We start from the raw sequence: 144179 nt of genomic DNA on the forward strand, positions 1-144179 counted from the left end.
GCTTGATAATACTTATTGTGAAGTCAAGTGGGTCAAAAAAAGCCATGCAAGTGTCATCAGGGAACAAAGTCCAGATGATGTTACATTTGCTGCCGTCTGATTTTGGAGAAATTACATCAATAGTACGTGTGTTTATGGCAGAGGTATGAAAGTTAAATGTGATGAAGAGAGGTGCACACTCTATTCTCTTGTGTACTCAAACTATGTACAAATTACTCAAATTATCTGTGTGGGGTGCTACACTACGTACTGGTGTTGGCTGACACAGTGTTAATCATGAAAAAGAATGCAGGCAGCAGTCTGCATGCAGTGTGCACTGTACCTTAGGAAACTGTTTTCCACTTAGAATTAATAAAGATAAACAGCTATTTCATTGTCGATTCAAAAATGTCTTTATCTGAAAAATCCATCATAATTCATAATTGAGAAACAATTACATCATTATTTCTAAATATACATTTCAAAATATTCACATATATCTATAATGTCAATTGCCTATATACATGAATACATTTTTTTGTAATTCGCCATAACAATATTCAAATGACATGTTGTTGAAGAAATCACTTATATACAAGATCTTTGTATACATAGAATGGTAACTTTCATAGAGTCCGGAGCCCAATGCATTTCGGGAAACTGATTTCACTTCATCAGGGGAAATTCCTTAAACAAATAAATGAAATCAGTGTATTTCTAGACATTTATGCAAATTAAGCATATTAAAAACTCAAGACACTACGGGGGGTGCCGCATCATCATATTGGTATAACGGTGTCGTGCTGTCAACTCAATGAGGGTACAGTATTCACAAAGTTTACAGTGTACTGAACGTGAAGAGTCAATTAAACAGGCAATTAAAAAAGGAGATACGCCCTAAAATTGTTCTTCAAGGATTTTGAAACTCAATTACCGAGTGCCAAGTGTATGTAATGCATAAACATGTATTCAAGACCACTGGCCGTGGTCTAATAGTATCAGTATTCTATGTACCTGAACAAGAATAAACCGGTGTGAAATCTTCTTGAGTAGTGGAAAACGGTACTGAAAGCCAATGCTCCTAGAACAAAAGTGAGAACCTGATGTGAATCCATGTCAACGTCTGTGTGCTCATTCCCACTGTCATCAGCGAACTACGTCCTAGTCAACATGGTGCTACATGTAAAATCTGTTACTAATGTAAAGTCGTGAAACAAGCTCTGTCTTGTCAACCGTGCTAAACTAATGCTAAAGGATAGTAGAGCTTACACTATGTACACCATGATGAAAATACTGCGTATCTAGCCATCATATAATGAACTCTTAATGCTGGCTTGACTCTATTGCCTGAATCAAATAGGTATCATCAACCTCATGGTGTATGCACCAACCTGCAATCAAAGGTCTTGTCTATCCTTTAGTATCCAGTGAGTATCTACGATGATGAAAGGTAGAAATCCAAACGTACCGTCAATCTACAAAAAATGTATAATATCTCTGTTGAAATACGCAGGTTTTAAAACAAATTTCAAATACTAACCCGCTAGTAATTCCGCATACCTTGTATATGTTCTAGTAGATCAACGATGAAATGTTAATAAGACAAATCTCGCCTCACTTGTAGGCCAAGTTTTGCTAAAACACAAAAAAACCGAAAAAATAGGCTTTTACTCTCCTGCACAAACTAAACTTTCAAACCGTTAAAGCATGCTACATGTCAAGCGCTCACATACCTCTTTACTAGATGCTCCGTTCCATAACTGTCTACTAACTTCCTGATACCCGATGTCAAATGTTCACCATAGTTTTGCGGAGGGATAGCATACAGGTATAAATAAGTGCGTGTCTAGTGAAGCTAAAGAGGTCCCAAGCGGGAATTGTGGGATGTGTAGTCTTAACTGCTCATCAAAGAACCTTGGTGTAATTAACCCTGTAGGAGAGTCTGTAGTGTGTGCTCCGTGTTCACTGACCTCCTCCCCTGTCAAATAAATAAAAATATACAGTTGCCAAGTATAAAAATCGAGAAACCACAGTGAAACCACTAATGGGCAATGTGAGAAACTTACTGCATAATATGTTGTGTGTAAAGAAAAACGGAAAGGATAGTGGAAATATACCAATGTCCACATCAATGATGCGTATTACATATTGACACAAGAATCTTGGGTTGGGGGTTTGGTACAATACTGTCGATATATTGATGACATTTTTTTAATTTGGTCAAAGACACAATGTGCATTGGAAGACTTAATTCACCAATTGAACACAAGGAATGCTAGAATTAAGTTCACCTCTTCCATCAGTGAACTACAAGTGAATTTTTTGGATGTTCTTATTAAGAAGGATGTAGCTCTGCAAAGATTAACCACAGACATATACGCCAAACCTACAGACAGGAACAGCACATTGCTGTATACAAGTTTCCATCCCAAGAGTTTAATCACCAACTTACCATTTTCTAATTTCTTGAGAATTAAAAGGATATGCTCAGAAGAAGATGATGAAGCATGACACCAACTAGGTTGGTGTATGAGGGCTTCATGACCAAACCTAATGGTTTGCCTGCAGATGTACCTCCTGAGTCTCACTAACACAACCTAGCTAGTCCTATATTGATATCTCTATGCTCAGAAGAAGACACCTTTATGAGACAACTTGCTGTTCACAAAAGCAGATTTGAACAAAGGGGGTACCCTCCAGATATTCTTCAACAAAGCATTGAGAGGTTGGCCAACAAAGATCGAGTTTCACTTTTAACAACATCAACTAAAAAACCAAGCTCAGCGTTTACTTTTGTATCAAAATTTTCGACATCCTCTTATCAAATCAAAAGTATTATCAACAAACGGTGGGATCTTTTGAAAAACGAAAAAGAGTTCAATGGAATATATGATGATAAACCTATTTTTGCTTACACACGCGACAGGAATCTCATGGACATTATCAGAACACCACCCAAACAATTACAACAAGTAACCCACAAAGGTACCACTAAATGTCACTTTGCATACATTGTAATAACATTATACAAGGCAACATACTACTTCATCCCATCACAGGCAGAAAGATACCACTGAAGCATTCAGCAAATTGTCACACAATGCACATAGTTTACTGCTTAAAATGCCCGTGCGGTAAAGCTTACATTGGAAAAACAGAGCGGAAATTCAAAATGAGATTAACAGAACACAAAAGCACAATAAGAACACAAAACAGATCTACTTCAGTGGCTAATCATTGGTGTGAAGCAAACCACAACATAGCTCAACTTCGAGCACAGATAGTGTAAGTAGTTACTAAAACTGAGGGTCAGGATAACAGCTTGAAATTACTCCAAAGAGAAGGATTTGGGATAAACTATTTACAAACATTAATTTCAGAGGGATTAAATGATAGACTTGATTTAAGTTGCTTTTTATAATCTACATTATCATTGAGCACACAACATACAGGAGATACAATTGATTTGTTACTCAGCAACATGGGGGTATTCATTGCACGATCTACACAGATTTACGTTTTACACTTATCATGTTTCCTACTTATCACACGTATATTTGAGTCATGTACTGTAGGCATATTTGAATCATGAAATGTAATTCTGCAATTACTGCGTTTTTAAGCATCTGACAATGAGCCCCAGGGATCGGTTTATAGCTGGCATAATGTATTTTTTTTACATGATTTATACATATTTCTTTTTCACTCTTATTATATTTCCTTTTATCACAGGTATACGTGAGTCACGTAATGCAATTACATGGTTACAGTTTTTGTATGTATCACATAACAATTTGCAGTAATTGGATGGCTTATTCCAATGCGTGTAATGTAACAACAGTTAAAATAGCATGTGGAGATGGGTGTCACATTTTAGTGACATATGTCGATCATTTAAATGTTCACACTGTTTATAAATTTTGTGCATGCATTATTACATTGTCTTCTTGGATAACTATGCGTTCTTCACATTCACTTTAACTTTGTTGACATGCAACACGCATCAATGATGTGGACATTGGTATATTTCCACTATCCTTTCCTTTTTTCTTTACACAACATATTATGCAGTAAGTGTCTCATATTGCCCATTAGTGGTTTCACTGTGGTTTTTCGATTTTTATACTTGGCAACGGTATATTTTTATTTATTTGACAGCGGAGGAGGTCAGTGAACACAAAGCACACACAACAGACTCTCCTACAGGGTTAATTACACCAAGGTTCTTTGATGAGCAGTTAAGACTACGCCTCCCACAATTCCCCTTGGGACCTCTTTAGCTTCACTAGACACGCACTTATTTATACCTGTATGGTATCCCTCTGCAAAACTATGGTGAACATTTGACATCGGGTATCAGGAAGTTAGTAGACGGTTATGGAACGGAGCATCTAGTAAAGAGGTATGTGAGCGCTTGACATGTATTATGCTTTAACGGTTTGAACGTTTAGTTTGTGCGGGAGAGTAAAGCCTATATTTTCGTTTTTTCATTTTTTCAGTTTTTAGGAAAACTTGGCCTACAAGTGAGGCGAGATTTGTCTTATTACCATTTCATTGTTGATCTACTAGAACATATACAAGGTATGCAGAATTACTAGCGGGTTAGTATTTAAAATGAGTTTTAAAGCCTGCGTATTTCAGCAGAGATATTATACATTTTTTGTAGATTGACGGTACGTTTGGATTTCTGCCTTTCATGATCGTAGATACTCACTGGATACTAAAGGATAGACAAGACCTTTGATTGCAGGTTGGTGCATACACCATGAGGTTGATGATATCTATTTGATTCAGGCGATAGATTCAATCCAGCATTAAGAGTTCATTATATGATGGATAGATACGCAGTATTTTCATCATGGTGTACATAGTGTACGCTCTACTATCCTTTAGCATTAGTTTAGCATGGTTGACAAGACAGAGCTTGTTTCAGAAGTTGTTTAGGACTTTACATTAGTAACAGATTTTACATGTAGCACCATGTTGACTAGGACGTAGTTCGCTGATGACAGTGGGAATGCGCACACAGACGTTGACATGGATTCACATCAGGTTCTCACTTTTGTTCTAGGAGCATTGGCTTTCAGTACCGTTTTCCACTACTCAAGAAGATTTCACACCGGTTTATTCTCGTTCAGGTACATAGAATACTGATACTATTAGACCACGGCCAGTGGTCTTGAATACATGTTTATGCATTACATACACTTGGCACTCGGTAATTGAGTTTCAAATTCCTTGAAGAACAATTTTAGGGTGTATCTCCTTTTTAATTGCCTGTTTAATTGACTCTTCACGTTCAGTACACTGTAAACTTTGTGAGTACTGTACCCTCATTGAGTTGACAGCACGACAACTTTATACCAATATGATGATGTGGCACCCCCCGTAGTATCTTGATTTTTATATGTTTAATTCGCATAAATGTCTAGAAATACACTGATTTCATTTATTTGTTTCAGGAAACTGCCCCTGATGAAGGGAAATCAGTTTCCCAAAATGCATTGGGCTCCGGACTCTATGAAACTTACCATTCTATGAATACAAAGATCTTGTATATACGTGATTTCTTCAACAACATGTCATTTGATTATTGATATGGCGAATTACAAAAAAATGTATTCATGTATATAGACAATTGACATTATAGATATATGTGAATATTTTGAGATGTATATCTAGCAATAATGATGTAGTTGTTTCTCAATTATGAAATATGATGGATTTTTCAGATAAATACATTTTTGAAGCTACAATGAAATAGCTGTTTATCTTTATTAATTCTAAGTGGAAAACAGTTTCCCAAGGTACAGTGCACACTGCATGCAGACTGCTGCCTGCATTCTTTTTCAGAGGTATGAAAGTTAACATAATGCAGACAGATGGACTTATGTATCGAATTATTTTGTGTTTATAAGCCACATTTACATTTATTTAGAAAATTATTGGTTTTAAATAATGTTAAATTATGAGGCATAGCTGTGACTACATACCTGATATGTTTGCCGCTGAAATAGAAAAAAAAGAGCAATTAGACATATGGTATCCAAGATGAATTTAGAAATATGATTTATTTTTCTCTGGACTGTACCTGTAAAACCTTCAATTCGAACCGCAAATGCACTCCCAGCACTAACATTGAGCGACCAGCTTCCAGAGGGAGGATTTGTAACCTTGAAGATAGAGCCCCATTGCTCTGATAAAATAGTGACGATTTCTGCTTCTGTGTCTAAGAAAACAAATGCATGTTTAATGTTATACTAGGAAAGATAATCCTTTAAATTCAAAATAAATCTCTCGAATAGGATATTAGAGCTTGTTGCTAAAGTTTGGACAATTAACATAACACCAAAAATAGACTACATTCTCAAATGTACGTGATATTTTTTAATATTTCCTTAAGTTTTTGATTATCACTTTAAGGAGTCAGGAATAGATGAGAGCTGCTTTTCTGTGTTACTTTGAAATTTTGTATCAATTTCCATCAGATGAATTGCGTGGTGGAAAACTTACATCATACAAATGTTGGTAAGAAACAATGTAGCAGAACAACTTAAATCTTCCAAATGTTGATAAGAAACAATGTAGCAAAACAACTGAAATCTTTCAAATGTTGATAAGAAACAATATAGCAAAATAACTTAAATCTTTCAAATGTTGATAAGAAACAATATAGCAAAACAACTTAAATCTTTCAAATGTTGATAAGAAACAATGTAGCAAAACCAATATGGGCCTGTTCTCAAGCATGTTTCCTACATATGCGAGGTGAAAAATGCTTTAAACAAATGTTTCCACATTTTCTTTAGACATGTCTCTCAATTAACACAAGGGACTTGCAGCATGGGCTTCGCTGGGTAGTGAACACATATGCTGGTATCACATTTCTGGCATGGCAGTTTATGGATAAGACAGTAGGAAGCAACTTTGCGCCACACCATTATTCAATGGTTCCTGTGAGCCACCTGGGCAAGGTGACAGGAGCCTTATATTGTTAGTAGTCTGTCCCACCATACCCAGGTCACCTTAAGGACAATCTTTCAGAGGGACAGTTCTGAAAAGGTGCATACTAGTCGATAGTTAGATTGCATTTCCACACCACGCTAGAGGTTCGAATGTAAATCTACACTATGAAGCAAACAGCTTTTCTATCGGTGAATCTGGGGCAATGCTAGCAGGACCCAGTCTTGTTAATTGTCTTCTTAATGCTTTATACAGCAGCCCTTCCCTAGGCCACAACTGCTAAATGCAGATGATAGGTGGGCCATGTGATATTCTCAGATTACTTTGCAGCTCATCAAAATAAATACACAGAGATGCAAGCAATTTCTATCCATCTAAAAACAAAGATAAAATATTCAGTGGTGCTGGAACAATTTTCACATGTTAGAAGTCATAAGGATTATGAAAAAGCAAAGTTTCCTACAAAAAAACAAGTGTAACAACTGAGCTGCATCCATTCAGCAGGAGAGTAATCAGAGTGTGGAATGTTGTTGCTGCTGTATTTTGGAGTACACTGTTGCAAATATAATACTAAAGCATGGTGTGGTGGTACACAGTCATTTACAGACAGCATATTTCCCACTGACTTGGCCTCTAAATGTGCACACACAGGCAGTTTTACTGATAAAACTATAGTACCCAAACGATGAATGGATATTGAGTTTTGGCATTCATTGGAGAATCAAAAAGAAACGTGTCTCAATGTGTTTTGATCTATTAAAACCCTTCATTCCATTACTTCAGTGTTCCAAAATGTGCTTCATTTGTGCTTTTCTAACTACTAATATATTTGTGAGTTCATGTACAGGTATTTACATTTTGTTGTGTGTTAATACAATTGCCATCCTACAACATTTCCTTTCACACTCTCTTTACCCCAGCAAGATGGTTACATTGTGCACTTTACAAATAATCTCATTTTGTAGTCAGAGAAGGTAAATATCAATCTGAGTGTTATAACAATACACAGCAATTTGTCAGTAAACATAACCTAACATGTGACCTCTGTCTTTGAAGGCACAGAAAATGTGACTAGATAAAAACAAAGTTCAAGTCATCTTTATTGCTCATTCACCTTCCGAACCTCAGTATCATTAATTTGGGGTCCTTCAGCATAGCCCTTACTTCCAGCACCTATCCCAGGTTTTGAAGAAAGCCCAAAGATGGGCATTATCTTTGAAAGGACAGGCACGTTAAGAGCATTGGAGATTCAATACCAATTTCCCATTGAAAACATAGGCACCCTCTCAACTTCCAAACTAAAAAGTGGCATTGACATTTGGCTTGTATGAGCAGCCAACAAAAGAGTCAATGGAACACAGGGTCTACCTAATCAGAGGCCAAAGCAAATGGCACATGGCACAGTATTGTAAAGCATTACACCCTGAGCTGAAAGAAAACCACCAGTATCATTCAGAGGCAAGGAAAAAAGGTGATAGGCTTAGAGTAGAATATATAGCAAATGGCAAAAAATGTGCCCTTTCTCCCACCCACTTTCCTCCTATGTATTACATTGCCTGGGGTTTGTGCCCTACCACCCCGAATACCTCACACATACTTTAGCTCTGTGCCTTCCCTCCACCCTCTCCCCCTTCATTTTTGAAAAATGATAGAAAAACACCAAAGTTTACCTCAGCTAGAAGCACTTTGCAGGTTTTCTAAGATATTGTGGTTTGGTGGCCAAACTTCTGTAATGCCAGATGTATTGCCTTTGCTGCAACACCTCACATGCCAAGGAATACTGCTTCAATTGGCTCAGTGGAAGCATGTTCAGTGAAAATGAGCAATGGTGGTTAGCCAGCTGTGTAATGATGGTATTTCAGCCCAGCTGTAAACGTTAGAATTTTCCATTGACAAAACTCAAGGTATGCAGTTTCTTTTTAGAACATGATATCAATGTCCCCTACACAGCACAAAAATTGATGGGTGGAATGCTTAAATTAAGCTCCGCCCTGGTAATCACTATGGGCCGTAACACAGATAATTGCTTTTTAGTTTGTCTCTTCCATTACAGACAGGACCATCCATATTCAAATCAAACTTGACTCCTTCCTAAATTTGATGTTTCAACTTGAGAAACACAGCCAACATTGGTACTGTTACTACTGAGAAATGTGCTTTGCTCAAGGGATATGTCCAGACAATCTGTCTCATCCTTGAGGTGCACCACTGGTTACATGGTCACTGTGCCAAGCAACTCAAGCTGCATCTCACTGATAATGCCAAACAAGGTCAGACCTGGGTGGGGTTGCTTGTTCTCTCGTTAAGAGAGGATATGGAGCATCAGTTTGGTCTAAATTGTCCCTAGTGAAGTAAGACTAATGCTAGATGAACAGAGAAATAAAAGAGATACTGATTAAGGTCCAAAATGAATTAACTGTATAATCTTTTTCCCAAACTGGAGTCCTTTGTTTTTGCCTCAAATAAGGATTAAATATTTGACCAGCATTGATTATAGAGGTTTAATTCAAGGTACTATCAAGGATCAAAATCCTCTGCCTCACAACAAGGATGATCAAGAACAAATCTGACCTTCTCAGTGTGCATTCCTTGACAATTAAATTAGATTAAAAATCCATTCATCGTTATTTTGTATTCACAATAAGATACCCCATGTCTAACATTGCCCACACAAGGGTCTTGTGTTTAATTTGCCATAGGAGTCCAACTGCACCTCACCAATAAACACAAATGAGGGCTGAATCCAGTCTTAGGTTGCTTCTGGTACCAGGTAGCATGGTAGGTCAATTTGGATAGGTACTATTACAGAAGGACTAAAGCTGGTCTGTAAAAAGATGCTCTCTATTTGCCGTGAGATACTAAGGAAAATAATTATGCGCTAGAAAATTACCTCAAGTATTAAACAGTTCCTGAAATGTAGTGAAGTATTCCACCTAGTATTTTTTTGTTCTTTTTCAAATCAAATTTCCTGCCAAGTTTTAAATCTTTTCTCAGCATGTCTGGGGTATAGTTAATTTTGCCTGTAACTACCAGTCATCTAATAGCAACATAAATGAATCCCCCAGCTTTACTCTGGTACTTCATGGATCTTTGACTATTGCATACCAATTGCCTCCGACCAACACCGTTTCAGGGAAAGAACCGCCTGGCCTTAGGTCGGTGGTTACGAAAACCCCATTAGGATGTGATGGTGGGGTCGCAAACTTCCATTTTTCAATGGGAGCTTATGAGGTGGGCTGAAACCTCCCGCGGTATAAGTTTCCATTGAAAAATTGAACTTTGTGCACATGCCTGCACAGAATGGCAGACACCTAAAGGTGCCTGCCACATGGTGAGGGCTGGTCAAGGGGGCACCATAAGTGCCCTGCAGGCCGAAATGTGGTGGACCAGGGAGGAAGGGGGCCCTACTAGGGCCCCCCAAAGTCAGTTTCCGATAGCCATCCAGATTCCCCCGCCGGATTAAACTACACCTGCAGCCATCCTAATGCTGCGGTCAGAGTTTATTCCTACATTGTCAGTCGGATAGCCTCCGAACATCGGTTGGAGGCTTTCCGACCAACATTGTAATTAGGCCCATAATGTGCCCAGGGCCTGTAAATTAAATGCTACTAGTGGGTATGCACAAAAAAAGGAGTTAGATCCTTAGTGGGACAGAAGGGAAAGCTGGACCGTTTATGAATTCAAACACACATAAGAATGCTTCCCTTCATATACTATTTCAAATTATGATTTTGTAAAGACCAAATAAACACTTTAATTAAATCTGGTCAGGTATATTTATTTTTACCTTTCACTTGTTATCGATGTAAAATACTCTCATCTGAAACCAAATTTCATAGACAGAGAGAGAAAACACAACAATCACAAAGCACTTATAGTTCCGTTACTTCATCACAGTGCATTACAATACATTTATACTCACACGAAACATTACCTACAATTATTAAACAAATAATATCAAAAATCACATTCAACAAACATTTACAAAAATAATAATTCAACCAATTTGCGATACACTAGATCATTTTTGAAAATCACAGTCTTAGAATACCCAAATATAATTTACAAAGAGCCTTGACATTTATATCATATACTTAAAAAACAACAGATGTAATATTTTAGCTCTTCTCTAAATTTGCAGACGCGTTTCAGGTTCAGGTCCTGTGTCCCCAAACCATCATCAGGGCTGTGTTAGTCTGTATATTCCTAGCAGGGGCATAAATGGCCACTTCAATCGACTTAGTGCTGGTAGCGCTAGGTGTCCGTTCTCATTCAGCAAACCGTTCTCTGCCTTAGTGTGCTGGTTCTGCGGGAGGGAGAGGAGGAGTATCTGTCTTTCTTAATTCTGTCCTTAACGATGTATTGCTGCCGTATTAAATTCGGTCCCACGACCCTTGCATCAGTATTTCAATGTCCGTTTTAACTCTATTTATGTCACGGAGATAAAAGGCCTCCTCTCACTGTCAATTCTAACCCTGTCCGGGGCTCGAATAAGCGGTGGTGCACCCGCGGTCCAAATTCGCGTTTCACCTTGCTTCCGCCCGAAAATAAATTGAAATTCTTAAGTTCTGTCAAACACAGTGGAGTTCCAACAGTGTCTCTACCTTCTCCCGGACGCTGTTGGAACTCAAGGAAGCTGCGGTCGAGGTGGAGACACCGGGCCTGGATCGGGGGCTCAAGAGTTTGTAAAGACGACCCCCCCCTCCACAGCGGAGTCGGGAGTGAGAGTCTGTCTGTGGGAGTAGAGACTGCTGCAAGAGGGCTGGGATCGCATTCGAGCTACTGTGCGGGTGAGGAGAGACCTGAGTAATGTGTTTGTGGAGCCCCATAAGAGATTCTTTGGGGGGAGCTGGAGAGCCGGCAGCAAGATGGCTGCTCTCTGAAGCGGCTCTGCCGGCCGAGTTGGACTACCGGCCCATATTCTTGTCTACAGCAGTGCATCTGCAGCCGTAAGCAGCTGAATTGGACCAGAAATACTGTTGTGCCCATTTTGTGTCCTGGAGCGGAAGGCGAAGGGCCTTGTGAAGCCAAAAAATTCAATTTGAAGCGGAGGCCCGGATGCTTATCGAGATGGCAAGATGGCAGCTACCGTAATTGTGATGTGGGGCCGGAGCTGCTAGGAACCTGTGAGGCTGCGGATGGGCTGGGGACCCCTCCATCTCCCCCCCCGGTGCCAGGAGTGATTGGTGTTGGAGGTGCGAGGTCACCTGGCGAGAACACCGTAGCTGCGGCAAGCATGAGTGAAGATTGAGGGAGCCCAGTCTGCTTGTACAGCCTGGTAGCTGCATGCAAAAGGAAGTTGCGGTCGAGGTGGAGACACCGGGCCTTGGTCGGGGGCTCAAGAGTGTGTAAAGACACAAGCAGAGTTGAGCGGCGACCCCCCCCGCCTCCACGGCGGAGTCGGGAGCCTGTCTGTGGGAGTAGAGACTGCTGCAAGGGGGCTGGGATCGCATCCGAGCTACTGTGCGGGAGAGACCTGACTGCGTCTGCGACCTGCCTGGTGTACCGGTGAGGAACTGCTGTATGGACTGGCCCTGGGCGTGGGAGATACGATAGCTGAAAGGGCCTGTGGACCCGGAAAATACCTGTGGCTGCCTATCTCTCCCCGGTGGTGATAGCTGAGTGTGAGCCTATGTGCGGAGCAGGCTGCAAGAATGTTTCAAGGGGCTACATGAGTGTCACGTTGACAGCAGTCTACCAATACCACATAAAGAGCCCGGGCGCACGCGAGGTGCACCTGGCAGCTGAGGGAGTATGGAGCTGGCCTAAGCGGAAAGTGAAGTGAATCATCAGGCTGTGAAAATTGCTGTTGGGCGATGCATGATGTGGGCCCAGTGTGAACTTCAGTGAAGTGGGTGAGCTGCAGGGTGTGTGGGCTCATATCGAGGAAAACCAGTGAGCAGAGTGCCTGAATTGGAGTTAGCTTTAGTTTACATTGCTAAGCTGCAGGGCTGCAGGATAATTTGCAGGCTGAACAGTGAACAGGTCAAAGCAAAGGATAAAAAACCTACTGTGGGGAAGATGGACAACCAGCAGACGTGCCTCACCTTTGAGGCCCTCAAACCCCCAAGATCGCAGCAGAGAGACCAGTCTGACTCGGAGCAGGACCCCCCGTAGGCAGGATCGTCTATACTTGAGGCAACATTATTGGCAGTGCAAACCAGCCTCAAGTCAATCAATAGCAAAATAGATGCTTTAAATATGCGCATGGACCATTTTGCAACGCAGCTGGACAAACAAGGCGCCTGATTGGGGGAGGCGGAGCAGCGTATCTCGGCGGTGGAGGACGGTCTTCAAGCGGTGAATATGGAAAAGGTGTTGGCCGTCATCCAGGGCAAAAATGAGGACTTGGAGATGAGATCTCGGCAGAACAACTTTCGCATTTTGGGTCTGCCGGAGTCCACCATTACGGGCCAGATGGAGGTATACATCGAGACAATGCCTAAGGAGGTGTTTGGGCCGGAGAATCTCTCTGCAGTGATGCTAGTGGAGCATGTGTATCGGTCGGTGATGGCACGGCCGGTCCTGGGGACACGCCCCGTCCGGTGATTGCGCGACTTCTGAGTTACCGAGACAGGGACACTGTGATGCGCCTTGCAAGGGAGAAACGAAAGGTAACATACGAAGGAAATGCAATAGAGTTTTATCCGGACTTTACCCTCACAGTACAGGCTGCAAGGCGTGAATATCTCCCAGTGAAAAAGAAGCTGCAGGCTGAAAACATTGCCTATGCAATGCTGTATCCTGCTTGGCTGCGCATAGATGTGGGAGAAAAGCTAAAGATCTTTGTGACCCCCAAGAGTGCAATGAAATATGTAATGACATTGCAGCTTTGCATAAAAAGTCCAGTGAACTCTCAATCTGATGATGAGTAAGGGGACTGGGAATGCTGGATCACTGTGTTCTCTATGTGTATGACGGGGGGTTGCTGTCAATATGAGGGTGTTGAGCTAGAGGGAGGCTTGAGGGCTTCTCTATATATCCAACCAATCAGGGTGATATACAGGGCATGGGATAATGGGGCGATTTGCTAAAAAAAGGTAAATAAGCACACTGGACTCTGAGTTATTAGGAACACTCGGCAACCTCCCTCGTAATCGGGAGGGGATCTACAGGCACTAGCAGCCTCCAGATGGGAGCACCCAAAATGTTTTTGATGGTGTATGATTGTTGCGTGCACAAAGTTCTGAGGGAAAGGAATGCCTTTGGCGATTTGGGTTGGCTGAAGTGGGTGGGGGTGGTATGTGCAGGGTCTGTTTTTGTTGTAATTACAGTGAAGGATAGATGCATGTACGTTTGCGAGGTTGTCTGTTTTGGGGGGTGACATCACAACAGATTATGAGACCTAAGAACATAAATGGCAGCTCTGGGAGGAATGATTTAAATGCTGATTTGGAACGTTGGCGGCCTAGCAATTCCCAAAAGATTAGGCAGGTGTTAGCATACTTAGATAGGCATGCAATCCAGGTGGCCCTGCTGCAAGAAACTCATCTGACCAAGCACACTGAGCAGAATGTGGGGAGGTGATGGTCAGTTGTTAGGGTGGCCTCCTCATATTCCATGTATTTCATAGGGGTCATGCTCCTAGTAAAAAAGGGTACCCCATTTACGCTCCATGGTACTGAATTGGACGATCAGGGTAGACTCTTGTCAGTGATTTGGTCTACTCTCCTCTACCCTGGTTATCTGGGGTGGTGATTTTTTTAATGTATACTTGGACCCTGATAAGTATAGGTCTGCTGCCTCGGATTGACACGGGAAACAGGCGGCGCGTAGAGTACCGGAGATTATGCATGAGGAAGGGCTGGTAGATCCAGGGAGGGTACGGCATCCGGGTGTAAAAGAGGGTACTTTTATCTCCTCTGTGCATGGTTCCTGGTCCCGATTGGACTATTGGCTATTATCTAAGGAGGTGAGTGCACGGGCAGTGAGTGTCGAACATTTGGCTATAATCTGATCATGCTCCAGTCTTATTGGAACAGGCAATTCCGACGTTCACTATGCCCCCATGTCAGTGGCGATTACATCCGGCATCCTTGTTAGACCCAGGTGTTTTCAACCACAATATGGACGGTCATTAGCAATTTTTTTTCAGGATAATTAGGGTTGTTAGAGAAGGTAAAAAAACGTTGATAGTCTTTAAAATGATGATCCCGGGTGAATGCATGGGAGTGCAAGTGGGCGTTTTGAGAACCTTACGCAATAGGTTGACAGACATAGAGAGTAAGCTCTAAAATCTTGAAAGGCAATATGAGCTACAACCGACACCAGATGCTCTTGCACAAATGAGGGAGTTAACTACAGAGCATTCGGAAACCGCAGAGCAGGAGTGCATTATATGTCTAGATGCTGGGTGGCCAGAGGGTATGGGGAGGGCTGCAGGCAGGACAGACGCTGGCTACAAAACTGTCTGAACATAGAGAGCAGGGTCACATAGTTGAGATACTGGATAAAGACAGTGAGCCTAGATACATGATGCAGGAAATATTATCAGTATTTACTGAGTATTATGGTGGCTTATATGCACACTGAACTGGGGCTACAGAACAGGAGATAGCTGGTTATCTCAAGGATGTGGCATTGGGATGGCTGTCCTCAGGACAAAGGGAGTATTTGCTCCAATCTCAAATGGTAGATGATGTCAAAGAAGCCATACAAAAACTGCTGAATGGTAAAGCTGCGGGCACAGATGGTCTGCCTGGTGAATTTTACAAGATGTATGCTGATATGCTGGCCAGCAGCTTGTTGAAATATATGTGGAAGCATATGAGAGAGGGATTTTACCGCCCACGTTGTGGTAGGCCTTAATAGTTATGCTATTAAGATTAGATAAAGATTCTAAGCTTTGTGAATCTTATCGGCCACTTTCTCTCATGAACAGTGATGTAAATATACTCGCCAAAATCATAGCACTGAGATTGCAACCACTGTTGCCTGCACTGGTGCTACCAGATCAGTCAGGCTTTGTGCAGGAGCGGTAGATGACACACAATCTGAGGACTTTGTTCGCGACATTACATCATCTAGACCTTGAGACGAGGGCTGCAGCAGTGTTGCTTGCCACTGCAAAGGCTTTTGATTCCATACAGTTGGGCTATATGTTTACTGTGCTGTGTCGTATGGGACTCCTTCCTCCCTTTGTGCAGTGGATATGTCTGCTATATGCTGCACCGATGGCAGGGATTAGGGTCGATAAGTTTGTGTTGGATCCCATCAGAATATGCAGAGGGACGAGGCAGGGATGTCGCTGTCGCCCATGCTTTTTTCTTTAGTGCTCGAACCTCTGGCATGTCAAGTCAGACAGCTGCACAAACAGGCAGCGCTGGGATTCTGGCAGTGGCTACTAGCCATATCTCAGTATGCAGATGATATACTGCTGTAAGTGCGGGAGCCAGAGCTGAATCTGGGCCCTCTGCTCTGAGAGTATGTTAAGTTTGGTGGGTTTTTCGGCCTCAAAATAAATTGGGATAAGTCAACAATACTACCACTCACACAGTGTACAATGCCATGTGAATTGGAGTATCCTCTGAAGTGGGCTAAGGATGCTGTCAAGTATCTAGGGATTTGGGTGCATAGGGATCCGAAGGTAGTGGTGCAGATGAACTACGGGCAGACGATTACGACGCTGACAGACTAGGTGATCAGGTGGATGCACCTCCTGCCGTCTCTTGCCGACCACAATACTGTTATAAAAATGATGCTTCTACAGAGATTCTTGTATTTTTCACGAACATTCCTATAGTGCTGACTAAAGCTTTTTTCACGTCACTCCAGGCATGTCTGTCGACATTTGGTATGGGTGGGTAAGAACTCGCGATGCAGTTGGGAAACACTGGTCCAGCCTTGAAGCGGGGTGGATTTTGTGCACCAGACATGCACCTCTACTATCTCTGTGCATAAGCACATTTCGCTGATTATAGGCGCTACCCACAAAAAATGTTGCCGCATTTGGCGGTGGAGTAGGATGACGTCCATCCGGCTCCGCTCTCAGCGGCGGTGATCTACCAATGTCCCCTTAACTCTAGGATGCATAATAATGCAGTGACCTGCACTATCCGTGTATGGAAAGAGCTGCGGTGAAAGCGGAAAGGGATTATCTCCATGCACCAGCTTTGTTACTGGATGTGCACCATGGCATATCCGTTTCTCAGGAGTGGGCCCATTAGACACTCTGGGAGGCGTAGAGTTACTACATTGGGCGATCTCTACCTGACTGTGAAATTTATAATCCTGGCAGCCCTCACTACAAGCAAACAGTACACAGCTATGTTGAGCTTTGCATATGTTAGATTGTGAGCTGCCATTCGTATACTCTACCCAGAGTACCTGATGAGCTGAACCCTCTGAATGCACTTCAAGTGCTGCTGTCCACGAAGGAAAGGAAAGACCTAATTATTAGGCTGTATAACGCCTCTCTTGTTGAAAACCTAATGGTTATGTCTGGTGCATTTGAAAACTGGAATGCTTTGTTGGATGTGCAGATGTAATGGGAAGATTGTGTTACGTGCTTTGCATAGACTGGGTGCGTCACGGTGATTTGCAACTTACGCATAAAACATTTTAAGTACTTGCAGCAGATGTACTATATGCCAGTCTGCTTGCATCGATACAGGCTGGGTGACGACTCCTGCTGTGTGCGCTGTGGGATGGAGAGTTCTGACTTTCTGCAGTTAGCTTTGATTTGTAAAAATTTGGCATTATATTGGGGTAAAGTGACGCAAACCATTTCGCAGAAGACTATGGAAAAGGTAGCATGCACGCCGCAGGTAGGTTTATTGGGACAGTTGAAGGTAACTCAACTGAGCTATCGTAAACTGGTGGCTATTGCATTTATATTGGCCAAAAGACCAGTGGCCAAAAACTGGGGTGGGAAGAGGGTGCCAACAGTAAGGGCATATTTACAACAAGGGGTGGTGAGGGACAGAGTCTCTGAATTAAGCAGAAAGCTCTCACCCAGTCAAGAGATCAGGGCTAGATCCAACACCGTTTTTTAGCTCACTGCACCATCCCAGTTTCAGAACCTGGCTGTATGCAAATTAGTCTGTTCCTGTCCCAGTGCATGATGGGAACAGGGCAAACCAAACTACAAAAGCCAATTCTTACACTGGGAAGGAAACAAGCTCCCGGGGACCGGTTTTTGGCATTACAGCCGTCTTCGGCCCGGTTTGCTTGAATCCTGATGGTGCAATGAGCAAGGGTCTCACATCTGAGAATACCCTTCCACGCTTAGGGTGGACAAAAATATTTACAACAAGGGGTGGTGAGGGACAGAGTCTCTGAATTAAGCAGAAAGCTCTCACCCAGTCAAGAGATCAGGGCTAGATCCAACACCGTTTTTTAGCTCACTGCACCATCCCAGTTTCAGAACCTGGCTGTATGCAAATTAGTCTGTTCCTGTCCCAGTGCATGATGGGAACAGGGCAAACCAAACTACAAAAGCCAATTCTTACACTGGGAAGGAAACTGAGGTAATATAAATTTTATGATCGATTGTGTCCCCTATCTTAGACCCCACCGACTCCATGTACGAGCTTGAAGTGCATGTAACTTCCCTCCTGTGCTAGTTATGAAGACGCAAATACATTTGCGTCCAACGTTAACATGTTCTCTTTTCGATCCGCCATGAACGGATTGGATATTCAGTTCCTAAATATGCTATGCCAACGTCTTTTTGTGGTATACCTTACACGTTTTTCAGCTCTGGCGAAGTAGGCCTGAATTCTGCCATCGAGCCTCTTTCCTGCCTTCTGACTCCAAAAACCTCAGCCCAGGCTGCCTCTGTGCCAGTGACCCTTGCCTTACTTTTGGCGCGGCTAACGGTGCTCGGCTCAACCCGTTGCCTGCCAAGACTGCCTTCAACCTTCGAATTATCTGCTCCACTCCTCGAAAATACATTCCTGTCTGGTAGTTTCACGTCAACATCCTTCCAGCTACAGGGCAGAGGGTAGGCCTCACTGTCTCTATGCAAGTAATTCATGGCCCTGTTTCCATGGTAGGCCCATGCCCTCCCTCGCACCCCTCGCGTCTCATGTAGACACGCAGACGCTCATACACGCACTCATAACCAGTATAGAAATAACCACTTGTCCGAGAGACCTTTTTCCCTCCAGATAATGCAGTTCCTTAAACATGAGATATTAGATACGATTTGGGGATTAGGTTGATCTGACATCCAGACATCCGTCTACACTTGTAGGACTAAATGTCAAGTCCCCCTTCACCCCTCAAGTTACACGTACATTACACGTCATCCCGCTGCGCGCGCATCTCTGCCCTGTAATTCTGCTGACACTGCTGGATTCATTCATGGATCCACCCATTTGTGACATCATGTTCAATGACGTTCTTGTCCACGCCTTCATGCACGCCTATTGTAACGCCTCTTGTATTACGTATATGTATTCTTATCTCTCTTCTCAACTGTTACGCCTCCTGCATATGCCTTTACTGTAATGCATTGACTATATATATGAATGTCTGTCAATTATGTATTGTCGCATACTTGCATATTCGTATATTACCATTGACTCTGTCAGTCTGCCCCTTCCCGAACCTATGTGGTGACGGAATGGTATGCCACCTTGGCTCGAGCCAATATGCTAATCACCCAATTCCTTTTATAGGAATAAAACCCTTTTGAGAAACCTCAAATATCACGGATTTTGCCTCTTATTTTATTATGAGTTATTCTTATTGATTATAGAAATTAAGCACCGGTAAATTAATTATTTATGACAATTTGGCGCCCGAATAGGGACCCCTCCCCCATCTCACGCGCCGGTGGTGCGTTGCAGGCCTGGCCCCCTGCCACAGCCGGTCGGACAACTACGCGTACCCGCAGGATTTCCTGTATCTCCCTCAGGCCAACGGAGGTGACTGAGGCTGCGATCGACACCCAGATGAGGCGGTGAGAAGTGCGGAGGATCCCGACCAGAGCCTAGCTGAGAGAGCAAGATCCGAGGTATACGGAGGCCCACCAGGTTCCGACGTTCCGAAGTATCAGCGTCACGAGTCGAGTCCGAATCCAGTCCGAATCCAGTCCAGGGTTTCCGAGGCCTTCCGTTTTCGTGCTTCCCGGTGAGTGCCGTTGCTGGGGACGCATATAGACGTGCGCATTAGTTTGTGCCGGTCAAGACAGGTGTGGGTACACAGACCTGGTCTGCACTGTTTTAGACAGTGTATCTGTACTGTTTAGCAGTATATCCAGTCTGCACTGTTGAGCAGTGTATCTAGTATTATGCAGTTAGCAAGTTACCTTCTAACTGTCATCATTCATGTTAAAATGTGTTAATGTGTCTCAAGATGTCGTGGTATGAGTGATTGTTCGATCGTAATTATTGTGATTATTGTGTTCAGTGTGTTCATATCTGAGTAAGAACCAAGTAGCCAGTTTTCAAGATGCCTTTGTTCTCCAAATTAAGACAGATAAAAACTAGAAAAGGGGTATTGGAAGAAGCTGTTCCCATTCCACCTAGGGACACCCCAGGGTACTTTATGTACCACAAACATGGCCTAGATGCCGTTTTATTCCTCGACTTATGGGTGGATTACACTAAAGAATTATCCGAGAATCAAAGATGGCCTGCTACTGGGACATGGGATGCAGATTGCATCATGAGGGTAGAGGAAGCATTGTGGAAAAAGAAAGCCCGACAGTCACAGAAGGATGCCATTGAATTATGGCGTAAGGAATCACATAGACGTACAGAAAAAGCACTTAGAAAAGAAGAGAAAAGGAGGGAGGATCCAGAGAAAGCCCAGGAAAACGTATTAATTGAGGAAGGTACCCGAGTAAAATTAGAACAGGTAGACAGGCAGCGAAACACACTCATGAACGGCATGTACCCCCTCTTGACTGAGGGTTTGCCTAAAGCCACCCTGGAGGTACCAAAAGAACTACCACCCCCACTGCTCCCGACTAAAATATACCAGAAAACAGCAAAGGACATTTTCCTTGCGTCCTATCTAGATGATGTGGCTCCCGCATATGCAAATACCGCACCGCCACGCACACCTCCACCTGCCGACCAAGACGGTCAGCTCCTTCCTCCCCGACAAGCCACTCCTCCTCCTGTTCCTCCTGGTCTTCCAGCTGTCCTTCCACCTATTCCTGGGCCTGCTCCCTCCGCTTTTCACTCAACGAACCCCTTCGGAGCTGGCGCCTCAGGAGGCGCGTCCGGAGGAGCGACAGGTTACCAGACCCCGCCATCGGCCCATCGGCTGACCTATAGAAACCTAGCACAACAACGTACACCTAGAACAGGCGATATTACACTACATGGAGATCGTCTTGCAGACTGTAGATATGATCCAGTGCCTGGTAAAAAGAATGATGAAAGAATGCTGCTCGCATCAGTACGTCTGCGGCGAGTTACGAATTTCTTATTAACACTACCTGGAATGGTAGATCATCTAGATCGAATATATCAGTTCGTACAGACAGGAGTAGGGCCTGAAAGTATTAAGGAGGCCATGGCCTATCAGAAAGTGGATACGAAAGCCAAGATATTACGGTTTCTTATAAACTGTTTCATAAGGGAAGTGGATAGGCCGGGTATGAACCCGGACGACGTGAAAGCACTCCACCGGTGGGGCCAGAATATCGCAGACGGGAATCACGATAAAGAGGCCTGTGTAGAAAATATGTACCGAAGAATAAGAAATGCAATAATAAAGATGCATGAGAAAAGACAGCCACCACCGGAAATAGATTCAGACAAAGTTGAATCCTCAGAAGAGGAGGACGAGCCAGAACAGACCCCAGAGCAGACACAATTACCAGTTAGAGAAACAATAGCATATGTAGGTAAGGGAAGACCCTTCAATAATTCAATGCGCCCAGTGCGTCCAGAAAGTAAAAGAATATTCCAAGAAGCCATGTGCAATCCAAGAACTCCTGAACACTTATTCCAAGCTACTGATAACAGACTTCGAGAACGAATGGGGTACCATGTACTCGATTCTATGGATGAACAAGAATTAGCCAGGTCAGCCGTGCAATGGGCTGACAATTCTGAGAAATATGGTGATGATGCGTTAGCGCATACGTTTCTGAACCTGACACCGAGTGAACAGCGTTTAGCTGGTACATACATGATACAACATCTGCTCTTATTGTATAGAAGCCAACACTCTGATCCAGGCCCCTTGCCTGATATATTAATAGAACTACTCATGAATAAATGGAGAGGTCTAGGTACTGATCTAATTAAAGTAATTCTAGAACACCGACACAGATATAGCGCCTTTCTATGTCCACAGACCGACGCAGCGCATGTCATGGGAAGAAAAATGTATTACATGGACGGACAAAATCCGTTGCGAGAAGTGCACCCAGTACAGAACGCAGACAATACCTTTAGACGTGTGTTTGTGTACACCCTCATAACTAAAATAGAACTATTGGAAATGAAAAAATTGGTACCTAGTCATGACAAAGATCCTGCAGGTTTCCACCGTGAAATAAAAGACATGATACTAATGGGTGACTATACTTATCCCGATATTATGAAAATATTGAAAGTGTTACTGCCTCCCGGAATATACGAGAAACTCAAAGAAAAAGAGTGGGAGGTGGGAGACACAAAGATTGATTGGGCTGCATTAGAAAACGAAGAAAGTACTAGAATTCCGGGCCAAGGGCTCGGGGATAAAGTTAAAGCATTACCAGGATTGTTAGTACAAGTGTTGACACGTTTATTAAGTACTAAAAAGGAAGATTGGGGTGCCATTTCAGCTTGTAAACAGAAACCCGATGAAGATACCAGTGATTTCTATACCAGATTTGAAAAATGTTTTGGCATTAATAGCGGTCTGAAAGCAAGTAGCGAGTCATATCCACATCTTTTTGTAACGAAATTAGTTGAGAATTCACTGCCTCAGGTTAAGAGCAGAGTATTGAAAGTCGAAAGTACTTGGCAAGCCAACACCCCTTCACAAATGTTACAAATGTTACAGTACCACCAGAATAGAATTAGAGAAGAACAAGAACATGAACAAAGACGCATGAAAGACACGAAAATGAAAATGCTAGTTGCCCAGTCAGTTCCCGCCGAAGGACATAAAAAGGGTGGGACCCAGCCTAGTAATACGACAGCTCCTGTTAAAAGGGACATGTAACTACTGCAAACAGCCAGGTCATTATGTAAACGATTGTGCCGTTCTGAAACACAATATCTCCACGGGTAAGACCAAGGAGAGACCGCGCGTACCCAGACAAGATCAGGTCCAGCAACAAGTACCACAGAATGTACAACATATTCCGCCTATGCCAGCTTCATCACAAACGGTGGCAGTCCCACAACAACAACCTATAACTGCAACACAGAACACAACACAACAGATGTACCAATACGCACAGAACGACTACCCTGATTATCAACGATACACATGAAACAGCCTAGAGAGGGAATTTGACTTGCCCCTTATTGAAGTTCCCGTAGATCAAGAGGGTCCTTATGTACACAGTCAGGTGCTAGGAAAAGACAGAAAGTTTTTGATTGATACAGGGGCAAGCAGGACCACAATCAGTCACAATGAGGTTCCAGGGGCACCCCTCTCAGGCTCACAGAATGTTTCCCTTGGATTTTCAGGAAAACCTATTATTAATGAGGTATCACAGCCACTCCCCCTTGCAGTAGGTCCTCTGACACGGACTACAGATTTATTACTCACAAAATCATGCCCAGAAAACTTATTAGGAATAAAGACACTAAAAGCTCTAGGAGCTATAATATGCTGTTCTCCGGAAGGAGTCCGCTTATTTTTGCGAGATTTTAAAGGTCATTATGTGTTAAGAGATATGGATCCCCGGTTACAGAATGTACCTGCACACTTGTGGGCACAAGGCCCCACTGATGTAGGGTGTATGCACATTACACCATATCGAGTCACACTCAAAGCAGGAGTGGTACTACCACGAATTCGACAATATAAGTTACCTCCAGATGCTGTAGTGGCTTTACTGAGAATTATTGACGAGCTCATTGCACAAGGAGTGGTTGTGGAAACTGACTCCAATGTATGTAATTCTCCTATCATACCAGTTCTTAAACGTACTGATCCAAATGCTCCACCTGTTTATCGATTAGTTATCGATTTACGCGAATTGAATAAATGCATTGTACCACAGTATCCTGTGGTCCCAGATATCTCTTCATTACTGACAGCTATTGATTCAGAAGCGACGTTCTTTACTGTAATTGACCTCAAGAACGCCTTCTTCAGTGTTCCAATTGATCCAGAAAGCCAATACTTGTTCGGATTCAGTTTAAATGGACGATCTTTCAAATTTGCACGCGCACCTCAAGGGTTCACAGAAAGCCCCAGCATCTATAGTCAAGCACTGAAAAGACAACTCGACAGTATTCACATGCCAGCTAACACCGCCCTACTCCAGTATGTCGATGATCTGCTGATCACCGCACGGAGCGAACCCGAATGTGAAAATGCATCACTGACAGTTCTGAATTTCCTGGCCGACAAGGGGCACAAGGTGTCCCCTTCGAAGCTGCAATTCTGTGTTCAGCAAGTTGTGTACCTGGGTCACTTGCTGTCCAAAGTGGGGAGACAGCTCACTCCTGATCGCATTCAGTTAATTGTAAACATGTCACCACCAAAGACACAAAAGGAGGTGCGGGCTTTCATAGGCCTCACCTCGTACTGTAGACAATGGATTCCCCAATATGCATTTCTAGCAAAGCCACTCATCCAGTTGACAACCCAGGAGGCAGCGACATCGACTGTCCTCCCTTGGACTCAGGAACATACACAAGCTTTTGATAACTTAAAGAAAGCCTTATGCCAAGCACCTGTTTTAGCAACACCATGTTACAGTAAACCTTTTACACTTTTTGTCACAGAACGTGAAGGTACTGCCTTGTCAGTCCTCACCCAGGAACAAGCAGGTTCACACAAACCGTGTGCTTACTTTTCTAGCACATTAGATCCGGTGGCTCAGGCTTTACCTGCGTGTTTGAAATCAGTTGCAGCGACAGCTTTAGCAATCAGACAGAGCGATACCATAGTATTAGGGCATCAATTGACAGTACAAGTTCCACATTCCGTGGAAGTTCTTTTAAATCGCACACAGACCCAACACTTGACCATAGCAAGACTGACAGGTTATGAATTGACATTGTTTCAACCACACATAGAAATCAGACGCTGTAGCACATTAAATCCCGCCACATTGTTGCCAGTAAACGGAGTAGATCCCTTGGCACATGATTGCATTGAAGTCATTACTATCACAACGAAACCCAGACAGGACTTGACAGATGTCCCATTATCAGGTCCGGACCTGACACTTTATGTGGATGGTTCATGTATGAGAACAAGTACAGGAGAATTAGTGGCAGCCTACGCAGTCACTACAGATACCGAAGTTATAGAAACAAATTGTATTGACACCTTGTCAGCTCAAGCTGCAGAGCTCATCGCTCTGACACAAGCATGTATTCAAGCCAAGAATAAGAGAGTCAACATATACACTGATTCACGTTATGCATTCGGAGTCGTTCACGATTTTGGAGTCCTCTGGCGAGAGAGAGGTTACTTAACTTCTCACGGTGCCAACATCCAGCACGGTCCTCTCATTCAAGGTTTATTAGATGCAATACATCTACCTACTGCAATCTCTATCATGAAGTGTAAAGCACACACAAAGGTTACCGACACGATCTCCCAGGGTAACGACCTGGCAGACCGAACAGCTAAGCAAACGGCTCAGAATCAAATGCATGCAACTGACTTGACAAAGACAATAGTTCCGACACCATCACACTGCATGACAGTCAGGGATCCCGCCCATGATGTAATTGACATACAGACACATGCCACACCAGACAAAATCCAGAAGTGGACTGAACTAGGAGGGATCCAAACAGATCAGGGATGGATGACGAAGGGAAAATCTACATGGTTTCTCCCCGACTCTATGGTTCAGGTCATCATAAACACAATACATAGTCCAGCGCACCTAGGAGAAAAGGCAATGCTAGATAGCATCCAACACATATGGTACAACAAGAACTTACGAGCAGCAGCCAAACAGAAAGTGCGTACTTGCATGATTTGTTGTCAGTTTAATCCAGGTAAAAGCATCCCTGTAGAGCAAGGTGGATTTCAGCCACCCGATCACCCTTTTGAAGTCCTCCAGATGGATTACATCCAGATGGACCGCTGCCGAGGTTTCAAGTATGTCCTCGTAGTTGTATGTGCACTTTCCCGATGGACAGAAGCATACCCAGTCCCAGATTATACTGCTCCAACCACAGCCAAGCAACTGGTTCGCGAGTTCTTCCCGCGGTACGGTTTGCCCCGTATCGTGTACTCAGATAATGGTCAGCCATTCTCATCCGAGCTTGTGAAACACATTACACTCTTGTTAGGCTATCAGTGGAAATTCCACTGTGTCCGGCATCCCGAGGCAGCAGGTCTTGTGGAGCGTCATAATCAGACCCTGAAAATCCGACTTTCCAAAATCTGTAGAGAGAAGGGCGTTGACTGGATAGTTGCTTTGCCGGTAGCCCTCTTCTATATGAGGATGGTTGCCCATTCTCGAACCGGGCTATCCCCGTATGAGGTGGTCTTTGGTAGGCCTCCGAATATGTGGGGGACGCCTATTCCGCGAAAAATTACAGATGTTGACTGTATTATGCTGACAGATTACCTTGCCTCCTTGATGTCTGCACTACAATCTTGTCGTTCACAGGTAGCTGCAGCCTTTCCCGACAGTGCCGATGTGAAGCCCCACGAGGTGGTCCCGGGTGATTACGTCTTCGTGCGCAACTTTGATCGGAGAAGTCCGTTGGAGCCCCGCTGGCAAACCCCGAAATTGGTTCTTCTAACAACGAGGACAGCCGTCAAAGTAGAGGGCAGGAAGGGGTGGCTACATTCCAGCCACGTGAAGAAGTTCCACGGACTCCCTTCGGACTTGGACTCTAAGCCCTGCCCTCCTACACAAACTGACTCAAAGCTCCCTTTGGTTGAGAAAACAGACTCTGAAAAATATAGACTTAAATTACGATCTAGCAAGTCAGACAGTTTAATTGTTTAAGTCCTCCCCTAGGTGAATCGGTTAAATTAGTTTCTGACATGTATCCCCTAGATCGAGACAGAGAGAGAGATAGGCAGAGAATACTGAAGAAACGTGCATATTGTAAATCACTTCGTAGTCACTGTATAGTGACATTGTTAATCATGTTTTTTCTAAGTCTTCTGATAATCGCTGCTAGTATCCTGCTGCACATTTACTACCCTATTTTCAAGCGTGTACAATCTGCTTATAACGTCACTGCCGAACATTCTTTTAGTGAATTACCTCCACATGAGCTTTCTTACAGACTTGCGCTGCGCAACAACACATTCATTAGTATGTTACATCACTCTCATCAGACTAACAATGCTACAAACTGTTGGATATGTGGCCGCCTCCCTCCCTACCAGAAATACAAGGGAGTTCTGCCTCTTTTTCTGTACCCATTCACTCACAATGGCTCCTGTGGGGCATGGTTTAGATTGATTAATTCCTTAAATTCTGATATTGCTGTCTACGATGGGAATTGGGTTTGGGGAAACCTGAACTCAGTTCTACTTAAAGTCTGTTACCCTGACAAGAAAGGACTTCCCACTAGAACAGGAACTGATCTAGAAAATGAAGTATATGGATTAGGTAATTACACAATCAACCTCATGATTCTTACTGTTGAATCCGAAACTGCACCAGTATTGCCTGCTATGTCAGTGTTACCAGTCAAAGGTGAATTATGTATCAGGAAAAATGGTTCCATACACTTAGGTCATAGTAAATGTACTACTGTGATCGAATTCAGTGATCAAGGCAAATCTACGTTTAGAGCTACACGTCATTCTTACTTTGTCTGTGGCCATACCGCATACATACGATTGCCTCCAGATTGGGATGGTACCTGTTACATTGCATTCCTTCTGCCACCTGTTTTTCTAGCCCCTCCTGACTATCACAGAAACACCAATCTAGTAAACAATAGACTCCGAAGAGACCTCCCGATTGTCGACTACACTGAAACGGCATGGGAGCAATACACAGATTTTAATAAAGGTTTCTTCCCCTACTTAGGTGCTGTTTTTAACAGTAAACTGATACGCAAATTAACTAGAACACTTGAAGCAGTAGTGAACGAAACTACCTCAGCTTTAGGTAACTTAACAGAGGAGCAGTCCGCTATGCGGGTTGTTGTTCTTCAAAATCGTCTCGTTATTGACGTCATCCTAGCTGATAGGGGTGGAGCCTGTAAGGTCATCGGGTCAAGTTGCTGTGTTTTCATTCCAGAAAACGCGCCAACGGTATACAAAGCTATAACACGTCTCCATAAAATTGCAAGTCTGATACATCAGAATCCAGGCACCTGGACTTGGTCCGGTTGGTTTTGGACAACGTTAACCGCTTGGGGATGGAAGATCCTATCCTTCCTAGGTATTGGCCTTCTCATAGTATTCAGTTGCTGCCTGTGTTTACAATGTGGGCCGGCGATTTGCGGCTTGTGCGCCACATCATGTATTCCGCATTCAAATTCCCATTCAAAACGTCAAAAGAAGAAAGAAGAGCAAATGATGTTACATGAACAGATTGATCGATTCATGCAGATCGATATATCATGAAGGGTCCGTAGGGGACAAGGAGGGAATGAGGTAATATAAATTTTATGATCGATTGTGTCCCCTATCTTAGACCCCACCGACTCCATGTACGAGCTTGAAGTGCATGTAACTTCCCTCCTGTGCTAGTTATGAAGACGCAAATACATTTGCGTCCAACGTTAACATGTTCTCTTTTCGATCCGCCATGAACGGATTGGATATTCAGTTCCTAAATATGCTATGCCAACGTCTTTTTGTGGTATACCTTACACGTTTTTCAGCTCTGGCGAAGTAGGCCTGAATTCTGCCATCGAGCCTCTTTCCTGCCTTCTGACTCCGAAAACCTCAGCCCAGGCTGCCTCTGTGCCAGTGACCCTTGCCTTACTTTTGGCGCGGCTAACGGTGCTCGGCTCAACCCGTTGCCTGCCAAGACTGCCTTCAACCTTCGAATTATCTGCTCCACTCCTCGAAAATACATTCCTGTCTGGTAGTTTCACGTCAACATCCTTCCAGCTACAGGGCAGAGGGTAGGCCTCACTGTCTCTATGCAAGTAATTCATGGCCCTGTTTCCATGGTAGGCCCATGCCCTCCCTCGCACCCCTCGCGTCTCATGTAGACACGCAGACGCTCATACACGCACTCATAACCAGTATAGAAATAACCACTTGTCCGAGAGACCTTTTTCCCTCCAGATAATGCAGTTCCTTAAACATGAGATATTAGATACGATTTGGGGATTAGGTTGATCTGACATCCAGACATCCGTCTACACTTGTAGGACTAAATGTCAAGTCCCCCTTCACCCCTCAAGTTACACGTACATTACACGTCATCCCGCTGCGCGCGCATCTCTGCCCTGTAATTCTGCTGACACTGCTGGATTCATTCATGGATCCACCCATTTGTGACATCATGTTCAATGACGTTCTTGTCCACGCCTTCATGCACGCCTATTGTAACGCCTCTTGTATTACGTATATGTATTCTTATCTCTCTTCTCAACTGTTACGCCTCCTGCATATGCCTTTACTGTAATGCATTGACTATATATATGAATGTCTGTCAATTATGTATTGTCGCATACTTGCATATTCGTATATTACCATTGACTCTGTCAGTCTGCCCCTTCCCGAACCTATGTGGTGACGGAATGGTATGCCACCTTGGCTCGAGCCAATATGCTAATCACCCAATTCCTTTTATAGGAATAAAACCCTTTTGAGAAACCTCAAATATCACGGATTTTGCCTCTTATTTTATTATGAGTTACTCTTATTGATTATAGAAATTAAGCACCGGTAAATTAATTATTTACGACAAAACAAGCTCCCGGGGACCGGTTTATGGCATTACAGCCGTCTTCGGCCCGGTTTGCTTGAATCCTGATGGTGCAATGAGCAAGGGTCTCACATCTGAGAATACCCTTCCACGCTTAGGGTGGACAAAAATATTTACAACAAGGGGTGGTGAGGGACAGAGTCTCTGAATTAAGCAGAAAGCTTCACCCAGTCAAGAGATCAGGGCTAGATCCAACACCGTTTTTTAGCTCACTGCACCATCCCAGTTTCAGAACCTGGCTGTATGCAAATTAGTCTGTTCCTGTCCCAGTGCATGATGGGAACAGGGCAAACCAAACTACAAAAGCCAATTCTTATACTGGGAAGGAAACAAGCTCCCGGGGACCTTTGGACTGGGTAAGAGTGGTCTGTTTAACTCAGACACTCTGTTCATCACCACCCCCTTTTCTAAATCGTTTTTGGCCACTATAGGTGTGGCAGGGTATACTCAGACATGAGTCCCTTTCTCACTGCTCCATCAGGATTCAAGCAAGCCGGGCCGAAGAAGGCTGAAATGCCAGAAACCGGTCCCCGGTAGCTTGTCTCCTTTCTGGTGAAGAATTGACTTGGTAGTTTAGTCTGCCCTGTTCCCATGATGCACTGGGCCAGGGACAGACTGATTTGCATATAGCCAGGTTCTGAGCTGGGATGGGGCAGTGAGATAAATAACGGTGATGGATCAAGCCCTGATCTTTGGACTGGGTAAGAGTGGTCTGTTTAACTCAGACACTCTGTTCATCACCACCCCCTTTTCTAAATCGTTTTTGGCCACTATAGGTGTGGCAGGGTATACTCAGACATGAGTCCCTTTCTCACTGCTCCATCAGGATTCAAGCAAGCCGGGCCGAAGAAGGCTGAAATGCCAGAAACCGGTCCCCGGTAGCTTGTCTCCTTTCTGGTGAAGAATTGGCTTGGTAGTTTAGTCTGCCCTGTTCCCATGATGCACTGGGCCAGGGACAGACTGATTTGCATATAGCCAGGTTCTGAGCTGGGATGGGGCAGTGAGATAAATAACGGTGATGGATCAAGCCCTGATCTTTGGACTGGGTAAGAGTGGTCTGTTTAACTCAGACACTCTGTTCATCACCACCCCCTTTTCTAAATCGTTTTTGGCCACTATAGGTGTGGCAGGGTATACTCAGACATGAGTCCCTTTCTCACTGCTCCATCAGGATTCAAGCAAGCCGGGCCGAAGAAGGCTGAAATGCTAGAAACCGGTCCCCGGTAGCTTGTCTCCTTTCTGGTGAAGAATTGGCTTGGTAGTTTAGTCTGCCCTGTTCCCATGATGCACTGGGCCAGGGACAGACTGATTTGCATATAGCCAGGTTCTGAGCTGGGATGGGGCAGTGAGATAAATAAAGGTGATGGATCAAGCCCTGATCTTTGGACTGGGTAAGAGTGGTCTGTTTAACTCAGACACTCTGTTCATCACCACCCCCTTTTCTAAATCGTTTTTGGCCACTACAGGTGTGGCAGGGTATACTCAGACATGAGTCCCTTTCTCACTGCTCCATCAGGATTCAAGCAAGCCGGGCCGAAGAAGGCTGAAATGCCAGAAACCGGTCCCCGGTAGCTTGTCTCCTTTCTGGTGAAGAATTGGCTTGGTAGTTTAGTCTGCCCTGTTCCCATGATGCACTGGGCCAGGGACAGACTGATTTGCATATAGCCAGGTTCTGAGCTGGGATGGGGCAGTGAGATAAATAACGGTGATGGATCAAGCCCTGATCTTTGGACTGGGTAAGAGTGGTCTGTTTAACTCAGACACTCTGTTCATCACCACCCCCTTTTCTAAATCGTTTTTGGCCACTTAAGGTGTGGCAGGGTATACTCAGACATGAGTCCCTTTCTCACTGCTCCATCAGGATTCAAGCAAGCCGGGCCGAAGAAGGCTGAAATGCCAGAAACCGGTCCCCGGTAGCTTGTCTCCTTTCTGGTGAAGAATTGGCTTGGTAGTTTAGTCTGCCCTGTTCCCATGATGCACTGGGCCAGGGTCAGACTGATTTGCATATAGCCAGGTTCTGAGCTGGGATGGGGCAGTGAGATAAATAACGGTGATGGATCAAGCCCTGATCTTTGGACTGGGTAAGAGTGGTCTGTTTAACTCAGACACTCTGTTCATCACCACCCCCTTTTCTAAATCGTTTTTGGCCACTATAGGTGTGGCAGGGTATACTCAGACATGAGTCCCTTTCTCACTGCTCCATCAGGATTCAAGCAAGCCGGGCCAAAGAAGGCTGAAATGCCAGAAACCGGTCCCCGGTAGCTTGTCTCCTTTCTGGTGAAGAATTGGCTTGGTAGTTTAGTCTGCCCTGTTCCCATGATGCACTGGGCCAGGGACAGACTGATTTGCATATAGCCAGGTTCTGAGCTGGGATGGGGCAGTGAGATAAATAACGGTGATGGATCAAGCCCTGATCTTTGGACTGGGTAAGAGTGGTCTGTTTAACTCAGACACTCTGTTCATCACCACCCCCTTTTTCTAAATCGTTTTTGGCCACTATAGGTGTGGCAGGGTATACTCAGACATGAGTCCCTTTCTCACTGCTCCATCAGGATTCAAGCAAGCCGGGCCGAAGAAGGCTGAAATGCCAGAAACCGGTCCCCGGTAGCTTGTCTCCTTTCTGGTGAAGAGTTGGCTTGGTAGTTTAGTCTGCCCTGTTCCCATGATGCACTGGGCCAGGGACAGACTGATTTGCATATAGCCAGGTTCTGAGCTGGGATGGGGCAGTGAGATAAATAACGGTGATGGATCAAGCCCTGATCTTTGGACTGGGTAAGAGTGGTCTGTTTAACTCAGACACTCTGTTCATCACCACCCCCTTTTCTAAATCGTTTTTGGCCACTATAGGTGTGGCAGGGTATACTCAGACATGAGTCCCTTTCTCACTGCTCCATCAGGATTCAAGCAAGCCGGGCCGAAGAAGGCTGAAATGCCAGAAACCGGTCCCCGGTAGCTTGTCTCCTTTCTGGTGAAGAATTGGCTTGGTAGTTTAGTCTGCCCTGTTCCCATGATGCACTGGGCCAGGGACAGACTGATTTGCATATAGCCAGGTTCTGAGCTGGGATGGGGCAGTGAGATAAATAACGGTGATGGATCAAGCCCTGATCTTTGGACTGGGTAAGAGTGGTCTGTTTAACTCAGACACTCTGTTCATCATCACCCCCTTTTCTAAACAGTAAGGGCATGGCTCAAGGACCTTGTATACTGTGAAGATCAGTTGGACATTTATGCTGAACAGCGTCCGATTGCATCCAGACTGAAAAATATTTGGAGCCCTGTAACAACTTGCCTTCTGGGGAACCCTAATGTTCTTTGACAAGACGTGGATTTAGTCTGCAGATGTTATCTGGGGCAATGATTGGATCTGCAAGTTCAGATAAAGTCACTGTTGGTCGCCAGGGGATGATCATGTGATGCACATTGAATTGATTGTATTCAATGATATGAACAAATATGCACTGTAAGTTGTTAATCAAGTTGTATTGTTGAAGGATGGTACTACATTGAATAAGAATGTATGATTCTTGAATGTACTGACAACCTAAATAATAATAAAAACATAATAAAGAAAGAAAAGAGATTCTTTGGAAAAGGGGCTGCTTCCTGCCCCACTCGATCTGTTACTAGCCTCTGGACCGCATACCCACTGTTACTTGGGAAATATACGTACCCTCGACCACCTCAATTTGCAGAAGTAAAGGGAATGTTTGTATATGGTTATCCTGGGCCATATCTGTATTATAACAAGCATCAGGGGATGGGTTATGCGGGTAGATCTTATGAATATTGATGAGGGAATATTCAAGGATTCCTCCCTCCTTGCTGTCCCCCTTTCTAATACTGATCATAAGGAGTGCCATAGTTATACCCTGCTTACATTTTTGGATTTTAATGCTCTTCTAACTACTGACATGTTGATGCTATCATAATAATGCGATTCATGTATTACTCTTTCTAGTCCATATTAGAAAATGTTTTTAGCTCATGCAAAAAGGAGGGTCCGTTAGAATAAGCTCGCTGACACTCACGCAAATGTCATGTTTTAGTTAGCATTCGCTGCACCATTTTCTTTTTGACTCCGTTTTGTGTTGTGATCGAAACTAATTTGTTTTAGTTCTGTGAAATGCCATTCGCTAAGTTTTATTTCTGTAATAAAGATTGTTAGTGCCAGCACATAGCCTTCTCACTAGATAAAGCCCTCTCCCAACTGTCTGGCAGTTTGATCGCAGCCTAGTGTGAGACGACTTTAAACTGTGCCGAGTTGTGCAAAATTTGAGAACAGAAACATTTCTTTTTGTGTCTTTCACTGTCCAGTATCATCTGTCTATAAAATTCCACTGTGGGCATGTCCTTACCTAACCATGAAATGTATATAATGTATCTTTATGCTTGTTGTTTTTATTTCCCTCTGTAGCACTCTCTCAGGACTGTGCAGACGGGGCCCAGCTCTGAGTGTATATGAATATTATTATTATTATTAAAACTTTTATAGCGCGCTCTATTACCACGGGGTATCCTGGTGCGGTGAGTAATTTAACAGCAAGAGTGATAGATCAAGAACAAGTCTGTTAGAGTGGAACGTTAAACAGATAAGTCTTGAGTTCTTTCTTGAAAACAGTAATGGTCGTAGAGGCTCTGAGGAACAGGAGGCGGGCATTCCAAGCAGAAGCTGCCTTAACTGAAATTGATTGGCCACCCAGTTGGGCGTATTTGTATTTGGGAATGGCCAATTGGCATTGGTTGGCCGATCGTAGGGCACGGTTGGGAGTGTAGAATGAGAACCGTTTCTGCAAATACGTTGGACCCTGGCCATGAGCTGCTCTAAATGCCAACACGAGAATTTTAAACAAGATTCGGTGTGGCACTGGGAGCCAATGCAGGCTTTGTAAATGGCTCCGCACGCTCGACCTCCTGGGAAGAGAGAAGAGCAGACGTACTGCAGCGTTTTGTATCACCTCAAGGCGATGAACCATGTACCCAGGCAAGCCACTAAATAAGGCATTAGCGTAATCGAGCCGAGACAAGATCAGGGCTCGAAGGACAGTCTCCTTGGCTGCCCTGGGAAGGAGAGGGAAAAATCTTCTCAAGGCTCGCAGGGTACCGAAGCATATGCCAGTCAATTTTTTAATATGGTCCGAGAACTTCAGATCCTGACCGAACCATACCCCCAGGTTCTTAGCTGGGCCTCCCATCGCACTAGGGCAGGGCAGGGCCGGGGGCCAAATCTGGTCCTTGAAGTTGTCAGGGAAAGAGCCAAAAAACAGAACCTCAGACTTGTCTTGGTTGCACTTAAGTTGGACTTGTGCAAGCCACCGAAATACTTCCGACAAACAATGCTGGACTGCTGATGGATCAGACACACCCTTAGGCCAGGTGAAAAGCAGCTGTGTGTCGTCTTCGTAGGCCATTATCTTGGCTCCCAGCTGTTCCGCCAGATAGAGTAAGGGGGTCATATAGACGTTAAACAATAAAGGGCTTAACGTAGACCCCTGTGGAACTCCAGTTGTCAGTCTCTTCGGGCCGAAGAGTAAGGGGGCATCCAGACCTGCTGAGTTCTATCGCTCAAAAACTATGACAACCAGTCAAGGGCCAGCCCTGAAATGCCAACGGCTCCCAGTCTTGCAATAAGCAAGGCATGGGGCACCGTATCGAAGGCGGCAGAGAGGTCCAGTAGAATCAGGACCGCTCTGCCACCCCCGTCCAAGCAACAATTATTCGTATATATTCTCCACTGTCTTCTCACCTCTTCATTTGATAGCAATTTATTTAGTTGGGGTTGGAATCAACATAATTATAGTTGAGTGTTCTATGCTATTCCTCCATCATTGGTTTTTCATGACTAAAGATTGAATCTAGGCGTCATCTTTCTGAAAACTATTCCCAATGTTTACAATTCAGACTTCCAGTTTTGAAGGTCTTTAAAGAAAGCTTCTAATAAAGTGGTTATTAGATGCTTTCTTTAAAGACCTTCATAACTGGGGTCGGTCAGAAATTCAGGACCTCATTTATGAGACTCCTTGCGCCTCCGGAACGTCACGTTTTGTGACGTTCCGTGGCGCAGAAGCCTGCGTGATATTAATCAGGCAGCACTAAGCCTCTTTTTTGGGCTTAATTCTGCCTGATAAATATCAATATTCTCACACACAGAAGGGGAGAGGGTCTATATGTAGTTCAACCACCACGAACCCCCTAAGTCAATATAGTATATACACAAGAGGGGTGGAGAAGACAAAATACACAAGCTAATCAAAAGTGTACAAGCACTGGCACACTAATGTGTGATGAAAAACTGCCCTCACTCACACACAATGTGTGTGACATACTTCATCATCGGGTCTGCTACAACGCCCGTGCGTAGCCACGCTCTGGGCGGAGCATAGGGAGAGGGAATAAACAAGTACAAGGACAACATCTAACACAAGACTGAAAGTGACAACAGTGTTCACAGACAAAAACCAACAAATCAAGACTGAGTACAGTGATAGACAAAAAAATTGCAGTTGGTAATAGTTAAAACTGGCTCCTGGATACCAAATTAAGCTTTATTAGTAGGTTCCAAGGTCAGGATTAAAAAATGAATGGATGGTAGTGCTAGGGTAGGGTATTAGGACCACCTAGTGCCCCTTCTTCAGGACATCTCACTGTCCCAGTCTTATATAATATCACCCTTACCTTAGTTAGGTGTTAAAAGGGGTATAGGTCACTCTTCTGCTCTTCTGTTCTGACTCTGCTGCTTCAGAATCGTTATGTTGTTACATGTTTACTTTCATTTTGTTAAACTAATGAGCTTCTCAATGATGACGACCTTACTCTCTGGAAGGTTTAGGGCAACCACATGCCCTAGAATATCTAATCTCTATTACTGCATTGATTCCTTCACTCTTTACAACAAATAACTGATTAGGTTGAGCACCTTCCTACCATATATTTCTTTATATTTTCTTCTTGTATTGCATTCCATAAAATGCCAAAACTTTGAGAAATAACTTCATAAGAAGATATTCAATGGTGACCGCCCACAACTGTTAAGCATTCAATGTTGTGTGTGTGTGTGTGTGTGTGTGTGTGTGTGTGTGTGTGTGTGGGTGTGTGTGTGTGTGTGTGTGTGTGTGTGCTTGTGTGCGTGTGTGTGCTTGTGTGTAAGTGTACTCTTGAATATTGATAGTAGAACACTTACCATCTGGGCCAAAGATTCTACAATAATAAATGAGGCCATCAAAAGTCAGGAGGAATGCAGCAAAGGTGTTGTCAACTTCAAAATAGGAATTATATTCTCCTGATGCACTATAATCTCCAGAAAACAAAGGCTTTGAGCTGTTGACCGGCCTTGCAAGTGTAAAGTCCAAGTACTTAAACACCTGAGGAGAACAAAATTGAATAAGTGTAAACAATTATTTTATTTTACATCTCAGTTATCCCAAGGAAAGAACAGTGTTAGAAATTGGGTTTCTGGTTGGCAGAGATATGCACCCTGTCTAAGCAGGAACCACAATCCTAGTCAGGGTAAGTCCGATGCACACCCGAAATGAATCAGTGTTCACCCTCTGGTAGCTTGTCACAGAGCAGTCAGGCTTAACTTAAGAGGCAATGTGTAAGGTATTTGTGCACAACTTAAACAGTAAAACAGTTAAAACAGTTAACACAGGATGTACAACATCACAACGCATGCTTTTACATCGCATGCTTTTACAACGCGAGTTTTACAACGCATTCCATTACAACGCATAGTGCTTTGGGGCGCTGGATAGTGAATTATTTAATTTACTATTCCAACTCCAGTCCCCGTGGATAGTAGGGAAGGTGTTGGATAGTAAATTAAATATATTCCCTATCCTAGAGCGCCCCCCAGCGCAATGCGTTGTAATGGTTTGCGTTGTAAAAGTTGCGATGCAAAAGCATCGCGTGGTAAAAGTTGCGTTGTAAGTGATGTTTCCCGTTAAAACACCACACACAAAGATACCACACCTAGTTAAAGAAATATGTTATGTTATGTTATAATGCGTTTATATAGCGCACTACTACTCAAGTGAGTGTCCCGGCGCTTTCCACATGCAGCTCAGAGTAGAATAACACAACAGAGCACAAACAAACACCAGATGGAAAGGGGAAAACAAAAAAAGGCCTAAAGGTTAAAAAGCCAGGTCTTCAGACTCCTCCTGAACTGAAGCAGATTGGCGGTGCTGCGTAGCGTCAGCGGAAGCGAATTCCACAGCTGGGGAGCCTTACAGCTGAAAGAGCGCCCCCCAGCGCGGGCCTTCCTCACACGCGGAACCACAGCATTAAAGAGGGATTCAGACCGCAGAGAGCGGGCTGGACAGTAGAAGGCCAATCTCCACTGTTGATATCCAGCACCTGAGCCAAACAATGCTTTGTGCATCAGCGTCAGGGATTTGAACATGATCCGCTTCCGGATGGGCAGCCAATAGAGCGTCTGTAGCAACCCGGAAGCTCGAGCTCGCCTGTGCAGGCCGAAAATTGCCCGGGTGGCAGAGTTCTGCGCCACCTGCAGGCGCTGGACCAGATAGTCAGGAAGGCCAAGGAAGAGGGCATTGGCGTAATCCAGCCTGGATCCAATGAGAGCTTGCACAGTAATCCGCCTATGCTCCACAGACAGCAGTGGTAAGAACTTGCGGAGCATTTTCAAAATGCCATAGCAGGTGCCGGCCAGACCGAGAACATGCGTTCTCAGCGAAAGCTGATTGTCCAGCTTGACTCCCAGGTTTTTGGCAACCAATGATGACTGTACAGGAGGACACATATCAGATGGCCACCATTCCCGCCATTCAGGATCGGTGGCACAGCCGAAGAATAAAACCTCCTACTTACTCGAATTGGCTTTCAGACTGTTCCGCTGAAACCAGTCGAAGACCATTCCCAGGCAGCCCGGAATACTCTCTCCATCAAACGCCTGATCTTTACCGCATGTGAAGAGGAGTTGCGTATCGTCGGCGTAGGACACGATCTGGGCCCCATGTGCCTCAACCGCGGCCGCCAAAGGGGACATGAAGATGTTAAACAGCGTGGGGCTCAATACAGAGCCCTGTGGAACCCCGACTCCCAATGGCGGCATCTCGGCGGAGCTCTGGGAGACCCAGATCGTCTGGCGGTGGCCCTCAAGAAAAGATGTAATCCATTTGAGCACCGTCCCCCTAAGGCCGATGTCATAAAGCCTGGCAAGAAGCGCCTCGTGGGGGACGGTGTCGAAAGCCGCCGACAGGTCTAACATGACCAACATGGCCCTGCCGCCAGCATCCAAGGTCTCCCTGATGATCTCAGAGACCTCCAACAAAGCGGTTTCCGTACTTAAGTTAGGACGTAATCCGGATTGGGATGGATGGAGCAGATTGCTAGCTTCCAAAAAGCTTGACAGGACACCATGGACATGTTTTTCTGTGATCTTGGCTAGAGCCGGGAGAAGTGAAATTGGCCTATAATTGGCCAGAACCTCGGCGTCAAGACCCAGCTTTTTCAGGAGGGGATCACCATCGCCCTTTTCCAGGTGCGAGGGACACTCCCCTCCCTCAGGGAGGCATTGAGGATGGGGTTGACCAAAGGGTTCACCACTGCCGCCATCCCGGCCAAGAATTTGGCAGGGCAGGGGTCTAGTGGCGAGCCAGATTTAAGATTGGCCAGCAGCAGCCTGGACGCATCGCTGGAGACAGCTGGAAAGTCTGACAGCACAGCAACAGGCGTGCACGATGGACCGCGTCCCGCCCCGGGGCCGCGGCATCCCTCCTCCGACCTCTCCACGAAGGAGGCCTGAATCGCCTTGATCTTGTCGGTAAAAAAGCTAGCGAGATCACATGCCCACGCATCCGAAGATACTAGCGGGGGCGAGAGGGAGCTGGGGGTCGCGAACTCCTTCACGATGGTGAAGATCTCCTTGCAGGAGTTCGCAGATGCCTCAATCCTCCTAGCCAGATATTCAGATATAGCTTCATTTAATGATCAAAACAAGACAACAATGATAAAAATCCAATAAGTAGAACCAGAGTTATACATTTTTAAAGAATAAACTGAAATGTGGTGCTTAAAAGCATAAAGCACCAATCTGGGATATTTGGTTGCGCTAGAACGGGTCAAATCCTAAAGTTCAAGCCAATCACAATGCTGCGTGGGTCAGATACCGTCCCCGGTAAGTCCCACTCAAGTTTTACCTTCTCAAGGATTGTGCCAAAAGTCCCATTCACAGGGAAGATGTTTGCCAGGAGGAAGGAGAGAGTCTCTGGTAGTATTCCGCAGGGTGCACTGAACAGCCAGGGGTCAGTGACAGACCGGCTGGAGTCTCTAGGTGGTAAAAAGCGATGCTGGTAGTGTGAAGAGATGAGCTTGGCACCCGCTTGTGCTGATTCTTTGTGCGAGATAGGCGGTTCCGGAGAGAACAGGCCCATTCGTGTTAGCAAAGAGCCCAAATGGATCTCTGCGTGACACACTTCTGAGTAGCTACCACAAAATTTATTTCAGAAGCCAGAAACCACTTCCAATTCCCCAGGAGCTGAGAAGAGCTCATTAAAGACATTTCCAGGAGCTGTGGGGAGCCTGATTATGTCCCTGAGGATCAATCAGGAGACAAACAGACTAGCCCTTTTAGTCACTTTTAGTCACTAAGTGGGTACTGGATTCAAGATTGCTTCCAGATCCAGTTCTTCTTGTCCAAGCAAGAGGACAGCAGGCAGCAGGTCAGCATAGCAAAGCAGCTGCTCCTTCAGAGTAGTAGTTCTTCTTCCTGGCAGATTATCCACAGGTCTACAAGTGTTTTGAGTTGGGTGGTGTCAGGGGTTCAGTATTTATACTCAGTTGTGCCTTTGAAGTGGGGGAGACGTCAAAGAGGGGCTTTGAAGTGCACAGAGATCCTCCCATCCTGCCCTGGCTCCAGACTCACTACAGGGTGTTAAGCAGTCTGTAAAGGTTAGATCTACAATAAATATGTAAATAAGCCATAGAGGGTTTAATCTTTATTATCTAGGATATCTGCAGAGACCCCATCCACATCGAAGCCTAGTTTAACTGTCATCCTCACCAAATTCAACATTTCACCCTAGCAACCAGTTCACATTCTGGAACCTATCAATTATTAACACCACATCACCGCTCCCCATTACCCACATAATAATAAATACATAAATAAATAATAAATTAGTTGCAAAATACTTGAAAAATCAAAACAAGAATACCCATGGATACTATGCTTATATTAACAAACACAATCTTGAAAACAAAAAAACAGAACTTTTCTTGTACAAAGGAGCCTGGCACCCTTTCCCTGCATAGCATGTTCAAGTAAACCAAAATCAGTTTTTGAATCAGTGGAAGCTTGACACTTCACCACCCAGCTTAGATTCCAAAACCTATAGTCATTGGTTTTTACCACATTTTTGAAGACTTTGATGACTCTAAAAGGGCGACTAAAATTGGACTTGCATCCATCTCTCCTTGGAGATTTTATCTTTACCCAATCTCCAACATCCACCACAGTCATTTTTCACAGCCTTTCTCTTATCATACAAGATATTTCTTCTTTCTATTTTCTCCTCCTCTCCTTCTCTCCACCCTTTTGTGCAACCCAATTTACCATCGACCAAGCTTCTTTTTACCGTCACCCACAAGGGAGTTACCTCTGTGCTGGTGACCCTCCCCTTAAATGAACGAAAAGGAGTCTCACCAGTAGACGGCTGCGACATGAACCTACACTCACGTACCTTTTTCCTCATGGCTAACTCCCAATTCTCACCAGAGGTAGCTGCTCATTGTAGAGTCTCCTTCAGCACCTTCACAAACCTTTCCACCACTCTATTACTTTGTGGATGATATGGTGCTGCTTTATTATGCTTAATGCCTCTGACACTGAAAAATTCTTTCATCATTCTTGAGGTAAACTGGACCCATTGCCCGACAATAGTGATAGCAAAATCCCTTCCCGCTCAAATAGTTTTTCCAAAAATGCAATCACTACATTAGATTCTACAGGATTACCCACTTTAATTTCTGGCCACCAGGAACACACATCCATGCATACAATCACATACCGATCCTGAGGCTTAAGCTTCACAGGACTCAAGATATCAATTGCAATGTCAGACCATGGACCAGCAGCTTGCTTCCTTATAACCATCGGCTGTGTCCTACATTTCAAAATGTTGTTGCTGCACATACATTCAGCACACTCATTAACCACTATTTCTACATGCATGTCTATAACTAGCCACCAATATGCCTCTCTTATCCTTTCTTTTGTCTTAGCAAACCCCATGTGACTTGCATGAGCGTTATACATTAGTTTGTCTCTCAGGTCTTTTAAGGGAATCAACTTGCAGCCTCACATTTGAAGACCCTCCGCCACAGCTAAGTCCTCCCTGACCTGCCAAAAACCCTTTAGATCCTCAACGCACTCCTTCTTCTCGCACAAGCCACTCAAAATCATCAACACAACCTTTTGAAAAACCAAGTCATTGACCAGACATTCCCTCCACTCACTTTTAGAAATTAAACCCTCACTAATCACACATACATTCACTTACTCCTCCATTCCTTCACCACCAAACCCCTCACATTCATCAGACACTTCACACCCATCATCACCAAGTCTTGATAGACAATCTGCTAAGATATTGTGGATCCAGATAAGTAAGAAATATCAAAATCATATTCTTGTAAGGCTACAACCCACTTTTGTATTCTATGTGAAACAAAATCTATCCCTTTCTTGCCAAATACCTCCCTCAATGGTTTATGATCAGTAAGAATGTGAACCTTATGCTCCAAAAAGTTTCATTTAGTTTGCGCACCGCCCAGAAAATACCCAGAGCTTCCTTCTCCGCTACAGAGTAGTTACACTCAGCCCCTCTCAAAGACCTAGAGATGAACAGAATAGTTTTCCCTTTTCCATTAACTGCTCCTAACCCTTTCAAGCTGGTGTCAGTCATGAGATAGAATGTTTTCATGGGATCAAAACTTCCTAAACACAGAGCTTCATTTAGATGTTCCTTAATACAATCAAACTCCTTCTGACATTATTGTGACCATCCAAACTTGCAGCCCTTTCTGAGAAGAGTCCTCATACACCATGTCATGCCTACAAAGTTAGGTACAAATTTGTTGTAGAACTTAGCCATGCCTAAAAACTTCACCAATTCTTCTTTGTTTAGAGGAGCATGGATATTGCAAATGGAACTCACCGAGGAAACTTTGGCCTTAATGGCAGAATCAGACACCAAATGTCCCAAGTATTCTATCTCCTTGACATCAAATCTACATTTGTCTGCCCTGAAAGTGAGTCCTGTCTCCTGTTGTCTCTTCACTACATAGCCCACCCTATCACCATGCTCCTCAAGATCCACCTCAAAAATCAAGACATCATCCTGATACACCCTGAAGACCTCCAAGAATGCCCTCCATTGCCCTCTGAAAAATAGAGGCAATAGAGATTAGTCCAAAAGGCATTCTTAAGAATCGAAAGATGCCAAATGGTGTTACAAAGGACATGAGATCACGAGACGAATGGTGGACCATGACCTGATGATAGGCCAAAGTCAAACCAAGGGACGTGAAATGCTTTGCACCCTCAAGGGAATACAACATTTTGTTTATAGTCGGCAGCGAGTAGTGATCGACCATCACGCCTTGTTAAGTGCCCTCAAATTTACACAAAGTCTGGCCTCATCATTGTTCTTCCGAGCCACAAGCACCGGAGAGACTCACTCTGTGGTTCAACCTCTTGAATTATACCATTGTCCAGAAGCTTGTCTAATTCCACCTTCATGCTTTCTCTCACTAACAAAGGCACATTTCTCACTTTAGCCACCTTGGGGAGTGACATTCGCATTCAGCTTTATCTGGTACATATAGTTTTTGAGGCAACCCAATTCCTTTTTAAATACATTATGAAGCTCATCAATCCAATTTGTACTACGTCTAGTCACCGCCGCTCTAACGGTGGTATTTTTCTCAGGCAAACAGGGAGATTTTCATTAAGATCTAGAAAAACATGTAAATCTTGCTGGTAGAACCAACTTAATGGGAGTCTCCTTTTATTGAGACATAAATCTAACCATGAATGATCCTCCATTTAAAGTCAATCGTACCCTAGAAATAGCCCAAAAGGTCAAGGGTTACACCACTATAGCCTTTCGGTATTATGTCAGGTTTCAACAGTGCCACCTTGCGCACTAAATTTCCTAAGTAAAATACTTTCGGAACCAGAGTTATCTTAGCCCCGGAGTCAAAAAGCTTCTCCACTGGTGCAACATTAATCAACAATACTTAAAGTAGACCATCACCAGTACATTCCCTAACTTGCAGGACGTTAATTTCCTATTAATCTTCCTCTTGTGGAAAACCCTCTCTGGCCTTCTTTTGTTCCTTGCCTGATTTGCAGCACTTGGAGAAGTGACCTTTCTTTCCACAGACCTTACACGTTGTCTTCCAGCCGGGGCAGTCTTTGACTTAATTAATTGCACTTCTTCAGAATGGTTATCTCTTTTTATATCGTTAACACAACAACTCATTCTTGTCATAATGAATAATATAAATGGAATTTTATTAGCAAACATCCAAAAGTTGTTTGTTACATGGGTAAGGACCTACTTGCCATTTTATACTTGTATATGTTTGTTTTTATTTCAGTTACAATTACCATCCCCTGAAGAAGGGAGAGCAGCCCGAAATGCATTGGTCAATTCATTGTTGAAATGATTGTAATTTCAGTAATTAAATCTGGATGTCACAAGTATGAATGTTGTAGACTACAGGAGTAGTCTTTGTATTAGAGAAAAACATAATATATATATATTTTTTTTTTAGCAGTTCAAAAGTTTATTTTCAGAATTGATGTTATGGCCAGGAATAGACATTTAGGACCATTCGGTGGGTGCCCCAACCCACTCTGTGGCCTGAGCAGTAGGGGCAGCAGACCAGTCTTCGGTGCTGGCAGGCTGAGCACTCCAGTCATCTTGAGGTGCTTTTGGGGTAATGGCGATGTCTGTACGCTCAGTAGGGAACTCTTGGATGGGCACAGAGGGCACCGGCACTCCATCGGACCAGTCAGCCACCTCGGGCTGGGGAAAGTCGGGTACGGGCGCTGTCCATTCTCCCTGGAACTCCTCCTTGGTGACAGCCTTTTCTGCTGCTGCCTGTTCTTCCTTTTCAATCTCCTCCGGGTCACGGTAGAAGTACAGATCAGGCATCACTTCCCATGGGTGCTCGCGGGAGTTGGTGCCGCGCATGCGCAGCACTTCACGCGCCAGCATCCACCACATCAGACCGACAGAGTGGGCTCCCTTGTTGTTGCAGGGGATGGTGATGTCAACGTAGCGCAGGGGCGAATCCGTGTTGCACAGGGCGATGGTGGGGATGTTGACGTAGGAGGCCTCGGTGAGCGGCTGGTGGTCAGCTCGGGGGTCAGTCACCACCAGGAGGCGCGGTTCTCGGGAAGCTGCCTAGATCTGGTTGGTGAAGGTTCCAGGGGTGAAGCGGCCGGCAATGGGGGTAGCACCGCAAGACGATGCAAACTTCAGTACAGCGCGCTGCCCAGTGTTTCTGGACGAGATGACGCACACGTCCGCTGGGTTTTCAATGGCGACAATGGCGCGAGCAGCCAGCATCATCTTCTCCCAGGTGTGTTTTAAGTTTATTATGTAAATTTCATCACTTTTCCCCTTGTAAATGTACTGCTCCATCTGGAAGTCGAGGTTGGTGCCTCCCAGGTGGGTCCCGGCAGCGAGGAACTTAAGGACATCCTCCTCCTTCATCTGCAGGACATCGATGCCTCCGGACATTGTGAATTCCCTTTAAGTAGCAATGACAGGGAACTTCGATTCAAAGCCGTATGGAGCCACCGATAGCTGAGCACAAAAAGCTCAGACGTGAGTCCCTTGCTCACTTTGCCACTGGATTCATGCAAGCCCGGCTGAAGACGGCTGTAATGCCAGAAACCAGTCCTGGGAAGCTGGATTCCGGTCCAGGGAAGACGTGGCTTGGCAGTTCGGGCTGGACTGTTCCCATGAGGCACATGGTAAGACTGATTTGCATATGGCCATGTCTGAACTGGGGTGGTGGAGTGAGCTAAAGAACGGTGATGGATTAAACCCAGATCAGTTGACTGGGGGTGAGTGTTTGTATTGTCAACACTCAGTCCATCATCCCCTTTGGGTTTTTCTTTGTTCGCCCTAAGTTGGCAGGGTATGCTCAGACGTGAGTCCCCTGCTCACTTTGCCACTGGATTCAAGCAAGCCCGGCTGAAGACGGCTGTAATGCCAGAAGCCGGTCCAGGGAAGCTTGATTCCGGTCCAGGGAAGACATGGCTTGGCAGTTCGGGCTGGACTGTTCCCATGAGGCACAGGGTCAGACTGATTTGCAATTGGCCATGTCTGAACTGGGGTGGCGGAGTGAGCTAAAGAACGGTGATGGATTAAATCCAGATCAGTTGACTGGGGGTGAGTGTTTGTATTGTCACCGCTCCGTCCATCATCCCCTTTGGTTTTTCCTGGATTCCGGAGTGGGCACGGCAAAGAATCCGCTCTCACTCACGTTATGGATGACATTTTAAAAATGCTCGACCAAAATGAATCCTGCCTCCTTATCCTCCTTGACCTTTCCTCAGCGTTTGACACTGTTAATCACAACAACCTCCTATCCATTTTAAAGCACAGAATGGGCCTTTGTGGTGCGGTGCTGCATTGGTTCTCGTCCTTCCTCCACCACAGATCCCAAAGAATTGAGGTGAACCACTCTCTGTCTCAGCCATCACCAGTATCCATGGGGGTCCCCCAAGGTTCTGCCCTATCCCCCATACTGTTCAATCTGTTCTTGGAACCCTTAGCTAATGCACTAAATTCCGCAGACTTTCTCTTCCATATGTATGCCGATGATATGCAACTCTATCTGAAAATCTCCTCCCCAAATAACCTCATATCACTCAACTCTACCCTAATATATACTCAAAACTGGTTAACTGAGAACCACCTTTTGCTGAACACCTCCAAAACAGAATTCCTTCTCATCACTCCCCCGAATCACATCCCCAAAATGGACCTTTGGATGAACCACCTCACTGCCTTCAACTGCTTGCCCCTCATTGTTGACTCAGCCAAATCTCTTGGAATCACCCTAGACAAGCACCTGAACATGAAAAATCACATCAGCAATGTGTGCAAGGGAGCTAATCACCTAATGAGGATACTCAGGAATCTAAAACCTTTCCTACCACAAGCGGACTTCAAGCAAGTGGTCCAAGTGCTTGTTTTGCCGAGGCTAGACTATGGCAGTGCTACGTTCTGGGGCCTACCCAAATACACCTTGGCCCCACTAAGGGCTTCTCTGAATGCGGCAACTAGATTGGTCACAGATACCAAAAGAAACAAGCACATCTCCCCAGTCTTAAAAATCCCTAAATGTGTTGCCCTATGAAGCAAGAATTCAGCTAAAGATTGCCAGTCTGTCTCACAAAGCCCTCCATTTCAATGCCCCCAGTTATCTAGCACAAAAGCTTGAATTATCTGGAGGGGTAGACCTTCTAGGAGTGTTAACTCCCTCCTCCTGAAACCACAGATCTTTCGCAAAAAGAGAACGTGTCAACGAGCGTTCTCCGGCTCTGCGCCGAAGATCTGGAACTCTCTCCCACCGGAAATATGCAGAATTTCCTCCAAGGTTGCCTTCAAATTGGAAGTAAAAAGATTCCTTATGTACAAGTACCTACCTTAAAAGGGTCTTGAATCGTCTGCTCTAATGCTCTGGACTTACACCCTACATCCTGCCGTTGGTATTATTCTGCTTTTCTAGTCACTTGCTCCCCTCTCAGTTGTCTATGGTTCAATTATTATTTTTCCCTTTGTTGCCCCTTATGTTCATAACCTTTTTGTTTGATATGCATATTTGATTTGCTTGGGTTGGTATTCCTTTGATGACTGTACTGCAACTATTACCTTCCTCTCCCTCAAATTGTACAGAGCTCTGATATCCTTCAGGATCATGTTCGCGCTATATAAAACTTTATAAAGAAATAAAGAAATAAACTAGTACAATTCAATACTCTTGAAGCAAGCCAGACTGAAGCTTGAATATCTATTGACATTATTTTGTCTCCAATACTCCAAACTTAGACCAGCTCGGCAGATTATGTGAGTATGCTCTTTGTGGACTCCTCCATAAAAGAGTCTTGGCATCAAAACAAAAAGTCCCACTTGCCTTTTTAAACACAATATAGTGGTGTTCTTTATAGCTCAAGCATATGCTAAAATAAAGAAAAAACAAAGAAAAACAAAAGAAAATGATGCCAATTAATTATGAAGGGCATGTGCTTCAATAAAAAAAATAAAGAGCTTTGAACTGGTCTCCCATACTGTATTAGTTAAAAATGAAAGCATATGTAGAATACTGTTTCAAGATGTTGGCATGGTTTTGAAGCTTGCAGCTGTGATGCCTGGAACTCGGCATGAGAAAGTTGCGGTGAAGGAGCAATGGCAGTGGAACTTCTGGTACTCTCATTACTCATTTAACACTAGTATGCATTTGCAGGTGTGCTTCCAGGGGAGGAAATAAAGGAAATATCTCCTGAGGGTGTTCTTCTCTGCATACAGAGTAGCAGAGAGTATGCATGCAAGATACTTTTGCCCAGATTATTTGACATCCTAAAGGCCTGCGGCTGTCTACTAGGCAGAGCAATACTTTGGGAAGAAAGCAAGTGGCTGAAGAATGGCTGATCTACTTCCCAATGGACTGCATGCTGTTTTGAAGGGCTTACCTAATATGTGTACTCTGTCTGATGAATAATAAATTGTATTTACCTAAAGCCCATTTTCTCTAAGCAAGATGACGTATTATTTTTGGGAAAACATGAGGGTGGTGAGATAGCTAAGACAGTCTTTTGGTCAGACCGAATACACACAGAAATAGATAGAACACAGCATGCAGGGTCCCTGGGGGCCCTTGTCTCAAATGCAAAAGACATACAGAACAGGTCAAGAGCAACACAATCTTCCCATAAAGACATTGAACAAGTGTGATCCTGCAGGAGCAGTGCATGTTTCCTTTAAATACATAGAACAGGTGTGCAGAGTATATCTGTTATATATAGGAATATTAAATAAAATCTGCATCTTTTTCCAAATCTTCCAGATTGCAAACATAATCTTGAATTTTGTTTTTTTATAGTAACTGGGCTCAATTTGTCTGGAGAGTATCCCTTGAGCAGTATTACCTACGGCTGATTCATAAATTGAGGGTGGATCATTATTTAAACTGTGTTGCCTGCCCCTGCTGCCTGGCATAAGAACATATGCCCTTTTCTGCAGAAAACACGCATAATAATAAAATGTAATATTTGGGGCAGACCATTCTCCTTGTTCCTGTGGTAATGTTAAAAATTTAAGAGATCGAAGAATTTTAGAGTATTTCCAAACAAAAGAGCTGAAGATGCTATCTATTTTTCTTAGCAATTGTTCTTCTATAGCGATTGGTATTGATCTAAACAAATATAAGATTTTCAGAAACATAATCATTTTTAAGATGTTACATCATCCTATAAAAGATAGGTGGAGTCTATTTAACCATTGAAGATCTATACTGATCTGATCACAAACAGGTTGCATGTTTATTTTCCAGATGATATCTATATCTCTAGTGATCTTGATGCCTAGATTGGTTATTTCAGCCAATTTCCGAAGATCATTACACCCTGTGTTAATGTTGCATGAAATCTGTGTTTTGCCTGCATTTAAAAGGTAACGCGACTTCCGGCCATACTCTTCTGCTAATTCCTGGATTCGGACTATCGCCTTATCTGGCTCTGTTGTCATTACCGCCAGCTCATCGGCATATGCCAATATTTTTGTCTCACAGAAGTTACACTGGACTGGGGTAATAGTCTGGTCCTGGAGAATTTGCTCAATGAAAATATCAATATAGATAGCAAAGAGTATTGGCGAGCAGGGACACCCCTGTCTTGTCTCTCTCGCAATTGTTATTGAAGCGGACTCTTCCCCAATAATATTCAATTTGGCATATGGCCGATGGTACATGGCCTGTATAGCTGTTACAAAACCAGGGCCGAAGCCCCTTTGTCACATGGTTGTCCGTAAATATTGCCATGCAACACGGTCGAAAGCTTTCTCCGCGTCTAGAAGGATCATAGCCATCTTCTCCCCAGCTGCCTCAGTGATGTCCAACAAAGCTATCGCACGTCTAATATGATCAGTAGTGCCTTTTTTTCGGTATAAAACCGTGTTGCCAAGGAGAAACAAGATGGGCTATGATCCTCCCTAGGCGGGTAGCTAAGATTTTTGAGTATAACTTCGTATCCGTGTTCATTAAAGATATAGGCCTGTATGAGGCGGGATTATTTGCGGATTTCCCTTTCTTTAAAAACACAACTATATCTGCTCTTTCCCAGGACTCTGGTGGAACCCCATTATATTGTATACCTAGAAATAGATCTAATAATATAGGCATTATTTCAATTTCTTTTCCTCCAGGGCACAGGCATTTTTAGTCTCCTCCGCCGCCCTTTCTCTCTCCTCTGCCACTCTTCTTCTCTCCTTCACTGCTTTTTCTTTTTCCATTTCCATTTTTAACTTCAGGACCTCCAAGTCATGGTCCCTTGCTCTCTGATTTTCTTGCACCTCTTCTTGGGTGAAGCCCCTACTGGAATGGTGGCTGCCAGGCCTTGAGCCTGTTCTGCTCACAGGCAGATCTGTGGGTTGGAAACCATTCCCTGTACTTGCATCATTTCCCTCTTGTGCCTCCCAATGGGCATTCAAGATTCTCTGCAGCTCCTCCTTCCTGAAGCCACTCTTTATGGGGCACTCAAACTTGTTGCAGAATTGTCTAAGATCGTTTGTTCAGGGGCCAGATGTATCAAGATACCCTTTTGCGATTCTCAAATAGCGATTTTTTGTGAATCGCTTTGAGAATTGAAAAATGGTATGTATCTAGAAATTCTCAATTTTTTAGCGATTTCTTAAAATTCCTTATTTGCGATTAGCAAATTGCTAATCGCAATTAAGGAATAATTTCCCATTCATTTCGATGGGCCAGGAGGCCCATAGGAAGGAATGGGAAGTTATTCTCAATTTGCGATTCACAATTTGCTAATCGCAAATATTGAGAATAATTTCAAAGGTGCAAGGGTGTCTTAAGGACACCCTGCTGCACCCCTGAAATGTACATGTGTGCGCATATGGCGCACATACATGCCCTAAGGGCATATATGAGCGTCACATGGCACCTTTACAAATGGCAAAAAGTGTATTTGTAAAAGAATTCGCCAATTACCAACAACTACAAGTTGGTGGTAATTTGCGATATCTTAGCCTAAATTCCCAAAATGTAAATGCTTCATACATAGCATTTAAGGAATCGCAACTTGCGATTCCTTAAATGCTTACGCAATATTAAGGAATCGCAAAATTTGCGATTCCTTAACATTGCGAGACTTTTTAGTTGATACATTCCATTTACCTATTTTTTTCACAAACACTGCTTTTTAGCGATTTGAAGCGTTTGCGACAAAAAAATGGTTTGATACATCTGCCCCTAGGTGCCTTTCCATACACAGACATGATGCTTTGAAGAGTTACTCAAAAATAGAACCAACCAAAAACCAGTAGTATGCAGTGGCGTAGTGGTCTGCACTCACTAGTGATGTACACCAATCACTGTAGGTCTAGTACAAATACAAGTTCAAATCCCACCACTGACCAACAATGTTAGAACTGGGGGTCTCTAGTTGGCAGAGGTAGGTCCCACTGTCCAAATAGGGACCCTTGCTTCTAGTCAAGGTAAGGAGGAAACCCTCTGAGATAACCCTTGCTCACCCCCTTGGTAGCTTGGCACGAGCAGTCAGGCTTATCAAAGGCAATGTGTAAAGTATTTGTATCAACACTCACAGTAACACAGTGAAAACACCACCAACTGACTCCACAACAGTTTACAAAAATAACGGTATTTAATCTAAACTACACAAGACCAAAACGGTAAAAATCCGACATACACAGTTCAAGAATATGGTTTCAAAAGTGTTCTTAAGGTTTGCGTGAATATAATCCACAGTTATGTTAAAATAGTTCACAGTTGCGTCGCATTTAGCCAATAGTACCTTTAGATGTGACAAACGTTCCAAGTGAAAGCTGTAGCGGTGAAAAGCAAGCAATGTGTCACACCTGAGACCCTGGGGAGGCGATGCGACAACCCTGCTGGACGCAGCGGGCGGGTTGCGAGGACTCCGGTCTGTATGGGGAGGGAGGCGATACCTTGCGTGGATTCCGGTGCACAGGTTTCGGTGGAAGCGGCTCGCAAAAGGTAAGATGCGATGATCTCCGGGGCTGCGACGATCTCCGGTGTGACGACGATGCGTGGCTCAGCGGCGATCTTCTCCTCTCGCGGCCCCTCGATGCGATGGCTCTGCGATTACTTTCGCAGCGACGTGATGCCGTCCGCAAGCAAGCGGTGCAACGATCTCACCCAGTGACGACAGGCTCTGCGACGATGCTCGCAGCAATGAAAATTTTCACGCACCGGACAGGTGCATCCCGTAAACGAAGGATGTGACGTCTCTGGCAGCGGCAACAGGCGCTGCGATGATCTCGACCTTCGTAGCGGCGGGTATTTCCTCGCACTGACGGGGGTGCGCTCCGCAAGCGAGCAATGCGATAAACTTTGCAGAAAGTCTCTAAAATCTTGGTTTCCAGCTTCCCAACACAGGTACAACTTCCAGAGGCACCACTACTGGCCTAAGCACTTTAGGAAGGACAGAACTCTCTCAGTAGAGTTCAGGGAAGCTGGGGTGAAGTCCTTCTGTTCCTGGGACTTCTTAACAGGGAGCCAGCTCTTCTCAGGCCCTTGGAGATTCCTTCAAGCAAGGGGACACAGCACAAAGCAAAGTCTTTCCCTCTCCTTGGCAGCAAAGCAACTGCAGGTCAGTCCAGCATCACACAGCAGGGCAGTCCTTCTTCTTCAGTCTTCCAGATTTCTCCTTGGCAGAGGTTCATTCTTGATTGCAGGATGATGGAATTTTCTGTAGTCAGGGGTCCTATACTTATAATCCTAGAAGTCTTTGTTCCCTTTGTGCAGGAGGGCTCTGAGCCCGGTCTGAACCAGTTCTGGGTGTTCCTTGAGCACTTTGTTTTCCTGGCTTCTCCTTTCCTTTCAGAGTGAGGGGCAGAGTTGTCTGCCGCCCAGCAGGAGGTGGAGCCAGCATTGTGGAAGCCAGGCACAGCCCTATTCAGACCCAGGTGCTATCCCCTCCCACCACTCAAGATACAGATGCAGTCATTCAGCCTAGGGCTGACTCAGCCAGCCTCCTGGGGAATCCCCAGCCCCTGTCACTCTTACTTACTTACTTACTTTGTGTACTTGTTAAGCGCAAGCGAATCATGCCCAAAGGGATCTCTTGGCGCTGTGAAGGAAAGGTGATGGGGACACAATCAACTAAAACAGCCATGTTTTCAACAATTTTTTAAACCTGGGTTGTTCATTACAAGTCCTAATATTTGCTGGTAATTTGTTCCAATGTCTCGGGCCAGATGACAAAAGGCTCTACCGCCCAGTCTTACCCTATGTATCTTCTGTGAACACAGAAAGTTGGCATTACTGGATCTCAGTTGTCGGGCCGGTAGATATCGCCTAAATTTATTGCTCAGATAAACAGGTCCTTTCCCCTGTAATGATTTAAAGACGACAAGAAGCATCTTAAAAATGGCTCATTTCTTCACCGGGAGCCAGTGAAGCTGCTTCAGTACTCTCAAACCAGACAGTCAATTCACAAACAGGCCAAGGCACACAGAAAGGTCAGACAAGAAAACAGCAACTTTCTAAAAGTGCTGTTCTCAAACATAGGATTTAAAAAACACCTTTCCTAAAAGATGTGTTATTAAAGTCTGAGTTCAGGGATGCCAGACTTTTATGTCCTACCTTGCTCCTATGGGAAGATATTCCTCATGAAAGCCTATGGGCAAGGTAGCCTTACAATAGTGAAAAACGAAAATGGCTGCCATTCACTACCAGAGCATGTCACCTGCACTCGTGCATGCTCTACCTTTCACATACACTGCACCCTGCCCAGGGGGTACCTTTGGCCTTCCATAGGGGTGACCAATGTGCACAGAAAGGGAAGGGTTAGGCCTGGTCAGTGAGGACACTGACCAGGAGGACAGGGCAGTGCACAGACTGCACACAGGCACTGCAGTGGCAGGCATGAGACACCATTTTAGGGCTACTCATGTGGATGGCACAATCAGTGCTGCAGGCCCACTAGTAGCATTTGGATCACCAGCCCTGGCACACTTTACTAGGGACTTCTTAGTGAGACAAATATGCCAATCATGGATAACCAATTACAATCAAAATTTACCTTGGGGGGGGGGGGACTTGCACTTTGACACTGATCAGCAGTGGCAAAGGCCCACATGCATCAAGCATTTTTGTATTCGCAAACGGTGCGATTCCTTAAAATCGGCCGTTTGCGAATGCAAAAGTGCTTTTTGGGATGCATGAAGCAATTTTAGAATTCGTAACATGTTTGCGAGTTCTAAAATTGCGGGTGCTTTTAAGAAGTCGCAGATGTGCGATTTCTTAAAAGCAATGCATCATTAAATTTAAAACTGTAAATTCGCAATTAGGGTGCCAAATTTACCGAGTGGTTGAACCACTCGGTAAATTTGGAAAAAGTGTTTAAAATGCTTAAAATGTTTTTTTTTCAACATTCATGTTTCACACACACATGTCCTTAGGACATGTGTGTGTGAAACATGATGCGAAAAATACATTTCAGGGGTGCATGGGGGGGTCCTTTGGACCCCCCCCTGCACCCATGAAATTTTCAAAGTGCCACTCGCAATTCCCATTGACTCCTATGGGCCTTTTGGCCCATAGGAATCAATGGGAATTGCGAAAATTAACTTAAGAATTCGGTATTCATTTGGGATTCGGTAAAAATTGCGATTTTTACCGAATCACAAATGAATACCGAAAATAATGATGCATAGCATTTTGCACTTCTTAATTTGCGATTCCTTATTTTTCGCAAATTAGGAAGTGCAAAATGTCACAATGATGCATGTGGGCCAAAGTGCCCAAAGCATCTAAACCAGTAAAAACTAAATCCAGCACAGCGTCAAAAAAATACAGGAGGTCGAGGCAAAAAGACAGGGGAAACCATGCCAAAGATGCCAGGTCTAACACTATTCTTTCTCGATTTTGTAATGGAAGAATTGTGTATAGAAAACCCATGATTCTGGGAGTGAGACAGATTTTTGGAAGATATTCCTTTATCATGAGGGATGTCCATTGATTTGGTACTTAGATTAACTTCTGATTTTGCTTACTGTGTATAACTTTGCCCTTGAGCTTTTATGCCATTTATCCTGTATTGCTTGATTTTGTAAATTTTTGTAATAAAATTCTGTAATGTTTTACTGATGTAGGACTCAAATATTGAGTGGTCCCAAGTAGTTATAATTATTACTATGCTTTTGGGTGGGTGCCTTTTTGCTCAAAATCCACCAAGGGAAGAACTGCATGAGGTCATATGAATTTTGGGAGTTGCAGAATTTTGGGTACGGTTCTGCTCCCACATGTAATAAAATGCCTCTTGCTATTTAAGGGATTAAATGAAAATATAGCTAGATTTTCATTGTGAACCATGGTGAGTAATCCATCCTTAAAGGGGGAAATTGTGTTGTGAGGAAGTATTGGAACAAAAGATGGAGCTAATGAGGGAAAATAGTAGATTTAAAATGTTCTTGTAACATAACTTTGGTGCTGATTTCTGTCTTTTCTACAGATCATTCACCTAAATGGATTGATTAGGATAACATTTAAATAGCAGAGAATGAAAAAGACATATATATTGAAGGTGGAATTGTATTGACTTACTTTCTCCATATCTGAGAGTTCCACTTGAAAAACGTGCCCATAACTGCTGGCTGCAATGTCTCGGTAAACAAGGAACTGAGGATCATTTACACCAGCACACAGCCCAGTAATCAAAAAGAATATCTAGAAGAGACAAAATTAGTCATTACCAAAATATTTCAATGTATATTCTTAGTACTAACCAATATTAGTCTGGTTAGAATACTAATTAAATAAATATCTTAATGTATATTTATTGTGTACAGAAAACAAGGCATTCATGCCGTACCTGGGAATGTGTAGTCTTTATTAATGAATATACATTATCCAGTCTCTCCAGGTCATTATAGTCCAATGCAGAAGCATCTGTGAGAACGAGTATGAAAGAATGTGGCGGAGAAGTCATCAGAGCCAGTTCAAGCCCTTGAATGGCCAGTTCCGGACAGTCACCACCACCATATGCAGAAAGTTTGTTGAAGAAGGCGGAGAACTGACTTATTGAAGTAGTGTTGTAGCTGGGACCAACACCTGAATAAAAGAAAAAAAAACTATTGATGACGTTGACCAGCTCTGCCACCGCATCCTCTCAGACCTAATGTTGACACTTCTCTGAAAATGAACTGTTCAATACATATATTATGTGAACATCCTGCTTCATCAGATCTGTCCTTACAAATAATGGGGGGCCCATCTCCAAGACAGCCCCATTCTACTAATTGTGAAAATGTTAACCCCAACATTCGACACAGGTGCTATCAATGAGGCTAGCATTCTCTGAATCCAGCAGTGGTTGCTTTTCATCACAAACCTTGTTCGGCTGTGGGTCTAGACTCACTCTGTTGATGTCTAGGCCCTAGTGAGCGAGGTTGATTTGAGATATGGGAGCCTCCTGGGTGCTGATCTCAGGTAAGAGGAGTTTCCCATTTCTTTGATCTGGAGGGTACTCAATATGTTTAGTAGAAGGTTAGGATCAGGGGAATTGTGTATTATTATAGTTCATGCACAGTGGTATAGGTAGCATTTTGATGTGCAAGGCAATACGTAAGGTCAGAGGAGCTATGGGGCAAAGATCGCCCGTACATATACAAGTGGGAGTCAGGAATCCAAAGTGATCCATTCTGGATTTTTCCCCCAGAAAAAACTGTAAGGTGGTTGTTATGGACCATAGTGCAGGTGTGGAACTCTCTTTTCAAGTTGTTGAGCAGTAATCATAAGGGGGAAGGTATTCTTTGAGATGCAAAAGTAGCTCTTCTGATTCAAGTTCCTCACCTCCTGCCAAGAGACATTGGAAGAAGCACACAAAGTTCTCAAAGAAAGAAGGCCCTTCCCTTTCAAAATGATTCTAGAGGCTGCAGCCAAGGCACTAACTTGCAAAAGGGAAAAGATAAAGCTTGGTAACTACTTTAGTGCAGTTGACGAGAAGTTTGTGTCATACGCACCACTTCCATAGTTTGAAAAGTGTGAGTCAATCCTTTCCAGCATGTCTCTCATAAAATGCCACACAGCGATCCCTGACCAGTAATCCTCACTAGGCTCCAAGGAGATGTCTTTTGTATGGATTGGCCTCTCATGTAGGGATCGAAATCCAAAGGATAACCAATTAATTTGTGAAGTTTTCCTTTCTCTGATGAGGCCGAATGGGCCACTTTGCGTGGGGTGATCAGCTCTCCTAGCAAAAGTAAAACATAGCAGCGGTTTTCTTTTTGGCTTGCCTTGTCCGGGGTTTATTCCTCACATTTCTATGAATGAAACTTGTAGAATATATGAGGATCTAAAAAATGCCTTCTCACCAGCTTTCTCACACTTTTCCTGATAGAAACAGATCCCCCACTTGTGTGGCTGGGCCAAGACCCCGGCATCTATGAAAACTGTAGCCATATGAATGCAATGTGATATTCGCAAGGTTCATGATTTTGGAACACTGGGGGTTAATTTGCGTTAAGGCCATAAGATGTTTAAAAAGAAGAAACACCTCTCTATGCTTTCGGAGGTGATAGCATCAGTGATCTGCATCCTCTCTATGAGAGTCCTTCTGGTACCATTTCTAAGGCAAGCAAATTCTAGGTGCCATCGAGAAAACCACCTCATCCCTCATTTTCTTTTAAAGTCATTGGTGCTCTGGATGACACACAATGTATTGTTTGCGGTTACCTTTGGTTCATACTTGAGGTCTGATTAAAATCCATCCCATATGTTGGAGCCATGAAGCTTATTTCAGGATGGTCAAGCATCAAATGTCCATTCGGAGCTCCAGAGTTGGGGGTTGTAGACAATACCTGTCTACAACCCCCTGTATGGTATGCACAATGTTAAGGCCAGAAATGGTATTGGCCTGTCAGATCAGGAGGGGAATGGCTGGGGGTGAATTCCATCAGTTTACTATTTCTGTAGATTGGAAGAGGTCCTCCGTGGTCCATGGCTTCAAAAAGTGAATTTGTATGTCAGGACCATGCAGTTTAGGATGCACTTCTCAAGACTATGATTCTACTAGGTTCTCCTGGGAGTTACAAGGTATCGCCAGACATGATGCGTGTTTACCTCCATATCACCATCCATTCTCAACATCACATTTTCTAAGAGTGGTTGTGAAGGGCAAACATTTACAGATCTAATGTTTCCCATTTATCTAGAAGATATATCATTAGGCATTTCAAAACACATCGGCACCCTTTGTTGCTCTTGCACAATTGCAGCATTTTGTTTACCCATATCTGAAAAATTGGCACCCCTGCATGATCGGACACCAGAAACATCAGCGAAGAAGACTTGACTTATGAATGTCATTGTCATTAGGAACACAACTTTTGTATCAAATGGAACATTTCCCACATGTACCAATCTCAGATCTTGATCTAAATGTTGCAATGTTCTGCACCAAACTAGGGGTTTTCTTCCTTCTTGAGAATTTGACTCTACAACTCTAAATACAGTTTTCTTATTTGGTTTAACCTTAGGGGGTCTTAGGGAGGTAATGAATCACAAGGCCAAACAGTAAAGTGCTCATCACAGTTCCATAAGCACCGCTGTGTCCCCACTTTTAAACCTTCTTGGGTACAACATTGATAAGAAACTCCCAGGATTTTGAAGCTCTGATTTCACTCTCAAAGGCAGTCAGTAATTCTTTTCATTAGTATTTTCTACAGGTGATTGATTCAGATGGTGCTACTGAAATCTTCAGCTCTGTTCATCAACACTTTGGATGTTTGTGCCATTGACAGTGAAGAATGGTTGAGAAGTATCTCTGGAAGGCATGTTCTTCTATTTTTGTCCCTGTTGTGACACCTCAGTCAATCTTTGTAGGGTTGCTTAATTTCAGCTTACATAAACAGTTCGGGAGACTCTTTTCAGAACTCCGTCAACATCAGCTTTCCAGTTACATCTCTGGGCAGAATAAGTATGTCTGGGCTAACAAGCTTATCATAGTAGGTTGGAGAGAGTAAGGACCTTATAGCACAGGTAGTTATCCACTTTGGCTGAGGTGCTGGATAAGATTCAGGACAGAACTGTGACTAATAATTTAGATAGTCCCCTTTTGGCCCTTTAGTTTTCTCTTCTCATGCAGATGGCAGACAGTGGATCTTTTGCTGGACTTTACATATTCCCCTCTGGGTCAAGCTCTCCTGAGACTGTGTTTGTTTCTTAAGAACTTGAATAGGTAGGTCTCCCCGAACCCAACCACATCCATCCGTATAGGCATCTATCAAGCTTTAAATATTGAGAGGTACTGCACATCTTCTCAGAAATTATTTTAAGATAAATAGTGGTTACATTATATTATAAGTTTCACATAGTCCTTTAGCATTTTCAGATTGTTAGATTCATTGTAGGTGGCTTAGTGGGTTCTATGAACAACCAATGTGCTGCAAGTAAAGCTTTCCATGAAAAATGGTGTGGGCAAGCGGCGCTAGAAGAAAAGTGAATGTTTGCAGCTTGGTTACTCATGAGTTTCGCTTTCCCCTTTTCCCTGTCCCATTTGGTCACTCGACACGCTCACTCAGCACCAATACGCGGTGCCATGGATTTCAGGCAGGTCCATATGGAGCGCACTTGCACACACATACGCACACAGCACCATAATGCGACGCAACTGATATCCGGCAGGTCAACTGATAGTACAATGCAGACCCCGTGGCCCAAGCCTTCCTCCACCCTTCAACTCACTGAATGCCCTACGCCCAAAGTTTCAAGATAAATAACCCTACCCCTGATACTAGGCCAATTATGGCCAAAGTCACACTTAATCAGGGTCCCGGGGAAGAAGGTAGGGGTATGTAGCAGGACCAATTAGGAGACAGTAGACAAATGGGGGTTTGTATGTAATAAGAAAATACTGATTCCTAAATACCAAATTTTACCGATTCGGTATTTAGAAATCGGTATTTCAGATGTAGGTGAGAATTCGGTAAAAAATACTGAATTCTTAATATTCGTTATTACCGAATCGGTAATTGAGATTCGGTAATAACAAATACCTACCCATTCATTCCTTTGGGCTTGGAGGCCGATAGGAATGGATGTGAAGACATTTAGTATTACTGATTCGGTATTACCGAATCGGTAATACCAGGAGGCATTTCCAGGGTGCCCCCCTGAAATGTGCATGTGTGCACATGTGGCACACATGCATGCCCTAAGGGCATGGATGTGTGCCATATGGCACATTAAAAAAAGCAAAAAAGTGTTTTTTGAAAGGAAATCGCTGCTTACCACCAACTTGAAGATGGTGGTACATAGCGATTCCTTAAGGCTGAGGTGTACTGTTTTAAGTGCTATACATTGCATTTAAGGAATCGGTATTACTGATTCCTTAAATGCCAGACCAATAAAGAATCAGTATTAAGGATTCTGTATTTACCGATTCCTTATTACCAATTCTTCCTTCCACATGGCTAAATACGGGTCGGTAACGGTGAAATGTAATGAATTTCATCATTACCGACCGGTATTTGCCCACCTATATCTGGCCCTAAGTCCCTTGCAGAGGTATTATTTCCCTGCAGATTTCTTAGTTCCCTCCAGATTATGAACATTTTGAGAACTTTCTGCAGATCTGTGAAATAGTTAAAAGTACCCAAAGTTATTTAGGTCAAAGGAAAGCGCTCAGAAATATCAAAAAGGAAGAAGGAATGACTAGGTTCAATGAGACAGAGCTCACCGGTAGTTTATTATTATGATCAACATTGAACTGTTATTCTGGATGATTCTTTCTATGCTTTATCTACTTGAAAGAATGCATTTTATGCATCTTCTAAAGACATGCATAAGCTCATCATGTACTAACTTTTCTGTGCTTAGCCTTGATATCTAATGGATCTATCTATATTGTAGGCTTGTGTTAGGGAATCACCTTTCACTGGATTAGAGTCCTTGGTCAATCAAGACTTTTCAGTATATGTTGTTGTGTATTTGTGCATGTGTTATTTTTATTGTATTTGTTTTAACATCTTTTTTATTGGCATTTTATATCGATACAGACATCATACACATGTACCTTTAATCTCGTCTAATCGTTATGTTCGCTAATTCATACAAGCCTGGATTTTACAGGTCATGCATACGAGTAGACATTGTACGTTAATCTACATTCTTATTAATATTTAGTAATATATTTTTCCCTGTGGAGTTATATATCACAACATATATGTGATCAAGGTAGTTACTACCACATGTAGCCAACTGAATGCTTATAATTTATTTTGTTCTATTAACATTAAACCATACATATCAAATCTTGTTGTGCTCAGTCTCTATCATTTCTGCTGGCATTGATATGAATCTCGCATGCTTCCTGGCATAGCGGGGGTACATACTAGTCAGGTTGTTACATATCGCATAAGCGAATATATCCTATTTGTCACTGGGGAGGGAGGGGTGAGGGGGTTCCCAAGGAGATTCCCAGGGGGGGGTCCAACTCTCTAACATCAACACTATGTTCACCAGATTCATCAGTATCCACTATCCACAGTATCACAGTATGGTGAACCCCTCCAGCTCCGGAGCATCGCAGCTATCTCGGTATGTTCGTGCTGTGAAATTTAGCAAAAACTATTCCAAACGGTCACTGAGGACATGCAACACTAACAGGACCAGGAAGAATTGTTACCGAGCGCCAAGCGTCTAGGGGTAATGACGAATTCGGAGACGTAAAGAACAAACTGGGATCCTAAATTATGATGCCGGCGGACACGCTGGATTTGGGGAAGCGACGATGTTGACAAGCAGCGCCTACGACCGCCGTAGGTGTTATTAGCATAGTGGAGAAACGCAACGGAGCACAGTGCTAAAACAAAGTAGAACTAAACTACTGGCAGTGCACATCTGGAGAGTAGGGGAGACGGCGCCGATCCTACGAGGCTGCCGCCCACCATTGCAGGCCCAAGAAGAGTTACAAGAGGTGGTGAGTGGGGGCACTGGTGGTAGTGCTGGGAGACCCCTTTGGGAGCACGGGAGACTGGGGGTCCAGGGGCACCAGAATTAATTCCCCACACAATTGGGCATAACTGAGACACAGTAAACAGGACTTTGAAGTGGGCCACAACATACCTGAGTTCGAAATGGCGCCAACAAGGGAGGATCAATCAGGGACAGAAGTGGCACCCTAGGAGCGATCCCTTACTGCATGTGTAAACTGGATGATTTAAAAATCAGCAGAAGTATAGTCTTTGAAGAAAGAACAGTTGCAAAAATTATAGAACACCCTAGAAGAAGCCCACCCATAGCATACGGAAGTGCCCGACATTTGGAGTGCCCAGAATAAGCACTGTGCAAGCAAAGAGCAGTTGGAGATTTTCTGCCATTTGTGATCCTCTGCTCAATTTACCCTTTAAGTTCTAACTGTATTTGTTTGGATTCGCCCTTCACGGAGTTCGTTCCCGAGATACTGCCTGTATCTGCCTGACTTTAAATGGCGACCCAATATCTCTCGATCCTCATCTACATACACCTTGCCGCAATATTTCTTTCTTGTGTGAAGCGGAACCTAAAATTTGCAAGGGCTCTCTTCAGTCTGTGGCCCTTTGACCAGTTATAATTGTTCACTCACTCACTTTAGTGCATGAGTGTAGCAGGCAACTGAGGGAGCTATGAACAAAATGGTCCCCAGCACATGTTAATGCTGTATTTTACCTACAGTATCATTACCCCCAACATTTGCTGCCTTGGGGCAGCAGATTCCCAGACAACTAAACCAGAGACCCAACTATCAATTCCCCCTACAGCAGTGAGGGTTATTCTTACCAACCTGACAGTCCCTAAAGTGGCCGCCACGAGTGGGCCATCCACAAAAGCATTCTTTATCCCTTTGTTGGTGAGGGATCCAGCATTTGTTCTCCAGGGATACAGAGACCTCTTTGAGAGTGCCCGCAGCGGAAAGGGAGACACACTCAGTAGATGATTGAGAGTGGTCCCACTACAACTGGGATCGTAGCGCCACACACCGTGACCAGTGCACTCGATGGAACTTTTGACGATGCCCCCCCAGGTGGAAACTGTAACTGTCTGTATGTACCACGGTGCCTGAGCAACCTTGACTGATACCCGGGTGAGGTGTCCTATGCAGCTATAGAGGAGTTTAGCTCTGGTTCACCCCTCGGCCATCACCTACCCAGCCAGACATCGGACATTGTGTTCCTCGTCTCCCCGTTATGTTTCTTTACCCTCCCCCGCCTCCGTGATTCATTGTCTGCCCCTAGGCGGAAACCATAACTTATTGCAGTGCCTGAGCAACCTTGGCAGATGCCCGGTGAAGCTGTCCTATGCAGCTATAGAGGAGTTTGGCTCTGGGTCACCCCTCGGTCGTCACCTACCCAGCCAAACATTGGACTTTGTTTGCCTCATCTCCCCGTTCTGTTTCTTTTCCCTCCCCTGCCTCCTCCCTCTGTGAGCCTTTTCCAGCCTGACCTTTCTGTGTCCCCTGAAGTACATTCCCCCTTGCCGTTATTTTCTATGTTATGCTATGCTTTAGTAACTCATTTAACTATGTTATACTGTCTCCCTTTCTATGTTATGAGATGCTCCAGAAAGTGATGTAACTAGGTAACAATGTTCTGAAACATTGTCCTACCTCATGTTAAGCACTCTGATACCTCCGGGTCTAGCCAGCACTATATAAAACTTTTCAAATAAATAAATAAACATCTTCTTCATCCCCTTAAGCATCTGTCATGTTTCTGGTTTCTCAATCCTGCAGCACCTCAGCCCTCAATTCCGCTATGGGGCACTTGTGTATTCCTCATGCATGCTGTTGGGCCCTCAGTTCTGCTCTGGACCAGGCAAACACATTTCTCTCCCATGCCTGCATCGAGGGTGATATGTGTGTCTTCCAGTTTTGAGCTATCACTTTACGTTCCAATACTAGCGCCAGGTCTACAAATCCATTACCTATTTCTTTGGCCTTTGGTCTGGGGAACAGGCCTAGCAAGCAGATTTCAAGTGTATTTGCAAGGGTTCTTGCCAGTGTTTTTTCAATCTCAGCTACGACCTTCTCCCAAAATTCAATTGATCGCTGACACTCCCAGGTCACTTATGCAAAGCCGGCATCCTGTAATCCACATCTAGCGCATGACTGGTCAGTGTCTCCTCTCATAACATTCAGTCTATGAGGCGTCAGATACACCATGTGTATATAATTACATTGGGTTGTTTTGACATTAGAATTTCTTGACACCTGTTTCAAACCCCTCAGCACTCAGGACCATTCTTTATCTGTTAACAGTTTCCCCACAATCCCCTCCTACTGACTTCTAGTCAGATCAAGGTCTTTTTTAACCGATTCCAGGAGCGCCCCATATATCTACCTTACCAGAAACAGAATCAGAAGAAAGCTTTATTTGATTGTGGTATAACAATCATAAAAAGCACAGAAAAATACATAGTTAATACAAAGAATTTCATAAAAAATTATAAATACAGTGTTTAGATAAGAAAGGGAAGTTTCATCTCAAATATATCTTGTAATGAAAAAGTTATAAGAATTAATAAGAAATGCATCTGAATGGGGCCACCTCCTCAGTCCTAAATGACAATACTCTTTCTCTGGTGGAGGATTATTTTTAAAAACATGGATACCCTCCAGGCAACATGTTCATTTTCTAAAACCTGGAGCCTGATAAAAGCAGGGCGGCATTGGCTCAGACCCCATTTCTGTAAAATTGGGACTATCCAGATCTTTCTGACCTCTGTATAACATTTACAGAATAACACAGTGTGTAAAGGCGATTGGGACCGTAAGTTATCACATTAACATAGTTGTAGCTCCCTTGCCCAGTCATTCAGGTTGGGAAAGGAACCTGTCTAAGCCGCCTAAAAGAAATACTAAATATGTCTGCATACTAAAAGATGTAAAATCATCTGGTGCTGCAAAATGCTAGGCTTGGTGATTTCCCCAATAGTGTTAGGCTTTCCAGGAAAGAGAGGGCCTCTTTTCTAAGATTTTTCCTGAGGTCCAGGGTGATGGTGCTATGGTTAGTAAAGTACTCCAGTTTGCCCATATCTTTTGTTAAGTCTTGAATGAACTTAACCCATGGTATCCTTAGCGCACTATCCAGGCTGAGACTGTCCTGCAGTAAGTCCCTGTTAAATGTGGTTTCGTCCCTTGAACAAATTCTGTGCCACAAAGAATTGGCTCTAATGTTATGAGGCTGGATATGTAGGGAAGGCCCAATTAAGCATGACTAACATAAATGGAGGTACTGGGGGATGCTGACAAGACATATTTTAAGAAACATTTCTCAACAAATTTGAGTTAGTGTCCCCAAAGCCCCAGATCCCAGCACCATAAGTAACAGTTGTAACGGATTTTGCTTTATACATTTTCAAGAGTTCCAAAGGTGGTTTCCGTCCCAACTTTTTTGCAAAGCTGGCTAAAGTGGTCGTAGTTCTAATTAATGCCAGATTTTTGGCCACAACTGCTTGGGTCCAAGTATCACAATGGCTGAAAAAATGCCTAAATAAGAAAAACTGTTTATAGCGGCTATCAGCTTTCCCTCCACAAGAATATCCTTACAGTTCTGGATCCCTCGACTGCATCTCATTGTAAAGGTTTTGGAAATATTAATTCTGAGATCCAGCTCCTTCATAAAATTATAAAAGCTGTTTAGGGTCCTTTGTAGGCCATTCTCGGTGCAGGACATAATCACAGAATCGTCTGCATATAACAATGCTAGAATGGGACGCTTACCTATTTGCGGGAAATCTTTGGAATCTTTGAGCAGAGCCTGTCCTAACCCATTAATATAGAGGTTCAAGAGGAAGGGGCTAGGACACAACCTTGCCTAACCCCCCTTCCGATAGGGAAAGAAGCAGTACGCTCACCTCCCAAACCAAATCGCACACTGGATTTTGCTCCATTATAAAGGCTGCAAATAAAATTAATGATATTTCCATCCACCCCCAGCTAAATTTTCCCAAAGCTTTGAGTGCCTCACACAGTCGAAAGCTGCCATGAGGTCAACAAAGAATAGGTACAAATGTCCCTTTTTGGCCCTGGTGAACTTCTCCATGAGAATCGCTAAGTTTAAACTCAGCTCCACGGTATCCAATCCTTCTCGAAAACTATATTGGATATTGGATAAGATTTTATTTTCCTCTGCCCAAAGCTGTAGATGTTCAAAGATAATACGTCCCACAACCTTGGCCATGGAGTCTAGTAAAGAAATGGGCCTGTGGCAGATGGGATCCTGGCGATCCCCCTTTTTAAATATGGGGACAATAGTAGATTCCACCTAGGTGGGTGGAAAACCAACCTCACAGCTTGCATTTATTATACAAGTCCACAGGAATCTCGTCGGGACCCAAGGCTTTCCCACCTGCACTTAGGAAGAGTGCCCTGCTTACTTCATTGATACTGACGTGTAAATCCAGTGACTGGTTGGTAACTCCTGAATAGTCACTATCTTGGCCAATCATGGTACATTGACCACTGTAAATCAAAGAAAAACGTTCGATCCATTGACCCTCTGTGATAGCTATTTCTACAGATGTCCCCCCAGTCGGTATCCACCTTATCAAGTGCCTTGCCATTCCAAGGGTCAGCAGCACCTAGAGCACTCTATGTGTGACAGGTACTGTGAAGCCCCCCTGCCATATGTCCCGGAACACCCATGTCAGAGAATGATAGGTCAAGAATTGCCTGAATGTAGGTCATGCTGAGACATTAATTCATCCATAGGGATCAAGGCCTCAAAATTAGGACAATCTCCCACCATTGTAATCCCAACTCTTGTCCATTTTGCCAATTGGAGTCTGGATGGTACGGAATCAGGGTGTCCCTTTGTGGAATTACCGCCAACTGTATTTCGGGTGTGTAAAGCAGAGTATTTCTTGTACGCTGGAGGCACCTTTTCCAGCAATATAGTGCAGCCTGCAATAGTATGTTGGGACTCGGAAGCACCACCTTCTGATGTATTAGTTTAGCTATCAACCATCTGGGTTGTTTCTCCCATTTCCCTCATCCAACAACTCCAAACACTGCCCATTCACCATTGAGTGAGCCACTGGAGCTGGGCAGTCAGGTATTATAACTCAAAGTCTGGGGCGCCCAGTCCTCCTTCCTCGGGCACCCTCTGCACTACCTCTAGTGCCACCTTATTCCACCCACCCATCCCATATAAATTCCTGGATTAGCTGGGTCAGATCAGAAAACAATTGTGGGTAAATTACCACTGGTAGGTTCGTGAAATAATACAGCAATCTGGGCAGCATAGTAATCTATGAGAGTGCTATGTGGGCCATCTGAGATAATCGAAGCGATTGCCAAAACTGTATAGACGACTAGAGAGATCTGGTAACGGGCTCAAGTTGCCCTCTCGTAAGTCTTCTACTGTGTGAATGATTTGAAGTCCCAGATATTTAAAGGAGTGTGGGGTCCAAGTCAGGTCTCTCTGCAAATTCCCAGGCTGTACCGGGCCCTCCTGGATTGGAAAGGCGCAAGTCTTGGCTTTATTGATCTTCAGTCCCGCTAGTCCTGCATATATTCTTCTAGCATGTGTAAGGCCAGTTGCATGACAGTGACCCCATCCCTTAACCGCATCGCTGCGGCGGTTAATTTTGCGCTGCGCGCTTTTTTCTAAAAGCCGCGTTAGATGACGAGCTCAGCTCGTCATCAGCACACGACCACCGTGGCTGATGACGAGCTGAGCTCATCATCAGCATCGAAGGGGTTAAATACAACAACAGGTCATCCGTATTAAGAGAAATCATATGCGGTCTCTGTCCCAACTGAATACCGCTATGATGTTCCTGTTGCCGGAATGCCGTGTGCAACAGTTATATTGCTATAGCTAACAACAATGGGGATAAAGGGCACCCCAGACTGGTGCCCCTGAATATGTGGTATGATTCCAAAATGATCCCAGTTGTCCTAACCCAGGCTGTTGGATAGTTGTACAGTATGTTAACCCACCCCAGTCCCATTCTTTCCATCGTGACATCCAGTAAGTTCCACCTTATGGAATCAAAAGCCTTCTCCAGGTCTATTGATAATATGAGTGCGTCTAGCTACTGGTCTCGGTCAGGGTAATGTAACACATTAAACAACCTGAGTACGTTCCCGGAGGTGGATCTCGTCGGTACAACCCATTTTGGTCTCTATGTATTAAATTGGTCATGTGAGGTAAGAGCCTTGTGGCTAACACCTTACTCAAGATTTTGAGATCAACAGTAAGCATCGAAAGGGAACAAAAGTCTGACACCTGTGGGTGTGGCTTATTAGACTTGGGGAGTAGCACCACCAATGCGTCCCTAGTTGAAGAAGGCAGTTCCCCTCTGTCCCACACTTCTGTATAAAGCCTTTCCAGCTGTGGAGCTAGAATCTGGGCATATGTGGCATAGAACTTCATCGGCAGACCATCAGGGCCAGGTGTCTTCCATCTTGCCATCTCTTTAAGCGCTGTCATGATTTCCAGTGGAGTTAGTGGTCCCCAGCTGCCTACTGTCGTCAGGGGATAAGAGTGTCAGAAGTAAGGGTGTTAAATAAGCTTTTATGGATTCTCGGATTTGCGCTTTTGGTTCAGAGTATAGTGCAACATAATAAGATCAAAATTATTAATTTATTTCTTTTGGACGGTGTGTTATCGCTCCCTCAGACTACCCTAGTTGAGAGATGGGGATCCTCCCATATTTGGATAGTACTAACGACACAAGCAATCTACCTGCTTTACCTCCCTCTATATGTGGCAGCACTTGATAGTCCTGTATATCGAAACATTTCAGCCTTTCTAGTACTTCATCATAGCATTGCCACAGATCAAGTAGTTTAGCATGAACCTCAGCCCCTCCAAGCAGGGTAGCCTCCCCCTCATGTAATTGAAGTTACAGGCAGGTGAGTTCCTCCAATATTGCCTTTCGTTGGCCAACCTTGTGCCCCGTGCATTTCCCCCTTACCACCACCTTGAAGGCTTCCCATTCAGTTGCCCTGGATCTGGTCACCACTTGGTTAAACTGAAATTATTCTGTAATGTCCTCTTGTAACAGTGTGCAAAATGGGGCACCCTCCAAAAGTGTCTGATCTAGTCTCCATGTAGGTGTCAATGTAGGTTCAGGTGTAGGACGGATGTGCAGCAACAGTGGGTTATGGTCCGATATAGTTCGCCCTAAGTACTCTGTGTGCGTAATAGTAGAACCTAGTCCACTTGAGGTTACAAACATATCTAATCTAGTGTGTAATTTATTTAAATGAGAGTAATACGCATAATCTCGTTTGTTACTAACCCTGGCAAAGCACTAAGCTACGCTTGCATAGTTTGCAAAGTTTGCGCTACTTCGTACTACGCGAACTGCACGTAGCACAGTGCAAACACGCGTAGTGTAGCGTAGCGTAGTGCAGCAGTCATTTTCTGCTTGCTCCAGGTCCTCAACGTCAAGTTAGCAACCGCGAGCAAGCAAAATGACATCCCGGCGAGACTTTTTCCATGTTCGCGGTCAGCAACATCAAGTTGCCGATCGCGAGCGTGGAAAATAAACCTCCCGGCGGGATTCTCAACGCGGGGAGGTCAGGTTTCTCATTGCGAGTGGTGGCGTATGGTCGCGACTGCTCGCGATGAGAAACTACTAGTCCGCGTTGGGAAAGCTGCCGCTCGAGTAAAAATCTACTCGAGCGGCAGAAAACTACAGCTCGCACTGTGCAAGATGCTGTTTTCAATGATTGCACAAGGCTGGATTCTTGTCCGCACTGTGCAATCATACAAAACGCCATCTTGTACAGTGCGAGCAGAGTACTACGCAGTTTGCGTAGTGCTACGTGTTGCTCGCATAGTGCCAAGTGCACTTCGCGTAGCTTCGTGTAGCGCTACTTCGCGAACTACGCTCAGCCCCATTCGTTACCATGTTACAGCCTCCAAATATCTCCCTTGTCCCACCTCCCATACCATTCCCGAAATCCCTTGGTCACCTTAGCTATTGGAGTTTCGTTGATTGAAGTGTTGACCTGTCCAATGTAAGATTGGCTAAACAATTAAAATCCCCTCCAAGCAGGGTATAGGAAGTGTCAAAAATAGAATGTTGTGCCAACAACTGATGGAGAAAGCGGACTTGTTCAGAATTGGGTGCATTGCTTCCAAGGATCCTACCTTGTAATAGGAAACATCTGCCTTCTGGGTCAACTCGGACCTTTCTTACATCAATGGGTGTACCTGCCCTCATCCATATTAGTGTGCCCCTTGAAAATGCAAAATATGTGGTGGCATAGATCTGGCTCTGCCACCTACGCCTGAGTCTAACAATTTCATCTAATGTCAGATGTGTTTCCTGCAATGTTGCTACTTGCACTCCAGGACGTATGAGGAAACTGTGAATTGTATGCCTTTTGGCCATTGATCCTGTTTCCCATACATTCCAGGGTATAATTTTCACTTCTTGGTATACCTGCAGCATATTGTAAAACAATCAACCCCATCCTATCCCCGTCCAAACCCCCCCACTGCCAATACTTCTTTATGCAGGGACAGCAACCTCCTATAGACACGTTTCCCCAGCGAGTAACACCCTCAATCCAGGAAGGCTTCGCAACGGCTGACCCCCTAAACATGAAAAAGGAAAAAACATTATTGAAAGATTGTCCCCAGTGTCCACCTGTCAGGGGATATCTTGATGGGGTTGTGTGAAGTAGTAAACACTGCTTGCTTCAGCGCCTCATCATTTTCTGGCAGGGATAATAATCCCTCCTGCTATCGGTAGACCTAGTATCTCTCCCACATAGTTCAAAGACAATCCTATGTATGAGATGCTGCAGTTAATCTAAATAATGTCATCAGCTGTCTGTGGGGTCACATCTGGCAGTTTTCTATCACTTCCGGCCAATGCCTCTGACTCAGCTTCCACTGCACTGTGCTCTGAGGACTTCCCAGATTTGTCTTTCTCCAGGATGTTCGTCAATACCTCTGCTGATTCATAAAAATGTGTGGTGCCATCCATCACGATTTGCAACTTTGCCAGAAACATCAAGGAGTACTTTGTTCCCTCGGCTCGTAGGTCTTTCTTCACCTCCGGAAAGGAACAGCGCTGAGCATGCACTCTAGCAGTGAAGTCCTGAAAAATGGACACCTTACAGTTATCAACGGGATAGGGGCCGTTGGCACGGGTTTGTTGTATCAAAGGGGTAGGTTCTTTGTAGTGCAGTAGGCGCACCACTATAGGCCAAGGTGGCCACCCTGGGGCTGGCGGGTGCAACAGGACTCTCTGCACCCTCTTTAAAGCAAATAAGGGAGACAGTAAACCTGGGGCCACTGTTGTTCTCAACCAGTACTAAAAAAATACCACCATATTTGAACTTTCTTTAGTTTCCAGCAGGCCGACCACGCGTATATTGTTACTTCTATTATGCCCTTCAGCGTCCTCTGGGGAAACATCCTGCACAACGCGGTCATCACTTTGCCTTACCATAACAACGTGGTCGTTAAAACGACCACGTTGTTACAACGCATTACCAGTACAACACAAGTTGTTACAACAACTTGCTCTAGATGATGCTCTAAACTAAGGAATAGTATAATTTACTATTCCAACAACTTCCCTACTGTTGCACACACTGGAGTTGGAATTAGGCCTGGGCGGTAAATTCCGTTCTGCTCATGGAATTTGTGGAATTTCGGTAATTTGGCGTTCCCCGGAGAACGGGGAATTGCCAAAAAATCTGCGATCCGTGGCTTTGCAGAATTTTTTACTTGTTTGCGCTTTCGAAATGCATATTCGCAAGATATTTCTCCCCAAGCACACAATCATCTTTTAGCGAAGAAGAAAAAAGCATTGCGAACGGGCAGAACTTTCGCTGAAGTTTTGCGTGCTCGCTGAGATTTTTACTACTTCGCTGAGCTTTACGTAGCTCGATTCCACAAATTCCACCCATCCCTGTAGTAAATGATACTATTCCTAAGTCCGGCGCGCCATCTAGAGCAAGTCATTGTAATGACTTGTGTTGTAATGGTCCTGCGTTGTAACAACACAGTCGTTGTAACAACCAAATTGTCAACACACGCAAAGTAATGCATTGCATTGTAATGAGACATATTCATCCTCTGCCCTTCTCTCCAGTATATCGACCCTGGTGGCCAGATTTTCCAATTTACTGGATAAGGTGGCATGATCTGGTTGTATTGTTTCAATAGCCTCCTCCACTGTTTTCATTCTATCCACTAGCTTGTGGTGTTCCACCTGTAGGATGCCCAGGTCAACAGATAATGTCCCAATATCCTGCTGCAGAGCTGTTTTTGCATCTGCAATAGCCGCAAGTATTTTATCCAAGTGCTTATGAAGAGGTCTATCAGTTTGCTCCGTGTCCTCAGTTCCCAGAGTATTTCCTGGTGGATGGGCCTCCCGGTCCTCTGTGAGCGCATAACCCTGTTTCTGTTGAGGTTTACCCATGAATAAGGAATGTTCAAATTCTTAAAGGGAGAAAGTCTGATACAGGAAGGTCCCCAGTAAGTAGTGGTACCAGGTCACGCCTCAGACTTCAACCATCTAAGAGACCTCGGCCAGCTAAAATCTCTAGGCAGGTGTTATATTACCCCAGACAATTGCCAATTTTGTCCATTGTATTTCTCCTCACCAAGTTCCCAACAAACCAGGGGCAACATGTGTTCTGCCCTGCTGCTCCACTCCATACACATCGCCAGGGTCTGTGCTCTAACCAGGTCTTCTAGGTCCAGGCACCCGGCAATCAAGGCCACCCTACTCAGCTCCAAATAAATGTGTCCGTCCTCCGTGAGTCTCCCCCACAGCTAATTCACATTCCAGGCCCACAGCTGTGACTCTGTCAGTTCCAGGACAAGGGATCAACCATGTACTATCCTGCAGGGACGCATGCGGTAGTTCCTTCGGGGCCTATCTAGTTGGATTGCAACCTAGTGCGCCTACCTTAAAGGGCTACATACCCGCACAGCCAGTTTCCAGGTCAGCTGCCAGCGTGCTGCTCAAGCCTTCCCAACACCTCCTGGGGAAGCGAGATCGATGCGACAGGGGGCTGCAGTTCTCCCCCTCTGTCCTGATACAGGCCAATCAAGGCTCCCAAGCCGACTGCACTACCAGTTGCACCTGTCGCTTATAGGGTCTTCAGGGTTCCTCCCCTGCTCCCCACTCGATACTCTCCGGGCAGACAGGCAACCCAGGCAGAGCCCCCACACCCTGCCAGCGTCTCCACTTTTCACGGTGCTGTGCGGTTTCCCAGCGTGGGGCAGCAATGGCCTCCTCCAAAGACTACGTCACACCCAGCTCACAGTCACTAGGTCCCTTCCAGCTCTCGGGCAGCACATCTCCGCTCCCCGCTCAAATCTCCATCCAGCAGTTGTGTATTTCCAGCTGCCACCCCGGGCACTATATTTACACTCGGCCTTCACGTCCAGGCCGCTGACATATTATTATTTATCTCTAACCCGCTATCCTCTGTCCCTGCCTTCAAGAAGTCGAGTTTTTTGCTTCCGTTTTGGATTATAAACTCAATATAGACTAGTGTGAGATCTCGCCTTTAACCAAGCATACTATTAAAGACGATTTTAGTTACTTAGGTTTTACCTAGTATTCTCATCATAATAAATATTTCGGGCTTTATTTTACCTCTTCACTCCCAGCAACACTTTCTTTATGTTTGGAGAAGTGTATAAATAAAATCTCCAAATTAACAACTAAATGGCATCTGTTGTATCTCTCGTGGTGGGAACGCCTGGACATCATTAAAATTATGTTCAATCCAATAATTTTATACACTCTTTCCAACATCCCTATTCCTGTTCCCTCATCCATTATTATTATCTTTTTTATGAAACAATAAAAAAGCCTGCAAGTCATTAATGAGACTAACAAGACTAAAAAGCAGAGGGTGGAGTTAATTTTCCTGCTTTTCCTACATATCAAAAATCGCTCCTACTTAGTCAAGCTTCGAGATGGCTCCTGGATTCTCTACTGGAATGTCCTTTGTGGGTAGATATTGAATGTGCCTATCTCTCTCCCTTCTCTTTCACAGAGTTTCTCTCTTTCACCCGCAGACCACATTCTATTTTTACCCCTATTCTTAGACACACCTTGACCCTACTTCAATTACTCCCCCTATAGATCTAAACTCCTTTCTTAATTCTTCACTTTGGCATAATAAGTTCTTATTGATTCATGACAAACCCTCTTATTGGAAATCTTGGAAATGCAAAGGCTTAATCTGGATTCATCAACTCTTTTCTCAAAATGAGATAATATTGTTTTTGGAAGCTAGACAGCATTTTAATTTGCCCCTTTCATTCCACTCTAAGTATAACCTTATCAAACAGGCCCTTTCAAAGGCATACGCTCAAGTGCTATCTTATCCTCACCCTGTTCGTCCCCCTGCCAATGGCTTACACACTCTTCTACTTTTGGTTCGTAAGGCTTTGACCATTTATACTCATATGCTCTTTACCGTCTGACCAGGAAAAGACTAAAGTTAAACTCTCTTGGGAAAAAGATCTTGGAGTTGAATGGTCAACTTCTCTATGGAATAAAATCTGGTCTAAAATTAGGAAATCCGCTAGGGTGGCCAACACCACACAAACGCAATTTTTATCTACAACAGGCCATTTCTAACCTGGTTATTTTACATAACATTTTCACTGATACACCTCATACTTGTTGTCTTGCTCTTCCCCATCTGCTGATCTGACACACTTACTCTTTAGGTGCCCACTGAACCACACTTTTGGGAAAAATGTTTGGTCTCAAATTAATTCTATTTTTAAATCCAATTTCCCCTTTTTCCTTACTCATCTATTTTTAGGTAGCTTATCGCCCATTTGGGACGATTATATTTTTAACATAAAGATTGTTGATTTACTGTTGGCTGTCGCTTTTCAGCAAATGACTAAAAATTGGAAGGATTTGACCAAATTATCAATTCAGGCATGGTGGTACACAGTATGTTATATTCACAGATTAGACACAGAGCTTGTCCATCCTATTCAATTAGCTATAAAACATTTAAATATATGGTTGCCTGTTACCATGTTTATTGATGCCAATGCCAAACGCTCTTTCTCCATGACTCCTTCTGAGCAAGAAGTTGCTCGACCCCCTTGACATTCTTTAGTAATATGTTATATCTTATTAATATCCTTTTATTACTTCAGTTCTTATGCACTCTACATCAAATGTAATATCTTACTGATTACATTGTTATTTGGTTGTTTACTCATTTCATTATCACCATGTTTGCATGTTACATTGTATTGATTGAATTTCTTTGATTTGTACTTTTTGTTTTTATTCAGTTTATCCTTTCTGTATTCTTTTTGTTCATCATATTTTACATTTTTATGCTTTAATAAAATTACTTTGAACTAAAAAAGACGATTAAGAAGACTGTCTAAATGAGGTTCCTAGTAAAAAGGTATTCAATTGGAAGTCTCTGAGATAGTGTTACTAGGGAGTGCGCAAGTTACATTTCAGTGATCATTTGTTGTAACAGGGCTTAATAGCACTGGAATAAGCAAGCCAATGCAGTGAGAAGGAAATTACTAAGTAGTGTACCTGCAAAGGCTTGAATGTTTTAATCAGTTTAGAGGCGTATGCATCCTATACAATGCAATCTTTAGTCAAGCACCTGTTTAATATGATACAGAATGGTTAAGATGCCATATTTGTTTATACCAATAGTGGAGTCATTGCAAGAGATTTGGTGGACATCTTGGATTATGGATGCAAATGGATTCGCAACGGCAACTACACAGCCACCTATAAAACATTTGAAGATATTGCAGTTAGGAATGTCTACGAGAAGGGTGTTTCCAGTTTTGTTGCAGAGGTCTGGAAAATGTCAGTTTCAGTGGATGTTGCAGATAATCTGCAACCCTACTGCACTGAATTTAGGAATGTTTTTGCACAATATCACCTTTGGTAAATTTCTGTCCAAAATCTGCATTGCAGAGGAAAAAGCCTGATTAAAGGTGTTAAGTCAGAATTGAGAAATGATGCAATGTAACCAGTCCTACAAAGTAAAGAAAGGAAAAGGATGTATGCCACATTATTTCTGACCTAAAAGCTCACTGAAAATGTCATCCTTTCATTGACTCATGAAAGTGACCAAATGCAGCCTGTTTCTTTCCTTTATGAAGAGTCCTTCATAGTCATTCCTGGCCTTTCTAGTCCTTGGAGACTTTCCAGTTAATGCTGTCCAGCACCATATCTTGTGTTTTTCAAGGTATTAGGACTTGGTCTAGCGTCAGCTGCCCACTTAATCAATAAGGTTCTAGCATCCCTGGCGGCAGTACTGCATGAGTGGCTGTACAGGTGTTTTCTAACTCTGATAACTAGATGTTGCTGGTTCCAGGGAATGATTGCAAATTAATGTATATTTGATTTCAAAGCCTTTCCTGCTCTATGTCCTTTCCAAATGACTTCCAGCACCATAGGAATATAATATTGTGATGCAGTTATTTTGTGGAATCCAAGCAGCTATGAAATGATGCTTGGTTAAGAACCGACTCTTCAACGGAGTGGATTTGAACCCCGATTCTAATCACCAATGTGAATCAACAAGGAAATGTTGGAAAAGTTTACCGCAAATGAGAGATCTTGGAGGCCTCTGGAGCAACCAAATTTCTAAAGCTAACTGCCATTTTAACCATTTTCCAGACTCGGCCATTTGTTAGAAGCCTGGCTGGTCCTATAACAACAGAAAAAACTGTAAAAGTTCCAACTTTGGTCAGGGTGGAGCAAGACATTGTGCTTGGTGGGGAAGAGCAGCACGATAGTAGAAAAAACAGGATGGGTGCTTGGGCTTGCCAACTGCGTCAGCTGCTATTTACCATTCTCAGTGCCCTTCTACTACTTAAGTAGTACAATGCACGTGTGCCCTTCACCAGACCTATTAGCTTTAGGGAGACCAAATGATAAATATTTTTATGTTAGAAATTATCCTGCTTCTCTCATCTGTCAGTTTCCATACTCCATCTCCACAAGTAAAAGAACAGGCCTTTCCCTAAGTCTTGGAGCATTTTCTATGCATTTTACCCAACACCTGTTCTAGTCAAGTCACTAAAACAGGCGACTAGGGACAGGTTGGAGGTGATACTGGCATCCCCTATCAGACCGCAGGAACGTTTGTTTCTTTTTCTCAAGTTTCTATCAAAGGGCCATTATTGTAGGTTTTCATTGGCCCTTCCCCTCTCATCAGCTTCTACTTTCAGCTTGTGATGTAGTGTCTTCACAAAGTGGGCTGGAAGTTAAATGTTCAGGTAGAAATAGTAGTCCAGGGAAGTCACATTGTGTATACAGAAGTTCCATAAAACCTTCCCACTAAAACTATATGTGTGCCATTAAATTAGAAATGTCTTCATCCAAGTGCTTATGATTCAGTGCATTTTCCAGCATTCCCTACTGGAGTTTTTTTTTTAGATTTGCTCGATCTTTATCAAGACATCTGTGGTCTTTAATTAAGTGCATGAAGCTTCACTATTCCGAATTCTGCAGTACGCAATGCACTGATATTGTTGCAGTGTCTATGGATTTGCAGCACCAACACACAAATTCTAGCTTTCCAACCTGCATGATACAAACACAATAACCGATATGGAAAATGGGCTTCAGGTACAAGATTTTTAATACTCCCAACCCCAAAGTGAGAGTGCATTGTGGATGGACTCATACATTTCTGTTGCACCTGTCCAGGTGCTCACTGTGTCACTGTTTGGGGTGCTTAGAACCATGTTACAGAAAGAAGAACTTATTAGGATTCAAAGGCAACACTCCGAACCGTCCAATGAACACATAAACCAAACCCATAAATATATGTAATTTGTAATCCAAGGGTCTCTGAATATCATTGGGTAACACTGCATGCAGTGCGAGTGTTGTAGGCTACAGTGAGACAGTGGAGGCTGTTGAGCTTAGGACATTGTTGGCCTTGAATCACTGCCTGGAATGAAGCAGGTGAGTGAAGTAAAGGTGTAGAACTCCTTTTGATAGGTTGGGGGTTTTGAAAGAAAAAGGACACTACAAGACATTTTACAGCACAACCTTCACATAAATTAGGAAACAATTGAGAAAAATGCAAATATTCTAAAGGTGTACTTAACAGGTGCCAATCAAGCACTTCGTGAGGAGTGATAGTACTCACCCTCTCACAGAAAGCTTAAAGGAATAATAGCAAAACAGTGGATTTTTCAATGTAATTTCCCCCAAAATTTGAGCAATAAGCTAGATACATTACAGCCACTAAAGAATGTCTGGTTTTGAAAGTACTTATAGCCTATCCATTTTCAAAATGTATAGAGAACTTGTTCACTCCATTTCAAATGTAGCCCTTTCCTAGTAGACTCCCACTCGTATCCTATGGCTGAGATTCTAGAGGGGAAAGACAAAGCCAACTTATTAAACCTGGGAATAGTTCGCGTAGTAGCGCTACGTGTAGATACGCGAAGTGCACTTCGCACTATGCAAGCTACGCATAGTTATGCAAACTGGGCAGTGCACTGTGCAAAATGCTGTTTGCACTGATTGCACAGTGGCGGATGCTTGTCCGCACTGTGCAATCATTGCAAACCGCATCTTGCACAGTGCAAGAGGTCGTTTTCTGCAGCTCGAGTAGATTTCTACTCGAGCGGCAGCTTTCTCAACGCGGTTTCTCATTGCGAGCGGTCGCGAGCATAAGCTGCCAAATCGCAATGAGAAACCTGACCTCTCCACGTTGATAATCTCGCCAAGTGGTTTATTTTCCATGCTCGCGATCGGCAACTTGATGTTGCTGATCGCGAACGAGGAAAAAGTCTTGCCCGAATGTTATTTTGCTCGCTCACCAGTCTGGAGGTTTTTAAAAATACAGGAATGACAGCAATAATGCCCGAAAAATATTTTTATCTTAAGATAAAGAGGCTTATCGCCTGGCATGCTCACAATATATCACTAACAGGTGATTATTATGTCAGGATCACCAGCATGTCCAAACATATGTCCATAATATGCCATTACTGTGCCTTTAGTTATGTTACAGTGTCTCGCACATACCCACCTCAAATAGGTTATATATAATCCACTTTTGGCAGGGATAAACAAGTCAAGTCAAGTCAAATAGGCTTTATTTCGACATAAAAAATATCTTAAAAAGCATACATACAAAGTAAATTCGATTTTAAACATTGCTAGATAAAAAGCATAAAAAAACCCTTACGTACTAGGAATCAGCGTTTTTTTTTTTTTAATCCACTTTTGGCAGGGATAAACACTTTTACTGGCAGCCAAACATAGACACATTTAATAACATTTAGTCAAACTGACTTGAGTTTGAGAAGCATAATGTAAATCATTTAGATCAGACAGCAAAAACCAGTCTAAATCATTTAGATTAGACATCAAAAACCAACTATATATCTTGTACTGTTGCACAGATGTTGCTAGTATTCCAATTGCAAGCAGTCATCTCGTAAAGAATACAATGGTAATCATAGTCTAACTCGAGTGGACTAATGTTCCATGAGGGATTTGGGATCCAACACGCAGGGTTGCAGTGTACAGTGCCCACCCATGCTTGATTTCTTCTGCACAATGCACCCCTATCGACACCACCTCTCCTTATGTGAATCAAGGGCTATAAAAAGGTAATTCCTCTGTAATGATATCACCCTGCCAAGGAAATTCTTCACATGGGCATATCCACAGGACTGGCCTGTGATTTACTGACTGTCTGAACCTCAATTGGACCTCAGATATGGCAGTCAGACCCAGATGTATCACAGAATTAATGTTTTTCATAAATAGATGAAAGTAAAATTATCAAACAGGCTTGCAGATCTGAGGTGCACGGCCGGGTTACCCTTATACACAACCCACAACTGCAACAAGTCTGCAGATACACACGCACAGGCTGGAACCAGACACATGGTCGAATTTGCAGCTTGTATTTTAATCTACTATTGCAAGTAAGCACCATCATCCTTGCAGAAGCAGAGAGTCCACCACAATTGATTATATCACTCATATTGCAAACATTAAGGTCCTCATTCTATTTCGCCTGCAAATTCTATCTTCGGTACAAACTACTATTGGCACCCAATATGGGGCGAATATCTCAGATGCAAATTACTCATGCTGCAGATATTTGCAGTTAAAACCTGGTGCCGTTCGTTTGGATAATTTGTGCACATTCCAGGTTTAGCATTTCAACAATTTTAACTTGACTGCCCTCAAGCAATCAGAACTGGAATCTGTGGTTAGATCAATCTGATGGGCTGCTAGTGGCTATTCAGAATAGTGGCAACTTGTCACAAACTCTTGATGATGGCTCTACTGTAATGTAAATATATTTTCTCCTCCACTTTGTACACATCTTAAATCAATCTCCCAGTTCCTATTACAAAGCTCTATTGCTTCCCAGCCCCAAAACATACACACATTCAAACAGTAAATAATTAAATATGCATATAAAATGGAAAAATTTGTAGAGTGTGGGAAAAATAAATGGATTGATAAATTGATGGATTAACATATATGCCCATTAGAATGACGAATGAAGAAATAGGCAATGGAATATTAATGTGTATATATATATCTATTTAGATGACATGAAATACATTTCGAGCAGTTGGACCTATTGGTGTTACCAATTTGGTGCAAAAAACACAAATCTATCTTACCTGGGTCATTAAACTCCACCATTGTGTATGTGCGCACACCACATGGGAACTTTCTTATTATTCTGTCCAGAAGCCAGCTATTGACCACCTTAAGCTGCTGAAAGTCATCATACATAGAGCCCGTGGTATCAACCAAGTACGTCAGAGAAGATCCCTCTGAAGATTGAAAAATGTTGATATGTATTTAATTAGTTTCTTACAGGACAGCATCATAAAATCTGCCATAGAAATTATACTAATGAATTCTTATCTAAGAATTTCCTTCTTCCTTTAGAAATGTACATATTCCTTATTCTGTTGAAAAAAACATAGCAATGTACAAACGTAAATATTTTGCCGACTAATGGTCCATTGTATAGCAAATGTGAGCATTGAAGTGCATTTCTGGTCAACAAACAGCCACATTTAAGATTGGAACACTAGAATCTTGATTAACAAAATTAGGAATTTTGGATTTTCTGACCACAAATTGCATTTATCACCATTAAAATAAATCTGCTTGCTTACAGGATTTTTATGCAGTAGTATGTGTGCAACTAGAAGTGGGAACACTCAATTTGTCAGACCTCTTTAGGTTTCTCACAAGCATTGTGCATGGCCATTCCCACCCTGGAAACACTTGTAAATATGCTCCTACAAGATCTACAAATATATGTGGTTCCATAGCGGTAGGACAGTGATATTGGTTTCTATGGGCCTCATTTATGAGATATGACGCATCGCTGCGTGAAAGCAGCGCTGTGTCACTTCTCAGTGCGCACTCCTTGCGACATACCTGATGCGTCATATTTAATGTATGACGCATCATGTTGCAAGGAGTTACAGATACGTCAGTATTTCTGACGTATCTGTAAGCGCAAAAGTGACGCATTGCTGGAGTGTGTCACTAAAGTGACGCAACTCCAGCAATGCGTCCTTTCACATGGGGCAAGCCCCATGTGAAAGGGCCTGCATCAGTCTTACGCCTGCTGTGAGGCAGGCGCAAGATTTTGACGCAACGGCGCCCCAAAAGTGACGCCATTAAATCTCATAGATTTCACTGCGTCACTTCTACGAGGCTTTTTGCGGGGGGTGCGACTCCCCTGCATGCATTATACCTGCTTAGATGCGTCACTTTGTAAATAGTGCGCAACAGGAGGCATGTTTTACGCCGCCGATGCGTCACAAAAAGTAATAGATCGGAAGCGCAAAACTGACGCAAGGCTATATAAATGAGGCCCTTTATTTTTAAGTATATTTTCCAGGTAGAGAATATAACGAAAAATGAAGTTGCCTTACTTAAACTCAAATTTACACGTTGCCGTTGGACATGCAGTCTTTTATCCCTTAGGCAGCTCCTACCTCCAGGGAAGATGCCCCTTCAGAAAAATAAAACACTAACGGCTGTTCGACCCTGCCAGGTGGTATGGCAGACTTATTAGAACATTACATGAAGACAGTCTGTCAAACAAAGGGTATTTTGGGGGAAAAATATAAATAATCTATCTACCCTGTGTGTTGGACTTCTGTCAGTGGGTGAAAAGTGTGTGGTCCTTTGCTGTCTGACAATACCATCCTTGGCTTGGTTTTCCCAAGCAGAATGATCACAAGTAGAAAGCCCATGGAGGGCCACCTTAAGCAGGGCTGCCCTTCTGATACCAATCTCACAGGTGTGGGTCTTTCTGAAGAGTTTTCTTTAGCATTAATGTAGGCAACATCTTTGCCACCAGGAAAACTGATTACCTAACTCGTAACTGATTTAGGGTAACCAAGAGGGGTGTTAATGGTGCATCTGTCAATGTTTGGTCATGTCTTATTTCCACTAATTTCAACTGGCTTCCTAAATACACATTACCAACACTTTTATTTCTGTGGATTGTCCAGTCAGTGGACAATCTAAGCAGTAAGAAGGGAGAGGGTGGGAATTGCTGCAAAGATCGAAGCAAGATGGCGGCCGCTACTGCAGCCGTGTGAGGAGCTGCTCGTGTTCTGTCCGGTGATCCGACCTACCCTGGCGTGAGTGTGGTGCTTACTGCCGCCCTTTGTCTGTGAGCTGAGGCTGGAGACTATACGGGGATTACAGAGGCGTCGAGGAGAAAAGATCGATTCGTTCTCCGCTCATTGTGTTACATTGGAGGTATTGGTTTGCTGAGCCGCGGGGGCCGTGCCGACTCTTACCCACTGGTCGGCGGGACCCAGGTGCTTCTGTGCTTCTGCGTCTGCGGCGTCTGCAGCGCTCCAACCACGACCCATCGCTTTTTCAAAATCAGCTGCCACGAGACGCATGGAAGACGCGGCTTGAACGTTTGTGCTGATGACTTGCTTTGTGCTCGGAAGAGCACTTCCTAGGACTTTGCTGCTCCTGGCTACAGTTTTGCGAGTTAATTATTTTTTTTCGCTCAGAAAGGCACTGCTGGTGCTTCAGACACTGCGTGAAGCTCAAGGACGCGATTAAAGGCGTTATTGGTGGTGCTCAGCAAGCGGCTGAACTTCAAAGCCCCTTGCAGTTAGCAGTTGTAGCAGTTTTTCTTTCTTTCTTTTTCTCCACTGCTACGCTACATATCGCTTAATAGAAGACACCTCCGGTGAGTGGAAACATTTTTTGAATTTGCTACATTGTGGTGCTCGAACTTTCTCTTAGCAGCCAGCAAGTATCGACAGCATAGAAGTGACTTAAGTGACTGAATAAACTCTCTTTATTCTTTGATACATTATCTGTGACATATTTCCATCCATTTAACATGGCTCCCAAAGGTAGAGTAACAAAAAAAATACCACTAATCTAGTTAACTCTACAAATGCTGCAAATACCACTACAACAGCAGACCCAGAAAACCGCAATTTACAAACAAATGGAGTTTCTAAAGAGCCCACAATACCTGATTTATTTAAGAAAAAGCCTACAACTAACCCTAATAAAAGTATTACAACTGAACCGACCCCCTCTAAGGCTTCAGTATACTCTAACCCCGAAAAAACCAACATAGGCCAATCAGCTAAACCCGCTGATGCTTTAGTTCCAGCTGATGAAGACGTTGGAGCAAGAGGAGAAGCCAACGACGATGATGTAGTATCTGAGCTTTGCCTCGCTGTAGAGGGAGTTAGAGTTTCACCTAGACCGAATGAACAACAACAACAAGATGCAGAGTCTATAGAGTCAGGGGGTCAATTTTTTCCAATGTCTGATTTATCAGTTGCATCAGAAGGAGATTTTGAAGAGGAGCTTCTAAATGAGGGGCACTCTCAGGTAAAAGATTGGGCGGATGATTGCAATCAAATCTCAGAGGAAGATCTGCTCGGCTCTGATTTTCTAACAAATGAAGGAGCTTCAAATACGGTCCGCAAGGTCATAGAGGAAAAATCTACGGAGAATATAACAGTCATGAATCAACCTCAATGGGATGGGGCCGGTGCAAATAATGAAATTGATCATGAAAATTCTGAAACTCCTGAGCTAGTAGAGGAAACTGAGGAAATCACTTTAAAGTCCATATATAAGCTACAGGCCTCAATGTATCGTATGATTCTAACTCACAGAGAAGAAACCAAGGCTGAGGGTCTTCGGACTCAGGGAGCTGTACGTAAACTCCAAAATGTTGTTCGACGACTGGCCAAGTCTAGTACGGACACTAATTTGAGAGTGCAAGAGACTGAAACACGTATATCGGCGGTAGAGGATGAGTTAACGCTACAAAAGAACTCAATCAAAGACTTGGATAGTACTAGGAAAGATGTGGACTGGAAACTAACGGATTCAGAGAATCGCGCTCGGCGCAATAATCTACGTATCTTGGGAGTTGGTGAAAAGTCAGAAGGGAAGGATGCTCGACGGTTTGTAGTAGATTTGTTTTCGGATGCTTTTCAGGATCTCACTGGATGGGATTGGGATAAAGAAATTATAAGAGCCCATCGGTTCCCATTTAATCAAAAACCAGACCAGGAAGGGAGGAACAAACATCCAAGAGCTATTCTCATTTGTGTGCAGAACTGTCTTCTCCGTGAGATCTTATATGATTTGGCAAGACCATCTAAACCCTGAAAAGGCTTGGGGCACGAATTCTTTGTTAGACCAGACTTCTGTGCTGCAACTGTTCAACAACGTTGGAGACTTAAACAGCTTATGGCACCAATGCAAGCTAAGGGGGGTCAAACCTTCCTACTTAATTCTGCTAAACTTAAAGTTGTGCATAAGGGAAGAACCTTATTTTTTGTCTCGGAGATAAAAGCGCAACAATACTTAGAAATTATGTAATAAGTGTTATAGGATGGAGGTCATGTTTAACACTGTATTTAGTTTGAATGGGCTGACCCCTTAGCAGTGTGCTCTGCTATTTAACTGTTTTGTTTTTTGCTGCCTTTTTAGTTCTAAATGCACTCTATTTTTTCTATTTTGTCAGGAGGGTCAGACCCCGGTGGAACTCACAGCTGACACTCACATACCATCAATGAGGGCAATAGCCCTTACGCTTCTGGTGGGGGGGTGGTGGGGGAAGGGAGGGGTGGGAGGGAACAATGGGGGTGGTGGGTGGGAAGAAGCCTTTCTTTTGGGGTGCAAGGTCATACAGTTGGAAGATGTATTTGTTTTTTGTTTAAGATTCACTTCTGGCAGATATCGAACTTTGGCAGTTGCTGCTCATGTATTTGTGTTTAGTCAAGTTTACTTAAAAATATTTCATAATGGCTAAATTATCGATATACTCTATCAATGTATGTGGTTTGAACGATAAAAGAAAAAGAGGTATAATGGCCAGATTTTAAAAACTATGCGGGTGGATGTAGTATGCATTCAAGAGACCCATATCGCCTGGTCTAACAGAGGGACCTTAAGAGATCTTGGGTTGGAAGTGGTAGGGTGTTCTCGCCAGAGTTCTACAACAAGAGGGGTCGCAATTCTCAAGAGGCGTGGAATGGGGGAAGTAAAAAGAGTTAAAGAGGATCTAATTGGACGATGGGTGATTGCCGAACTTAAAGTTGGAGGACTGATTATTACTATATGCTCCATGTATGGATCTATATTGGATGACTCTGGTGCGCTTGATCTTCTAAGTGTAGAGCTGGCACAATGGTCACCAAATATTATGTTTTGTGGAGATTTTAATCTACATTTGGAAGAAACATTTGATATTCATAGTAGTACTCCATATAAGGGTAGGAAGAAGGTATTTATAGCACTTAGAGGGATCATCCAAGAGTATAGACTAACTGATGTAGGCAATGAGAAAAGAAGAGGAATGTTTGGGCACACTTTTTTTCTGCACCGCACCAAAGATTTTTTAGATTAGACTATTTTTTTGTATTTAAGGGATTATACAATGATCTAGCGCAAGTAGAATACGAGGTTCTTCCGAAAGTTATCTCAGACCATAATCCTTTAATACTCAAGTTTGTACTGAATATCTCTAACACCACCCGTTCATGGTTTTTTGATCATAAATTACTGTATGACCCATTCTATATTGACCGTATGAATGCTTGGATTCTGAAATTCTTTTCTAATAATAAAGGTACTGCATCACCAGAAATAGTTTGGGATGCCTTTAAATGTGGGGTTCGGGGTGAAACACTTAGCTACTCAGTAAGTAAACAAAAGGAAGCTAGAGTCCAGGAAACTTCTGAAATTAAAAATCTTAGATCTTTAGAGGTCCAACTTATGCAAGCATACAATCAAGGATTACCTACTGAAACTGTTATAAAGAAATTAACAGCTCTGAAAACCAAGATTTATCAACGATTTGCTACGAAATTTGCGCAACAAGTCTCTGCCTTCAGGACAGAGCTATATGAAGTTGGGGAAAATTCGGGCAAATTATTGGCAAAGAGGGCGAGACAGAAAGCAGCTTTTGATAGTATCAATAAAAGAAATAATCATACAGGGACAACTGTTAGCAAAATGGAAGATATTCTGAGAGTCTTTAGTGATTTTTATTCCAAACTGTATGCTGATGATGATCGCCCTGATTGTTTAGACCAGATTAATCAGTTTGTTGATCCTGTATTGAACTCTATCCTATCTAATGAAGAGAAGGAGAAACTAGACTTACCATTTACCTGGGAGGAGATCGAACTCTCCCTAATGTCGCTAGCTTCAGGAAAAGCCGCAGGACCTGATGCTATTCTTTTAGAATTTTATAAATTCTTTAGGAATGCGTTAAAATCAGAACTATTGGATTTATGTTTGAATGCACAGCAAGGTAATGCCCCTCAATCATGGCATGACTCTATCATTACGGTGTTTCTTAAAAAAGGCAAACCTTCATTATCACCCTCATCTTTTCGCCCTATTTCACTTATAAATTCTGACAGTAACATTTTTTCTAAAATCTTAGCGGTAAGACTTTCCAATAATATTTCCCCTTTAGTTTCTAAGTACCAACATGGTTTTATCCCAGCTAGAGATACCGCCGATCACATTCGACGTGTGATTTCCTTTTTGGATTGGTCCCAAGCAACTCGGTCTAATATTGGACTCGTATTTTTAGACGCTGAGAAAGCTTTCGACCGGGTCGTTTGGGACTATCTCTGGGAAATTCTGCTCAGGAAGGGACTAGGACAGGGGATCATTAAAGCTTTGAAAACTTTGTATATCACCCCCAGAGCGTATATTCGTATCAATGGGCAACTATCATCACCTTTATTAATTACCAGGGGTACCCGTCAGGGATGCCCCTGTTCTCCCCTACTTTTTGCTTTTTATATTGACCCTTTAATTAATCGTTTTTTTTTGGAAGCTAATATCAAACTTATACACCTAGCTAATATTAACTATCGAGTCCTTGCTTACGCCGACGATATTGTGATTACAACTACAGACGTTCAAACAGCCTTACCTATCATTGATCAGATTGCTAAACAGTTTGGGTTTTTCTCTGGTTATAAACTTAATTTGGAAAAAAACCAAGTTCTGTGATCAGGAGAAAACCCACCTGCAAACACTTCAGAAGTTACATATTTAGGAATTAAAATTTCGCTACCTATAGAAAAGATTCCAGAGCGCAACCTTAACCCTATTATAACCCAAATCAATACCTCATTACAGTGTCTTGATCATTTACGGTTATCTCTCTTTGGTCGACTTAACATTTTAAAAATGTTGGTTTTACCGAAGGTCCTATACTTATTTCGCACAATTCCTTGGATTTCCAATTACTCTCCTTTAAAAATCTAGAGAGAACTGCATTTCGATTTCTTTGGGGCTATAAACGTCACAGAAAATCTGCTAAGAAAATGATTCTTAGCAAGGAATGTGGTGGGTGGAATGTCCCTTATTTTATTTTTTATTATTTTTCTGCTGTTTTACAATACATTGGCCCCTTAATTTTGGGTGATAGAGTCGAACTTGTAGATTGCCAGACCCCATCAACTTATCAAATGATTTGGGGTGAGAAAGTTAAGGGTAGCTTTTTGAGAATGGTTGAACCCAGCTATCACAAAAAAACCAAATATAAGACGCTGAAATCAGCTTTTGGAGTCTGGCAAAAAATTTGAAAACACATAAAACTAGTGAAATTACATTTCTACACTCCTCTTACATCAATGGAGTTATTTCCAGAAATTTGTTATGATTTAATTATGTATAGGTGGCAGCAGAAAGGAATAAAACATCTGGGTGATTTATTTTATAACGGTCAAATGATTTCATTTCAGGATTTAATGACTAATTTTTCTGTGGGAAGAAACGTTTTTTTTAAATACTTACAACTTCGTAGCTTCCTACAGAATCATCCTTCAATTCCTCCAGTTAAAATTCCCCTACTAGAGCTTTTACAAAAAAAACCTCGGATAGGCGCTATATATTTAAGTCTAATGCAGGAATACGGGGATGATTTAGGCCAATGTCAGATGAAATGGGCTAACAGTCTAGGTATATTGGATGTTGATATCTTATTGTCGATTAAAATGGCTGCAGAGTGTCTCATAACTGGGATGATGAAATCCCAACATTTCATGTGTATCCATAACCTTTAGTACACTCCAAGTAAAGTAGTTAAATGGAGGACGACGGTAGGCACGAACTGCAGTCGATGTGGATTGTATGCAGCCGATGAATTACATATGTTTTTTCTTTGTTCTAAATTATCATTGCTGTATCAACAAATCGAAACTTTTTTATCCATTATTTTGAAATGTAACATAAAGATAACAAATGAATTAGTATTACTTGGTATAGATCACACTGTTACTAGGCCCAGACCAATCTCTTATTTTCTTTTTCTCTGCATGGCCACAGTCAGATCCTGTATTACTAAAGAATGGATCAGCCAGGATCCCCCTACGTTTTTCATGTGGCGGGAAAAATTATTATTTATGTATAACATGGAATCTGCTATCTATAAGCTTAAGGGGGTTAAAAAAAGAATCATGGGGGAAAAAATGTGGGCACCAATTGCCGAGTGGATTTAATTTTCTGCATTTTTCTGCTCTATTTTTCTTCCATTTTGTACTCTGTTAAAAATTATTATATATTTTGTTCCTTTTTTAAGATATTGTGTTATTTTGCTTATTATTATGCTTTGCTGTATTCCCTTGCAATAAAACAATAAAACTTTAAAAAAAAAAAAAAGAAGGAAGAGGGTGGATTAAGCTTGAAACTCTACAATTTTCATTGAATTCTTCGAAATTTTATGATCACCCTTTAAGTCAGAAATCTCTACAAATCCTATTAAGAAACATATAATTCATAAAAAAATTCAAGTGGAGGAGGAAGTTGGCAATTGGTGAATAGTTAACCAGATCCTGCTGATCTGATTTGCCTGATGATGCAATAAAGTAACGGAATGTTGACCATGTCATGGGGTTTGGGAAGACTAGCAGTTGCTCTCATGTTGGTATTTGCTATCCTGTCTTGCCAAAGTTGGTCGCACTATTAAACTTGATAGCAATAAACTTAGCACAAGGAGGTCGATGCTGTGAGGTTCTTTCAACAACAACAAGAAATTAATTTTGATTTTCGCTCTGGAGTGATTTGATTGAATCACATGTAAAAGAATACAAAGTCAAACGTCATGAAACTAGTGGGTTACAGATTCCTCTAAAGCCCAATTTCAGAAGCGTAAGAAAGGACATGCAAGATGATCATAATAAGTTTTATTAAAGGCATGTCACTGTTCAATGTGCTACATTAACAGCTAAGTAAGTCATTTCACATCCTGACTGACAAGCAAGTAAAAAAGTAATGCAATTTAAACTGGGTTATAAACTCACTGAGCAATTAATGGAAGTTACTGCTGATGACTGAAGGTCATTATGGAAAAACAGTGCCATTGGATGCTTTTGAAAATTAAAATATGCCTATCTGAAGGGGATACCAACATCTGTGATGTCGTCAAAACCCCCAAAATAACTGATAAAATGGGCCGCAACTAACCCTACATGAGTGGTTTCAGGTTTGACAAGTTGAAACCAAAGATTCGATCAAGTATAGTGCAAATGAATTGAGTAAGGCCACAAAGGAGCAGCTTCAGAGTGGTAGAATGATTGCTAAGGCTTCTAGGCAGAAGAGGCACATCAATGTCACCCTCTTCTTCAATGTAGAAGTGCATTGACAGGTAGCAAGATACTGAGTTGTGCTATATAGATGTTGGAATGAAAAGGGAAGCAGAAAAATAGGCCCATGCCAACACATTATTTGAAAACTTTTATCTGGAGCGTTGGATTCTAATGTGAGATCTACATCTCCGAATTCACATAGTTTCCATTTTGTTCATTTCTGTATATCTCAATGACTACCTTGATTTCAATGACAATTTATCACTTTTATATTTATATTTCATACTAATCATGATTCTGCACCAGATATACTTTGCCAAAGAAATGCAGAGCCTGATTCCTTAAATGTGCTTAAAGAAGAAATGTACTTATGATTCTTTAAGAGCTTTTCCATTATTTTGCATGTTAGAAGTAAGACAGAACTACTTTGTGAATTAGGTCGGGATTGTAACTCACTATAAGAAAGAAGTAAGCCGCATTTACTAACTACAGAAAAAACGTTGTACATTGCGCACCTAATGTTCTATCCCCTCTGCAATGCCACTGTCCATAGAAAAGATCCTTAAAAATTGATATCTGTGGGTTCGCACGGCGAAACAAGATGGCCGCAACGTGAGGAGCTCCGCTCAGTCGAGCCGACCCACGGAAGAAGGGACCCGTTTCCAGCGGCGCTGCAACTCGGGAAATGACGCACCCTGCTGTCGGAAGTGGCAATATTCAGCATGGCAAGTTTTTAGACCAAAACGCGGTCTTTCAGTCACTTTACGAGCTGTTCTTGTCCTCTCCTGATAACGGCCGTCATCTTGAATGCTTTGTTCCTACCCAGCATTTATTTTCCCTCACGCTGCAAATACGCATCCTGGGCATTCATAGCTGCGACTTACTTCCACTGCTGAGGAGGCTTTTTTTTCAGTTCATGATATGCCACATTAATGTCTTTTTTAAAACTTTTTTTTGCTCTTTATCCCTCTCAGTGTTTCAAATGTACTTTTTTTTCCGTCAACTGATTATTACTGAAAGGAGCAGTTTGCGTGCACTAACTACATAGCGCCACCAGTTTGCACTACATGGTTTCAATGTTCCCTATTTGCTTCTTCTAGTGAAGCTGGTATTTCTTTTAACCAATATCCTGTTGTCTTTTGGAGCGCGCTTTCAGTGCCTCTCATTTTTATGCCCTTCATCACCGCACTGTGCTGTGGATATGACATTTCTTTATCAAAAGGAGTGCTGGTGTTGCTTCATATTTTCTCTAAAATACCTCCTCATTTATGTTGATGGTGTTTCTCTTGCGTCCTCCAGTTTACCCTCTTTTGCATCTTTTTTGTTGTGATAGTTTCAACATCGATTCCTCGCAATCAATTAAGCCTCATGGGAACTCTTCAAGAAGTTGTAAGGAGTCAAAAACCTCTTCCGGTAAACGCATCAAGAAGGATCCACCTTCACCGTTTAAATCACCGCTTCCTCTAACTTTAGAGTATATCATGGAGGAACTGCGCCTCATTCTTCCTTTCATGACGGACACTGCAGCTACTCTTCAGAGGTTGGATGACAAATGGTCTAGCCTTGATACGAGACTCTATGATGTAGAACAAAAGATTAGCGATGCTCAAGATGTTGTTGTTAAAGTTGATAGTCTCACCAAGGAGGTCAGCCAACTTAAAAAGGTCACGGAGGATTTGAAAAATCAAAACAGGCGCAACAATCTATGCATTTATGGTATTCTAGAAGGTTCCAAAGGGTCTAACATGATTCAAATTCTGAAATCTCAAGTCCTTCAAATTGTTGGCCTCCCAAAATCTTCAGATTTCAACATACAACGAGCTCATCGCCTAGGGCCAAAGTCTACATCTTCTACATCTAAACCTAGAGGTATAATTGCCTTCTTTCCCCTTTTATTCGGACCTCATGACGATTCTTCATGCTGACAAACAACATACACAGATGCTTTGGTCCGGTCATAAAGTTTTCTTTTCTCAAGATGTTTATAAACCTACTGCTAACCGTCGGAAGGAATTTCTAGACCTCAGACCTGCATTGAGATCCATGAATGCGTGCTAAAATTTTATTTATCCTTGTTTTTTCAAAGTGACCTATAAAGACAGAACTTTTAGCTTTGCTGATCCTGCTGACCTGTAGAAGTTCATTCATCCTCACAAAGGAGAACTTATGGAACTGAGCAAACCTTAATTGTTTTGTTTATGATTTATTTTTGTGTCTCAGTTTGTAAATGTAAATGTAAATGTAAATGTTGTATTATTTGTATAGCGCCCGAATCACCCCACATGGGGTCTCTCAGGTGCTTGTACGAATACCGTGTGTAACACTTCCTGGCTTTTTCCCTGTGAGGCACCCACTCCTGGGCACCCCCAAGGTGCAGCCAGGCATCCTAGCACTGTTGGGGCCGTTGTGGAGATTAAGCAAGCTATTGCCCAGAGTTGCAGAGTGGGACCCATGATTAGAATAGGCACCAAAGCTAGAATTATCAGGTCCGAGGAAATTGAGCCCAAGACCCGCTGAGGCGGGAATTGAACCCTGGTCCCGGGCCAGACCTCTGCATCAGGGTCTGCCGCTCTAACCTTTGAGGTACACTTCTCCACAGTATGTAACTGTAATGTTTACTTTCCTCATACTCTCTCTTGTTTCATAGGTCACCCTTATGCAGTGTTGTTGTTGAAGGTCTCCATCCGTGTTATCCCAGTGTTTGTAAGGTGAAATTCATCCCGCTGCTATTTCCCTAGATGTTTGGTAAGTTCCCTTCATTTGTCTCACCTGGTTGCCTTCAATCTTTGGATTCCCTTGTCAACTGTTTTTTCAGTATTAAATGGTGACCTGTTCTCTCCGGTGTCTCCTGTTCGTGCGATTGCCTTGTTCTTCGATGCCCCCCTTTCACATTAATGTTTATTGTTCAGCTGTTCTTCATGACTAAAGCCATATGGCTTTCTGTCATCCTCCTTTTGATGTATTTTTCTGGGGGGCTTTGCCCCCCTCTCTCCCTCTTCTTTATTCTATTCCCTTCTCCTTTTTTCCCTCCCCCTTTCCCTTCTTTTCCCAGCTCCCTCTTTTCTCTATTCTCCTCCTTGTTTTCTCTGTCTACTCATTTTATCATGTTTTTTGGAGGTTTTTCTGTAATCTCTCTGGCAACGTTTCTCTTTATTTATCCCTTTCTACATTTACTTCTCTTTCTTTCTCAATCTATGACCTTCTATATTCCTTTGGGCCTGTTTTGGTTCTTTTTCCTGTGGTGGCCATACAGACCATTTTTCTCTTCTTTTGCTCTATTTTGTTCACAACACCTTTTTAACAATAATCTTTCAACCTTTTCCTCTCCTCTTTTCCTCTTCCCTGACTGCTCTTTCTTTATTCGCCTATTCACACTCTATCTTCAGGAATGAATGGTCTTCGCATTATCTTCTGGAATGTCAAAGGTATTTGTAACCCTATCAAAAAGCAATGTGTTTTATCTCATGTAGCGAGATTGAAATGTCAAATTGCTTTATTACAAGAAACGCATCTTACTTTACAAGATCTGTCTTCACTGCGTAAGCAATGGGTAGGAGAAGCCTTCTGTTCTCCAGCTGTTAATAATAAGAATGGTGTTGTTATTTTATTTCATAAATTGTTGACTGTTCAGTTACAAAATGAGTTTCTTGACACTAATGGTAGATGGTTGTTTTTAGATGTTATTGTTAACAATGTACAACTTTCCTTTTGAAATGTTTATGGCCCTAATGGTACAGATTTAACCTTTTAGAATGATTGTTCCTCACTTCTTTCCTCACATGCAACTGATGATGTAATTGTGGGTGGCGATTGTAACTAACTCATGGATCATTTTTTGGACCGGAAATCTCAAACAAGATATGTTCCTACTAAGATGCAAAATTCCTTTTACAAAACATTTTCTTCCAGAGGTCTTATAGATGCCTGGAGAATATCCCGTCCTGACTCACTTGAATTCTCCTTTTTTTCTCCAGTGCATGCACCACACTCCCGTATTGACTATATTTTCCTTTTTCAACATGCTTTTATGACCAACTCAGAAATAGGCTCTATTCTTATTTCAGACCACACCCCTGTTATTATGGACATCGATTACCCCTCACCTTCAAGCTCCTCTAGAAGCTGGCTATTTAATAACTCCCTCCTCCTAGACTCCAAGTTCACGGAACACTTTAACCTTTTCATGAACAAATTCTTCCATAATAATCTTAATTCAACCTCAGACTTTCACTTTATTTGGGATGCTTTCAAGTCTGCCGCTAGAGGTTGTATTATTTATTCTGTTTCTCGAAAGAAGAGAAAGGCCCTCTCACACTCCTCTCAAATCCTCAAACAAATTAAAGAGCTTGAGCACCTTTACTTCACCACTAACTCCTCTGACACACTTTCTTCTCCTATCAAGGCGAAAATACAATTTAACAAACACTCCTGGGACTCTGCCTCCAATAACCTCCTCAAATGTAATGCTAAAATGTATGGAGGACTTAACAAGGTAGGTAAATCACTTGCAAACTATCTTCAAATCAAAAAGCAGAAGTCTAAGATTATAACCATTAAGGATTCTCAGGTAGTTTGTCAGTCCACTGATGCTAAGTTTCTTGATTGTTTTGTCCAGTACTACTCATCCCTCTATACTCCAGAGTCCAGTCCTACCTCTGCACAAATGTACTCTTTCTTTCACTCCATCCCCAAATCTCCTGATAATTCTGTGGATCTCTCATCCCTTGATATTCCTATCTCGGAGAAAGAACTACTTAATGCTATTACTCTTCTGCCCAAATACAAAACGCCTGGTCCTGATGTTTTTACTGTGCGTTTTTATCTCCACTTTAAGAGTGTCTTAGTACCGAACTTACTTTCCTTAATCAATCACTTTCTTGCTAAAGGGGAATCCAGGTGCTCTTTCACGCAGGCAATTCTTTGCCTAATTCCTAAAAAAGATAAATATCCCTCCCTTTGCAAAAATTATCGGCCCATCTCCTTAATCAATACAGATTGTACATTTTACGCCAAAGTTCTAGCCATTCGTATTAACAAAGTCATCCCTGATCTGGTCAACATTTATCAGTCTGGTTTTGACTAGGGTAGATCTATTACAGATCATTCGAGAACTCTCCTTAATATCATACATCTTGCTTCAAAAATTGACTTCCCTATCGCAGCTACTACATTAGATGCTGAGAAAGCCTTTGATAGAGTTAATTGGGATTTTATGTTTGGGGCGTTGAGATGGCATGGTTTTAGTCCCCCTTTTATTCATTATATTCAGCTCCTGTATTCTGATCCCTCTACTCTTATTTGGGTTAATGGTGCTCAATATAAATATTTTCCCTTTCATAAAGGAACCAGACAGGGATGATCACTCTCTCCCCTTCTTTTTGTCCTTGCATTAGAACCTTTTTTGGAAAAAATATGGCGTACTTCATCCAACACTGGTTTCACTTATAAGAATGTTGAAATAAAGTTTACTGCTTATGCAGAGGATATCTTACTTTATATCTGCAATCCGGGCACTTCTCTACCTGCACTTTTCTCCTTTTTCCATGACTATTCTTTAGTTTCTGGTTACAAATTAAATATAGACAAATCTGAAGTCTTACCTCTTAACAAATTTTGCCTCTCTCACATGTTTCAGGGATCTGGCTTTGAATGGAATCCCAAACATATTAAATGTTTAGGTATTCTTTACGCTGATACTATCAGAGAAACCATTAAACTCAATCATGAGGATATACTATGGAAAATCTCCTTACTTATAGAGGGTTGGTCCCCCCTCTTATTATCTTGGTGGGGGAAGTTAGCAACTGTTAAAATGATGCTACTTCCTATTGTTAATTTTTACTTCTCGATACTTCCTATTTCCCTCCCGCACTGTTTCTTCAAAACTGAATCGTCTCCTAACGACATTTCTATGGAATAGCCGTAAAGCTAGAATTTCTCTCTCTCTGTTTTATCAGCCTAAAGATATAGGTGGGGTTAATTTTCCTAATATTTCTAAAATTTCACTCAGCCTTTACTCTCAAACAAATTTGGCCTTTTCTCACAGATTCGTCTTCTACTCCATTGACAGCCTGGAGCTCACTAGAACTCGCACAACTTGCTACTTTTTTTTTCCTTACAGCTACTCGCTTGTGGAAAGAATAGATTGACAAAGCTATCATCACCTATGATCAATTACTTCAAGATAACTCCTTAAGAACTCTCCCAGATATACGTGACACTTTTCATCTTTCTAATGCACACTCCTCTCAATTTCCTTTACTTAACCACGCCCTAACATCTATTAGTTCTCAGACTGGTACCCTGTCCACCATCGTCCCAACTCCCTCTCCTACACCAGATTTCTCTATTCCATTTAGAGCTGGCGCCATTTAAAAATTACTTTCTCATCCCACTACTGACAGACCTAAATCCAAGCTTGAGCTACCTCAAGAGTTTCCTCTTCATGTCTGGAACACCATTTGGTCTAAAATACATACTGTTTCACGTACTGCCAGCACCACACAGACTTCTTATTTTTTATACAATAGACTTTTTTTACTCATTCTGATTTACATAAATTCAAGTAAATAGATACCAAAAAATGTTGGTCCTGCTCTCATGTTAATAGTGATTTTATTCACATGTTTTTCCTTTGCCCATTGGTCTAGTCCCTTTGGTTTCGCATCTGGTCAAAATTAAACGACATCTTAGCTTCTGGCTATCCCTTTGAGATTGTACATATTTTTTGGGGCGGTTCCTCACCCATATGGGATGTTCCTTGTAATGTACGTAAATTTATAGATCTTTATATAGCTAATTCTTTTCAGATAATTACGATCAACTGGAAAGATCCTTCAAAGATTTCTTATATTGCTTGGTGCAACCTGTTATGTCATCACCACAGACTTGATCATGCTTTTGCTACCACTGTACCTTTATGAATCAAAAGAGACTTGTTATGGTTGCCTTTAACTAATTTCCTTTCCAGACATGTTCCCTGAATTTTTCCTTTTACTCCCCTTTCTTTCAGTGATGTTTATTAATGCATTTCATTTGTACCTCCTCATAGCTATTTCCAATATTGTATTTGTATTCTAAGTTGCCCTCCTTTCCCTCCTCTCCTCCCCCTCTTTCCTTTCTTTCTTTCTCTTGCTCCTCTCCTTTCCACAAAACGCAAGTTATAAAAGCTTTTTTCCTTAGTACAGTTTATATTTCCCTTTTTTAGGGATTGCATTGTATACTGTTCCATTTTCTGATTCCTTATCTCTTTTCGTTGATACTGGTTTTGTATTGATGTTTTACTTGGCTTATCTTATTTAATAAAGCTTTCTAAACTCAAAACATTTAAATCTGTAAGAAAAAAAGTGCATGAATTTTCCACTTTAGATTTGTGACACGCACATGGAAGTAGACTGAAAGGCATTATGCAGCCCATGTTTGATTTGGCTGGCTTTTCGTGGCATAGAAATTACTCCACTGTGCAGAGAAAACTTAAAAATGCAAATTAATACCAGCAAACTTCAGAAATTAAGCAAAAGTTGGAAATATGGAACGTTTGCCTCCACTAACCAGGGGCGGCTCAAAGACACTATTAGAATAATTTTTGTAAACTACAATTGCCGTGAATACACTTGTGCACGTAACTTTTCAATATGTTTACACAGTATTAATTTCAAATTATCTGCATGGGAAAGGCTTCTGTTTTGAATTATGAATCACTATGGTAAAACATATGAAATTTGCCTCATGTTTTAAAAAAAACATTTTCAAATGTAGACTCTAAATGTGGGTTTTAATAAGGAAAACATTGCAGCAGTGGATCAGCATCATTCCAATACATTAGGATTTTTGTTACTTTTGAAAATCGAAAGATTTGCACTTCAGCATATAAATGTAAAAATGTACAGCAAGAATCTTGTACCACCACAGCGTGACCAGTGTTTTACATCTAGGAAAAAAGGATTGAAGAGAGAGCTAGTTGTGACACACTCTCTTTATGCCAATACAATTGTAGTGAAGCCAGACCATTATTTTAAATGCAGAGTATTTGACCAAGATGGGGCTGCCAGTACCAAGAGTTATCATAACCAAACCTTTCTCCCATTATAAAACAGGAACAGCTGGCAAATAAGACATTAATATACACCGTTATGCAATGTACCTGTTACTGATTCACATCCACCATACACTGGATGCACAAATGTTGCAGTGGGTAAATCTGGTGGGATAAAAAGAAAAATATAATGTACATTTTTTATCATTCAAAATACAAAATATTTTTGGGGTAACATATTTAACAAGTGCATTATTTCATGGGTGTGGAGCATGTGATCCTTATCATTCTTTTTCATTAAAATGTACTCTATTTTTATAATTCAGTTTGGGATTTTTTATTATTGGTGTTTTGACTTTTATTACTGTTTGAGAACTGCATAAATACTTTACACATTACCTAAGTTAAGCCTGACTGCTTTGTGAAAACTGCTATAGGGTTAGGCACAGGTATATTTGGAGTTTGCTCTTCCCCTCCCCCTGAGAAAAATTGTAGTTGCTGCTTAAGTAAGGTTTGACCCCCCTCAGACAGTAACCCAATTTCATACAGCAAGTGCCCAGGGGTTGTGTTCAAGTGGGAGGAAGCCTGATCTGTCCTTGAGGTTTCTGAACAAGAGACCACCCAACTAAGCCTTGGAGTCACTCTGGTGGTCCTGAGTTTGAGATGCAGGTTCAGTCCTTTTCACTCAGGCAGGGGGGGCAGCAGGGCAGCACAACAGGGCAGCAGAGTGGTAGTCCTTCTTTGCGCAAAGCAGCACAGCAGTCCTTCTACTGAGTTTTTCACAGGTTCAGATATGTACCAAAGTGTTAGTGTCTGAGGTCCAATATTTATACCTGGTGCCCTCATTGAAGTAGGAGAAATTTCCAGAGGTTTCCTCCTCCCAGAGGTGCTTGGAATTACCTGCCTCCCTACACTGCTCCCAGGTTATCTGGTGTCTCAATAGACTAGTTTCAAACCCCCTATGGGAGAGTGCTAAGGCAGAGTCTTTGTGAAGTGCAAGTGTGGTAGGTGACTGTTCCCCCTCCTTGTTATCTCAGAGTGGCCTACCCTGCCAACATCCAGCTTCCATTTGTATCACTATCTGTGAGAAATACACAATAACCAGCTACCAACTACACCTAGTCAGGTGACCCAGGATACAGGCAGCAGGAACCAAATGGCAGGTATAGGTAGGGACAGGAAAATTCCAACAATCTAAAAAGTGGCATTTTCTGAATTGCGACAAAAAATCCAACTTTACCATTAAAGAGAGCTTTTAATTACAATTCTTTAGACACCAAACTTGACCTATATACCTGCTCCTTCACAATATCAAAACACAAATTTGCAAGTTTTTCACTACTACAACATGTAAAACTTAAAATTTCACGTCCAATCTCTTAAATACAGTGCTCCCTGCCTCTGGGCTATATATGGCCTATCTTAGGGGTGACGTATGTGAATCACAATGAAGGTTTGGGCCTGGCAAGAGGTTTATCAGGCCAAGTCGGAATGGGGGTGTAAAACTGCACACAAGTTGCAATGCAGGCCTGAGACATGTTTAAAGTGCTACTTACCTTGGTGGCACAGTCAGTACTACATGCCCTCTAGTAGCCTCTAATTTACAGGCCCTGTGTAAAAGTAGTTCCATTTTACTAGGGGTTTACAAGCAAATAAAATTTGCTTATTGGGTATAAGCCAATTCTACCATGTTTAGAGGAGGGAGCACAAGCACTTAAGCACTCGTTAGCAGTATGACATCAGAAAAAGATTTGACTACCCGGGCAAACCTGGCCGACTTCCCTTCAAACAATATTAAAAAAACAGAGTAAGCAACCAACACACATAAGTTTGCTACATGCATATTCCAATTCCGCCTGTTTTGGGAAGAACTGCCTCAACACAACAGTACCTGTCTTAACGAAAGACCAAGAGGGGTGACTCTGCTCAGCCTCTTCCAGGTGAAGATGGTCCTACCCTTGACCCGAGCTTCTTCCGGGCGCAGCCTGTGCACATCCCTCTAAGCGGGTGAACAGATTGCCCATATAGCGAAGTCCACAAGCAGGGCTGGCTCCTCTACCCCCTCCTTGGTGGATTGTGGGGCCAATAGTCACTGAAGGAGCCCTGTGTTGTCCAGCGCAGCACGCAATCTTTTCATGCTATATAGGGCAGTCGATGAGGTGGGGCTGGCTATTCTAGCCCCTCCTCAGGTCCCTGTGTATTGTGGAGATGGGAGCCCCTCAAGCAGGTGTATGTTGTACCTCACAGCAGGCAACCAGTCTACGATATATAGTCCGGTCTAGAAGGTGGGACTAGCTCCTCTACCCCCTCTTCAGGTCCATGTCGATTGTGGGGGCGGCAGTCCAAACACAGCCATTTCAAAGACAGCCTACATACATTTTCAGGATAATCCTCTTTGTCAGGACTTTCGTTAAAGCTTGCATTAAAACAATAGGTAGATTTTTAATGTCTTGGATTTCTGAAAAAAATACTTTTATCTTGTTCATGATCATGTTAAAGATCATGAAGTTACATTTGATTTTCTGTAATGTTGAGGAATTTCACTTACTAAGACAATCGTCTTAATGGTAATAGTATTCTCCTCCAAAAAGAGGATCAAACAGTTCAAGATTTGGCTTGGTTGCCCAGCAAACAAGCCTCGACAAAGAGGATTCTTCTTAAAACACATATATTCTGTCTTTGGAATTGCTGTTTTTGGAAAATGAATGCATACAAACTGTACAATGATTGAATTTTAAAAAAGCACACCTTTTGACAAAATACAACAGAGTTCAGTGCATTTATGAACTGTGAATGAATGGTTGTGGGAATTTCCTCCTAAGAAACATCACTTATTTGTGCTAAACCCCCAAGCAAAAAATCACCTGTGTGGTCTAAGTCTCACAGATTTGGAAGCAGAATATAAAGGCAAAATCAATATGCCATAACAATTTTTTTAAATCCGGTAGGTGAACCACGGTGCAGCACATATTTAACAATTAAAAAACACAAGTGCTGATATAATTTATTGTGCCACTCTTATACATAAATTGCTGAGGCATGCAGTATGGACACACTCTTACTGCTAGACCATGAAAATTACTTTTCCCATAAGCTTGCATACAGGGTTGGCAAATGAGAATGTAGTAAGTATCTCATACACTACAGAATTAAACTAGCGGTGGACATAATTGCATAGTTTCCTGCAGCAGGAGTGAGGTTGTTCTTACAAACCGGCTCCAGGACGCTTGTTTTCGGTCCAGAGAAGACCTGGCTTGGCAGTTTGGGCTGTACTATTCCCAAGACTGATTTCCATATGGCCGGGTCAGAACTGGGATGGCCAAGTGAGCTAAAGAACGATGATGGATTCAACCCATATCTGTGACTGGTAGTGAGTGTCTGAAAGGTTTCAGCGCTCCATCCATCATCTCCTTGTGTTTGCTTTGTTCACCTTAAGATGGCAGGATATGCCCAGAAGTGGGTCCCTTGCTCACTTTGCCACTGGATTCAAGCTAGCCTGGCTGATGAGGGGTGTTACCCAAAACAGAGCCCAGAATGCTGGTTTACGGTCCAGGTAAGACCTGGCATGGCAGTTCGTACCACTACTGGAGACCCTCTCATGTTTCAGTGACAAATTCCTCCTACCCGTAATCACTAAAACCCCCACATATCTCAAAGACACCAAGACATTCTCAACCTCATTGAGGCAATCAATATTACTGGAGGGGTTGACATCCTCATTGCATTAGATGTGGAGGCACTATACAAAAATGCTCAACAAGAAGCCACCCTCCAAGTAATTGAGGAAGTCATGAGCTCAGGAATTTGGGATTCCCCTACTCCTAGTGATTTTGTGATGGCTTGTGCTACTCTAGGATTTATTTTTTTCAATTTGAAGACACATTGTACTTACAATGTGGGGGCACTTCGATGGACATCATCTGTGCTCCCAGTTTGGCATGTTTATACTGGCACTCTTTTGATCAGTCATTTGACCAAGACCAATCCATTCAAGACCAGGATCTGATTGTCGCGGAGATAGATAGACAATATTTTGATCGTCTGGAAGGGCGAGACTGCAGATGTTCAAGATTTTCTTGCATTGATCAACTCCATTGACCCACACTTGAAATGTATTGGGCATGTCTCTGACGTCCAATTAACCTTCCTGGATCTTCTCATTTCTCCGGACAGCGGGCAACTGAAGACCATGACATACAACAAAACCACGGAGTCACCATCCTCGCTCCCTACTAACTAACCTACCCTGTGGACAGTTCCTTTGGCTTAGGTGGAATTGTACTGAGATTGATAATTTCAACAAACACGCAGACCAGGTGGAGCAAAAACTCCTAGGAGAAGAATACCTACAGCACATAGTCAGGACAGCACGCAAAACATCCTCACCTGATAATGTTCTAAGGACTAGTAGGATCGTCCATTGTGCTAAGCAATAAACAATATCTTAGAACCTATGTACAACCCAGGAAGCAAGTCCTTGATAACCTTTACGGGCAGCAGCGACACACATTGTCTTTGGGCAGACTTGTGTCAGGTCGCAAACTTATCAAGGTCTTGCTTCCTGGGTTGTACATCAGCTCTAAGATATTGTTTATTGCTTAGCACAATGGACGATACAACTGGTCCTTAGAACATTATCAGGTGTGGATTGGATAAATTAAGATATTAATAAAGGGTCGTGTTCACAGCAGGTCACACGTTCCAACAGGGAAATACTCATTTTTTACGGCACTCACGCTATTCTGCAGAGAGTGCTCCACTGCCCGGTCTTCATTTATCAATAGACTCAATTATTCTGCTTGGGGCAAACAACTGCACCTTTACTTTCGCAGTACCCATACCGGATTACATCAAGTATTTATTCTCATATTGCCTTGAAAAAGTCTAAGAGTAGACGAAACACGTGTCGGCTAAATCGTGTGCTGGGAATTTTTAGAAGACATTTTTTGAGAAAAATAAAAAAGAACTGATGCAAACCATCTGATGACGATTTTGAACTGTTTGTGTTCAATACACCTGTGGTCTCATCATTTTGTTCAAGTGAATTCCTGCCAAGGATTATATCAGGAACTAGAACTTACTCACTACTTATCCAACACTGTATTTGGATCGTTATATGTATCAATGGGTGTGCTTTAATAGCTCTTGTCTTTGGTTTTTTAATAATCAGTAGTGTTTGTAAGCATAATTATTTAGTACTAGTATTTTCTTATTGTTCATTTTAAATAATGTTTAGAATTTTTGATTTAATTTTTGTGATTAGTTTAAAGTATATATTTTTATGTTTTAGATATACATATTTATGTTTATATATGTATTTTATAATATAGGTATTGATTTTTAAAGTATACATTTTTTTATATAACATATTTTAAAGTTAATGTTGTGTATAATTGTTAAACTTTTATACACTTCTATTTATGACAATATTGTGGCTTTCGATATTTTGTTGCCAATATGTTTTACTTTAGATACATAGGGCCCCATTGTGATGGTGGATGGACTTTGTAGGGCAGCCACCGTAAAGGAAAATGGGACCGACCACCAGAGGTGCGGCGGTCCCAAGAGGCCAATTAGGATGCGCCTGCCACACTGCAGGGCACATTCTGGCCTTTAACATTGCGGACGGTGCTGCTGGGTGTAGCTCCGTCTGCAATGTTAAAAGTGCATGCTTTGCATTGCCTTAGAAACCGTGACAAGCACCATGCGGTGCCTGTCACCTTGTGGATGGCACTGTAGGCAGGTGCATCCCCCCACCCCCCACACCCGGCCGGGGCCTGTAAGGGGCCCAAAGCAATTTCAGCCGGCCTTTCCATTATATGGATGGCGGTGACTGCTCAGCACCGCCACCATATTATGCCCCAATCAATGTCCTATTTAAAGACAAAAATGATATCTGAATCTTACTCCACTACTAGGGAAAATGTCCCCACATCCCTAATCTAAGAAGTTCTTTTGTTTGACATAAATGATCTTGGTGCTGCAGACAGAATAGACGTCCTGTCACAGCCATTAGTGTATGTGATTTAATTTAGTTTCCTCATAGCCCGAAATATAGATAATGCCCAATTCTTTATGTCTGGTGGTCTGAGATTGGTGTGTCCATGTGTGTGATACCTTCTTATTTCCACCTTCTAGCCTCTGCCTAATGTGAGCAGCTATTTTCTGTGTCAAAAAGACTATTTTAGAACCCTTCCTTAAGAAATACTGTCCCTGCTTTCCTCGGTCTATTTTGGTGTGAACTCCTGATTAGTGCATTTCGTAGACTGAAGCATGCAGCATTCTCAACTTTCTATTTCACTATAAATGTGCCAGATCTGTGAGGCATCATTGCGTATGCTGTAGTTGTCCTGGGAAATAATCACTTTCTATGAAAACTCTCCTGCAGACATGGATGGAGAGCAATTCTGCCTCTGCACCATCCCAATTGCATATCTAGGGAGCACTTGCAGCTGGTCTGGAGTTAAGAATCAGTCATCCCTTGCTGACAGGGGGAAGCGCGGACATCTTCCTGGTTAAATCTCCTTGGTTGCAGACTGAAAAAATGGATTAGAAGCCTCTTTTATTTGCCAGAGACCAGGCCCATGTCAATTATGCCAGTCATGCAGGTTTTGTGATGATTATTTTGTGCACTATATAAAACCACAGAAAACTATCATTATTGGGGGAAAGTAATTGGAGCAAAACGAATTGGCTAAACACTAAACAACCATCAATCCAATCTGCACAAGAAATTATCAACTCATGAAAAAGTCAAATAGCGGATAAGTTGTGACATACCAGAAAACAGTCATGTGAAATTATGGGATCATCTGCCTTTGATTTTAGGCATTACTTTATTTCATGCTTAATCCTCCATAAATTTTAATATGGACAGTAGTTGTTTTTGAAAGCTATCTAATATATACCTAATCTCTCTCTCAACATACCGTTATCATGACTAAAATAAAACTCTGGGCCTTATTTCGAGTTTGGTGGAATAGGATAGTCAACACAAAGTTACAGATATTCTGTCTGCCGAATTTAGGAAGGCAGTGGGATCAATGCACTCCTTTTTTCAAATACATTTTAATAGATTTTTTATGATGGAAACATCAACCACATCAATGAACTCCTAACTTGGCTGATGGGGCATTTGCACATATTTGTTGGATGCCCTGCATCCTCTCAACTCTTAATGCGGCCTATTTGACAACCAGAGTCTTTAGTTAAGCAATCAAGGAAAAATCAAAACAAACTTCAGCTTGTTCACCTTTTTGAAGGGTAATAGCGAAAAAAGTACAAGCAAAATGAAATCTAGCAATAAGAATTTTTGATGGAAAAATTATCTATGCAATCTCACCTCACAAATATTTTTTGCCAACAAAGTTTGAGTTGCATAAAGTAATATTTATTGTACATCTTCTAACTTCTTCACTAAGGTCTGAATCTACACTGAAGCTATTGAAAATGTGAGACAGCTTGGTTTATGTACAGATGAGGAAAGTTTCAGGATTTCTATAGGATAGAATAGTAACAGGAGACATCACCTATCTGGAAGAAAATCAATTCAGTAGTATGAATCAGTAGGTTTTGGAGGGAAAGGATGCATGAATAACCCCTTTCCCAGGGCAGGATGAGAATGCATACTGATCCGTAATTATATAGGTAGGGAGATTAGTAGACAGCTAGTAGTTTTCCCATGCAGATTTGTTTCACACAGTCTCCAGCTCCTTTAGCAACATCACCTTTTAAGGGAAAAGATGACTATCTGCACTATTTACAGAGTAACCGACTCAGATAAAATCCTTTGGTTAAAAAGCTTTAAAAGCTTTTTTTTAAAAGTTTATGTAGATTAATTATGCCTCATCCATGCGCCCATCTTTGTGCAGTTGTTCCCTCTCCCTTTTCACATGTCCTCCCATCCTTCCAGGCACCCTCTCTGTAGGTGTCCCAGTCAACACAGCCCCCATTCACTGCTCTGTGGGATAGTCCTCTATCGGAAGAGTCCTTTCCAGGGCATGGCAATACCAGTCATACATCTATGAATTCAAATACAGTCAGCAACTTCTCGTATGGGACAGGACAAATAGATGAATAAAGTTCATATTTTGTGTCATCTTTTTCTTTATTGATCCTTAAAAGTGATTTTCCAATTGATAAAACGACAGCCGACACGTGTTTTGTCCGTACTTTGAATTAGTACAAGGACTTTTTCAAGGCTAGTGGTGAGGTTGACAAATGCGGCGTATGTATCATCAAATCATGTAGATGATATTATACACTTGAGGCTCCAGAGAAACAACACTAGTCCAAATTGCCCGAATGGGTAGATCGCAAAAATATAACTGGATGGGTATCTGATGGGGTTCCACACCATGGGTTCTAATATATAACCACAATGAAGTTATCCATATGGGTCCCACATAAATGAACAGCCACAATAAATGGCAAGGTGAAAGAAATCAAGTGGAACTCAGTACTTAGTTAAATATTTTCCATATTCGAGTAAGGAGATAATAGATAGAGCATAGTAAAATACCACACGCGTCTTGGTCAAACTATTTCAATAAAAATATGTTGGCCCAATCCTGGGTCGCAATATATCTTTAAGGTGTGTTGTAACGCCATCATACTACAAAATCGCCTCGATAGTATATGAGGCGTACTTGAGAAAATCAGACGCCACTTGATACTGGCACCCTGTAAGATGACACAAAATATGAACTTTATTCATCTATTTGTCCTGTCCCATACGAGAAGATGCTGACTGTATTTGGATTCATTGTTGTTTTGACTATAAACTATATTAGTCTTATATATATTTACATTGTAGGATTGTGCTCTCCTGACCATTTTTTGTCTAAATGTACCTTTGTCAATCCTTTCGGCTTGACGAGTTTGTTCCTTCCTGGTAGTGGGGGAGACTGGTCCATGTAGCACTCCTTCTTTGATATTTAGAAAGATCCTATTGACTGTCCATTATTGTTTATCATTTCACTAGTAATAGTGTATGTGCGGTTTTTTCCAATTCTTTAGAAACACCACTACCGATCTCTGTATGCACCAGTCATACATCTATGGTGCTATTGGAATGAGGCCCCAAATTTACCATGAAACTTGTTACCCACTCTTGAACATGCTCCTTTCTCAATGGTGGCTCCAATGTTCCTGTCTCTGACAGTTCTACATGATTAGGTCTGGGTCAAGAGTGGTATCTCCATTGCAATGTGAGGCTAGGTGTACCTGGTTGGCAAATCCTTCATTATGCATGCGCTCTAGACTTCTGGCCAAGAGCATGGCTCTTTGGAGCCACTGAATTAAGGACTTTAATTATGCTCTGGCAAATGCTTAATTTTATCTCAGATTACTCTATGAAGAGTGCTATTGTGAATTTGAAGGTCTTTTTTGTAGATTTTAAAGCAATATTTAACAAATTACTATTCTTGTGAGAAAGTCAATTATTGATAACCTGCATAATTGCACACTTTAGGGGAGGGAATATATGCTAGTTATTGAGAGTGGCAAGAATTTAGTGCACACCGCTAACAAAATTAGTAGCTTCTTGAAGCTGGTGTTAGAATTGACATTGTTTTTGCAAAATGTAATATTGGTTTATTTAGGATCTCAATGTACTACTCAAGAAAAATCATATCATTGGATCCAGGGGCATCACTGTGTACCCCAAGTCACTAATAATTATAATTTTTGCTGCTACAAAGCAGAATCATCTTCTCTCTGTAGGCCACAATGTGACATTCATAATAAACCACATTGAAATATATCCCAAACTCTTTTACTTGTCAGTGGATAGCTGTTTCAATCAGCGTGTGCCACAGTTGGATGGCTTTTATTTTTAGTTGTTAAGGATCCACAGGGGGCACATACTACTGGTCAATTCTCTGCATTGTCAAATTCACATTCTGAAAATGTCCATCAAAGGATTGGCACTATTGTCATTGTTTATCTTGTGTAGTATTTCAAAGGTGATCCTGGGTGAACAAATACATTGTTTAAGGAGTAGTACTTTTGTATTTGTGTAAGAACAAGTCTTCTCATATTAAAATTAGTGCAAGAATACAACTTACCTCATGTTTGTGTCTTTGTTGACCATATCCTCTAATGTGTATCTCCCCGGTGAAATGCCTTTTACTCAAGAGGTAATTTCTACCAAAAATATACACTCAGTTTTTGTATCGAGAGTAATGCATGTGACCTTGACCAACTTTATGCAGTAGCAGGCCACTTGCTTACTTCAGAGTGTGACAATTTCTGCTGTGTTGTGTTTCTATAATTACAATGTCATGCATTGAGTCTTTGCACTCCAGCTACTGTGAAATTGTCATGTAGCAGTGTTACTCATCTTTTATTAACTTCAATTATAGAGCAGCATTTTACAGAATAGTGTGTCAATTGTCATAAATGATTTGTTGTTCTGTGTGGCATGTCCGATTTGCTAATTAGCATGTAGTATTCTAGCATATGGTAACAACTATCATGATGTTTTTTGTTTGATCTATTATTTTGGGCTTTGCCACTCTTGCTCACATAGTTGCCTATTTTTTCCTTTTTTTTCTTTTTTTTTATTTGGAGTCAAAATACATCACAAAAGTTAAAATACATACTTAGATCAATCTGGACACGAGCATAACAATTAATTCGCAGGTTCATTAAATACATGAAATAGATACTTAATCCAAACATACATTAAATAAATACTTAAAACCACTAATAGAGAGAACTCGCATAAAACCATCAGTATTTATAAAAAAAAAACAAGAAAAATAATAAGACTATTTCCAATATATAGGTCAACAAAATATACAAAATACCAATTCATGCATCTTTTGCATGAGTCTCCCTCCAATTAGTTACCGGGGCCCAGAACCTTCTTCCAAAGTCCCGTACTTTCCCCCTCTTATATTCATATAGGCAAGTCTCAATATTATATATGCCAAGGAACCTGGATAACCACATTTGGAAGGATGGGGCAACAGTATCCTTCCATCCTGCTGAAATCAAGATCCTAAGGACGGCTACAGAAATGAACACCAAAGCTTCTTCTTCCTTGCCCAAATTTAGGTTAGAGTCTATGCCCAAGATCATCAGGGTAGGGGATAGATCGATCTTGTGATCTAGCAGCCCCTCCCATAATTTTTCGATCTCTTTCTTCACTGGGGTCAGGAGACTGCAAGAGAAAAACATATGTAGTAGGTCTGCTTGTCCCCCCCCACATCTTGGGCAATTATCATCCGATCTAGCCCCCCATGTATATAATTTTGCCGGGGTATAGTATAAGTTGAACACCGTTTTATAATGTTGAGCTCTTAAGTTTGTGGCTCTAAATATTCTTTTATTCAATGCTATAGCCAAGTCAACATCTACATTTGGGTTTCCAAGTTTATTGGACCATGCAACCTCAGTCTTGTCGACATCATCGTGAATCTCTGCGAGAAGGATGTTATATATGGGCTTAATTTTATTGCATCCATTGGTCAATGCATCCAGGAGGGGACTATTTCCTGGGGAAGGCGGTTTTGGTTTAATAGCCTTCAGGGAGCGATCAACCTGGGTATAGGCAAACCAATGATTGTCTGGAATACCATAGCTCTTTTGTAGAGCCTCAAAGCTTATAATCCCATCCCCATCCATTAAATCCCGTAATGCCTTAATGCCCAACTCCCTCCAGATTTTTAAGGACCTTTCAATCCCTAATCTTGAAAAGAAGCTAAATTTATAAATATGAATATATGCATTAGTTTTGGGGATATTACACAGTTTTCTACTAGCCTTCCATACCCTCCAAACGCTATCGATGATTTTGTATCTCGCTTTTTTATAAAATCTGCGATCTACTTCGCATAACAAAATACCCGTCGCCTTTCTTCCCAGCAATAATTCAAAGATAGAGGGGGGTTGATATACTTCCGATCTGGCATTGTTGATATGGGCATCTGATTGGAAAAGTATTGTCATTTGTGTTAAAAGACAGGTCCAATGGTATAGCCTTAGATTAGGGAGATCCAAACCCCCCCTTTCCCGCGGGAGAGAGAGAAGGTTTGTTGACCTTCTTATTTTGCCAAATTGCCAAATAAATTTAATAAGACAGATTCCAGTTTCGACATTATTTTGTCCTCAATGAATAGTGGTATGGCCCTAAAAAGATATAATAGCTTTGGAAACATTGACATCTTGACTGCATTTATCCATCCAATCAATGAAAGGTGCAGGCCATCCCATCTTCTCAGGTCAGTCTCTATTGATTTTATAAGTGGTAAATAGTTTCCTTCCGCTATTTTCTCTACTGCAGCGTTAATTGTTACCCCCAGGTATACTGCTGCTTCCACATATCTGGAATCTGTCTTTACTATATTCCCTGTGCAAATTATCTGGGTCTTTGCTTCGTTCAGTAGATAACCTGTATTGGTACCGAATTGTTTTGTCAGATCGACCAAGGTTGTCATTGCCTGCTGGGAATCGTTAGTAAATACAGCCAGATCGTCCGCATAAGCTAATATTTTATTTTCAAACCCATTAATTATCACTGGTTTTATCCTGGGGCACCCCAAAATTACCTGAATGAGCGGGTCAATGTATAGGGAGAAAAGAATTGGGGAACATGGGCATCCCTGCCGTGTTCCTCTTTTTATATGGAAGGTATCAGATTTCTCACCCATAACCGTGACTCTGGCCACAGGATCAAGATACATTGCTTTCAATGCTCCAATCGTTTTTTGCCCGAAACCTCTTCCTATCAGAATGTTCCAAAGATAGCTCCAAACCACGCGGTCGAAAGCCTTCTCCGCGTCGAGCAGGATCATGGCGACCGCCCCCTCCCCCCCCAGTGGCAGCATGGGCGTCAAATATAGCTATTGCTCTACTTGTGTGATCCGTTGTGCCACGTCCGGGAACAAACCCATGCTGCCAAGGAGAGATAAGACCACCAATAATCCTGCCCAGTCTCGAGGCCCATATTTTGGAGTATAGCTTAGTATCAGAGTTAATTAGAGATATCGGTCTGTACGACCCCGGATTCTCACTAGGTTTCCCTTTTTTGTGAAAGATGATGATGTTTGTCTCTTGTCTCAGGAATCCGGGGTTTCTCCCCTATATACTATCCCATTAAAAAGATCTACTAAGAGGCCCATAATTTCAGTTTCAATACATTTATATACCTCCAGGGGGAAGCCATCCGGACCGGCGGCCTTCCCTGGAGCTAGCTCCTGGAGGGCGGTTTTGACTTCCAATTCGGTAATGTCTTTATCCAGTTCCTCTTGGAGAGAGGCATTAAGGTGAGGGCCTGAGTCCTCTAAATTTGTATGTTGTCCCCCATCCATTGTTTCCTCATCATATAACTTTTGATAGAAGTCTTTAAAGACACGCAAGATATCTTTGGTTTCTGTATATTCTCTGCTCCTTTCTTCTATCTTCTTTATGGTGTTTTTGGACCGCTCCTGCCGAAGTCGTAGGGCCAGGGCTCTACCGGCATGTTCACCAGTTTCATGCCGATTAGCTCTTGTAGCCTGGTATTCGCCCATCACCTTCTGAGTGGACATTTTCTGAAGATCTGCCTTAATGGTCATAAGTGCTTTATGGCTACTACTACCGTCCCCACCAGATTCAATAACCTTAACATGCTCTTCTTCTATATTTATGAGTCTATCTAATAGTTTCAATTCGGCCTTTCTATCTTCAGTCCTTAATTTAGTCGAATAACTAATGGTTTCCCCTCTCAGAGCCGCTTTAAAGCAGTCCCATACTATATTTCTGGAGGAGCTATATCTATTGACTGAGAAGAAGTCATCAGACCAGCTCTTGATATGGGCGATGAATCTAGCATCCTCCAGTAGTCTCCTCTCAAAAGACCATGGGGGTCTAGTTGTTCTACAGTAGCTCCTCTGATAGGTAATTAGTAAGGGATTATGATCAGAGAGCACTCTTGGCAGTTTAGTTATAGTTACTTTATTAATCTCTGATGAGGAGATAAAAAAATAATCCAGTTTAGAGTGCTTCTGAGCAGGGTTTGAGAAATATGTGAAGCCAGAATTAATAGGCTCCTTGACGCCCCAAATATCCACTAAATCTATTGATTCTTTCAAAGCTTTAATTGCCCTGTAGGCTCGTGGTTTTCGACCAATGTATTTTACACTATCCTCCCAACTAGCAGAGATATTCAGGTCACCACATAGTATTATAGGTACCGCCCAGCTGTTGGATTCCGACCAGCCCGAGCACTGCAGGAACGTAGCATGCACCAGTCCCCTTTCCCTGCCCACTGACCACTCACAGGACAATACTATGAGTGTGCCAATGAACCTGGAAAGAGGGTGGTAATGTCGAGGAGACACCAAGTCTACCACCCTTGAAGAATGAAAGGACACGACTCCCTCTGTCTCTTCACGCTTCTGCACCTAGGTACAACAGAAACAAAGAAAGACAAACCCTTCATATAGTTCATGTAACTCAATCCCAACCCCTGTGACCATGCCCTGCCACCACATATACAACCCCTCTTACCCGTGTGAAGCGCAGGCTCAGGTTCGTGAAGGCAAACACAAAACACCAAAGCAGGGCGCTCGGGTGATACAAAAATAAGATTCCCAAAAACAGTCAATCGGGAAGTCGTGGATAGTGCCCTTAAAATTATGGTGAGGGGAAAAAAGGTCTTGTTATAGACTCGAAGATAACCAGAAAAAAACCCTTTGAAGTTTGGTTTATTACCGGGGTCAGGGACAGGTTTGTGAGGGTGGAAGTTTTAGCAAACCTCAGCGTAGTTGAATGAATAACGCTCGCGGAGTGACCCAAAACGTCACTTCCGCCTATAACGAAGTGAAGCGGCGTCTAAGAACAGACGCGCTGAAACCAGCTGAACACTTAGTTTACTGTTCAGTGTTCGTTCACAAACTCCGTTACACAGCGGGCAAGAGCTGATCTGTACTATCGTGAACGGGAGCCCCCGAACACGCTTCTCTGAACTACGCTGGGTGAATGAACAAGGGAAAAGAAGGAAGGAACCCCCGGGACCCAAAACTAACTACCTAAGGAGACAAACAGAAGGGGGGGGAGGGGCAAAAACACAGCGGGACCAAAAGACAGTCTTCCCACGAGCCCGTGAGGAAGAACCAAAAAGGGAAACAATCAGCAGGAATCGCTTTGAGAACAGCAACCAGCAACAGCAACCAGAATCCAATAATGGCGATTTCAAGCAGTGAGGTAAAGGTAGGACATACCTTTATAATACATGTCACTGGTCATGTGATTGCAAGGCATGGTCACTGAAAAGGGACTAACCTGCCTGACCCCTAACAGTACCTCCCCAATGATCCTCGCAACAGGGCGGGGTTTTGATGGATGTTGTCTATGAAATAATCGTACCAAACGTGGTGCATGCACCCCCCCAGCTGGTTCCCATGTCCTGTCCTCCTGTGTATACCCTTTCTAATCCACCAAGTAAAAGAGGCGACCCCTGACCCACTTGGAATCCAGGATAGCCTGAACCTCGAATTCTACTTGTCCATCCACCACCACTGGCGGAGGAGGAGGCAACGCCTGAGCCAAGGGTATATAGGGTTTTAGCAATGATGTATGAAATACAGGATGTACTCCATACTCTGGTGGCAACTCAAGCTTCATTGCCACGGGGCTGATGATCTGGAGTATTGGGAAGGGACCCACAAACCGGGGTTGCAGCTTGCGTGACCCTCCCAGTCGCAAGTTGCGTGATGCCAGCCACACTAAATCCCCTGTCTTGTAGGTGGGAGCAGGAACACGATGTTTATCTGCCTGTGCCTTCATAGCCACCTTGGCCTCCATCAAACTGTTCCTAGCCAAACCCCAAATACCACTCAATCGCTCACACTCATCGTCAATGGCTGGCACGCAACCCGTGGGTTGAATAGCAACAGCTCTGGGATGGTATCCGAGTGAACAAAAGAAGGGAGTCATACCCAATGTGGAGTGCAGACTGTTGTTATACGCAAATTCCGCAATGGGTAGAGCTGTCACCCAATCACAAGACAAAGAAGCAACCAGACACCTCAAGTATTGTTCCATCGTCTGGTTGGTGCGCTCAGTCTGACAATCCGACTGGGGATGGTAAGCCGAGGACAAACGGATCTCAGTCTTGAGCACCAAACATAATTCAGTCCAAAAATGAGAGACGAACTGTGCCCCCCTATCCGAAAGGATCACTGCGGGTAACCCATGCAACCGTACCACCGAAGACATAAAGACCACCGCCATCTCCTTAGCCGTAGGGAGTTTGGAAATCGGTATGAAGTGCGCCATCTTGGTAAATAAATCCACCACTACCAGAATGGTGGTAAAACTGGAGATGGTAGGGAGATCGGTCACAAAATCCATGCTTATGGTATGCCAAGGGGCAGGAGGTACCTCCAAGGGTTGCAAGAGTCCTGAGGGCTTACTGTGTGATGGTTTACTGGTGGCACAAACAGGACAAGCACTCACATATCCCTGAATGTCACTAGTCATGGCCTCCCACCAAAACCACCTCATGCACAATTCTTTGGTCTTTCTTATTCCTGGATGTGCCACCAAGGCTGAAGAATGACACCATTCCAGAACCTCGTTCCTCAAGCTGGGGGGTATAAACAACCTATCCTCATGATACAAAAACCTTCTTTCTCCGTAACCAGGGGCATGGACGACCAGGGAGCCAAGTCTATTTGCCTCATATGTTCTTTTACTAAAGATGGGAAGTCCTCCACAGCCAAGGCCCCTATGATCCTTTCTTCTGCAATCATAGCCCTACTGTTACTCAACGAGCCTTCTTCCTTAGGATCAACATGGATCCGAGAAAGAGCATCGGATTTGATCTGTTGGGCCGCAGGTCTATACGTTATTACGAAGTCATATTCATTAAAGAATAGGACCCACCGCATCTGGCGAGGAGTCAACGCCCTGGCTGAACGAAAGAACTCTAGATTTTTGTGGTCGGTATAAATGGTGATAACATGCCTAGCGCCCCATAAATAATGGCGCCATTCCTCAAAGGCCAGTTTCACTGCAAGCAATTCACGTTCAGCCACAGTATAATTTCGTTCCGCCGGCAACAGAGTCTTGGAAAAGAACGCTATAGGGTGCATATGGCCAGAGGCTTCATCACGTTGTGACAACACCCCACCCACGGCACACTGAGAAGCATCAGTCTCTACAAAAAACGGCAGGGCAGGATCTGGATGCACCAACACTGGCGCGGAAGTAAAATGTTTCAACAGTGATTGAAAGGCATCTTGAGCCTCACTGGTCCAATCAAAAGGGACTCCCTTCCTTAAGAGGCGGGTCATAGGTGCCACTATGTCTGAAAAATATGTTATGAACCGCCGGTAGAAATTGGCGAAACCCAGTAGCACCTGTATCTGCTTCACCGTAGTTGGCACCGGCCAGGTCTCAATGGCCATGATCTTCTTTGGGTCTATCCGAATACCTCCCTCCGAGATAATGAACCCCAAAAACTCTACTTCAGGGGTACTAAACTGGCACTTCTCTAACTTAGCGTACAGGCGATGCTCCTGCAATGTTTGAAGCACCTGTTTTACATGCTCTATGTGTTCTGCCCTGTTCTCTGAATAGACAAGAATATCATCCAGATATACAATGACCGTTTGGTCTAGGTATCTGCTGAGGACCTCGTTGATAAAAAACTGGAATGCCGCCGGCGCATTGCACAGTCCAAACGGCATCACCGTGTATTCAAACAGGCCGTACTTGGTTCTAAAAGCCGTTTTCCACTCATCCCCGGGTCGAACCCTTATAAGATGGTAAGCGCCCCGCAAGTCAAGTTTTGTGAACACCGTTGCCTTGCGGAGCTGGTCCAATAACACGGAGATGAGCGGAAGAGGGTACCTGTTCTTCACAGTGGCGGTGTTCAAAATCCTATAATCAACACAGGCCCTCAAAGTCCCTTCCTTCTTCGGAATGAAAAATATAGCCGATGACACGGGAGAGGAAGAGGGACGGATGAAACCTAGCTGTAACATCTCATCTATGTACTCTTTCAGATGTTTCTTTTCGGGTTCCGACAATGCGTATACCCGACTGCAAGGCAGTGAAACTCCTGGTACCAAATCTATCTTACAATCGTAAGTACGATGCGGGGGAAGAACTTGGGCACATCCTTTATCAAAGACATCCTGAAAGGCTGCGTACTGGGGCGGGATCGTTCTCACCTCCGCTACTGCACAGGTTAAAGGATTAGCCTGCTCCCCTGCCATAGCATAGCAATTACCCAGACAATGCACCGAGTCTAATGTTACAAGCCTCTGTACCCAGTCAATCTTGGGGTTGTGCTTCTGCAGCCACGAAACCCCCAACACTAACCCAAAAGAAGGGGCATCGATCAAATCGAAAACCACCGTTTCCGAATGCCCGTTCTCACACAACAAGCGCAAGGGAGTGGTCTGTCGGGTAATACATCCAGACGACAGTTCTGTCCCATCGATTGCCCTTACTGGCTCAGGTTGTTCTTTAAGATGGCACGGAACCATCAATTTCTCGGCCATTGAAATATCAATGAAGTTTCCGGTAGCACCAGAGTCCAGCAATACCGACACAGGAACGTGGTTCTGTGCTGTAAGCAGCAAATGGGCGTTGACAACAAAATGCCTGGGGGCTTGATCCAAAGCCCCCACGACCTCATACTGTCCGTGCCTTTCTTCACCTGTATCACGATCCACCTGTATACAGGCCACCTTTTTCCCAAACCCTGCCCCTGACGGCTTCACCGGGCATTCCCTTGCAAAATGACCTCCCTGGCCACAGTACAAACACAGATTCTTTTCTCTCCTTCTCTTCTCTTCCTCCGGGGTCAGAGGTCCCCGTACCCCTCCTATTTCCATGGGTTTGGGTGCTGTTTTGCTCTCCCCTACAGTCTTCGCCTCAGCCCTCACGTAGCTCCCCCGAGAAGACTGAAACCGACTCCGTTCTCCACGTCTTTCCGTCACTCTATGGTTCAACTTAACCACCAGGTCAATAAAAGCATCACAATCCTCAGGTGGATCTACTACCTGTGACACTATATCCTTCAGTTCCTCGCAAAGGCCTTGATAGAACAGCGACGTCCTTTTCTCGATTGGCCAATGAGTCTCAGATATTAGTCGATTGAAGGAAGCTATGTACGCCAATAGGTCCTGTCTGCCCTGCCGTAATTTCAAAAGCTCCGCATCGCTCGCCTGCATAAATGCGTGTTTAGCGAACAGACCCCACATCAATTCCTTGAACGCAGTGTAATTATACAGCACACGGTCATCGCTTTCAACCAAGGGTATTGCCCATTGGGCCGCGTTACCAGCCAGATACGATAGCGTAAATGCGACTTTTGCAGAGTCATCGGGAAAGGCACTCGGTCTACACATAAAGTGCAGTTGGCACTGGTTCACAAACATCCCGAACTTATCGCTATCCCCTGTAAACCTTTCCGGGGGGGCTAGGGGCTCTGCAACAGGAGTTGTTACCGTAACGGCTATGGGATTACTCCCTCCCGCCGTGCTTTGTCCCGCCCCACCCCCGTACTGGAATGTAGCAGGCTGAATAACGGGACCCGTCCCCCTGGGTTGTGTCTGTTCTCTGGCCCTCACTGCCACCAATTCCTGTTTTAGGCCTACATTCTCTTGTTGTAACTCCTGGACCTGTGCTTGTAAGGTATGTACTGCCCCCATAATGTCCTGCAGTGTGAGGGCCCCCGTACCCCCACCTAACTGGTTCCCAGCCTCATCCATGCTAGTCCGGGCAGTGCTATTTATCGTGGGCTTGAAATTCTGTTGGATTCCGACCAGCCCGAGCACTGCAGGAACGTAGCATGCACCAGTCCCCTTCCCTCTGACCACTCACAGGACAATACTATGAGTGTGCCAATGAACCTGGAAAGAGGGTGGTAATGTCGAGGAGACACCAAGTCTACCACCCTTGAAGAATAAAAGGACACGACTCCCTCTGTCTCTTCACGCTTCTGCACCTAGGTACAACAGAAACAAAGAAAGACAAACCCTTCATATAGTTCATGTAACTCAATCCCAACCCCTGTGACCATGCCCTGCCACCACATATACAACCCCTCTTACCCGTGTGAAGCGCAGGCTCAGCTTCGTGAAGGCAAATACAAAACACCAAAGCAGGGTGCTCGGGTGATACAAAAATAAGATTCCCAAAAACAGTCAATCGGGAAGTCGTGGATAGTGCCCTTAAAATTATGGTGAGGGGAAAAAAGGTCTTGTTATAGACTCGATGAGTACCAGAAAAAAACCCCTTTGAAGTTTGGTTTATTACCGGGGACCGGGACAGATCGTGAGGGTGGAAGTTTTAGCAAACCTCAGCGTAGTTGAATGAATAACACTCACGGAGTGACCCAAAACGTCACTTCCGCCTATAACGAAGTGAAGCGGCGTCTAAGGACAGACGCGCTGAAACCAGCCGAACACTTAGTTTACTGTTCAGCGTTCGTTCACAAACTCCGTTACACAGCGGGCAAGAGCTGATCTGTACTATCGTGAACGGGAGCCCCCGAACACGCTTCTCTGAACTCCGCTGGGTGAATGAACAAGGGAAAAGAAGGAAGGAACCCCCCGGGACCCAAAACTAACTACCTAAGGAGACAAACAGAAGGGGGGGGGAAGGGGCAAAAACACAACGGGACCAAAAGACAGTCTTCCCACGAGCCCGTGAGGAAGAACCAAAAAGGGAAACAATCAGCAGGAATCGCTTTGAGAACAGCAACCAGCAACAGCAACCAGAATCCAATAATGGCGATTTCAAGCAGTGAGGTAAAGGTAGGACATACCTTTGAACTACATGCCACTGGTCATGTGATTGCAAGGCATGGTCACTGAAAAGGGACTAACCTGCCTGACCCCTAACACCAGCCTACCAATTCGATCTTCAGGAAGTCAAAGATTTCCGGGTCATCGCCATTCGAGCCATAAATTACACAGATGGTATATCCTAACTCCAGCTCGGCGATCACCCATCTACCACAGCTATCTGCTTTTACCTTCTTGACCCCCCCCCCAAAGTTTTCTTTATCAGGATGGCCACCCCTCTAGCCATTGAAGTTTGTAATGAGCAGGCAACCAAATCAAACCCGTTCATTAACAAAAGGTTCCGTTTTGCCCATGGGAGGTGCGTCTCTTGGAGACATAGCACGTCAATTTTATTAAATTTAGCAAAGTGGGCCAATCTTTGTCTTTTCCTCCAATCATTCAACCCCCCGGCATTCAATGTACATATTGTAATGTCTGACATTTTTACTTTTAATTCGACCTGCCATCCTGTTCTGCCACTTAGTTTTGGTATTAGCTTTCAACTGATTCAACTGATTCCTATGTCCAAATATGATCAAGACCATAGTGATGCACTCTGAACTCCATTTTATGTCTTTTTTCATTTTTCCACCCCCCACGGAACCCTACAAACCCCCCAAACTCCCCTCCCCCCACCCTCCCCCACCCAACCGCCCCAGCACACCCACCCACACTTTGAGGCGCACAACACTAGTTTGTGCATGTGATGGACATGCAGTTGCGATGAGGATATCAAAACACCAATATTTAGTTACAGAAAAACACCCGGAAAAGAGAACAAAAACCAGAATAATGAAAATCCAACTTAAACAGCAACTATCCAAGCTTGCCACACATGAGGACTCTGACCGTTAGACTGTACAAAAGAAAAAAATAGATTCTGAACATAACTATTTATCAAGGCTGTCCAAATACTCCTTGGCCTTAATCTCAGATGAGAAATATAGTGTTTTCCCTTCATTGATGACCTTAAGCTGGGCTGGATTTATTAGATAAGCTTGAAGTTTCCTATCCTGAAAAGGCTTTATTAGCCCCCTTAACCGCCAGCGTCTTTCCACTGTCACATGGCAGAAGTCCGGGCGTACAAAGAAAGATACCCCATCACAGTTCTTCCTTGCATCCGGTCTAGCCCTTTCCGAAATTGCCTGTCGCAGTATAAAGTTGCCCAGAAAGATCAACACTGCCCTAGGTTTGTCCCCCTCTTTAGCATTTCTTCTTATTTTGATGGGGGTGCGGTGAATTCTCGGTATCTCTTTCGTCCAATCCCACCCAGGCAGTTCGGGGAAAGCCTGCTGGAAGAGTTTCACAATGTACGCTCAGATATCTGACCCTTCTGTTCCCTCTGGAATTCCTAGGACTCTTAGGTTGTTTCTTCAGAGCCGATTCTCCATCTCCTCCAGCTTCCATTGCATATCTATCACTTGGGAGCACTGAGCCTCTACTTTAGACGTAGCCACTGCCATCTCAGTCTCTGTTGCGACCACCCTCTCTTCTAGATTTGACACTCTGTCCCCGGTGGTGGCACATGCCTTAGAGAGCTTTCTCACTACCCCCTGCATTTTCCTCATTGCAGCCTGTGATTTTCGACTGTCTTGGCGTGTTTCCTCGCGGTGTGCTAATATCTCCTGATGAATTGTCTCAAGTAGTGACATTTGAGCTTGTTCCAGCAAAGGGCTACCTAATAGGGGCTGAGCTGAGGAATGATCCCAAGTTAGCTCCTGTTGTTCTATCTCTTGACCCCAATACGCTTTTTTTTCTTCATGGCTGTGGTCGGGATGTTATTTTACATTAGCGGCAACTCACCCCTTATTAAATAATCTGGGTGTTTTCTTCCCCTTTTTAACAATTTTTTCCTTTTTTCATATATTTTGATTTCACATTTTTTTGTGTGGGGAAAACCCTCTATCTCTGGACACTGCACTCGAGACCAGAGGTGCCTCTGGTTGAGGCTGGCAGCCAACACAATTTGGAACACCCTATGATAACTGCCATAACTTCAATGTGGGGCGGATGAAACATATATACCGCATTCCAAACAACATTGAGTTTTTGAGGGTATTCTAATCATCCTTAACCAAAGATTGAGAAGTGTTACAAGTGTCCTCTTTCACTTTTGATAAATTCCATTATAAAAAGGTGTCAGGGGCGTTGCAAAGTTAATATATTTTTATATTTGGACCATTAATCTGTGAATTATGGACCAACAGACTAATAGGTTACATTGAGAGAAAATGTTCAATTATGTTTGGATGAGGTAGGATTGTTTTCCACTTGCCAGTGATGCCCATGTATTTCTAACACATAATGGAATTTGAGTATGTAGATGGAGATCTATAACCTTTCATGGCAAACATTTAAAAAATAAGGGACCCCCAAAGATTCACTTTCCCAATACTGTGGGAAAGAGTTAAAACGAGCTGAGAACTCATCTTGCAACTCAAGGGAGGATGTATATGGGATGACAAAATAACTGATCCTGCCTTCAAAATGCAACAAATCATGCCAGCTATCTTCTTACACCTGCATTGAAACACATGGATCTCCAGAAAGAAAACAATCAAAGTACTAAAATGGGATTTAGGTCTTGCAGATACAATGTGAGTAATTGTAAAATGGCCTTGCCCTTTGGCCAAAGTCCAATGTGCTTGTCAAGGCAATGTTCAGCAGTTTATTGTTTTGCCCATGGTCCAAAGTATGTAATTATAAACGTTCAATGTTCACTAAAACATATTTGCTATAGTCCCTGAGTCAGCAGAGAAAATAACATTTGTTGGAGACAGCCACAGAAATTCTCCTAAAAATCATTAGTTAACTTAGAGTTATCACTAAGAACAAAACCTAAAAAACACTCAACATCACTGGGTTTGGTGATTATTTCACCAATAGCTTCCAAAACGTACCCCCTCATCATCTCCTACTTTCTAGAGAAAAGAATTATACAGAGTCATATGTATATTTCAGCGATGAGCTAATACCATCTATTCAATAATTTGAAGATTGCCTCCATTCTCTTTTTCAGGGACTTGATGGAGAATTCAAACACACTTCTCCATATGGCGAACACATATCCTAACATTTTAAAGGACGTGCAGAGACCACATAAATACAGTTCTGAACACACACATGTCCTCCTCAACACACATGCAAAACATCTATATTTCCAAATGGGAACCCATAGGATTTTGCACTCGTATTTGTATCATAGAAAGTGACATCATTCAAAGTTTGGTCAACATTCAGGAAATTTGGTCCACCGCACTGGAAGACTGAATACATATTTCCGAGCACTGCAAAGGGAGGTGCATGTTCCTTTAGTAAGGATCTGGAATTACTATATTAGTGGGAAGTCTGTCTGTTGTAAAACACTGTCCCCATCATTGCAGCAACAGATGTGTAAGGAAGTGAGCAAATGTGAGAGAGAATAACACAGGGATTTGTAATATTTGGAGAAAGAGAGAATTTGTGTGTTTTACCTTACACTTGCAGTAAGGTGGATATTCTAAACTTTACTTACTTGTGATAGGCTCAGACACCATAAACATCATTTCTCCAGGGCTGCTGAACAACAGCAAGGAAATGCACAGAATGTGTTCGTTCATGATGGAAAGGGCTCTGTTGGTTTGTCACAAGCAGTTACACCTTTAATGGAGTCAAGAAAAAATATGTCAGTTGTCCATGTCCAAAAATGCATAGCAGTCATCTGAGTGGACAGCATCCTTAAGTAAAACAATTAATTGGACTTAGAGGATATGAGCCAATAAGAACACAGAACAATACATGCTCCCCAATACACATCCTGTGTGATATATTTCATTTCAAGTTGCTAATTTATAGAATAATATATATATATAGTTAATGTCCTGTGGAATAACGATCCAGAAAAAAACGAATCTGTTACCTACCTATAGAGCGATCTGCTCATGACTTGACAAGGTGAGTGGTGCTGGTGCCTTTTATCTATACATACGAGGAAGTAACCAACAATAGTATGTCTGTCAATGTCAACTATTTGTCAGTAAAATTGCTGTGTAGCCGTCTTGTCCATACTTACAGACCATTAATAAACATTCCAAAGTTCACCATTTACAGTAATTATTTAACTGTTTGAACCCTTAGGGGGTGGTTGCTTAGAGACTAAGCTTCTGGCAAGTCACACCACACAGAGGTGTAGCCTGGTCAGTAAGATTGGAGGGGTGTGAGCTTCAGATTTTCCAACAAACCTGCTTGCATTTATATATTGTTAAAATAGATTATATGACAAGAAGGGCACATGAGAGGGGCTAAAGTGGCAGTGGAAAGAGAGACGAATGTGGATTGGTAAGGGTGCTAAGTGAGAGAAAACACAATATTTTGTAAAATAACTGACATTTTTGAAGTATTTCAAAGCAGAGAGGGAGAGAGTGTGTGTTTTGTTTTTGTCTACGTTTATATATAAATTCCTGGTGAAATCGTACAGACACCTCACCATACCTGACTGAAAGTAAATGTACCCAACTATTTACCAGAAAGTGCATTCATTAGGTGGGTGTACCACCCCAAATACCCCCTCGGAAGCTACGCCCCTGCATCTTCATACCACCACCAGAAGTGATGCTGCTGCTAGCAAGCTATAAAAAGCCTGCTTCAACCAATTTGGACTCTGGTACATATTTCCTCTTTTAAGCACTCGAGGGTGGTATGGAACTTACAGTCTCCACATACAAAAACTCTGATTTAAGCCTGGCTTCTAAAGCTTTTAAAGAGGGCAGAAGGCGCTTCATTAAAAATGACCAAATTGCTCAACTTTCAGAAGTATATTGAGCTCTTGAAGAGATCATTACAATGCAATCCATGTATAAGTAAGCACTAGCACATTTTGGTTGTGATTTGTCATTTGTAATCACTTTAGTGGCAGGTGCTGTAATTAACCAGGTTAATGCAATAGTGCAGCATCACTGAGTCTCGTAATTTTCATCAGTGACCACTTACAGGACATGCATCAACCTGCAGGGTAACAAGTGCCAGTGCACCCACATAGTTCATGCATAAATGGGCATAGTAATGGAAATCAGGGTCCCCATACAGCACATGCATCTATAGACTAAGTAAGGAGTATCAGTGCCTACACACAGAGCATGCATTAAAGCACTGTGTAATAGGTATCAGTAGCCTCACTTAGGGCCCGATTATGATGGCGGTTTTTTCCGCATCCTCCGGGCCGGCGGAAGCCACCGCCGGCCCGGAGGATGCCGGAAAACCGCATCGGACTGAAAAAGACCCCCCGCCAGATTAGGATGGCTGGGGGATCGTTTTTCAGTCCGCAGGTTTTCCGCCGCGGTCGCCTCCCGTCCACGGCAGAAAAGCACTAACATGGCTGGCGGTGTCTATCAGACACCGCCAGCCATATTAGGATGTCTGGAGGAACATGCCTTCACAAGGCAGCATTTCCGCCGTGCAAAGGCATACGGATTTTTGATTGGGGGCCCGTTGCGGGCCCCCAGGGGTGAAGGGGGTGTGGGGGGTACACATGGGGGGTACCTGTGGTACCCCCCTGCATTTGCCTGCACAAAGCGGCAGGCACCGCATGGTGCCTGCCGCTTTGTGCATGCAAATGCACAACTTACATTTTTATCACTGCGGCGGGTGCTGCTTCAAGCAGCACACGCCGCAATGATAAAAATACAGGATGTGACCGCCAGGGTGGCGGTCACATCCTAATTTGCACGGAGGGACCGCCGCTGCCCCTGCGGACGGTCCCTCCTACTCTATGGTGGCAGACAGACTCAGGTCCGTCCGCCATCATAATGACCCCCTAAGTGCATTCATAAATGGGCATAGTAAGAGTTTATTGACTCTTCAGAGTGCATGTATCGAATGACTTGGGGCCACATGTAGGTAGCTAAATACCGGGTCGCCTCCCGTCCGCGGCGGAAAATCACTAACATGGCTGGTGGTGTCTATCAGACACCGCCAGCCATATTAGGATGTCTGGAGGAACATGCCTTTACACAGCAGCATTTTCGCCGTGCAAAGGCATACGGATTTTTGTTTGGGGGCCCGTTGCAGGCCCCCAGGGGTGAAGGGAGGGGGGTTGCACATGTGGGGTACCTATGGTACCCCCCTGCATTTGCCTGCACAAAGCGGCGGGCACCTCGCGGTGCCTGCCGCTTTGTGCATGCAAATGCACAACTTACATTTTTATCATTGCCGTGGGTGCTGCTTCAAGCAGCACACGCCACAATGATAAAAATACAGGATGTGACCGCCAGTGCATTCATAAATGGGCATAGTAAGAGTTTATTGACTCTTCAGAGTGCATGTATCAAATGACTTGGGGCCACATATAGGTAGCTTAATACCGGTCGGTAACGGCCGAAAATCGGAATTATCCCGTTAAAGACCGTTTTTTAGCCTTTTCTAATGTAGGAGGCAGGTTTTAAGGATTCGGTAATTTACCGATTCCTTATTTTAACCACTTGGATGCTATGCTTCTGGTGGCACTTCAATGTAATTTCCATTGAAATCAATGGAAACTCCATGACGAGTTACCCTTGTCATTAGCGGCGAAGAGGTTAAGGAATCAGTAAAATACCAAATTCTTATTTTAAGGAATCGGTAAATTACCGAATCCTTAAAAGCTATGATGGAGGCACTCAAGTGAGTGCATGGTAGCTTTAAGGATTCATAATTTACCACCAACTACAGGTTGGTGGTAAATACCGAATACCTTACATAAAGCATTTTTTTGCTTTTTTCTCAGTGCCATGTGGCAGACATACATGCCCTTAGGGCATGTATGTGCACCACATGTGCACACATGCACGATTCAGGGGTGCAACTGGATGTCAATGATGCATATTCTACATCACTGGGCTTAGTAACTTGACAATGGTTTGACAAAGTGCCAGTATCAATGGTCTTAGTAAAAAGCGCCAGTGACCTCATAGAATGTTCACATGATTGGGGCTAGTAAAAGGCATTAGTGGCCTCACAACAAGAGCAGGTTCCTGTGAAGCAACAGATCAAGTCCAGATTCAGTAGGGCTAAATGGCACTGTGCAGCAAAAGATTGCATGAGAAGGAAACATGTCACCAGTTATGCTGCCTACAAGATGACATTATCCAACAAGAGATGATGGACAAAAACAACAGGTCAGCAAGGCCTAGTGCAGCAAGACACCGTCTGTGCCAATGCACCATGGTTTTAAGTCAAAAGATCAAATCATCAAGGCTTGTACCTCAGACTATTTCTAGTAGGTCAGCAAATTACCTTCACTTCAAGCAGGTAGAGCGAATAGACCTATACATTTGCAGAAAAAACTGAACCATGTGTAGGAGGAGATCGTCTGCAAAAAGAACATTTAACCAGGACTGTGTGAAGTGGGAGATTATGTTAAAAAATAACTAGCCATCAAAGTACAGTAAGTGGAATAATATGTTAATACATAGGAAATTCAAAATTATCTCTGAACCAGTAGCATGATTACTAATGGAATTGTTTCATGGGCCACCAAACAAGAACTCAGTAAGTCAAATAAGATACTAGTTATATATAGATCTACTTATGTTTTTGCACTGTGAAGCTAAATGTACATGATGATTTATAATAAAACCCCGATGTCTACTACCTGTGACTGAGATAGATAAAAGGTTGGATTTTGGAGGTAGGGGAAATTGGTGAGTGAGAATTAATAAGGCCGACTGAATTTACTTTTTCATGTTTAATAGTTTTTATTGAAAAACTAGAATGGCATCTCAATTTTTGCCCCAAACCTCCTTTTTATACATATAATCACCCCTAATGTAAGTCCGGGACAAACCAAAGACAGGGTGCAATGTATTTGAAAGGCAGGATATGTATGTTTAAGTTTTACATTTCCTGGTAGTGAAATAATCTCAAATTTGTTTTTCACTACTGTAAGGTCTATCTCTCTGATAGGCTAATACTGAGAGTACTTTATTACATGTTTTAACTATAAGTCCCAATTGTGAAGAGATAGACTTTTCACGCTTGTGTCTCTGGAATCACAATTTAAAATCACAACTTAAGGTGAAGTCAGATTTTAAATTGCAGTTCTGTAAATGCCACTTTTAGAAAATTGGCATTTTCCTACTTTAGCCATTTGGTGCCTGCTGTCTGTCTCTGATAAGTGTCTGGTGAGGGTGACAACTGGGCTTTGTGCATTCAACCTAGGCAGTCACGCACATGGTAGCTTGGGTGTGACTTGATGGACCACGCTGGCAGGATGGGAGGGAGGAGCTTGGCCCAGCCTCACTTACACCTGAATGGGCTGTGTCCTGTCCCCACGCAAAGGGCTGAATTCCCCTTGTAGTGAGTCTAGAGCCAGATCTGGAAGGGAGAACCTCCGTGCATTTCAAAGACCTGTCTTTGTAAGTAAGTACAGGACCGCTGACTCCTCCACTTCACTTCACGTCTGGACCTGTAAAGACTCTGCAAGTCAGAAGAGCTGCCATGCTGCTGAAGGACTGCCAATCTGCTGGACTGCTGCTTTGATGGACTCCTGCCTTGCTGTGCTGCCCCGCTGCCTGCTGTTCACATGCCTGAGTAAGAAGGACTGGACCTGCATCTCTTGAGCCCAGAGTGACTCCAAGGACTAGCAAGGGCTGTCCTCCTGATTTGAAGTCTCAGGGACATAAAAGGCTTCCAACGTACCTGCGTCTGCACCTTGACTCTGCCATCTGTGAGTCTGCCCTGCCAGGTGGTGCCACCCCAGCCCTAGACCCTTGGCAATATGGCCTAAAATTCTTGCTTCAGCAAAACCCACACATCCTCTGTTGAACTAGCACATCGCCGCTGTTGCGTGGTTTCAGAATTGGTGCAATGCCCCTCTTGAATGGATCAGAGCAAGTGCATCGCTCCTTTTGCATGACCAGAACCGGTGCATAGCTTCTGCTGCGTGGATTGGCCCACCGCATCTCCTTCGGAACCACCAATGCACAAGGTCTCCACATCTCCGTCGACGGCATCCTCAATGATAACAAATTTTCACATTGTAGCTCCCTGCTTATCTGAGCTGACGCATCATCGCTGCTGCACAGATCAGTTCCATCGCATTGCCTCCACTGAGTCGATTGCTTCGGCTGAGGCCCACATCTTCGATGTAGACGCAGCCAGGAGTAAGGTACTTTTGTTCAGCAGGCCTCACTGGCTCTTTCTATCTGGCCCATATTCCATTGCGGTCTGTCTGAACTTCTACCTTTGTCCCGGTCCGGTGCGACCAGATGACCCATTGTTGTGAATGTATCTAGGACCCTAATTAGATATTCCCGATTTATGCCCTTATGTGGTTACAACAAATCATATCCTTATAAAGGCATAAGAATCATATCCATATTTAGTCATTGCAATGCAGTCCAAATACGGCAAGGCTACTCCCATAGACTCCTAGAAAGTACAACGTGTTCTTTAAACAAACCAAGCCTCCAGCAGCCCGGGAATTCCCCCTGCTTTTGTTTTGATTTGTCCTAGAACTCCTGGAGTCCTGAAAGAACTGCAAGTTCTTAGTGACGTCTTATGTCCAACCTTACGTCAAACTCGGCACCTTCCAGGTATAAATATACCAGCATCTGCCTTAAGCAAACACACAGTGGTTTGGAGCAGATCGGCTATCTACTTGCCCGAAGCCCAGCTGATACGAGTGCTGAAGGAAGCCGACCCTCGCATTGACGCACTGAGAGAGACGCTGTCTTTTCTCCTGCCGAGAAATCTATCTCCAGTGTTTCCAGTCACCCTTGCGGGTTGCTGGGAGATCGAGTCCTGAGAAAGAGATATAAGACCTCCTTCATTCTATAACCAAGGTACGGAGCTGATTAGATCCTTAGAGAATTCTTGATTCAGATTCTTGGCAAAAGTAACTTAACTTAAACTGCAGCTCACTTACTCCTTCCCACGTACTAGGCTTAGGTTAGGTACACCGGGGTGGCGTATCTTAGAAGCACCAGTTGAGCACATTTAGTCAATGATTTTAAGTATGTATATATTTTATCCATTTTAAGTATCTTATGGCTCAGAAATCATATAAATGCTTTTACAGTATTATTTCATAATACTCCTTTTACTGTACGCACTTTACTTCATGATAAGTATTGCAATTGTGGCAATTCATTTCTCTTGCATGAGAAAGAAGACTGATCAATAAATAACTACTTTTATTGAAAACGCCTGTCTATCTATTTCTCTGCACTCCTGGTGAAACTAGGCATGCACGATTGACTGAGTGAAATAGCTATCTATTGTTTTCACACAACTCTGGAGATATACTCCTTATTCTATGGGGAGCAAAGTTGTCATGTTTATGCGGTTGTCAGAAACGAATCCCTTCTTGTATATTCATGAAAGTTAACTCCTTCCTGTTCACTCGAGAACGTTTCTAGTGACCTCTGAGCTAGCTGGCATACCTAATTAAGTCTAACATATTCAGTAGAGATCTAGATGACCTCAGTCCTACGTCTAAACTACCGTTTATGTTATTCCAATGCGCAGAGCCTATTGGGAATATAGGAACCACACTACATGGCGCCCAACGTTTGGTAAGGCGATAATCTAACGCTAGATACTAGAGTAACTCAGTCGTGCTTTTCACACAGACCCCTTTTTCCTGTAAAAACTCCAATAGACGTCTGGAGTGGGTAAAAGGTTAATATCCACCAGAACTTAGTAGGATGAGAATCCTATGTATTAGTTTTTGGCTTAGTCAACGTTGAAGGATACAGTGTTCCAAAATATTGTGCACCTAATCTTTGTTTCCTCAAAACATACTTTGCAAAGTTTATGTCAGTAAAAATGTCAGAAAGTGAGGAAGAAAGGGAGAGCTCAAATAGCAGCTCAACTCTTACCGGAAGACACAAGTCTCCAAAATGATGACCAGAATGCTATAATCATCCCGGTCAATATAAGAAAAACAATAACTATGAAACTTATAAAAATGGAGTATCATCAAGAGGTGGTAGGTCATATTTGTGGTAGAGGTCCATGAATATCGGCAGACAGAGGAAATCTATTCCTGGATACATTTTCCAGCAGCACATGCTCTGACACGCGAGTTCCACTACTACAAAATAGAGGAATCTCCAGAGGAATACGCCCCTTTCGAGGACGTTGAAATTCCACTAACATACCAAGAGCACCAGCTCTGGTTTAATGGCGCCCTAAATCATCAAAACCACATTACCAGGCTCGGTCCACTAGGTAGACCAGGAGCCACATGGCCTGTTCTAGCCAGCTATGCACAACATCCCAACATTGAAAAAATGTCAGACCAAGAACTTTTATTTATTTTATTCATTTGGAGCATTTTATATAGCGCACAGATACCCCAACGGAGTGTCCCGGCGCTTCTGTGGGAAATGAGACTGTGACTGGCTCAGATGGATTTAGCAGAAGAGATAGGTTTTTAGAGCTCTTCGGAAGGGGAGTTCCTCCTGGATGGTCTGGATGGTCAAAGGAAGTTTGTTCCAGTGGGTGACTGCACAGACTTGGAATGTTTTTCCCCAGAACGAACTTTTTGGAATGTGGGGGTGGTTAGGAGATGTTGAGAGCTGGAGCGGAGGAGTCTGGTGTTGCTGTAAGGACATAGGCAAGAGGATAGGTATGCAGAACCTTTTCCCTTGGGCTAGGGTAAGTGCCTTAAATTCCGCCCTTTTGCGAACTGGAAAGCCAGTGTAGCCTATGCTGGTGGGGAGTGATATGTTCACGAAGGGGGAGGCCACAGACCAGATGAACAGCAGCGTTCTGGACTGTCTGGAGATGCCGTTGAAGGCCCAAGGGGAGTCCGAGGTACAATCCATTGGCATAATCCAAATAGGAGGTGATCAGCGCCTGCACAATTGTTTTTCTTGTATGACTGGGAAGGAAATTGATGAACTTTTCTATCATTTTCATCTTCGAGAAGCAGGCCGCTGATACCATCTGAATTTGTTTTTGGAACGAGAAGTTGGTATCCCAGATTACCCCGAGGTTTTTTACTGAGTCTTTAGGTAAAGGAGGTGCGCTCAGATCGAGGGGCCACCACATGTTGGAGTCCAGAGGTGCGGGCTGGTTGAAAAATATGACCTCGGTTTTACCGGGGTTAAGCCGGAGGGAGTTGTTGTCCATCCAACTAGCGATGTTGCGGAAACAATTTTTCAGCGGGTCAAAGGTGGATTGGGAAGGGGAGTCATATGAAAACAGTAGCTGTATGTCGTCAGCGTAAGAAGTGGCCTTGATTCCAGATTCAGCGATGATCTCGGCCAGGGGGGAAAAATAAACGTTGAACAGTAGGGGGCTAAGTGAGGAGCCCTGAGGGACTCCCCACCTGAGCGGACGGCTGTCGGAAGTAAATGGAGGTGTGAATACTGCCTGTGTCCGATTGGATAAAAAGGAAGCAAACCAATCCAGGGCCTTGCCTTGGATGCCTGCTGCTTGCAGATGGTCAAGGAGGAGGGCGTGGGAGACGGTGTCGAATGCTGCCGACAAGTCGAGCAACACCAACACCGCTCTTGACCCCTCGTCCAGCTTCCATCGGATGGCATCAGCCATCTCAATGAGAGCGGATTTGGTACTTTACCGGGTCTGAATCCGTGCTGTGAGTTATGGAAGGTGCCGTGGAATTCCAAGAAGTTGGCCAGTTGCCCTTGTACGAGTTTATCGAGTACTTTAGCTGGGGCGGGCAACAGGGAGATGGGTCGGTAATTAGCTGGTTCGGTAGGGTCTGCATTTGCCTTTTTAAGTATGGGCACTAGTTCAGCTAAAATACATAGACAATTGGTCCAATATGTCATGCGGACTTCAACAGTCCAACCAGCAATTAGAATTCCACAGCACATCCCTCATCAGGGGAACACAAATAAAATTACACGACAGACTATACAATCAGTCATTGGTAAATTACCCGCAAAACGGGAACAAATTCCATTCTTGTTAGCTCAAAAAATCACTCAAATAGAGGCAGTATTTCCTGATACTACACCTAATGACAAACACAGAATTCTGACTATCTGTCTTCCAATGGGGATCGCACCACATGTGGTGGATTGTGACACTTGGGGCACAGTCTTTGCTTTGATATACACAAAAACACATGGTGTTCTGTCTATGGTGGTTATACCAGACGTACTAAGACAGATTCAAAATGAATACGGTCCAGAACCTGCTTTAACTCTAGGTATGAAATTACTGAAAGACTTTAAGCAGGTATCAGCTATATTACTAGACAACATAAAAGGAGAAGCAGCATCTGTGGTGATCCACCAAAAATTGAAAGAAACAGACATAGCAGAACAACCTTTTGAACTTGCCAGAATAATTGAAAAATCCTATGAAGAACTAGGTAGAGATAGTTTGGGTGGGAAACCACTAAAACCACAACTAACTGAAAATCCTGAAAAAACCTTTATCAAAAATAATCTCAATACTCCAAAAAAGAGGTGGGAGGGTAGTAAACAAACCACTCCCAGAGAAATAAAACAGTTTCAGTCCAGAGGAAGGTATCTCGATGAAGCGATAGATCTCCAGAACGAGGAGACAAGTCTCCCCAAAGGGAGCCCTCTGAAAAAAGATACAACCTTAGAAATAGGGACAATTTGAGAAAACCTGACAGATATCAAAATATTGATACACGTCCCTCTCGATCTTTTCAGAATTCCTCACAGAAATCGGAAAGAAGAGGACGGTCAGAACACAAAGAAGAGCACGTCAAATCCAAAGACAAGAAACCTGCTCATCAAAGTAAAAAAATACAATTTCCAAAAAAGAAGGTAGCTAGTATTAAAATAAAGCATGCCAAGGATTCTGAGGACACAACTGAAAAACGGAGAGTGGGCCCAGACAATGCTAGACAGCGCAGCAGAAGTGACCATAGCTCGCAAGATCCTGATGAATTTTCTGGAGACAGTGGACACGAATGAATACATTCAAGTGGAAACTGCAGACACCAGAGTTAGCATACCCCATAGATTATATTAAATAACATTGCGTATAGAGGGGGTCAAAACTAGGAAAATAAAAGGTCTCTTTTGGGATAACTTATCTAGAGGCTATAATATCCTGCTAGCTGAGAAAGACTGGACACCAGAGTTTGTTAGGGAGTGTATATATAATCAACAGGAGAGAAAGGGCTTATAAAGCCACTCTATGAGCAATAATTATAAATCAACAAAAGAGTGACTCAAAAACTGAAAGGGATAGTCAATAGCTACCACCAAGTTAAAGGGAGAGGAACAGGCAGAGAGCAGTCAAACAAAAAGGATTACATATAGAGTGCCACATTGAGAACCCTCAGTAACCAACAAGACAGTTGGTTGCCATTTGTCTTCATTGGGTTCTGTATTGAAAGTAGTGAATGAAAATTAAAAGAAGTATGGACTACTCCCCAAACAAATTTATTAGGGGGTAGTTCTAACCTCATTAAAAGTTTTAGTGAAAGTAGTAACGGACGGGAAAGTGGTTATGTTAGTTTGAACCACCCAGTCCTAAACAAAAAACAAATATAGGTCGGCATGTTTCTGCTAAAAAGAGCCTATACTCAGCTCAGCGTTCATAAGGACCATATATACCTGCAACAAGTGCGCGAAGCATGCTAAGACTTCACCACCACTTTAAGTAGAAAAAATAGTAAAAAGAGGATTACAACCTTATGTGTAATCGAGACACTGGGACTTCCTGGTCTCTTCTCCTTCTACGAGTGAGAGATTTATGTGTGTGTGATGATTTCACAGCACCGCATAGGCAAGCGGCTGGGGGAAATCTTCACGCTCTGGCATCTGGCTCCCGGCGACTCCCCGCTTCTGAACCTGCTTATTGGCCAGAACCACGGCCTGAAAGAAGTTAGGGAGTGCCCACATGGCGAAGAAATGATTATGCCTGCCTTCTCAAATCACATTCCATTTCATAAAAAATACACACATGCAAGAAAATGGGCTGTGGCCCAAGCACCTGCATTATATAAAAAATCATGTACGATGAGATGAGGATTCTCCTCACCATAAAATTCAGTTAAAAATTCAACCTGCTGCACAAAGGCAGTATCCTGTAAGCATGGGCGGAGAATCCGTTCCACTTGTGGATTTTGCAGATTTTCGGTAAATTCGCAATCCGCGAGATTCACGAATTTCCAGCAAAATCCGCAAGTGGAACGATTGGGTCAAAAGTTCAAGCTGACTTTTGTAACTCTTTTAGAATGGCGCCGGCAAGCTGCCAGAGCCATTCTAAAATAGTTACAAAAGTCAGCTTCAACAGGAAGCTCTAATAGATAAAGTAAAGCAGGTGCTGCTCAAATTCAGTTACACAATCATTAATCACCCCAAACTTGGGGTGATTAATGATTGTGTAACTTAATTTGACCTTCAACTCGAGCACCTGCTTTACTTTATCTATTAGTGCTTCCTGTTGAAGCTATTTGCAGCTATTTTAGAATGGCGCTGGCAGCTTGCCGGCGCCATTCTAAGTGGGGCTGAGGGCAGAAGGGCACAAAAGTGGGACAGAGGGCAGAAGTGGACAAAACATGAGTGGGGCAGAGGGCAGAAGGGCACAGAAACAAGTTGTACAGAGGGCAGATGAGCATAAAAAACGAGAGGGTGGCAGTGATTAACCAGGTAAAAAAAAAACCTACGAAATCGCAAAGCGCCTCGCGAACACCCGCGAACACACAAAGTGCCCCGCGAACACCCGCAAACTCACACAAATAAAAAAATCCGCGAATTCGCGCAAATTTGTGAATTTTGCGGATTGCGAATTCGCAAATCCGCAAATTCACGGATTGCAAATTCGCAAAATGCGCCCTTGCTTAACTATCCTGTTAAGTAAGAAGCTAAAAAACAAGTCAGAGAGATCTTAGACCAACTTGAATATCAGGGGGTGATTGAAACATGCACCTCACAAATGAACAATACTTTGTTTCCTGTCTCCAAGCCAGACGATTCATATCCTCTAGTTTTGGACTACAGACACCTAAACTCCTACTGTAAAACCTTTGCAGTACAAAACTCACACAGTGCAGCACTAATGAACAAATCAAATCAAATCAAATCCACTTTATTCAATTGATGAAAATCATAAAAGTATACTATACAGAATCAATTCAAAATAATACATAGAATATCAATCAAAACAGTTTAAAAACAGGCTAAAAATTTTAAAACGATTTCATATTTCCGATGGGATAGATTACATCAAGTAGTGGGGATGGTCATTTGGTTGCTCAATCTAAGTTTCCTTTGCCGGATGGAAACAACAAAGAAATTTGCCACACTAAACATGATCAGTGGGGAGTCCAGTAATTTCAAGAACAGTAAAGCTGGTCTTGCCTGTAAAAACCCCTAATGAATAACATCGTGCGCAAAAAATATAAAACCACATTAGATATTTCAAATGTTTTTTTCTGTCAAAATAAAGCACCAGAAAGCAGGTATTTAACCGCTTTCTCCATCATGGGGACACAAGAGCAATTTTGTCGTCTCCCACAGGGATTCAAGAATAGCCCAGGATTATTTTCAGCCAGGGTAACAGAGTTACTACAAATGTATGATGATGAGGCATTATCTTATGTCGATGACATCTATCTTACAGACAATGACCTGGAGACACACTTGAAAAGAGTGAACACCATCATACTTGGGTTCGCATCTGAAAGGTACAAATTCAACTTTAAAAAGTCACGAATTGCCCACCTAACAGTCCTATTTCTAGGATATGAATTATCAAGTGAAGGCAAAAGCCTAGCAGACAACTTCTTAGAGATGTGTGCAGTACTCCAAGCTCCAAGAACGCTAAAAAACTTACAATCAATTCTAGGTTTCCTGAATTTTGGAAGAACTTACATTCTAAATTATGCAGAGAGAGTGAAACCGCTCTACGAATTAATAAAACCTGGTTTTAAACCAATTAATTGGACTCAAAAACACACAGAAATTTTAAGATCATTACAGACAGACATGTTAACTAAAACAAAACTGCAAACACGCGCAAACGAACGCAACCTTGTAATCCGAGTCATCCCAGGAAGATGCGGATTCACATACCTGACCTCTAATGAGGGAGAAACAGTACCAATAGCTTATAAAGCACACTTGCACACACAAGCTGAAATGAAATTCAGTTCTACTGAAAAAATTATAACTGCGGTTCAAACGGCTGTAGCAAAAGAAGAAGCCCTAGCTCAAGGAAAGAGAATATCTGTTTTAACAGCAGTATCAGCCCTTGAAGCAGTACCAAGACTGAGCATTTCAAATGCTATGGCATTAGATCCAAAATGGATACAATGGGTTAATTCTCTTGATACAACTGACGTGATACACGCATTTGATCCTAAAATGAAAAAGCTAGAACATCTAGAATACCAAAAAGAATGTCCTCTGTCGATCGAAATTCTACCTCTGGAACAGTACACCTGTGTGATATACACAGACAGATTTGCACAACACTACGTTGTGGGTAAAAAAGTTTACAATGCTGCGTGCGCGATTGTTAAAGGGCGCTGGCGCTTAGGTAAATTCAGATCGATGGTCACTAAAACTGAATCAATCAGAAAATGTACAGCTCAGCGAGCTGAACTACTAACTTTGAAGATGGCGCTTGAAAAGGCCGATCGCGAATTCCCCACACTATTAGTGTGCGATTCGCATTACTGCGTTGAATCTTACAATAATTCCATGCAGACCTGGATTGAAAACGGTTACAAAGATGAGATATGTGGCACAATAACATATCGAAAACTATGGGAACAAGTAGTTCTTTTGCAGAAAGAACTACGAAAGACTCACGTGATACATACGCAGAGTCTTCAACGGGATGGCGTTCACGTTGCAGGGAATTCATTGGCTGACAGAGCCACAGCGGCAGCTGGTCAACCGGCTTCCGTAGCTACAAAAAAGCGTTCTAAAAAACAAATAGATGGAGAAATGCTACTAGCAGTAAAAGCCTCAATGAAAGGCAATTATGCAGCGTTACCTCTAAACTATCCACTCAGAAATACATACATAATTGATGCGAACTCCGTTCCTTTTGCTCAAATCCCTGGAGTGGGGGATAGAGTAATTCCAAACACGAACCGGAGAGTCTTCTTGATTCAAGAAGCACACATGGGATTGGGTCTGAGGCACCAAGAGATCCTGAAATCTCTAATAGAATTGCAATCACAATACTGGTGGCCGGGAATGAACGTGCAAGTTAAAAACTTTGCAATGAATTGTCAGGACTGCAATAGAGATCGCAGTCAGGAACCGGACCAGGAGACTGACAATAGCACAGTCAGTCCAGCCCAGACACCTCTGTTAGATAGCATTAGACTGTCTACACGCAGACGTCCCAACGGATGTATGCAGTCCCACAACTACTAGGACGAGATTTATTGGGATGTGGCCCCAGAGCTCGGCTGACGCCAGAACTGTTATAAAAGATTTGCGAGTCTTTATCGGCACATACGCAATTGGCATGCTACATTCTGACCAGGGTCCTGCGTTTACCTCTCGGGCTTACAAGGAGGCCATGGCCAGCATGGGCATTGCATTGTGGTACTCTAGTCCATTCCATCCCGAGGGAAATGCGGTAATGGAGAGAAAAAAACGTGACATAAAGCAATCTATAACAGCAAGGGTATTAGGTTCGGGTGACGAGTGGGTCAAACATTTAATAAGTGTCCAACGTAGTCTTAACAATCTGCCAAGAAATTCTCTAGGAGGTATCACTCCGTACGAACTTTTGTTTAGTACTAGAATTCTCATCCAGGATCTGGATTGTCAGACTTCAGTGGTGAAACAAAAAACCTTTGATATCAAAGATCGTTTGGCTGTTTTAAAGGACTTAAATGAAACAAGAAAAAGTCTAAATAACGGAAAACTAAAGCCGACGACCACTGAAGAAAAACCACCTGTACCAGCAAGACCTGTCTGGATTCCAAAGATTGGGGATCTGGTCAGAGAAAAGATCGGGGTGAAGAAGGAATTTGGGCCTCCTTACAGAAAAGCAGTACCTGTCTTAGCTGTCAGCGGAACAAGATCAGTAGTACTACTGCCCCTTGCTGGTAAAAAGGAGAACCGAGTTGTATCAATCGACCTGGTAAAACCACAACCGTGTGGCCAATAATAAGTAGTAGGCCCAGTGGACTCCCAAGAAGTAGCAGAAGACCAAACCTTGCTACAATCCAAGAGGTTCAAACTGAAAGACTAATCACTTTTGATAAACTTGCAGTGAATAAAAAAGGACTATGCAACAAAGCCATGGAACTTGTGCCTCATGAAACCCAAATTGCAACAGTTCGTCAAGAAACACCTGTCTACAACGATGTAGCCTCTGAAAATACTAATGTGACAAAAGAAGATCCAAAGACTAAAAGAAATTCGGAAGCAATTCCACGAATTGACAGAACTGCATCTGGCTACTTCATCAATTTCGATGACTTTTCTGATGATCCAAGTGAACACGAAGAAACGCCATCAACAAAAACTATAAAAGAAAAAATTAAAGAACTCTTTCATCAACTTGGAGAAACATATCTGATTTTACCCTGGATTGAACTATGGATTGTGTTAGGTATTCTTTTTCTCCTTCTGTGGCTTATCTTGGTTTTAAGTTTGGGTAGATTTATTGATGGAAAATATAGTACAATGAACACAGCAAGTCAGAACATCAACTTGGTCCTAAAACCACATAGATCTTCTCACATCGGAAAAAGAGAACTATCATCAGTGAACATCACAGCCATTCCTATACCTGGTGGTGTAGCTTGGGACAATACTGATTACAAAATCTTGGCCCGGTTAAGCTCCTGAAATATCCACATCAGTTCAAGATTTCTTTAAGTGACTTTGTATCACCTAGTACTTTCTCTGATGATTGGGACTTTGAAAATATTAATAATATGATGTCAGATTTAGAAATGTCAGCAAAATATACAGACCATGATTATTTACAGGGTTCTTCGAATTATGAAGAAATGTATTGTTTCAATCACTTTGGGCATCATTATTTGCATAAAACTGCTAATCCTAGAAATGTTTTCAGTTATAATCAGTGGGAACATTGTCCGACTCCACCAAAAGGCAGTTCAAAAACATTTTATGAGAAATTCCCATACTTCTCAGGGTTTAATATCACTAATCCAGAAACGTTTTATTTTAAAATTATTAATAAAACAGGAGTGAAAAACATGTTTACAAATACTAAATTGATTTATTCTGAAAAGTTTTATGAAAAAATGTCTACATTTGGTTTTGAATTTTGGAAAAACAACATTGAGACAAAAACTGTCTGGGGTTCAAAAAATGGCAGGTACAAGGTTTAGAATCATTATTCAGAGCCTGCATGATCCCAGAAAAAATCATGTTCTTGAATGACACCATTCAGCAAACAACCTGTCTTGGCCTAGCCAAGATAAAAGATTTAAACAACCTGTCTATACCAAAGCCTATGCCTGATAGAAACACCACTACAGATGAGGGATTAGACGTGTCCTATATTTTACAACAAAATAGAACTATTCCTGATTGGAACAAATGGTTGATCTGGCCCACAGACACTAATAACTGTCAAGATAGATTCCTGAACAAAATACAGGGGTTCAAACAGAATAGGCCAGACCCAAGATATTCCCAGAAACAACATCCCGGGATAATTACAACATACAGTGTAGGAAAACTATGACTTGAATGACTACAGAAATCCACACTACCCGAAATTAAGCAACACTTGACTTTACTTAAAAAAGGTGTTGACTTGCGAGATTTCATAATGGGACCTCGCAAACAGCTTCAAAAATGGTTCATATATGCCGGTATATACGCTGCTTATAATGAAGCTTGGAAAATAACACAAATTGAAACAACAGAAAAAATACGAGAAATTGATCGTATTAATTTGGAAATATCACTTTCTGTAGTGGACAATGGGTTAACGACTCTGTCCTCCAGAATGTATTCACTGGACAGAATTGTATCATCTGCTATTGATATAATGGAACAGGATATGCTAATGTTACAACATGGCCAGTCCCAATTACGTTCCATTGTACAGTTAGGCTGGACGTTACAAAACCTGCGTTCAGGCAATGTGCCATGGCGTCTAATCAACACAACGTCATTATTTTCTATCTTTAACCTTACTGATAGACAAATCTCTTTGGCACAAAGAGGGGCAGACTATACGGTGCTGAGCATTGAAAAACTAGAAAAATTACCATTGATAATGTCAGATCGACCGGTCATTGAATGGATAATACATGGCACCATTACAATCCCGATAACAACTTTTCAGTTTCAATACTGCCAAAAGTATATACCAGCAAGCCTGTATGAAAGGTTGGGTAAAGGATACATCAAGTCAACCTGGAATTTGCCTTATACACATAGATGTTGGAGTGGGGGCAAGAAAGAGGTATTTCTTAGAGGAAACAACTGTAAAAAATCACTAAGCGGTACACTTCTGTGTCAAGGTATTAACTTGCATGGAGCTTGCGAAGGTTCGTCAAATAAACTTTCATGTCCCCAGCAAGGCACCCCTGCTACACAGATACCGCCTTTTTTACAGACAGCTTTCCAACTGCAGCTACGTTGTAATAAATGACCGCAGCTGTTGTGGCATGGCGCCAGGAAAAGCCTATCTCATGAGCGTTACTTCCATGGTCACTTGTTGTATGCAAGTATTGTATCCAAACAGCAATCCAGACATGGAGGCGGCAATCTGGCTTTCTTTGAATATCTCTTCTATTCGAATTGATACTTTAAGCAGAATGTAGTCTATTCTTTTACAAACAACTGTGCCTTTAACCTCATCTAGAGAAACGTATGATCTGCAAGTTGCAAGGACAGCAGCAGAGATACATGCATTATTATCAACAAATTGCCCCGTACATTTCGTAGAAATGTTAAGTCAAATCTTAAACATGTCAGATACCAGTGGCATCGCACATGTATTTAAGAAAATTTTTTCGTGACTGCTAGCACCCTTCGAAGCAGTTCTTGGCATTTTCCCAAATTTTGTGCATTCCGTGTTCGGTGGTCTGCCTCTGATCTTGGGACTCAAAGCAGGAATATTTTTGTTCCTTCTGCTCCGATATGGCAAGTCAAGTCACAGACCAAACCCAGGCAACAATGGAAGAAACGATCCTAGCAATACGATACCGAGAACGGATTACTAAGGTCCTCGGATTGGCTTGGCTAAGAGATCTGAATACTACCTGGTTTCTTTCATTCAGACCAATCTGGCAAGATTGCATCCTACCTGTTCTACGATGTTTGCTTTGCGGAGAAGAATGCGTGTTAGACGTCTGTCTCACACTCCCATCAGCAGTACCTATGGATGTCGATACTTTGCTTGGTTCGGTAACGGCTCATGCAACGTGTTGTCCCCAGCGGCTACCCATTCTGATGACGGCATTCATTGAGACCTCGCCATTACGATTAGGTGGCGGTGAGGTACGAGATGAAAGCGGCACACAGGTACAACCTTCCTTGATCATTGCTGATCCAGGAACCGATGATGGCAATGCTTCACACATTTGCACTATTTCTACTTTTTCGGACCTGGCCTAACTTTCACCTACTGTTGTAGACAAATTTTTTAACAGCCTATCTGATTTAATATTCTCTCCTAACAACGAGAATAACTTTTGAAATAGCAAGCACACAGCGTTCCCTGAACTTTAAATTCGGCCTTAAGTTTTGATAAACAGAACTTCTAAAAAACATTGGAACTCTTTTTTTTCCCTCCCGAAAAAGAAATTATTTTTTCTCCAGTTCCCAAAATATTTACCCTTTTTTGGCACATGATACTCAGCTTAAAGTAGAACTATTCTTAGAGAACATAACTTCTATTTTTAGGAACTCTAGAGATAATATTTTGATTTAGCCTCTAGCACATGTATAGTCTTGTATAAATATGTGATGAAATGGACTCGACCTTCTCTCCTGTATTAAGAGCCATTTCTTAAATGTAAATTTCGTGATTCATTCAGTCACATATGCATTATCTGAATGACACAACTGCTTACAAAAAAACGTACAGTATTATACTCATTTTCTTGTATACACCATTTCAAATGCTTACTATGTATTTTGGGGTGGGCTGGAAAACACATGCATCGTTATATGTTTAGTATTGCTTAGTATTTAGAAATGATGGACATTATACGTGGAGTGGGTGTTGTGAATGTATCTAGGACCCTAATTAGATATTCCCGATTTATGCCCTTATGTGGTTATAACAAATCATATCCTTATAAAGGCATAAGAATCATATCCATATTTAGTCATAGCCAATGCAGTCCAAATACGGCAGGGCTACTCCCATAGACTCCTAGAAAGTGCAACGCGTTCTTTAAACAAACCAAGCCTCCAGCAGCCTGGGAATTCCCCCTGCTTCTGTTTTGATTTGTCCTAGAACTCATGGAGTCCTGAAAGAACTGCAAGTTCTTAGTGACGTCTTATGTTCAACCTTACGTCAAACTCAGCACCTTCTAGGTATTAATATACCAGCATCTGCCTTAAGCAAACACACAGTAGTTTGGAGCAGATCGGCTATCTACTTGCCCGAAGCCCAACTGATACGAGTGCCAAAGGAAGCCGACCCTCCCATTGACACACTGAGAGAGACGCTGTCTTTTCTCCTGCCGAGAAATCCAGCTCCAGTGTTTCCAGTTACCCCTGCGGGTTGCTGGGAGATCGAGTTCTGAGAAAGAGATACAAGACCTCCTTCATTCTATAACCAAGGTACGGAGCTGATTAGATCCTTAGAGAATTCTTGATTCAGATTCTTGGCAAAAATAACTTAACTTAAACTGCAGCTCACTTACTCCTTCCCAAGTACTAGGCTTAGGTTAGGTACACCGGGGTAGGCGTATCTTAGAAGCACCAGTTGAGCACGTTTAGTCAATGATTTTAAGTATGTATATATTTTATCCATTTTAAGTATCCTATGGCTCAGAAACCATATAAATGCTTTTACAGTATTATTTCATAATACTCCTTTTACTGTACGCACTTTACTGCATGAGAAAGAAGACTGCTCAATAAATAACTACTTTTATTGAAAACGCCTGTTTCTCTATTTCTCTGCATACCTGGTGAAACTAAGCATGCACGATTGACTGAGTGAAATAGCTATCTATTGTTTTTACACAACTCTGGAGATATACTCCTTATTCAAGGGGGAGCAAAGTTGTCATGTTTATGCGGTTGTCAGAAACTAATCCCTTCTTGTATATTCAGGAAAGTTAACTCCTTCCTGTTCACTCGAGAAAGTTTCTAGTGACCTCTGAGCTAGCTGGCATACCTAATTGAGTCTAACATATTCAGTAGAGATCTAGATGACCTCAGTCCTATATCTAAACTACCGTTTATGTTATTCCAATGCGCAGAGCCTATTGGGAATATAGGAACTACACTACACCATGTTAGAGCTTATTGCTTCTTAATTCTATTTTACAGTTTATTCTTTAAAAATGCATATCTCAAGTTCTACTTATTAGATTTTGGTCTCCTTTATCTTGTCTATTTAGTAAATTAAGATCAATTTATCTAACCTGGTGTGGAATCTTTTTGTGTGGTGTTTTCACTGTTTTACTGTTTGAAGTGTTGCAGAAACATTTTATACATTGCCTCTAAGTTAAGCCTAACTGCTCTGTGCCAAGCTACCCTAGAGTAAGCACAGACTAAATTAGGGTTGCCTGCTTCTTACCCTGACTATGATTGTGAATGCTGCTTGACTAGGGCTCATACCTAATTAAACCTACAATCCAATTTCTAACAGATGACAATCTGCAAAAAATGTGGAAGAAGCACAATAACACCGGTAATCATTGAATACAGCAAACACAAGGAGATCGGCAGAGCGCTAAAGCTTTTCAGTCACTCACCCCCAGCCACAGATCTGGGATGAATCCATTATCATTCTATAGTTCCACCCCAGTTCAGACCCAGCCATATGCAAATCATTCTTGACCCTATTACTCATTGGAATAGTCCAGCCTGAACTGCCAAGCCAGGTCTTCTCTGGACCGGAAATAAGCGTCTTGGGACCGGTTTTCGGGTTAACACCCCTCATCAGCCCAGCTAACTTGAATCCAGTGGCAAATTGAGCAAGGGGCCCAAGTCTGGGCATAC

General features: G+C 42.9%; 1 protein-coding gene and 1 pseudogene across 1 annotated transcript; both read right to left on the reverse strand.

The window, feature by feature from the left end:
- Positions 1-5972: 5972 nt before the first annotated feature.
- LOC147660913 (von Willebrand factor A domain-containing protein 7-like) lies at positions 5973-111882 on the reverse strand (the record flags this gene model as incomplete). The annotated part of the gene is made up of 8 exons (XM_086951432.1): positions 111465-111882; positions 98429-98485; positions 80821-80976; positions 56034-56272; positions 55766-55888; positions 37080-37260; positions 6071-6208; positions 5973-5987 (listed from the first exon to the last, which is right to left on the reverse strand). Coding segments are annotated over exons 1-8 (1327 nt in total), but the record flags the coding sequence as incomplete, so codon positions are not given.
- Positions 44690-45738, reverse strand: LOC147660914 (small ribosomal subunit protein uS2 pseudogene; annotated as a pseudogene).
- Positions 111883-144179: the final 32297 nt, after the last annotated feature.

This window comes from Lissotriton vulgaris, unplaced genomic scaffold (assembly GCF_964263255.1).
Source record: "Lissotriton vulgaris unplaced genomic scaffold, aLisVul1.2 SCAFFOLD_380, whole genome shotgun sequence".
Lineage (NCBI taxonomy): Eukaryota > Metazoa > Chordata > Amphibia > Caudata > Salamandridae > Lissotriton > Lissotriton vulgaris.